General features: G+C 39.0%; 1 protein-coding gene and 2 non-coding genes across 3 annotated transcripts; 1 reads left to right on the top strand and 2 right to left on the bottom strand.

Annotated features, from left to right (window-relative positions):
- The first annotated feature begins 33,358 nt into the window (after positions 1-33,358).
- On the top strand, positions 33,359-97,212 carry Ccdc192 (coiled-coil domain containing 192). Its single transcript, XM_090339990.1, has 6 exons — positions 33,359-33,510; positions 46,154-46,211; positions 66,182-66,289; positions 83,455-83,586; positions 84,762-84,818; positions 97,123-97,212. The coding sequence occupies exons 1-6, from the start codon at positions 33,392-33,394 to the stop codon at positions 97,210-97,212; spliced, it is 564 nt and encodes a 187-aa protein (XP_090196116.1). The 5' UTR covers positions 33,359-33,391.
- A 13,075-nt stretch (positions 97,213-110,287) lies between these two features.
- On the bottom strand, positions 110,288-110,391 carry LOC150057357 (U6 spliceosomal RNA). The gene has a single exon (XR_016536939.1). It is a non-coding gene; the product is annotated as a U6 spliceosomal RNA (small nuclear RNA).
- Positions 110,392-127,728: 17,337 nt separating this feature from the next.
- LOC150057358 (U6 spliceosomal RNA) lies at positions 127,729-127,836 on the bottom strand. Its single transcript, XR_016536955.1, has one exon. It is a non-coding gene; the product is annotated as a U6 spliceosomal RNA (small nuclear RNA).
- Positions 127,837-144,179: the final 16,343 nt, after the last annotated feature.

Here is a 144,179-nt window from a genome sequence, read left to right on the forward strand (position 1 = left end):
TTCCCTGTAGGAAGTAGACAAGGGCACAAGAAAATGCTGATACTGTGACTCTGTGTGTGTGTGTGTGTGTGTGTGTGTGTGTGTGTGTGTGTGTGTGTATGTTTGCTACTGTGTCACTGTCCTGTGTCACTGACCCAAGAAACTGATGTCTCAGCTTAGCATCCGTGAATCTGGGGAAGACTGATTATTTACGTACAATTCTTGGAAGCTACTATATTCCCCCAAGACAAGAAACTCCAGTTTTTGTAACATGCCTACTATTGTCATGTTTTTATATTTCCCTCCCTTCTCAATAGACAAGTTTCCCTGTGTATGCAAGGCTGGAATGGGCTATGTGGCTCAAGATTCTACAATCTGAGGCTTCTGAATGCTCTGATCATAGGTATATATTACCCTGCTTGGCCTTTGAGCTGTCTCTTTTTTGTAAAATAAAACATACCAGTTTAACTATCATTTTGGTCGTAGAAAGGAAAGTACCCAATCCATAGATAGTCTGACTAAAATGAATAGAACCAAATTGTCCTTTCCAGTGGTAACAGTGCACAAGATGAAATTATCCTTTTGGCAATCACATTACCAAATGTGACTTAATTAAAAGTTCATCGTTAGTTGAAGCATTTTTACCTAAACTAAAACAGAAATTTATCCATGCCAGGGCTATGTCAAATATTCCAATCTTATTTCTTTACATTTTTTTCTTCTGCACCTGAGTTCAGGAATTATACATTTCCCTTTGAAACTGAATTTCCCATTGATTTCTTCCATTATTTTAGTATATTATGACCTGATTTCAGCACTTAATTAATTGTTCTTCCATCTTGGTGTCATTTGCAGGTTGGCCAGCAAGGCATTTATCTATGTGTTCACTTTAGCAATTAAAGTATCACAGTCACCCCATGCATTAAAGGAGCCAGGTGACAGCAGTAATCGTAAGTAACTGCTCTCTGGGGCAAGCTCCATGGAGATACAGCACAGAGACCAATGAAGTATGAAAACTCAATTATGTCATGAAGCAAAGGGTTGGAAGACAAAGAAACCACCATAAAGTTAAGCACATAGCATCTAGAGCTTTGCAGACATGCAGGGGTTCAACTGAAAGACAATACAGATGATAGCCAGGTACTCAGTTCACTTATGGAAATTCCCCTACTGCTATGGATACACAGAAAAAGCATCACACAAAGGCTATGCGAGGTCACCTCACAGTGACTGAAATTCTGCCTTCAGTTAATATCAGCTGAGGCAGCCTGGAGTTAGTGACTCCACTTTGGACTCTGGCATTTGGGTTCAATCTTGGTTTTGTATGGAGCAAGATGGGAAGCTTTAAAAAGCCAATGTAAAGGCTGGGTGTTGAGCTCCACAGCAGAAGACATGCTTCATATGCTTGAGTCCTGAGCTCAATGTACAGAAATTTAAAAAAATTAATTTCTTGGACCTTTATCTCTTGCAAATTATAAATCAACAAATTTGACCCAATCTTCTAAATTCTCATTTACTACCTAACAAAACATTTCCAGAAAAGACTTACTGAATACCAATGTGAAACTGGCTTTTAAGGCCTAGTCCATTCAGCCTATGTGTTGGAAAGTCGAAATCTGGATGCAGTTAGCAAATGTTTTCCTATCTAGACAGCTGTAGAAATCAAGACAGTAGAGAATTTTATAAAACAGGAGGAGTCTAGAAATGAAAGTAATGTTTTGTACAAATGCTGTATTGAATCAGAATTCTGCTGAAGGTGTTACTGTTGTTATAGTTGTTTTTATTACTTTTCTTTTGCCAGTCCTGGGGACTGAACTCAGGGCCTGAGCACTGTCCTTGGGCTTTCCTCAAGGTTAGTGCTCTACCACTTGAGCCACAGAACCAGTTCTGGCTTTTCTATATATGCAGTACCAAGGAATCGAACCCGGATCTTCGTGCATGCTAGGCAAGCACTCTACCACTAGGCCCTATAAATGTTTTTAATAAGATACCTGGGAAACAGATTTCATTGATTAGAAATCGGCCTTTCACACGGTTGTGAGGTTTATTTAATATACTATTTTGTTGTATGATTTTCCCTCTTATTATGGTGCTGGAATTTGAACCCTAGGATTTGTGATTGCTTAGGTAGGTGCTCTACCACTTGAGCCACTATAGACCTATGTTTTTGTCTGGGATAAATGCTCAGCTTGTCTGTATTTCTCTCCAACCTTCATTTCTGTGATTTAGGGAAAACTAGTCAACATTTTCAAATCCGATCTCCTCATACATATAAGGGACAAAACAAGAATACACATACACACAAAGACACAATAAGTACTAAATGAGAGTTGGAGGATTTAGGTCAGTGGAAGAACACTTACCTGGCAGGTACACAGGCCCTGAGTTTGGTCCACAACTCTGAGGGAAAGAAAGAGTGTATATGTAAGAACTAAACACAAAGTTATCACTAGTATTTAATATGTTTTCAGTAAATACTGGCTCAAGAAGCTATCTTTTACCCATATGACTTCCTGAAACACAAACTCATTTAAAATATATGCTCAAAGCATAAAACTCTACCAATAAAAATTGGACTCGGGCCGTGAGTTTGACCTAGTGTAGAGTGCTTGCCTAGCATGCACTAAGTCCTTGGCACCACATACATAGAAAAAAAAGTTGGAAGTGGTGCAGTGGCTCAAGGGTAGAGCTCTAGCCTTGAGAACAGTCCAAGGACAGCGCTCAGGCTGAGTTCAAGCCCCACAACTGGCAAAAAAAAAAAAAAATTGGACTCATGGGGCTAGGAGTGTAGCCTGGTGGTAGAGTACTCACCTAGCATACATGAAGTCCTGGGTTCAATTCCTTGGTACCACATACACAGAAAAAGCTGGAAATGATGCTGTGGCTCAAGTGGCAGTGCAATAGCCTTAAGCAAAGTGTATCCAAGGACAGTGTCCAGACCCTGAGTTCAAGCCCCAGGACTGGCATAGAAAAAAAATGGACTCACAAAAGCAAATGTTATGAAATTGTAGTGTTTTAACAACTATTCCTTTTTTTTTCCAGTTCAGAACAAACAGGGAAGATGTCTAGTTAAAGTAAAGATCACTTTGAGGTTGGCACCTAAAATGAAAAGCTTTATCTTGGAGCTAGCACAGATTTCTAGGCATTGAGACACAAGTTTCTCATTGTCATTCTTAGAAGTGCTCTTTTATCATCTTTTATTTTTTTCTTTTCCTGAACCAACTTCTAAACATTTGGAAGCAGAAAAATTTCACTCTCAGGTTTCCATCATTGTTTTGCTGATGACCTTGGTAAAGTCAAATTCCTTCATGTTCTTTCCCCAAATGGGAAAAACAAGTGAGCTTCTCAGCACATAAATCCATGACTTCTTTGAATACTTAAAGTCCTGCAAAAATATTAAATTGCAATATATGAAAAATAATCACTTGAAAATAATGAATTTCGCTTTACATTCTCCAGAACGGTTAAACTAACCACACATTGTATTAATAAAACCAGATACGTGGTACCTGTGAACTGGACCTTGACTCCCCAAGTACTGGATTCGATGCTGAATCCCCGCACAGAAGGCATGGTTGGCATGATCTAACTGCATAATCCCTCCCCCTCGCCAGCCTCTCTCCATCTAAGTAGAGGTGGGTGCAGCTATTTTTAGTTTTAAATCAGTTTTAAATAGGGAAAACATTAATCTTGTGATTACTCTCCTCAAAGAGCTACAAGCCCAAACTCTCCTGGAGGTCAGACTGTTCCCCAGAATGATCTGTAACTGAAGTTTCAAAGAATCCTCAGCTAGTGAAGAATGTAACTATGTGTTTATTTAAATCCTTCATTAATGAGGGCAAAGTATGAGAATGATATGTCCTCTAGCTTTTGCAAAGGAATTTTGGCAATAAACCCTGTTGACTCTTTGGAACTGGATAGCTCTGTATGCTCCAGGGTATCAGGTTATAGGCTGTAACTTTGAGTGGGAAGGTTTTCTAGGCAGGAAATACCTTTGGAGATGTGTCCACAATAGGTGCAGCCCTTAAGATCTCACTGGAAAGTTCAGTGGAGTGTCCTGTCAGTTAATTTCCCCCACTCCAGGTAGATAATCTCCTGTGTTAGTCGTTTGCCACTACTTTGATAACATACTTAGAATAAACTTATAAGGAAGAAAGATTCCTTTGGGCTCAGTAACTAACATTTTGATTTATTTTACCTGAGGTAGCTTTAAGTAAGACTTATGTTTCAACTTTCTAGAAACAAAATTGCTCATTATTAGTTTTTCAGGGAAGATAATTTCAGGCATTTCACATAATTCATCCAACTATACCACACAAATAAACAATACTGAAATGTAGAAATGTTTTGAGTGAGACCTTCAGATACACAACTGCACAAAGTTTCATTTCTGGAAATGGCTTTAAGTTGAATTTAAAGAAAATGCTTGCATTCTGGCCAAATTAAAAGCCATAATTTCTAGAGAAAAGAATGACCTAAAGAATAACCTAGTCATTTGAGAACCTTGCCCTTCTAAGGGCTGGTGCTCTGGTCTAAAGGCTGGGTGGGTAGCCAGATGCACTGATCTATGAATGGTAGCTACACTGCCTAAAACTTTTGGATAAATTGAGGATGGGAACTATTTGTAATCACCATTAATTACCTTCTATTTCTTACTCAGTGCACTGCCTTACATATGACAAATATGCAAGAATGACGTTACATAGCATTGAAGTGAAGCAAGTCCAGCTTCTAAATACCAATGTGCTTATTTCCACGGCTCTAAAGCACTGGCCATGCTTTGACTCTGAATGTCACAGGCAATCTCTTCCTACCTTCTCCTTCCTTCTTTTCCTCTCTGCCCATCCGTTCTCATTTTTTAAAAAGTGCCTGGTAGCTTTTGGTTATGGAATTGTGTGTGTGTGTGTGTGTGTGTGTGTGTGTGTGTGTGTGTGTGAACAAATTTTCATCTGGAGCTGCGTTTTGCTTTTTAACCTTCTTTTGAGCTTGATGTAAACAACATATTTAAAAATAGAGCTACATTGATGATGTTGTCCTTTTTAAGTTAAATCCATATATGAGACGCGTGAGAGTCCTGCAAGGTTACAAGGCTCTCCTCTCCTCTGCAGTCTGAAATGGAATTTAATATAATAAACATTTACTTAATAAACATACTGGAACAGAAGAATTAGGATGATGGATTGTTTTACATTTAAACATCCCCTAAGAAAAACAGACTTTTTTTTTTTTTCAGTTTAACTAGGCTGAATCTCTGGCTAGAAGCTTTTCTACACTTAAGTGAACTGGCACTCCTCCTTTATTAAAGAGACACATGGATTTCCAAACTTAATCTTTAAATCCCTAGTAGCTTGCACTCTGCTATATTTCACAAACTCCTTTCTTTTTGTTAAAGGAAAGACTTAACAAAGAGAGGTAAAATTATTGTTCAAAAGTCAATAATAAAGCAGGGCATGGTGGCTCACATCTGCAATCTTAGCTATTCAGGAGGTGCCCAGCCAGGACAAAAGTTCTGAAGACCCTCTTTTAGCTAACAGCTGGATGCCATGGTACACACTTGTCATTCGAGCTCTGTGGGAGACTGAGATCTGGAGGCTCAGGGTACCAGACTAGCTTAAGCAAAAAAAAGCCATGCTACTTCATTTCAATGAGAGGGGCTGGATGGAGTAGTACCCACCTATCTTCTCAGCCACTGTAGTAAGTATGCAAGGGAAGTTTGCATTCCAAATGCGGGTGTGGTCAGCAAAGACCTATCTCAAAATAATTAGTGCGATAAGAGGTGGAAGTGTGGCTTTGAGGTAGAACACCTTTCTGCTAATAACCAGTCCCTACATTTAAACTACCAAAAGGAAAACCATCAATCACAAACCTGGAAAAGATAGTGACAGATTTTGCTGTTTTTTTTTTGTGTTTTTTTGTTTTTTTTTCTTCTGGTGCTAGTCCTAGGGCTTCAACTCAGGGCCTAGGCACTGTCCTTGAACTCTTTTGCTCAAGACTAGATCTCTACCACTTAAGCCACAGCTCCACTTCCAGCTTTTTTTGCTAGTTAATTGGAAATTCCTGCTGGCATTGGCTTCAAACTGCAATCCTTAGGTGTCAGACTTCTGAGTCGCTAGGATTATAAGTATGAGCTACCAGTGCCCAGCTAGGAAGCTTTTGGTTGAAGCAAATTAGAGTACAATGCATCATGGTGGATGTTCTATACTGTGCAATGAAATGCAAAGCAATGAAGATATGGTATTTATAATTTCCTGTGGTACTATTAAAACAAAACAAATGGAAATAGGAAAAATAACTTTCATAACATATCTTAATATATCTGTTTTCCCCATGCAACCAGTGGGAGAAGGCATTAGTGGGATATTCTGTGTTTCTCCATGCCCATTCTCTAAAGTTTGGTGTGCACTTTGCACTTACAGGTCTCGAGGCCACCATAGCCCCATGTGGCTAGTAGCTGCCAAATTGTTCAGCACCTCTCTTGGATAAAGCATATCATATACACACCGCAGCCTGGAAGAATGGAGTAGGAGAAGGTGAGGCTTTGGCTTAAAGGAGAAGAGAGGCTTCTTTATGAAAGCTAGAAATGTCAGAAATGAATGCAAGTGGGCCAGGAGCATAGCCTAGTAGTACTCACCTAGTATTCATGAAACTCTGGGTTCCGTTCCTTAGTACCACATACTCAGAAAAAGCCGGAACTTGGGCTGTGGCTCAAGTAGCACAGTGCTTGCCTTGAGCAAAAGGTGTCCAAGGTCAGCGCTCAGGCCCTGAGATCAAGCCGCAGGATTTGGCGAAGAAGAAAGAAGTAGAATGAGAAGAATGAGGAGGAGGAGGAGGAGGAGGAGGAGGGGGAAGAGGAAATGAATGTAATTGGTAATGAATGTTAAGCCATCATGATGCCACCCTCCTAACTGAAAGGGGCCCCTGAAACACCTGTTGGAGAAAATGTAGAGGGTGATTACTGTAAAAAGGCACAGTTAGTGTTTAGCATGGAATGAATTCTAAGTGAAAACTCCATGATAGTATTCATTCTGGCTCAAGAGCAGGGACAGAACAAGCCTGTGTACTGTCACATAAGGGTATAATCAGAGCCCGGGTGTGGAACCACGTGTAGTTAAGCACAAAGAGCTGGAAGAAAACAGAAATGCAAAAGGAAAAATGATGTATAATAAATGGATGCTTCTTAATAGCCAAGCAATGGAATCAACTGAGTAGAAAACGAAAATGTAGTATATGAATACAGTGGAGAATTACTCAGCCAAGAGGAAGAATGAAATTATTTGCAGGAAAATAGAATTAGAGATTATCATATTAAGTAAAATAAGCCAAACTCAAAAAATAAATATTGAATGTTTTCTCTCATATGCAGAATCGATATTTATTTATTTATTTATTTATTTACTTTTTTGCCAGTCCTGGGCTTGAGCTCAGGGCCTGAGCACTGTCCTTGGACTTTCTCAAGGCTAGAGCTCTACCACTTGAGCCTCAGCACCACTTCCGCCTTTTTTCTATATGTGGTACCGAGGAATCGAACCCGGGTCTTCATGCATGCTAGGCAAGCACTTTAACCACTAGGCCAAACTCCCAGCCCGATATTTATTTTTTTAAGACATGAAAATAGAAGGAAAACGATGTGGAGGGATGGGGTACAGATGGGAATAGAGAGCAGCCCCAGGGAGGGTACTAGCATTAAAATAATCAAAGTATGTAGTATATATTGTATGAAAATGTCATCAGGAAACCTATTATTTTATTCACTTAATCAAAAGGAAGAAACGGGTGCTTCAAGTTTGAGTCTCATTGTATTATTAACTCTCTAACTAATTTTAGAGAAGTGATTCCACCATTTTTCTTCAGTCATGGGGCTTGAATTCTGAGCCTAGGTGCTGTCTCTCAGCTCATCAGCTCAAGGCTATCACTCTACCACTGAGCCACTGCACCACTTCCAATAATTCCATCTTGTAGAATATTCATTTTCTAGTTGAATTCGTAAGAGAAACTAACACATGTTACTCATATGTGCCAGACACTGTACTGAAGGACTTGCAAAACATTCTAGTTTATAAAATATATTTTAGAGGTTAAGCTGACATCGGCATTAATTAGACTTTATATGATTTGCATACCACATGGGATACAGACAGATAAGAAATATGGAAAATGGCATATGTAACATCTTATATAGTAAGTGAATTTCTTCCTTAAACCCCAATAGAGTGGTCTAATTAAAAGTTTGAAATTCATTAGTCCATTCTCTCTGGGAAGAAAGTCATGACTCAGTTTACCCACCCCCTGACTTTCAGTGGAGAAATGTCATAGGCAGATACACCAAGGTGCTCTTTTGGGTTTTTTTTCCTCTACTTCCCAGAAATCTATCAGGAGAAATGATGTCTTTAATCAGTTAGATGAGTTGGGAGAGAGCAAGTGTGATGGGCTGGGTGGAGATAATCAAATGTAAGCCTTTTCCTGAGGCCTCCTGAGGTATACTGTCCCAACTTTATAAACAAGGAAATCGAGACCCAAAAAGTATACATGACAGAGTGGCAGGACTCTGATTCACAGACAGGTCTACTGATTTCCAAGTCCTTAATAAATAAATTCATTGTTTGCAGCGAGTATTTTACACTTCTGCAAGTGCTTTGTTAGGAAGCAGGATTTCCACCAAGGCATCTGAAGTCAAACCACGTGCTACTTTGATACACTCCACTGTCTTTGCAAATTATTGCTCACTTCATTTCTACAATGCAATTTAATTTAGTTGTATGACACTGACGTATGGGAAGAGTCAACAGAAATAACATTCTAAGTTGCACACAGAAACTACAATGTAAAAATATACAGCCCATAGCAATAGCTAACACTATTAATTCTCTCTCTCTCTCTCTCTCTCTCTCTCTCTCTCTCTCTCTCTCTCTCTCTCTCTCTCTCTCTTTCTCTGTGTGTGTGTGTGTGTGTGTGTGTGTGTGTACATATATGTGTATGTATGTTCATTCATGCACCCATACTCTGGGCCTAGGCATTGTCTCTGAGCTTTTGGGGTTAAGGCTAGCACTCTACCACCTGAGCCATAGCTTCACTTTAGGCTTCTCACTAGTTAATTAGAGGTAAGAGTCACAAGCTTTACTATTTTAGTCTACTGTGGCTCATTTACTTAGTATCCGTGCACAGCACACTTCAAAGGAAGTTTGGCAACACACAACAAGCCTTCAGAGTTCTCAGCCCTGAGTCACTTAGTGGGTTTAACAAAGCTGATACCTGGGACCTTTACAGGCAGTAGAACTGTGCAGTTAAATGCTTAGTCATGAGGTAGATCAAGTTCTATACCAGAAGGACATGAAGAAGGAGAATGACAAAGGCCAGCACATTTACAAGGATTCAGAAACAACCGGAAAGCTAGGGGAAAATTGGAGGAGAGGAGAAAGAAGGGTAAACTCAGCAACATGAGCAAGAAGAAAAGTAGAATTTCATAGATTGAAATGAGAATGCTATGATTATTTCCCTTCTTCATTTCCTTTCATCATTCTCTCCCCTTTTTAAAGCAATTTATTTATTTATTTATTTATTGGCCAGTTCTGGGACTTGAACTCAGGGCCTGAGCACTGTCCATGGGACTTTCTCAAGGCTAGAGCTCTACCACTTGAGAGATATCTATTTATATCTATCTATCTATCTATCTATCTATCTATCTATCTATCTATATATATATATATATATATATATATAGAGAGAGAGAGAGAGAGAGAGAGAGAGAGAGAGAGAGAAGAGAGAGAGAGAGAGAGAGAGAGTTCTGAGACTTGAACTCTGGACCTAGCATTATCCTTGGGCTTTCTCAAAGCTATTGCTTTACCACTTAAGCCACAGCACCACTTCCAGCTTTTTCTGTATATATGGCACTGAGGAATAGAACCCAGGGCTTTGTGAATGCTTGGCAAGCACTCTACTACTAGGCCCCTCAAATACATATTTTTTAATTCCAAGAATTTGATTCTCTTATTTAATACAATTGAAGTTGCAGGGAACAGTGAGAATTTCACCTAAGAGTTTTATCCTGGTTGTAGTAGTTTAGCTTTCTTTTAGCAGTACCCATGATTCACAACTGTACCTCCAATCCATAAAACTGGAATTTTCATCTCAAACATATACCTCATTGCACTGAAGGAATGCTATATTTGTCTTGGATTTTATTGTCAAACTCAAAGGGATAATGTCATAGAGCAATTTCCTTTGTATTGCCCACAGCAATAATAAACCAAAAATGTGTATGCAAGAGTAAAGTATAGCAATCAAAAACATTTTTCCATATACAGTATGGGTTTTTTCTTCTTCTATTTTAAAAAAAAGTCTTTCTGGTATAATTTATGGCCTGTTCATGATTTCTGAACAATGATTTTAGTGGCTATAGTAAAACATCTAAAGGCCAGGCAATATCTCCCCTATCTCTCAGAGATTAGTAATGCAGACTTGAGAGTTGCCGGTTGTTGGCTCCCACCCTCCCATCTGTGGATCAGAAGCAGCTTTACATTGGTTTTTGCTACAAAACTGAAGGCTGAACCCAGCATCTGGTCATGTGAAGGAAATGCTCTCGAGCAGCATCTCCCACCATTTTGCTTTTGTGCTTTGTTTTTCAGATAGGGTCTGGATTGTCCAGGCTGGCCTCTGACTCATCTCTACCACCTGCTAGCTGGGATTACTGATGTGCTTCACACACTGGACTCCAAGATATCTTAATACTGGTGTGAGGCAAACACCATGTGGAAGAAGCTCTGTGCGTCCTTGTGTGCAGTCACACATGGAGTATGTGTAAATGAATGTGTATAGAAAGGAGAGAATGGGGGGCCAGGAGTTTGGATATGTAGATATCTCTATCTCTATCTATGTATATAGAGAGAATGTCACAGTAAATGGGATTGGTTTGTAATAGACTTTTTAGACTGCATAAAAGTAGTATTACCTTCACTTAATCCTTATTTAAATGAAACTAAAAGCAATTTTTCATATCAATTGAATATAATAATCTATCACTTATTTATTTAATTATTCTTCATAAGCAATTTGTGAATAAGTAGTGATATCTGAATTAACCAATTATAAACTAACCAATTATATTTGTACCCCACATCTAAGAGGTCCCTGATACAGTAGATGCAGATAGAAAATTTTATTTTACATCTTTTCCTTTACTATTTCATTACAAATGTAGATAATTAACGGGCAACACTAGTGGTATTAACAGGAGGCTTGAATTCATTTTTTCTGATTCTAATAAAACACTTGAGACTAGATTCTTAGAATACAATTTTATTTGGCTCCTAGTTCTGGAGGTTGAGAAAGCAGTGCCCCAGCATTAGCAATAGCAAGGCTATATGTGTGAGAGAGAGCACATTGTAAGATAGGAAGCCAGAGAGAGATTGGAGACCCATGAGAGCTGTGTAGCTGTGAATCCCCACCCCGTTTTATGTGTCTTTTTTTTAAATCGGGGTTACAGTTACATTCATCAGGAAGTGAGTGCATTACTTCTTGAACATTGTTACTCCTTCCCATGTTTTTTTTCCCACTTTCCCTCACCCCACCACCTCCCACTCATTTCCTTTACCTTCCCTTTTTCAAATAAACAAATAAACATATATAATATACCATGTACCACATTCAGATACAGGGGAAAAGAAGTGAAAAGAAATAACTTCACATAATACGTTAGGAACAACAATCCCAAAGATAAACCTCTTGTTTCCATATCCTGGAATACACACCCAATACCCTGATGACTTCCCATTACACTCTGCCTCTTATAGGTCCTGCCAACTCTTAACAGTTGCCATGTGAAGCCAATCTTTCAACACGTGAACCTTAGAGGGACATAGATAAAGCATATGGAAATCTCAGCAAGTGTGATATTGAGTCTCTGTGTCTGCTTGTGTAACCAAAACATCAGACTCTTGGAGCACTTATTTACACTCTGCTTTCTTGGAGCCACTTTTCTCTCCGTGTTTAAACCAAAAGTTCATTGACTCTTCTCACTTACACGGGTAGCCTGGTGTACTTGCCTGTGGCTCCACTGATACCTGTTGGATTTGATGGATGGGAAAGACATATAATGTTCTTCTGGATCCCTTCTGATTTCCAGCTTTTTCTCTGTTAAATTCTCAAGTTCTTCTGAGCTTTTCACTTCTAATCTGTCAGGCTGTTTTTCTGCACTATTTCATTTTGTTTTATCCTGCCTAGACAAACACAGTCAAGCTTCCTCAAGGATTTGAAAGCCTCAAACAAGATCATTTAAAAATGTACTATATTTGATATCATCTAATGCTCATTCTTAGACCGCTTACTGGTAACAGTCACTTGAAGGTTTCCATGCCTAATACTATTTATGTGGATTCTTCTAACTTTATTCAATTCTTTCCCTTTTCTCTATAGCTGTCCTTTTGAGTAAGAGACTATTACCAAGTATGGCCAAACTTATCCTTACTTCCAAGGCCTCTGTTATCTCTAATGACTAAAATACTTCTTGCTGTGATTTTTGTGGTGAAGTAATCACAATAAAAATGTTTCTATAAAGAATAAAACATACTGGGAATATTACAGAAGAAATGATATATCTTAAGTTTACTTCAAAATAATCTAGGGGAGAGGATTAGGTCAAAGCAGAGGTGTAAAAGTATAGGCTCTAATACTGACCATGAGCTGTGTACGAGTAACCCACAGGTACAATCCTAGATATTCAAGAAGCTGAGATTTGAAGACCAAGATTCAACTCCAATACAGGCATAAAAAAGTCCATGAGAGTGAGTGTGGCCTAGAGGTAGAGTGCTTGCCTAGCATGCATGAAGCCCTGAGTTCAGGTCCTCAGTACTACATACATAGAAAATGCCAGAAGTTGTGCTGTGGCTCAAGTGGTAGAGCTCTAGTCTTGAGATAGCTCAAGGACAGTGCCTCGGCCCTAAATGCAGGCCCCAGGATGGGAAACAAATGGGGGTAAAAGTCCATGAGACTCCATTTCTACAATAACTAGCAAAAAGTTGAGCTTCAGTAGTAAAAAGAAAAAGAAAGCAAGCTCATCTAAGTAAATGTGAAGCCCTAAGTTTAAACCTGCTACTGTAGATAGATAGATAGATAGATAGATAGATAGATAGATAGATAGAGAGAGAGATAGATAGATAGAAAGATAGATAGATAGAGAGATAGACAGATAGATAGAGAGATAGATAGATAGATAAGCCACAGACAGACAGATAGATACCATGAGTGTTGAAGTTGATAAAGAGTGTACATGGAGTCTAGAGCTGGGAGTTTGGCCTAGTGGTAGAGTGTTTACCTAACATGTATGAAGACCAGGATCAATTCCTCAGTACCACACACATAGAAAAATCCAGAAGTGGGGCTGTGTCTCAAGTGGTAGAGCTCTAACCTTGAGGAAAGTCCAAGTACAGTGTCCAGGCCCTGAGCTCAAGCCCAGGACTAGCAAAAAAGAAAAGAGTACACATGGAGTATATTATGTTTTTCACTCTTCTTTCATATATGCTTAAGTAAATTGATTTTTTCTCTTTGATGTATTGAATTTGCAATTCAATAGTGTAATATAATACATATTACAAATATAATAATTATACAATAATATAGCTATATTTACTACACATCGAAGAGATTAATAGACTAAAGCTTGATGGGTGAAAGCAAATATTGTATGAAAGGTAAACTTAAGGATACACTGGAGATTTTTTAAGTAAGACAGATGCAGTGAGCTTTTCTAGTGGAGAAGAAATTGTACCAAAACATAGTGAGTAAAAGCAACCAACATTTTTTATCCTAAAGTGATGTGTCAAAAATCTGGGCAAGATACTTTCTCAGGATCAAGATACTTTTTTTTAAAAGGTTGTAATGAAATTCTTGGCTGTTATTTGAATAATCTCAAGGCCCAATTAGGTGAATATATACTTCCAACCCAATTTATTTAGTCATTGACAAGTCTTAAGTACTTTTTGGTCAGGGACATCTGTTCTCTGCCCATGACTCTTTCCCTCTCTATCAGGCAACTCCAAGCTTGCAGAAGTTTCTCTTAGAGGAAGATTGAGAGAGCAGAATACAGATACAGCTATCTCTCTGAAATCTAGACAAGAAAAAATTTAAAATTCTTGGATTAGATCTGTAGGTCTAACATTACTTCTCCATAGTGTTTGGCTCTGCCCTTTGGCTTAGATTAACCAGATCAGGCTGTCATAACAATATGACACTAGTTGAATGTTCCTTTATCCATGTATAACTCTGGCACTTGTAGTTCAGAGAGAGTAATTCTGGGAAGTGTAGTTCAGCCTATTCAAGGTGATACATTAAAAATAGCATTGCTTCCTTGATAAAGGCAAAATGAAAGATTATCAAGGTTGGAGAAGGAAACAAAGGAATCCTTTTATTTTTAACTTGCAGAGTAAAAAGAAGTATAGGCTCTAGTTGAACCAGACAGAAAACTGGTGTTGGAACACTACTCAACTCTCTTCCTTTCAGAAGGGAATTTGGGTCTGGAATAGCTATGGGAAGGGTGAGTAAAAATTCTACCTTAGAGAACTACATACATCATGTCTCAAGGCCTTGCATTTGGTTGATTGGCACTCTACAATTTCATTAATATATTTTTTCAAATTGTTTCTTATTATCTTGACATAATTCAACATGAAACTTTATTACAAATAAATAGCATGACCACACTGTACAGGTAAGAAATCAGGACCAATCTAAGTAATTTTGGCAAAACTTATTGTTACTATTAAAGGGATTAAACTTTCAAAGAATTATTGTTCTTTTTCTTCTTATTATTATTATATGGGAGCCAACATTAGGGTTTGAACTCAAGGCCTTGCACTTGACTGACTGGCACTCTATAATTTGAGCCATATGCTTCTGGCTCAGGCAATGGAATCTAGCTGAATTTTCTGGCTGATCTCAGCCATGAACCTCCAGATCTCAGCTTCCTGAGTAGCTAGTGCTACAGGTGTGAATCAGTGACACCCCGCATAAAAACAGTGTTCATGACTAGATGCTGTGAGGCTTAAAGCAAAAACAAAACAAATCTTCTGTATAAACTTCATGCCAAAGTTAGTAGATTTGCTTTTCAAAAGTACGTTTATATACTTATTTGAAATGCATTTATATTTACATTATATGTAGGATATATAATATAATGCATTATAGATTATGTAATATATAGTATATGTTATATAACATATTGTATCATATATATATATACATATATATATCTGTATAGCAACCTAGGCAGGCAAGTCTATGTGATTCTTATCAAAGTCAGCAATGGAGTTGTTGCCCAAGTGGTAAAGCACCAACCTAAGGAAAAGCTCCCAAGCCCTGAATTCAAGCCCCAATACACACACGCATGTGTACACACGAGGAATTCTGAAAGTAGTTGAAGATAGTAAGTGAATATCTTTACAATAAACATGTAAACTTCACGTTGTTAAAAAATTAGCAAATATATTTAGAAGCATGTGAACCAGGCTCCTGACTGTCAGGGAAATGAATTATAACTGGAGAAAAGGGGAAAGGTGAATGAGCATTGAACATTGTAATATTCAGTAGTAATTTGGGTACAAATAGGTAAGTATATGTGAAAATGTGTTTGGACACATGTAAGGAAGCATAGAAATTGTTAAAGATGATTTTTTTTGCCAGTCCTGGGACTTGAACTCAGGGCCTGAGCACTCTCCTTGGATTTTCTCAAGGCTAATGCTCTACCACTTGAGACACAGCACTACTTCTGGCTTTTCTATGTATGTAGTACCCAGGAATCAAACTCTGGTCTTTGTGCATGCTAGGCAAGCACTCTACCACTAGGACAAACTCCTGGCCTATAGATGAAATTTGTATTCAGTTTTCATTTATTTTTTATTGTAATGTATAGAGGGGTTACAGTTACATTCACCAGATAAGGTGCATTATTTCTCATACATTGATACCCCTTCTCATGTTTTTGTCCCTCCCCTGCCCCCTCTCAATCATCTTGTTTTCCCCCCTTCCCTTTCCTATTTCAAATAATCAAACAAATGTATATATAATATAACAGGTAATAAAGTCAGACAGTAACAATATAGATGAAATTTTTTAAATGAATATTTAGTAAACCTTTCAATAATATTGACTCTGGTAAGAATTATCAGTGGATATTAAAATTAGTGGAGGGAATTAGGATGTGAGACAGGATATTTATTTATATAGTGTTAATGTTGCCCTGCAAGAAACTCACTAATTAGAAAGAGGAAAAGAGCAACTTGAATGGAGAAGATGTCAGCTGAGTCAGAGGATAAAAGGTGATATCATCAGAAACATGACATGTTGATGTCACACATCTCATGACATCATACCATCCTGCTATCATGCAATAGCAAGAACATACTATCATAAGTTTGATATTTTAGCTAAAAAATGCACAGGGAATTTAATCATGCGGAAACATCAGAAACATCTCAATTAAGAGACATTCTATAAAACAGTCGAAAGTCAACAGTCGAAAGACAAAGGAAATAGGAGGACCTGCCTTGGATTAGAGGAGACAAAGCAGTATGCCAGCTGATTTGGCTACAAAGGTTTCTCAGTGGTAGCAATGCTGATATTTGGGGGGTCAAGTCATTCTGAACCAGGATCCTCTGAGAGATGGATGGATGAGAAGAATCAAAGGAGAGGCTGAGATTACTGGGAAAATAAGAACCCAGAAGATGGCATGGATGATCCAAATGGAAGTTAAAAATGTAATATTACTTTCTGTCATTCAAATGTATTTTCTGATGTATAGCTTTCTTTCTGGGTACAAAAATCATCATATATTAGGAGAACTCATTTTAGAATATATTAACTCTTCTGCAATATTGGTTTGTCATCAAGTTATATACATCTTCCTTGAAGGATTTTCTCCCTCTCCTTCTCCCTGGTTTGATGGTGTTAGAGGAATGGGTTACATGAAAGAATAGATTACAAAAAAGGCCTTCAGTCTTGTTGGGAAGGAAGCCACGTAGCTCTCAGTTTTGAGGTCATTTGATCTGATATGGACATTCCTGGAGCTCTAGCTGATCTGGTTTGATTTTGCAGGTACATCTTATACATTTCCACCCGCCAAGATACACAGTGTCATGTAATTTGGAATTAGCCCCTGCCTCAAGCAAACGAACTTGGAAGCTTGTGGTACAGACAGAGCCCAAGGCTGCTGTTACTCTGTATCTCCCTTGGTCCAGTCTTCAGGCTTCTTTTAGCCATCCTTTCCCTGTCTCAAATGCTTCTTTCCTCTCCTCTTTGAAATTCAAGATTCAAGGATCTTCAGAGCCACTTCATTGTCAGCCTCCCATTTTGTGGGAGGTCATGTTTGCTCTTTTTTTTCTGGAAAGATACAAGCCAGCAGCTAATTCCTTGGGCCCAAACTGGACTAGAGAGTTCTTTGTCTACAGCACTCTGTTCTTTTTTCTCATGAAGGTGGCAGGAGCTTCTCTGATCAAGTTGTTCCCATATTGATCTCATCAAGGATGTCAAAAGTGTATCCCAAATATATGTACCAGAAAATAAGATTAAAAGGAGAATTCCTTCCTTGTTGTCTGTGTGTGGTGAATGTGAGTATCCAAAGACAGACAAAAGTCTGCATATGCTGACCTGAGTGCCTGGGCTTACACCTGTCATCCTAGCTGCTCAGGAGGCTAAGAGCTGAGGATCATGGTTCAAAGACAGCCTGGACACTAAACTCCATGAGACTCTTATCTCCAAATAGAAAAGCAGAAGTGAGGCTGTGACTCAAGGGGTAGGGTGGTAACATTGAGCCTGAAGAGCTCAGGAACAGCACCCAGGCCCAAAATCTCATGACCGACAAAAAAAGAAAGAAAGAAAGAAAGAAACTGTGGCGTAAGTGGTAGAGTGCCAGGCTTGAGCAGAAAAACTGAAGAATAGGACCCAGACTGTGTTCAAGCTCCAATACCCATATATCCAACAAAAACTATTTTTCTCACTTTGCTCACTTTTTGTTTTTACGCAGCAGATGTGTTTTCTAGGGTAGCTATTGAGGAAGACAATGGATGGTGAAGTATTACCATGTCTCTTCTCCTCTCAAATCACTGTTGTCAGATATTATAAATAAATGATTCAAGTCTTTTGACTTTCCATACCAAGAATTTGAAGTCTTTGCTCTGCAGTTGAACAGAGAACTGATCTCACAGCTGAATGATCTACGCACATTTGAAATGCACCACTGAATGGACATAGGAAGGGCAAAGAAACAACCTGATATCTCAAATTATTTCTCTGAAGGGCCAATAGTTTCAAAGTCTAATCCATCTTCTAATGGAGAGTTTTCCTCTCACGAAGGCTTATAGTAGTGATCGTTTGTGGTGTGCCCTAAAAATATTCTGGGGTCCCATGTTCTACTCTGATAAAGCACTTTCTAGTTCTCAGTGGATCCATTTTTTTTTCTGATGGAATTCGTGCTCTATGCATTCCCTATTCTACTTGTCTCCTATTTTATGGATCTTTTCCATAAGGCCAATCTCTTCATGGTCTGTTTCCCAAGCATCTTCCTTCTTCAGGTAGCTAGGACTTTGTTCTTTCTACCTCAAGTTGTACCATATTGTCTCATATTGTTAGTTTTATTTTTCCCTATAAGAAAAATGTTGCTAGGTCACACCTGTAATCCTAGCTACTCAGGAGGCTGATATCTGAGGATCGCCTTTCAAAGCCAGCCTGGGTACAAAAGTCTGTGAGATTCATATCTCTGATTAACCACCAGAACAGTGGAAATGGTGCTGTGGCTCAAAGTGGTAGAGCACCAGCCTTGAGCTGAGCAGCTCAGGAACAGTGCCCAAGCCAAGTTCAAGCCTCACAAATGACCGAAAAAAGAAAAATGTCATTAGACTGTAGTGAACCTCCTGATGTGTATTCCTTTTATATCATGTGCCTAGAATAGTTCTGATACATAATAAGTACTGAATACTGATTTGTTACTTAGTATTATACATCAGAAAAGAAACACAAAAATATAAGCATGGTTCTAAGTTATTTTCTAGTTATTAAACATATATTTCATTTCTTTATTCCAGAGATACAAACGGATCCTAAAGAATTGCCTGTTGTAAGGCTTGAGCTCAGGGCCTGAGCACTGTCCTTGGACTTTTCTCAAGGCTAGAGCTCGAGCACTTGAGCCACAGCACCACTTCCAGCTTTTTTCTATGTATGTGGTACCAAGGATTTGAACTTGGGTCTTCGTGCATGCAAGGCAAGCACTCTACCAGTAGGCCAAACTCCCTGCCCAGTTTCCTAAATTTTTACCATACCATTATCATTTGTAATAAAATGATGATCCAGTATCTAATATGCTATGAAAAGTACTAGATAAATAGTCACCTTTATTCCTATGTATTCACCATCATTCCTAATTCCCAACACACTGTGCTATTTCTAATCAGGATCCTCTCAAAATTCTTTTTTAATTTTTTTTGCCAGTCCCGGGGCTTAAACTCAGGGCCTGGGCACTGTCCTTGCACACGTTGTTTTTGCTCAAGATTAGCATTCTACCACTTGAGTCACAGCACCACTTCCAGCTTTTTCTGTGAATAGGATACTGAGGAATGGAACCTAGGGCTTTGTGCATGCTAGGCGAGCACTCTACCACTAGGCTATGCTCTGGCCCTCCTAATGCAGGATGCAGGTGGCTCACGTCTATAATCTTCATTACTCAGGAGGCTAAGATCTGAAGATTACAGTTCAAATCCAGACAAGCATGAAAGTCTGTGCAACTCATCCCAATTAACCACCAGAAAACCAGAAGTGGTGCTGTGTCTCAGGGATATTGCTGAAGAGCTCAGGACAGAGCTCAGAGCTCAGAGTTCAAGCCCCGTGACGAACAAAAAAAAATCTGCTAAACATTCCCCTAGATAAATCAAAACCATGTTTTCATCTATTAAAGAATAATACAATTTTATTATTATTATATTATCTTACCTAACCAACTGAACTTTGACTTTTGTCAATATTATATTCATCTATTCACTTATGTAACAATTACTAAGCACGTATTACTTACCAAGTATTAAGAGTACAATAACTTCTAACATTGAAGATCTTAGAAATTTTAATTTCTACTTCAATTGAATGATTTAATTTTCTATGTAAGAAAATGAAAAGCTGACAAATGCACTTTTTTCAGGCAATTTGTAGGCTTTCTAAATGGATCCACTTCTTGAAATGCTTGTAATAATTTTATGATGAGTATGTTTAAAAGTGACAAAAGGAATTAAACTTTTCTAAAAGTAAATATTTTAATGTGAATTCAAAGCTTTTATATTTCTGGCAGAGAAAATACTTTAAATTTGTATTGAAAGAAGTAGCTCAATAGTTTCTACTTTTGAAGGTAAGGACACATGCAAGAGTGAAAGAGAACAGTGCTCAGAAGTCCCCTACTGACTCACTGCTATGAGAATCTCGAGTTCCACTTTAATATTAGCACTTGGCACATAAACAGTAGCAGCCTTCAGCAGAGATCATCCTCACTGCAGATCATATGACTGCAAGTGAGAGGACAGAGACTCTCCTCAGCTGTCGACACACAGAGGAAAGTAAATATTTATGCCACAAATGTACACACTTGCATGCTGGCTCTTTTCTCCTCAGCTGTCCCAGTTGATAAACTGGTATTTTAGGCTCCCTCCACTAGCATGTCATTTGTGGGACATTCCTTGACTTTCAACAACATTCTGTAGGAGGGCAAGGAAGAGCTCTGTAGAGATAAATATATCAGATGTTAAGTTCGTCTTTGGATAACTAAACTGAGCCCCACCCAATGTTCTTGGTGGTCAGCCTGTCATTTGATGCACCTCTGTTCATGTCAGCATTCTTTGCTGCTGAACATACTGTCATTCTGTCGACCTTAGATCATATTACTCTGTAAGAGGAATGACCTGACATGCTATATTCATTCTTGTGGTCTTCCAAGAATGAATAGGTCTTTCACTTCTCCATCTTCCAGACTGTTCCTGAAGGCCTGCTGTACAGTAACTCAATGAACTTCCCATTCCCCATGGTTGAAATGGCACATAAATTGCCAATCTTATCTCCAGAATTTAAAAGTAATCAACAGAGTACATCCTTCATTAGAAAGTGGAAGAACCTTGTATCTTAGCACTTTTTTCACTTCAAAGCTGAACAACATGTTTTCATTAAGGGAGATATTTACAAGCTGGCTTTGATTCACTGCCTTTGATTCCTAGAATACTCATTTCCGTCTTAGGATAGTTTAGTTTAATTTTCTTGGTGTAGATAAAAAGCTCTAGTTAATTAACTTGCATCCAGGAATAGGAGCCATTTCAATTATTTTTTAGCTGTAATAAATTAATAAAACTTCTTTTTAAGCATCATATAAATGAGTCATAACTGAATGCTGAGGCACCTGAAATATAAATGAATGAGGAAAATAATACCAATGGAAGGAGACTGAAGAAAAAAGGAATTTTTCTTGAATTTGTTATTATTTCGTTAGGGTGTCTGGTGAAAGTATTGAAATAGAAAGATTAGGGAACTTCAAAACAACTAAGAATGCAGAAAATCTTTCTTTTATTGTAGGCTCTGAACATCAAAGGTGGGAATACCGATTCATACCTGATGTTTCTTTGTATTTCCCATCTTATTTATCTTATTGGAATGGAACCACTAGTACAGTTTGTTTCAAACAACCTTGACTTTTGATTAGTTATCTTAGAATGGAAATAAACTTCAGTGCAAATCAGAGAGAAAGAAAAAGCTTGAGTAATCACTTCCCACTGGAGAAGTTGCTATGAGATTTTCTGATATATAAATATATAGAGAGATACCTATATCTATCTGTATGTATGTATGTATGTATGTATGTATGTATGTATGTATGTATAGTAAACACTACATAGCATACAATGAGTGGGATAAGAATTACCAGGAATCTCAGAAATTCACCTCCAAAATTGTAAAATGAGAAAAAAAATGCCTTCCCAAAACTCCCACTATATCTCTTTAGATATAGAAATTTCAAATCTGCCTTTCTGAGCCTATTTTCCTTCTAGCAAGTGAATAAAATTTAATAATCACTTGCTTCAAATGATGCCAGAGGTGTGACATAGTGCATGCAAAGGGAAATAGTTCAGGTGGGTTTTTGTTGAATCTAGGTCTGACTAAGAACCAAGTGAAAATCGTAAAGGCATAAAGCTAAAAAGACAATTGTGTGTTTAGCCAGCCTGTGGAGACACTGGTAGGATTTCCATATTGTCTCTGAGAAGGCTTCTGGATTTTCCTGTGTTGGAAATTCTCCTCCTGAGACTGTCAAAGCAGCCAGCACTCAAGGACAAAGGCTCCACGTATGGGGAGATTTAATTAGGGACCTAGGAGGTGGTGAAGTCTTAGTAATCAAATTAAATATCATTCTGCAGCTTTTTGTTTTCTTAACAACTTACAAAGTTACTCAGAAATAAATCTAATGGAGAATAACCCCAAGTGATTAAAATCAATAGCAGCAAATTCTGTGACCTTTTCAGAGGGCATTTGGTTTTCCTTTTTTTTGTCTGAATTCATTTTAAAAATAACTAATTTCAAAAATAGTGTGGAAAACTGTTTGGTTTGGTGTGCAAAAGAAAAAGGAGGGGTTTGTCAGAAAGACTGAGATTGTGACAGGATGTCTGAGGGTTTATTGAAGACTAATTTGGTTGTGTTCATTCCTTTTGGTGGATGATAGACTGGTATTGGGATTCGAACTCAGGGCCTGGGGCACTATTCCTGCCTTGGTTCTTTTACTCAAGGCTGATGTTTTACCACTTGAGTAACATCTCCACTTCTACTTTTTTGCTAGTTTAGCTGGAGATAAGTCTTATGGACTTTCCTACTCTTTCTGGCTTTGAATCACAATCCACAGTTCTCTGAGGCCAAGATTATAGGCATGAGCTATCAGAACCTAGCACCATGAATTATCTTTAGAAATTCTAAATGTAAACACTAGAAGTGCTGGGGGAAAGTACTGGGTTCTAGATCTGGTTTGAACCATTCTCTTGTGCTTTGATTCATGTATGTACTCACTCTTTTTTTTCCCCCACAAATGTTGTTGGAGAGTACTATGTGGTGGGGCTCTATGGCAAACATTTCAGACACAATGTTAATCAAAAACAGACAGCCTTTTCCTCCCCAGCTTGCTACAGGGGGTGAGAAAACATTGACTTGCGAATGATGACAAGGATACAGCATAAGAGCTCTGAAGAGACACAATGCTGTCAGAGGAGACCTTAACCAGTGCAGACAGTGCAGATTGATAGATGCCTTGATAAAGCAGGTTTAATATGCAAGTTGAGGGCTGAGTAGGCAGAGTTCTTTGTGAGAAGAGGAATGCAACTCATACCTGATACACGAAACTGTATAAGCACAGAGAGATAAGGGAGATCTTTCACAAGGATCTGTGTGCAGGGGGATCAGGAGAGCAGAAGGCAAAGCTAGTGTCCAGACTTTGGTTCTTAAATATCACTTTTCACTAAAAGGAAACAGGAAACCCTGGAAGAAAGGTCAAATGAAGGAATGGAGGGATTTGGAAGTCCCAAAATATCAGTGACGCAGACCCAGTTTGCAGGGATTCATTCTTTTTGGCCACATTTCTCACGATCTGAGTATCAAAAGAAATAATAACATGATACGAAGTGTTTAATAAAATAGGAAACCATGAGTGTATAGTGACATAATTATTTGCACAGGAATCAAGTTCAAGTTTGGTGATGCATGATATATTCCTGTATCCTCAAATTATCTTCTTACAAAAGAGCTGTTAAGTAAAAAATGAAAAAAGAATACTTGACCTTGGGGGGAACTCTGGCTGACAACAACTTAGGTGATCATTGCTAAGGTCATTAGTATTAGAACAAATTAAAATTCTGTGCAGTTTTATAGCACATGAGAACATGCCATTTCTTTAATATTCCTACCAAAGTAACTATCATGGAATATCTAAATCAATCTAAATTAAATTATCCAGAATAATTAGTCTCTGACCTTCAAGTTACAAGGTCACAAAGTCATGAAAAGAATGAAAAATGGGGGGAGGAAAGTGGGTACCAAGACATGTGAAAGGGTATCAATGTATGTGAATTAATGCACCTTCTATCTGGCAAATATCATGTAACCCTTTTACTAATTACAATAAAAAAAACAAAAAAAAGAATGAAAAATGTCATAGAAGAAGAAGGCTAAATAGACATGCTTATTAAACATAGCATGTGACTCTAAACAAGATCTTTGAATGAGAAATAAATCCTTTGGATATTTTATAAAAAAATGAATGGGGTCTGAGAAATGAATCAGTAAGTTTGATGGCTAATATTGGAAATATTATACTTATGTAGTGAATAGTTGTTTTAAAGAAATGCATTGAGTAGTAGGGGTTAACTGTGCAGGTCAGGAATATAGACACTCAAAACATTCAAGAAAAATAATTGGGTTTGCGCTATACATCCAGATATTCTCGAAGTCTGAAACTTTTACAAAACAAAGATTAAATCAGTTAATTTAAGAGTGAGAATAACCAAGATAGTAACACCTTTGGATGTCAGGCTCACTATGTGGATAATAAGGAGGGTAGCTGAGGTCCATAAAAGTCAGGTCGAGTTGTATCAAGTCTGAAAACTAGCAATGAATGAGATATGTAAGTGAGAAAGAGCATTCACTGCTTTTCTATTGCTCTGAAACAAACTGACTACAATCCTGGTAGCTTAAAATCCCATATTGATCAGGCTGGAAGTATGACACAAGGTAGAAATTTGCATTACTTACTACATAGTTTCCTGGAGCTCAGGATGCATGCCTGTTAGTAGCATAATTTGGATTCTTGTGGTGTTAAGACTGAAAACCCTATTTTCTCCCTGGCTTGTGTCTGGAGAGAGTTCTTCATGCCTAAGAGAATGCCTTGAGGTCCTTGTCCCATGGTGTTTGTCACCTGCATTTCATCTACAGAGAATCTCTTTTACATCAAATTCTTCTCAGGTACTGAGCCTGTGTTTTCTATTCTGTAGAAATTCTGTACTTGAGGAAAGCTCATGTGATTAGCTTAGGCTATCTATAAAGTTTTCTCTATTTTCTCTTGACTAGTACTTTAACTGTGTCAATTGTCACCATCACCCCTTCTGTGCCATATATCCAAATCATAGAAAATACACAAGGGCACAAAAATAGTGAGGGCTATTTAGGAATCATGCCTACTTCAGGACAGACAAGAGGCATGACATGAGTCTACTATCAAACAATACATATTTACAAAAGAAAAAAAGGGGGAGAGCCTGCCACTCTGATCCATGAAATGAAGACTGGGAGATTCTGGGCTTTGATCTCTACCATCTTTAGCAATGACATTATCTGTTTTGTCTTTGTTGCTATAAGAGCAAGCTCAGAGTGTTCCTAATTTTCTGTTGTAACTCTAGCATGTAGCCCAGTGCCTGACATATTGTAGTGTTCAAAAATGAAGGCTTGAGGGATAAATAATTAGGGAATGATTACATATGATAGCCAAAGATTTATTTTCTTAAGAAAGCAAAATCTTCAATATTGCTCCCTCAGTGCACCATTCTTACAGAATAACCCATGCTAAGGTGAAACCCACAGCTAATTTCCAGTTCCCTTTTGATGGATGATATTTGGGTGTGAATAGAATCTTACAGGTTTTTGTTTATTAAGTATAATTTTGCCATGAGGCCTGGCAAACATACTCCTTTATAAATAGAACTTAATCATTTATTAAGCTCTTATAATGGTATGTTGTTCCACTTAACAGATTATTAGGATGAAAGCCCACAACATTCTCAAAGAAGAGTATAGGAGGAAGTTGTTTAGATGATGATTTTTGGAAATTGTTTTATTGATTTTTTAAAAAAACTTATTGTATTTTTTATTATGATAAAAATCAAGGTCAAATATTGAAAACCAAAGAAGATGCTGAAGGAGAAATAGGGATCATCAAGATGCTATGTGTCAAGAGGTGATCTCTGGGAATATTTAGAATGAATCTTTTCAGGTATTTCCCTCTGTAGCCTTGTCTAGCACCACACATATTAACAGATAGCACTACAAGTGGCTTAAAAAATAAGTCTGCCAATTATATTTGCAAAAATAGATCACATGCAAAATTTCAGGATAATAAACATAAATATGAATGCCATTTTAGGGAGCTACAGGACTGTGTGTGTGTGTGTGTGTGTGTGTGTGTGTGTGTGTTGGTTGGTTGTGAGACTTGAACTCCGTGCTTCAGTGTTGTCACTGTGCTCTTCAGCTCAAGGCTACCGCCCTAGACTTGGAGCCACAGCACCACCTCCGGTTTTTTAGTGGTGAATTGAAGATAAGAGTCTCACGGACTTTAGTTTCCAGGCTAGCTTTGAACTGAGATCCTCAGATCTCAGCCTTCTGAATAGTTTGGATTACAGGCATGAGCCATCATGCCCAGCTATGACTTTTTGTTTTGTAGTTTTCACAAGATATTTTCATTTACACAATTTATTCTGGTGAACTACTAAATAAGATGCAGTTTTTCCTGGAATGTGCATATCATGCCAGTGAGATCCTTAGCACATAGTCTTTGAATGTTGCCTTAAAAACTATGCTGTTTCTAGCAGTTTCGTAACCAGCAAATATAGTTCACTGTTTCACTCATACTAATGATTTATAGCCAAGTGTCAGGGGTACCACAAAAATCACACAATGAGATTAATTTTCTTTTATTCTTTTTCTGTACCCTAGAACATGAAAACATAGTAATCTTTCCTCTGGGAAAAAATCTCTTTACGCTCCTAAATTTTGAAATAGCATTTAGATGGAACATTTTAGAAAGTATTTGTCTTGCTAAAATATCAAGAAAGACCAAATGGCAGTCAGTGGGCATTTGAATCGGTAGGCTCTAGGTTTACCACTGAACACCTGACTTTATTCCTATCTATACTCAATGCTGTATTAAAGTTAATATAAGTCAAAATGTATGTTTTAAAATAACAAATGGTTAAAGCTGGTACTAGTGGCTCACACCCATAACCCTAGCTACTCAGGAGGTAGCTAGGGAACCATGGTTCAACGCAAGTCAGAACAGCAAAGTCCATGAGACTTCTTTCTCTAATTAACCTGCAAAAAGCCAGAAAGCAGGTGTGGCTCAGGTGGTAGAGCACTAGCCTTTATCAAAAATTCTAAAGAATAGTGCCTGTGCCCTGAGTTCAAGCCCAAGTACTAACACACACACACACACACACACACACACACATACACACACACACACACACCCCAAATGGTTAGTGGACTCTAAAGAATCAGTCTGCCAGCAGAATTTGGTAATTGTCCTAATAACAATATATCATGACATTAAATATATTCTTATGTATTTAATGAAAACTTAGGTATTTAATAAAGACTTGTACAAAAGTAGCTTAACTTTTGGACATTTCCCTAACCTATCTAGCATTACAAATCAACTAAGGAAAGCATTTTCTTCAAGGAGAAGATGTCAACCTGGGTTACTATTTTGTTTGTGATTTGGATCTGTATGTCTTCAAAATTTAGCTGATTGAGTCACTTGTTTCCTTCCTTCCTTCCTTCCTTCCTTCCTTCCTTCCTTCCTTCCTTCCTTCCTTCCTTCCTTCCTTGCTTTCTGCCTTCCTTCCTTCCTTCCTTCCTTCCTTCTTTCCTTCCATTTTATTAATCTATGGGATTTTTCGAAGATCCGTTATCTGTCATATCTCAGTGTGAGATTTATGCTTGTTGTTGATTTAAATCTTATCAAGAGACAAATGAAAGCCCTTACCATGGTGGCAGTAACTAAGAGGCTTGGTGGCTGACCTGATTCATTTACTATACATAGAATGCCAGCAGGATCTTTGAGGAAAGTCAATACACCCCCAGAGAGAAGCCAAATATGACAGCATATTTGGGAAATCATTCTGTCACGAGGATATATTTTGTTCTTAAAGTAGCCCTAGAAGTACCCCCTTTTTATTGAATTGTCTCTTTTTTTGAAGGAGACAGGTTGATGTCTGATACACAGAGAGTGGATTTCTCTTGACAAAATTGTCTTATTATTGTTTATATTTTTTCACAAGGAGGGAATTTTATTGTTCAATATTTGTTTCTTGTCTGTTTCTAGCAGCAGAGATTGAGTGTTCCTGAAAGGCTAGGCTCATTCATCTTAGAAATTACAAATAGTAAATCCGTATAATAGTGTTTCTGTCACGTTTATCATGTAACAACCAGTTTCTCAAGTAGACATGGCATTGGAACTGGTATTTCTTCACATTTTTAAATGTATAATCTTTATAATTATGGTATCATTGACCAAAAATATTTAGTAACTAAAATTTTAAAAATTCATTGTGAATATTATTGGAGGTTCATCTGCATGCATATATGAAAGAAACCAATACTGTATCGTGATGAAAAATTAAGAATAATGCTTGTTAGAATAAGTTAACATGCTTGGTCATTTTTCATTCTCTTGAGCAGTGTACTTTCCTTTGCCAATAATTTTCACTCAATACGAGGATTTACTGTTCAGGTACCTTACTTTACCAGTATGAATCACAACCATTCTCTATAAATGATAAGGAATGAGTGTGATATATTAAAAGTTAGGGCATTGGCCTATCTTCTCTCTTTCTAGAACTTCACACTGCCTGAGATGCTTTTAGATACAGAAAGCATCTCACAAACCTCAGAGAATACTAAGAGAGCAATAAACATGTTCTATGGATAGGCATTAGTTCCTTGGATAAGGTGTGTCATGTAGGCTGTGAGTTTCCCCCAAATGCTATCTAACGTAGATTGGATGGTCTTAATGTTGAAAACTCCATCCAAAGAGCATTATCAAGTTTATTCAGTTACGAAATACTTTTTGCTTCTTTCAGCACTGCCACACATTCACCTTCTCCAAGACTAAATTTTCTCTCTTTGACATAGATTCTACTTAAAAGGAATTACAAATTTGTTTCCTCAATACTTTTAAATTGTTTAAGATGACATTATTTTAAAAATAATTTCCAATTCTTGCTTCTGAGGCGAATAATGTGTTACTGAACAAGCTTCTAAAAGAAACATTTCTCCACACTGTGAGTCCCTGTTAGTTCACAATAACCATACCTCTGGCGTGGTGAGACAAGGCCTGAGAAAGTCCAGAAGAGGCGATTAACCTTGAAGAACCTTCCAGCTACTCCAGTCAGCAAATTACCTTTATGACTTCATGACCCTTAGTACATGTTTCTGTTACTTATAAATATCCTTCACAGTTCAAAGTCCATCGAAGTATCTTTGACCATTTAGCTGTGAGCTACAAGAAAATTGTAGCAAAGCATGTAACATTTCTGAGAAATAGCTTTTTTTATTCTTATTTGACACTACATTCTCTATTGAAAGAATGACAAAATTATTAAAGAAATAAAATCTAATATTTGGAAAAATTTAATTTTCTAGCTAATGAATCTAAGGAATTTATTAGGGATATAACTAGGTAATAATGGACATCTTTTCTACAGATCCTAGAAGAGCAGAGCATTAGAAAAAAGCATGAAGAATATTTTAAAATCATATCAGACATGATGTGAAGGGGAAATTTCTTAGTCAACTTAACAGTAGAATAAACACATCTTGGAACCATCAATGCTTTGATGCTCATGATCCCACCTTGCATTATGGTTGGCATATGGCAATAATGAATGAATGAATAATTCTCTCTGGGGAAAACTATAAAGGAAGAGTAAATCAGTTACAGAAAAACACAAATATGTTACCACTCGGGTTGTAACAACCTGTGAAAAATAATGAATGCAAGTGAAATAATTAGTGAGGTTCTGTAAGTCAAAGATAGTTTCCTGGGTAAAGATCAACAGCAGGTGGACATGGTAGTAAGTGTTTGTCATCCCGTTACTCAGAGACTGAGATTGGAGGATCATGAGTTCAAGGCCAGCCTGGGTTGGAAATACCATGAAAAATGTAAATGCAAAGAATTAGGCTTTTACCGATTAATCGTAGCAATCAAAACCAGATCTAGTTAAGAAAATAAAAAGAGTGGCTAAAATATAGGGGTTTGTGGAATCAACTGAAAGCTAATTAATTTTTGGATGGCGAAGAAACCAGGACCATTCAAGAGACCAAAATCCAAGATCCGCAATAGAAAATACTGGGTCTGAAAAGAGCTGTGTGGGGAAGTGGCAAAACAGAAGATGATGGTGATGACTTGGATGAAGGCCATTTTAGTGGACTGTATAAATACTTGATTGCAGAAGACTGAAGAAAGAATAACTTTTATTTTGTGGGTCATGGGACTTGAACTCTGGGCCTGGGCATTGTTCTTAAGCTTTTCAGTTCAAGGCTAGCACTCTACCAATTGAGCCACAGAACCACTTCTGGTTTTCTGGTGGTTAACTGGAGATGAGTCTCATGGACTTCAGTGCCCCAAGCTGGCTTTAAACTGAGATCCTCAGATCTTAGCCTCCTGAATGTCTAGGATTACAGGTGTGAGCCACCAGCACCTGGTTTAGAAAGCTAATCTTTAGAAAGAACTGTTTGTGAAATGGCATTACTAGAAGACATGAGGTCATTGAATGGCAATGGACCCAAACAGTCTGGAAAGCTCTTCCCATCCTCCATGTTTCAACTCCATGTCACTTCTGGTCACATTCTCTATTGTTCTATTTTCTTACAAACTTATCCCTGTCCCTAATGACCCACTGTATGTGTTTGAATGAAACTCCTGAAAGCAACCTCTCTTTACCTCATTTATTCTGCTGTAAGACCAGCATCCAGAAAAATGCCTCACACCTACTGTCTTGATAATGATAAAAGAAATTAACAGTTAACGGTCCTGTTCATGAATTAAAATCTTTGCATTTCATCTTTATGTTTCCCAAGGAAACACATTAGGATCAAGGAGATAGAAAAATTTCTCTAGATAAATATCCTTCACATAGATAAATATCCTTCTCTATGAAAGCAGGCTGGAAGCATGGCAATAATTAGATCCACTGTGTCAAGAAATCGAGAAGATGAGGACAAACATCAGTGTTAAGTGAACTAGCTAATTCTTAAGGAGAACAGAAGGAAAGTCTTTGTAATCTGTTACAAGATGTCAAGGCTCCTTCGCTCATGGACTGATCAGTGACTGGCTGTGGAATGTTACTTTGGTTTCTCCATCATCTACCCCCTCTCCTCTTATCCTTCACTCTATCTAACATCAGTACAGTCCACCCATTCATCAGCTCTAGGAAAGGTAGCCATTTTTTTCTCCACAAGATGGGACCTCTGTAAGAGGTACTCTGGTTGATGCTTCTGTTTGCTTTGCATTTCTTTTTCTCCTTGCTTAAGGTCTGAGAAATTAGAAGAGCTCTTGGAGATTCTTAGGCCTGCTTCATTATATTTTCCCCCCAATGGAGCAATTATGATGACTAGAATGATAACCTTGACCGAATAATCAGCTCCGTGAGGACTGATCACTCAATATTGATTTTGTTCCACACCCAGTGCACAGTGGTAAATATTTTAAAAATAAAAATACATAAAGCCAAAATGAATGGATAAGAAAAGCAAGCTGCAAAGACTTCCTGCAAAGAGGGCAGCTTTCTGCCTTCTCCTCAGTATCACCACTTCAATGTAAATCTATTTTCTGTTCTGTCTTGCATTTCCTCCTTGCTGTTTTATTTTTCTCCTACTTTCCTTTCTGGTCCTATTAATAGTCATCAGAATTTGATGAGCCATCCCACTAAGCATTAGAGTGGAGTGTATAAAATACATATCTTCAGTCTCTTCTTCCTTGCTCTATGCACATATGTGACTGCACATTCTAGGAGAATATAAATTTTTGACAGGCATTAGATAAGATATGGTAGTCTATAGGAGCCATAAGGCACTTATGAATTTTTTAGCTAAAAATGATGTTAATAGCAGCAGTGTCAATAATTTACATAAGTTTTTATTTTTAAATAGCATCTCTTTGGCTTTAGGGTTTTCTAAAAGTGTAATTCAGGGCTGGGAAGATGGCTTAGTGGTAGAGTACTTGCCTAGCATGCATGAAGCCCTAGGTTCGATTTCTCATTACCACATACACAGAAAAATCCAGAAGTAAAGCTGTGGCTCAGCTGATAGAGTAGCTAATCTTGGACAAAAGAAGCTCAGGGACAGTCCCCAGGCCATGAGTTCAAACCCCAGGACTGGCAAAAAATGACTTCAACTTTAAAAACTAAAATTATTTGTAGAATTTCTTTAATTGTAAAAGTTAATAAGCTTAGTCAGCCTGTTCAGTCTTGAATTCAGTAGATCACTTTGTCTTCAATAAGTCTGAAGATTTCTTAGCCATCTCTTGCTGGAATCCTTTCCACACAGCATTCCTTTGAGAAAGAGAGAATGGAAAAGTCCCTTTGTTTTTCAAGGACTTTTAAAGGTCTGTTTTTGTATCAGCTTCTCTTTTTGATCAGTGAGATATACAAGAAGATTAATAACCATTATAAATAATTAGTGCCTACAGTTCCTTTCAGCAGCTACCATTGACATGACCTTCCTTCCACAAAACATTATGAACCCTCGACTTTGAGGACATCTGCACATTCTCCTAAAATGCACTAAAGAACAATTCATTTCTGTGGGGTTTTAAAGAATAACATTGGCTAAGGAAAGAGATCACAATATTAGATCTGGAAGGATTCACAAACACAATCCAGTTCTTCTAAAACTAGGAAACCTATCAAGATGCCATGTACTCAGAAACTGATCTGTTGAATTGAAACTTCATTGTACTGTTTGGAGATAGGGAAAAAAAGAAATTGAATCATTATAGCAGGATGTGAAGTGGTTTTAGGCTCATTTCCATTCATAGATGCTGAGAGAATGTGGCTGGTGACTTTGGACAAATAACAGGGGAGACAAAGCAGTGGCTGGGGATGAATGATGACAGAAAGCCGGACAGCAGCTAGCCAGGGACAAGATAAGTTGCCTCTTCAATCCTATGTCAGGAAAGTAGTGGAATCAGAACATGGCTCAGTGGGGTCTTCTGTCTGGAGTGAGTAGGCCCACTGAAATCAACCATCAGAAGAGGCCTGCAGTGAGGTCACTGCTTATCTATAATCCAGTGAGTCTCTGTGCTTCCCACTCACAGCACGATGAGTGATCCTTAGTACTGGATCTAGCTGGGCATCCACATGCTTCGGTTTGAGCACAGCCTGTTGTTTCTCTTCTACTTTCAACAGGATTTCCAGAAATGATGACTATGTGATGATTCTTCATCTGTCTGGATCTGATTTTTGAGAGAAGTTTTGAGGGATTCTTGTGGCTTTCTAAACTGATGGTTTTGCTCTGGGAGGTTAACTGTTTTTCCCATGTCCGTTGTGGTTGCCTAGGAACAAGACGCAGCAGAGCAGGAGCAGTGATTCTAAAACTCTAGGGAATGGGCTTGCTTGGTGTGTATGCCATTGACAGGCGATCCCACCGGGCCTGGCCTGAGATGGGAACATGTTATAGCAAGAAATGTGTAACCCCAGACTCAGAAACACCAGAGAGAAGCAGGTAAGTCCCCAGCTCTTCCTGGCTCAAAATAATTCAAGGGAATGTCTACATGGAGTAGCCTTCATTCAATACTTCAAAGATAACCCTCCTTCAAAGCTGGGGGAGAAACATCAAACAGACCTTTTCCCTTTCCTGCACAGTGACCTTTTTCTTTGGACAAGGCTGTCTTTCCAGATCATAGAGCAAGGCCTGACACATCAGTAGTTTTCAATAAACAGTTTTGCTGAATAACAAAATTTCCATTGTGTGCATCACTCAACATTATACACACATACCTACCTCAGCCACTTCATTAGTATGACGACAGGAAGGTGGAGGGAACACTTTCTTTTTTTTCTCTTTCCTTTTTGCTAGTCCTGCGGCTTAAACTAAGGGCCTGAGCACTGTCCTTGTACCTTCTCAAGGCTAGCGCTCTACCACTTGAGCCACTACCAGCCTTTTCTGTGTTTGTGATACCAAGGAATCAAACCTGAATCTTCATGCATGCTAGGTAGGCTACCACCAGGCTACACTCCTGGCCCTGGAGCTCTTTTTCAAAGTCACTGGAATAAAATGTCACCCTTATCTCTCACTCACCAGGACATATGAGCACACAGACTCAGACACACACACACACACACACACACACACACACACACACAGAGGTGGGGGTAGGAAGGGAGAAGGAGAGAGAGAGAGCTAGGTCACTCATCCCTGAGCTCCCCACACACAAACTAAAACAAATACTACTATAAGTATGTAAGTATATAACTCACTTCAACAATCAATAATCAATCACTGGAAAATTTGTTTTGGGGCACAATTTGTTTCTCTTTCAATGTGGAAATATGTTCCATTTAGAGTCTTCTTGGAAAGCTTGAATGTGAGATTGCTGAGCCCCATTTGGGAAGATGCTGTCTCCTGGAGAGTGGCATCCTGGCTGAGGGTTCACTGCTAGTATTGTCCTACTTGCTCAACTTAGAAAAAAAAAAGTGTTTTCCTTGTGTGACTGCATGGTTTGTGAGTGATGTAAGAAATTCATGTATCTCATAAGATTTTTCTGTAAACAGTTGTTCCTGTGTGCAAAGGAATCCATGTCCCTAAAATAACAAACAAGTTTAGAAAGGTTCTGTTGTTGTAATTGTTGTCTATTGAAATAGATTTAGCATTCATTTTCTTTTAATTTCCCTTCAAAAAACACTTAGAGACAGGTCAAGATGTTCCAGCCAATTAGAGAGGTAAACATAATGTTTCCCAGTGAGGGGAAAATGCCCTTCAATGAACAACTTGAAACGAGTGATCTGGGGCACAACCCAATAAGGATGCCAGGGGAAACGCAGGAGGCCATTGCTCATTGCTGAATATTGCTCCTGTCTTGTGTCCTGAGAGATGGAGCCTCCTGTTCTGCCCAGGGAAAGAGCAGGGTGCCAGAGACAGGAGAAGACTCATTTTATCCCTGCTGATCCTCAGCTGGGCTCAGCTCAGCTTTGTCAGTGGACATGACCAGGAACTGCTTTAGTGTAACCTTTGGCCTGCCCTTCTCTTCACGGTTTCCTTTTCTTCTCATGCCCTCAACCCAGAGCTTCTCTTCAGATCACATCCTCAAAAGTAGCTAGCTGTTGTCTAAGAAGAAGGTTAAGCTACAGGTGCAATTAAACAGGAGGAGGGGGAATTCCCAGGAAACCCTCTGTTGTACCACAAGAATTGGGTGCTGAATAGCTTTCTTTCCTAACTTATTTTATTTTTAAACTAGTTTAAATTAGAATATATTAGTTATATGAGGGGAGTTTATTGAGATGTTTATTATATGCAGTTTCTCCTGTTACTTTTCTATTTTTCATATATTTTTATTGTAATTAATAGAAGGGTTACATGATATTCGCCAGATAGATGGTGCATTATTTCCCATACATTGATACCCTTTCACATGTCTTGGTCCCCATTTCCCTCCCCCCCACCCCCACCCCGCATCTTGTTTTCCCCTCTTCCCTATCCAATTTCAAATAGCCAAATACAAATATATCTGATATATCAGGTAACAAAGTGAGACACTGTAACAATATGAGATAACCAAGGGACAGCAAAAGAGATGAGAGATAACATAGTACCTTAAGAACAACAATCATTCATTATATGGCTTATGTTTCTATATCCTAGAGATCCTTTCATTTATCGTCCTACTATAGGGTCTTTTGTATCAAGGTTTTCCTCTATTGCAAATCTCTGCTAGGAGAGCCCAAGGTTTCTGCTGATTATGACAAATGAGGGGAAAAAATTGAGCCTAAGTTCCTTTGAGTCTGGCTTACTTCACTTAATATGATCTTTTCTAAGTCTTTCCATTTCTAAAAAATGGAGCAACGACATTCTTTCTGACAGCAGCATAGAATTCCATTGTGTACAAATACCACATCTTGTTGATCCACTCATCAACTGAGGGACATCTAGGTTGGTTCCATATCTTTGCTATGGTAAATAGTGCTGCAATGAACATTGTTGTGCTGGTGGATTTAGTATGTCCTTGTTTTTGGATGATTGGGTAAATGCCAAGTAGTGGAATTGCTGGGTCATGGGGGAGCTCTATGTTTAGTCTTTTGAGGAACTGCCATACTGCTTTCCATAGTGGTTGAACGAGTTTGTACTCCCACCAACAGTGTAGTAGTGATTCCTCCTGGTCACATCCCCTCCAGCATCTGTTGTTATTAGTTTTCTTGATCCTGGCCATTCTAACTGGAGTGAGGTGGAATCTTAGCGTTGTTTTGATTTGCATTTCTTTTATGACCAGAGATGTGGAGCATTTCTTCATGTGTCTATAGGCCATTTTTGTTTCTTCTTCAGAGAAGACTCTCTTTAAGTCTTTGGTCCATCTTTTAATGGGATGGTTGTTACTTTGGAGATTAGTTTTGGAGAGATTCAATTTTTTGAGCTGTTGATATATTTTAGATATGAGGCCTTTGTCTGTTGTATGGTTGGTGAAGATCTTCTCCCACTCTGTAGGCTTCCTAATTAATTCGCTAGCTATGTCCTTTGCCATACAAAAGCTCTGCAGTTTAATGCAGTCCCACTTATCCAGCCTTTCTCTGATTTGTTGTGATTCTTGGTCCTTATTAAGAAAGTTTCGACCTGTGCCAAGGAGGCCTAGTGTATCTCCTATTCCTTCTTGTAAAGTTTTCAGAGTGTCGGCTTTTAACTCCAGGTCTTAGATCCATTTGGAGTTAATACTACTGTAGGGTGACAAAGAAGGATCCAACTTTAGTTTTCTGCAGGTGCTTAACCAGTTCTGCCAGCACCACTTGTGGAAGAGGCTATCTTTCTTCCATTCTATTTTTTTGCCTCCCTTGTCAAAGATTAGGTGGCCATAGGTCTGTGGTTTAATATCTGGGTCTTCAGTTCTATTTCATTGGTCGTCAGGCCTGTTCTTGTGCCAGTATCAAGCTCTTTTGATAATTATAGCTCCGGAATAGAGTCTACAGTTTGGTATTGAAATTCCTCCTGTGCTGTTCTTTCTGCTAAGAAGTGTTTTTGCTATACTGGGTCTTTTATTATTCCATATGAAATTTTGGATTGCCTCTTCTATTTCTTTAAAGAATGACATTGGGATATTGATGGGTATTGCGTTGAATTTGTAGATAGCCCTTGGCAAGATTGTCATTTTCACGATGTTGATTCTTCCAATCCAGGAGCATGGGAGGTTTTTCCATTTCCATAGGTCTGCTTTAATTTCCTTTTTCAGGGTTTTAAAGTTTACATCAAAAAGGTCCTTTACATTCTTAGTTAAGGTAATTCCTAGGTACTTTATTTTCTTTGAGGCTATTGCAAAAGGATTTGCTTTCCTGATTGTTGCCTCATTCCTCTCACTGTTGGCGTAGAGGAAGGCAGTTGATTTTTGAGGGTTAATTTTTTTTTTATTGTGTCATTTGCAGGGAAATGGACGAACCTAGACCAAATCAGGTGAAGTGAGGTAAGCCAAGCTTAGACAGACAGAACAGCGCATGTGTCCTTGCAAAAGCAGGAGCGAAAACAAAACCACCTGGGGGCAGGATACATTCTACAGGCCTCCAGGCATGCACACATGGTGGAGGCTCTCAGGGGAGGAAGCCAGAGGCACGGGGTCTACACGCCTCTTTGAGGGTTAATTTTATACCCTGCTACACTTCCAAAGTTTTGAATCAGCTCAAGAAACTTGGGAGTACAGTCTATAGGATTCTTTAAATACAGGATCATGTCATCTGCAAAGAGGGAAAGTTTTACTTCCTCTTTCCCTATTTGGATCCCCTTTATGCTTGCTTCTTGCCTTTATTGCACTGGCTAGGAATTCTAATACTGTGTTAAAGAGTAGTGGAGAGAGTGGGCATCCTTGTCTCATTCCTGATTTTAGAGGAAATGGCTTTAGCTGTTCGCTGTTAAGTATAATACTAGCAGTGGGTTTGTCATACACAGCCTTTATTATATTGAGGAATGTTCCATGGATTCCTAGTTTCTCCAGTGCTTTTAACATAAAGGGGTGTTGGATCTTGTCAAATGCCTTTTCTGCATCTATTGAGACAATCATGTGATTTTTGTCCCTGCTCCTGTTGATGTGTTGAAGTATATTAATTGATTTGCGTATGTTGAACCAGCTTTGCCTCCCTGTGATGAAACCTGTTTGATCATAGTGTATAATTTTTTTGATAAGTTGTTGTAGACGGTTGGCCAGTATTTTGTTGAGAAGATTTGCATCAATGTTCATCAAAGAAATAGGTCTATAGTTCTCTTTCTTTGATGAATCTCTGTCTGGTTTGGGGATGATGATTATACAGGCTTCATAGAATGAGTTTGGTAAAGAACCTTCATTTTCAATTTTGTTGAAGAGCTTGAGGAGTAATGGTGTGAGCTCTGCTTTGAAGACCTTATAGAATTCAGCTGTGAATCCATCTGGCCCTGGGCTTTTCTTAGGTGGGAGGTCTCTTATTGCCATTTCTATTTCAGTGCTTGAAATAGGCCTGTTTAGTTGGGTTAGTTCTTCTTGGTTCAGTGTGGGTATGTTAATATTGGCTAGGAATTCGTCCATTTCTTCTAGATTCTCAAATTTGTTGACGTAAAGGTTTGAGAAGTATTCCCCCATGATACTCTGTATCTTGGTAATTTCTGTCGTGATATTACCATTTTTGTCTGTGATTTTGTTTATTTCGGTATGCTCTCTTCTTTTTTTGGTTAGATTTGCTAAGGGTTTGTCAATTTTGTTAATTCTTTCAAAGAACCAAATCCTTGTTTTGTTGATTCTTTCTATAGTTTTTTTGGATTCCAGTTCATTCAATTCTGTTTTGATTTTAATAATTTGCTTTCTTCTAGTGGATTAGAGTTGGTTTGTTGCTCTTTTTCCAGGAGCTTAAGGTGACACATTAAATTGTTGGTTTGCAATTTTTCCAATTTGTTATTATAGGCACTCAGAGCTATAAATTTTCCTCTGAGTACTGCCTTTGCCATGTCCCAAAGGAGCTGGTATTTTGTGTGCTCCTTTTTGTTAAATTTCATAAACTGTTGGATTTCTGTTCTGATCTCTTGGAGGACCTATTGGTGATTCAACAATCTCTATGAGTTACAGGGTTTTCGTTGGTGGAGTTGTGTGTTCAGTTCCAATTTGATGCCCTTATGGTCTGAGAGAGTGCAGGGAATAATTTCAGTGTTTCTGAATCTGTCCAGGTTTGTTTTATGCCCTAAAATGTGGTCTATTTTGGAAAATGTTCCATGTGCTGCTGAGAAAAATGTATATTGTGTTGTTGCTGGGTGGAATAATCTGCAGATATCTGTTAGATCTAGTTGGTCTATATAGTTGTTCAATTCTAAGCTTTCTCTGTTGAGTTTTTGCCTTGTTGATCTGTCCAAAGGTGAGAGTGGTGTGTTAAAGTCACCAACAATCACTGTGTTTCGATCTATGTATGGTTTCAGTGAAAGTAAAGTTTGCTTGATGAAGTTCGGAGCTCCGGGATTCAGTGTGTAGATATTTAGGATGGTTATGTCCTCCTGGAGGAAAGATCCCTTTAGTAGTATGTAGTAACTTTCTTTGTCTTTTCTCACTAATTTTAGTTTGAAATCTATTTTATCTGATATGAGGATGGCAACTCCAGCCTGTTTATGGGGGCCATTAGCTTGATAGAGTTTATTCCAACCTCTCATTTTCAAAAGGTGTTTGTTTTTTTGGGTAAGATGTGTCTCTTGAAGACAGCAGAACGATGGATCCTGTTTTTTGATCCAACTAGATAATCAATGCCATTTAATTGGAGAGTTAAGTCCATTGATATTGAGAGTCAGGATTGAGAAATGTTTATTAGTTCCTGACATTTTTACAAGCTTTCATTAGGGCCTGTGTCTTGATAGTTTTTGTGGTACTTAGATGTTATGAGTTTTAGGTGCCATGTCTTTCTCTGTATTACATTTGTGTTGGTTTTCCATGTGCAGAACATCTTTGAGAATTTTCTGTAGTGTTGGTTTTGTTGCTACATAATGTTGAAGCTTTTCCTTGGAATAGAATGTTCTTATTTTTCCCTCAGTTATGAATGAGAGCTTAGCTGGGTACAGTATTCTTGGCTGGTAGTTATTTGACTTAAGGGCATGGTATATATCGTTCCAATCTCTGCTGAGAAATCTGGGGTTATTCTGATTGGTTTGCCTTTATAGATGATTGTTCTCTTCTCCCCGACTGCTTTTAGGATCCTTTCTTTGGTCTCTATTGATCCAGTTCGGATTATAATGTGGTGGTGGGATGTCCTTTTCTGGTCAGGTCTGTTTGGGGTTCTAAAAGCTTCTTGTATCTGGATGGGCCTGCCCTTCTGGATATTTGGGAAGTTCTCTGAGATGATTCCCTGAAGTATATTTCCAATACCCTTGACCTCTTTCTCTAGACCCTCCTCAATACCAATTAACCTTAAATTAGGCTTCCTAATTGTATCTTGGACCTCCTGTAGTGCTTTCTCATATTTCCTAGATTTGAATTGACTCATTTTCTGTTCTTTTTCTATAACAACTAAATTATCTTCAACCCCGGAAATTCTCTCTTCTGCACTGTCTAACCTGCTATCAAAGCTATCTACTTTATTCTTCCCTTGCTTCTCATTGCTCATATTTGATGCCTTGCATCTCTTGTTTTATGTTATGTATGGATTTCTTTAGCTCCTTGATTTCCATTTGAGTGGTTAGCTCAGCAGCTTTATTCTCTTTGGACATTTGTTGGAATTCAGTCACCTTTTTGTTTGTGGAATCTATGAATTCATCCATTTTTCTTTGAAAAACCTTTGTTATGGCCTCCTTTATGGCTTCCCCTTTTTCACATATCACCTTTTTTATGGTTTCCTCTTGTTTACCTGTGGCTTCCTCCCTTATCTCTTTCTTTATGTTTTTCACATTTTTCATTAATGATGTTTATCAATTGCATTTGTATAGCACTTGGAAGGCTCTCCTCTAGATTTGCCACTGACTGCTCCATTGCCTGTTTATGTTGGGTGGGAGATGCTAGTCCTTGATTTGACATTTTTCTTGAGTTTCTTGTTCTGCCCATTTGAGGATGGGAGCAAAATTAATACTAAACAAGATTATAATTTTTCAGATATAACCAACCTAGACCTTTTTAGTTGACTGACAATAGGTATTAGCTCTTTTAGATTGGTAATAACACTCTCTCTTTCTTTTTGTACACTTACATACAAATCTAATACAATCACAAATGACCAATTTTTGACCAAAATAATAAGCCCCTCAATCCAATCTCTATTGTATTTAAGTCCCTCTGGACCTAGAGTATCATTGAACACCTAAATACAAAGCATTGCTCAAGAACCATCAAATGTATATCCATGCATTATAAGAGTTGAAGGATGAACAGAGGACCAGAGATAGAAAAATAATATGAAAGAGGACAAGGGAGGTAGGAAAAGAATAATACAGGAGTGTAAGAATGTTATAGTAAAGAAGAAAGTGTATCATGTAAGGATAACTGACCTAAGGTGATAGACAGGTAGAGTATTTGTGTAGAAAGTTTAGATGAACATAGATAAAACTTATCAAATAAGAAGAGTAAAAAGAAGACTATATAGAGAAAAGAGAGAGGTTGATATAGGAGATTTCAATGATACCAATTTAAGAAAGAAAAGAAAAAAAAGAATAAAAGAAACACAACATCAACAAAATAAAACAGAACACACACACACACACACACACACACACACACACACACACACACACACACACACACCACACACAAAACGAAAACAAAACCAAAACCAAAACCAAAACCAAAAAAAAAGAAAAAAGATGGGGGGAGATTCCTCACTGTTTGAGTTCTTACCCAAGAGATACTAGGGTTGAGAACCCGGAGTTTAAAAAGCAGGTGACTGTATCAATATGGATATCGTTTTTGTTCAAACTATACCCAGAGCTGTCACTGTGTTTCTAGGAATGACCACAATGACAGCAGGATTGCGGGAAAAGAGAGGAGAAAAAAAGAAAAAAAAAAGGAATGAATCATAACATTAGAAAAAAGGTATAGGTTAAATGTCAAAGAGAAAAATAAGAACATTTAAAAAATACAAATGAAATGGGGTAAAAAAAAGATAAAAAAGGAATATTCAGGTTTGTTTTTTTTGGGGGGGGAGAGGTTAGGAAACTTGTGTCTCCAGTAAATTTGGGATCTAAACACTTCACAAAGTCTTTCTCTCTTGTGATTTGGCTTTGTGGTTTTTCGGATGAGATTGCTTGTTTGGGAAAACAAAGCTGAAAGATCCTCGGGAGGCTTTGTTTACCAGGTCTGCAGGCGGCGCAGGGGGATGGACTTCAGCAGCACTGGGGCCAGATTTCTGGCCAAGGGATCTCTGGGAAATCCTTTGCCAGTTAGGCGGCGCTGTCACCAACACCTCTCAGGCTCCAATTGATTTGGCCTGGGTCATTGCCAGCAGTCAAGATGGCGCTGCTCTCAGCTGATGGGGGAGGAGCCCCCTCACAATGCTGTTCCCAGAGCAGAAGTGGAAACTTCTCGGATGTACTCACAAAATGCTGGATTCTCCGGTTCCATGAAGCTGGCAGGTCTGTGTCGGCTCTGGGCTCGCGCAGGCTCTATGTGGCTCTGTCTGCAGCCGGCGGGTCTGCGCTGCTGTAGAGACAGCGCTGCCTCTGCTCTGATTCAGAAGAGCCTTTGTCTCCCGGCCGCTCCTCGGTGGAGCTGCACGCTCTCTTTTTTTCCTTTTTTTCCTCTCTGCCTGAGTTCTCTGTGGTCCTAAAGCCTACTTAGGATCAATTTCTGATAGAGAACTGTCTCCTGCACTGCCAGTACATGAATCTTGGCAGGAGCTCAGTATGTCTCACCCTGAACCTCCGCCATCTTCCTCAGAACCTGTTACTTTTCTTATAAGTACCGCACGCTAACCGATTGAGCCACTGGAGCTCCATCCTGTTACTCTTCTTTAAGTCCCTCCTCTCTTTCTTTTTCCCTTTCTTTCTTTCTTTCTTTCTTTCCTTTTTTCTTTCTTCCTTCCTTTCTTTCTCTTTCTTTTTGTCTTTCTTTCCGTCTTTCTCTCCCTCCCTCCCTCTGTCCCTTTTTCCTTCCTTCCTTCCTTCCTTATTTCCTTCCCTCCTTTCTTTCTTACTTTCTTTTCTTTTGTTTGCCAGTCCTGGGGCTTGAACTCCTGGGCACTGTCCCTGAGAAACTTTTGCTCGAGGCTAGCACTCTACCCCTTGAACTACAGCACCATTTCTGGCCTTTTCTGTGAATGTTGTATTGAAGAATCAAACCCAGGGCTTCATGCATGCTAGGCAAGCACTCTATCTCTAAGCAACACTCCCAAATCAGGCCCCTCCTCTTTCTTAAAATGATTTGAACAGGCTTTATTTTTTATTTTTATATATGAAATACTTCAACCATATTTGCTGGTATTTGCTTCCTCTCCCACTGATATCTGCCTATTCAAGCAAATTCAAATAATTCATTTGTAATAACTCATTGATTACTATTCTATAATAAGCATAGAGGAAAAAGCAAAGTTATAATTTTAAAAAGTTATCATTCAAAAGGCAAGGCTTTTCATTGTTATTCTTGTAAAACACCAAGAAAACAAAGCCATTATAAAGCTTCTATGTCTTATTATTTCAACTCTCCAGTAGAAATTTAAAGCTTTCCTGTCTTCAGGAAACCTGCAGTAAAAAAACACTGAAATGAAAACAGATTTCTTAAATGCATTTGTTAATTCTCATTTGTGTGATCTCAAGGCTTGTAGGGTTTATAAAGCTTTTCTTAATTATTGTACAACATGCCTTTGGTGTGTATGATGAGTTTCCATGGTAACTCTGAGGCCTTGACTCATGACCTTTAAATATTATTGTCAGACAGCCAAAACTCCTTCATTTTTAAAGTTTTGTCTGGGGCTTTATTCAAGAGGCTGGCTTCAAAGAATACTTTCTGTGGTGTATTTGCGGCAATCTGAATATGCATTTGAGAATGTTACAATTATAACTAGCTGCATGTTTCTTTCTGGCTTCATACATTATTTGGTCAGCAAAAGATAAAGTATCCTGGTTGCCCATGGCTCATTCCTGAAATCTTAGCTAATCAAGATGTCGAGATCTGAGGACCCTAAGGATGAAGATGTGAAGCCATGCAGAGCAGAAGTTTATGAAACTCTTATCTCCCACTAACCAGCCAGATGCCTGGAAGTGAAGCTATAGCTCAAGTGGTAGAATTCCAATTTTTTGTCAAAATTCTCAAGGACATTGCCCAGGCCCTGAATTTTAGCCCCAGTACTGCCACCAAAAATACTATGGTCTTTATTTTCCATAAAGGTTCCAGTGACAAGTGCAAAGACACAGGTAAACAATTATAAATATTATCAACTATCTACAAGAGATAAATCATTCAAAATCTGCTTACAGAGGCAAATAAGAATTTTGACTGGAAGGGTCAAGGAGGCTGCAGAAAGAAGTCAAATTATGTGAGTGAAGAAAAGACAAGACCGAGAAACACAGGGAGCATGGGTGCTCTAGGCAGAGAAATGATACACTCTGGAATTATTAGATAATAGGATTATGAAGACCTATCACTTTTGTGAGGTACACTGATGACTAAAGACAAAATGAGAGGAAATGTGGGAGGAAGCAGTTTATTAAGGTCCTTCAAGCCAATTTGTTGGCTTATTCAACAATTACAATTACCAAAAGTTTATTTCTCAGTTCATGGTACAGAGCTGTTGCCCAATAGTAAGTAGCAAAGTGCTGGATTTTCCTTATTTACCTATGAGGCAAGAAAAGCAATTGTATTCTGTAGAACCCCTTTTTCCTTCCTCCAAGTTAAAATTTAATAACGACGGTTCAGTAGTCACTGATAACTGTGTAAACATTTTAAGTGATATCAACCTTTTTGGAAATAATTTAAAGTGACATGCATGCACAGCAATATGAGAATAAAACTGTGATTCTTACTTAGGCAGGGGACAGAAAATCAAAGTGGGTTGAAAAGTTCAAGTCAGGAATCCTGGAATTTGCTAAGGCTATGAAGGTTATTAAGTCCCTCATCCAGGCATTGATTCATTGAGCAAGAATTGACCATCCAGCCTGTCTTTCAGATGCTGAGATTTGGGGTTAGGAGTGTAGTTCACTGGTAAGAGACTTTGCTTAACATGAAGAAGGCCCTAGGTATGATCACTAATCGAGAAAAGTAAAAGAAGATGCCAAGAGTAGAATAACAGAGGGACAACACCCCACACATGCGAGGAGTTTACCTTGGAAGAGAAAATAATGTAAGGTGATGAGGTGAGGGGTTCAATTTTAAATGAGATGCATGGGGTGGTGTGGGGGTGAGGTGGGAGTTGTCCAACCAAGAAAGTAACATTTCTGAAAGACAGGAGGAATAAGCCAAACAGCAAGATATGGAGAAGGTTCCTACAGCCTTGGCCTGCTCTGGCAGTCCAGGGAAGAAAGTATTTGGAAGAGGCAATGATATGCAAAGGCTGCTAAGTAGGATGACTTGTGACAAGTGACCATGGAGCTAACAGCATGGAGCTCTGTGTATCTGCCAAACGTTTCTGGGGAATGACACTAGTGAGGATCCAGTGGAACTGATGATTCATGTGCAAGGATGATGAGAAAATAGTTTTGCCACCAAGAGGGTTAGAGTGACTAAATTAAAACTAAAAGGGGGAGCAAGAGAGCTCAAGCGGCAATAAAAAGCATGTTTCTAAATCATTGACTTGAGGAAAGAGAAAAGGGGGAGGGGAGAGAGAGAAGAAGAAGGAAAAGGAAGTGAGGAAGGGAGAGGGGGAGAAGGGAAAGAGAGGGAGGACAGACAAAGGGGAGAATCAGGAAGGAGGGAGAAGGTGAGTCAAGGGTGACTATATTTTCTTTTCTTTTTGTTATAAGTTGAAATAAGATTTTGCAGGATTTTTTTTAAGGACAGATTGTACTGTTCAGACTGCTTATTCTCAGGAGAGCTTTTAAAGTCTTTTTTATCTTCTACAAGTAAAGTTTACATTCCATTACTTTTATTTCCTTTTGATATGTCCAGAAACTGACAGTTGGAGGAAATACTTCAGATTTTATCTTCCATGTTAGTGTGTAAGGTTTTGTTCTATATGAAGTATATGTGTGTTTATGTGCCTGTTGGAAATTTTTTTTAAAAAACTTGGAATTCTAAATCTTTGCTTTATTTCAGCCTTGTGTCGGTGTCTGCAAGCACACATTCAGATACACAAGCAAACGCCAAAATATCGGTAAGAAAGACACTTTGTATGGCTTCTTTCTTTTTTTTGTCAGTCCTAGGGTTTGAACTCAGGGCCTGAGCACTGTCCATGGGCTTTCTCAAGGCTAGAGCTCTATCACTTAAGCCACAGAACCACTTCCAGCTTTTTCTTTATAGGTGGTACTAAGGAATAGAATCTGGGTTTTCATTCATCCTAGGCAAGCACTCTTCCACTAGGCCAAACTCCCAGCCCATGGCTTTTATCTATAGTAAAAAAAAAAAGAGTAGCCCTGTCCTTTCATTGAATTAGAAATATCCTTTGTATGATTTATTTCTATAATAAAAGAAGAAGTAAAATGAACCTGTTCTTCAATTGAATTAGTATGGCAGATTTTCTTGATAGAGGGTAGTTTTCACAACTTGTAAACATTTAAAGACAAAACGTGAGGGTGGGGAGAGGGAAAGTGGGAGAAAAACATAGGAAAGGGTAACAACGTTTAATAAGTAATGTACTTACTATATTACAAATATAACTGTAACCCCTCTAAACATCACCCTGACAATAAAATAAAATAAAGGCAAATCTTGAAAAATGGATTTACGAGAGGAGAGTGAGATAAAGAGGAATGGAGGTCAGATATACCAGCGGGCACAGGTGCACTGAGGCATGGGCTCCCATTTTAAATGCTGTTCTCTGTGTTCAACAAAGTTGCAGATAACCTGGACTGCTCTTAAGTATTTGTTTGTGGAGGGGAAGTCTGGAATCCTGGCATGCAGATGTGCTTTAAACCCAGGACAGTACTTTATTTAGTTGCATTTATTTAGACTTGCATTTAATACATGGTCTAGTCCAGCAATACGTGGCTTCATTTTTCAATTCAACTACTGACACACCTAGCTCTGATGGTCAAGGTCACATCTTTGATGTCCCCAAGTAGCCCATTGGGTTTCTCCTCAGGTCTTCCATTTAACCTAGGGGCATATCAGGAGGCATTGAAACTGGGATACAGACACATGGGGGGTTGAGATAGTTGTTCTCTGCTTTACATAATTTTGAGAACTTCCGTTTTCATTTTCATTTTTCAATTTTCTAAAAGAAGTATCTTTAAAGCATTTCAACAAAGGGCTTCAATTAGGTATGTCAGTTTATGAGTAAAAAGTATCTTCATCAATGTCACTGGGCCATCATTCTCCCTCCCCTCTCAGCCCCAGCACCTCTCCACTCAACGTGGTTCCATGTTCACACACGTACATTAAATATGAGGACTGTATTCTCCATCCTTTCTCTCTCAATTTGTCCTTCTCCTCGTGACACCCATTCCAAGAATTCTTCTAAAGCACAACTTACCTGCATTTCCCTCAAACAGACTGAGCATTCTTCCTTGTACTTTCAGTTAAGTTCTAGGACCCTCTATGACTCCATCCAGAAACATTTCTGAAGCAGAATATTTCAGCTGTAAAGGATGGGTGGTATAATATTTTTGTAAAAAGATCACTGGTCTGGGATTTAAAAGACTCCAAGCTGTGTGACAATAGATAAGTTCGTTAAACACTGAATTTTTTTCTATAGACTAAGAATAATAATTTAGCTCAAGTAAGATGTTTAGGCTAGGTGCTGGCTTCAAAGCCAGCTAGGCAAGCACTCTACCACTAGGCCAAACTCCCGGTCCATGGCTTATTTCTATAATAAAGAATGAACTTGACCTGTAATTGAATTAGATATATACTTTGTATGATTTAGTTCTATAACAAAAAAGCAAGAAAATGGACCTGTCCTTCAATTGGATTAATATGGCAGATTTTCTTGAAAATCCACGAGGGTAGAAAGGTCTGAGACTCATCTCTAACCAACAAAAAACACCAAGTAAAGGTGTAGCTCAGGAGAGTCCTTGAACTCAAGGCCCAGTACTAGTTCAGGGGAAAAAATGTTTAAGATGTTAAACGATTGGTCAAATATGTATATATGTATACATGTATATATATATGTATGTGTATGTATGTGTCTGTATATATGCACATGTGAACATACTCACATGCATGCATGCATGCATGCATGCATGCATACATACATACATACATACATACATACATACATACATAGGCACACATGGTGTAAGGAACAGATGCACTCCTGTAAGGAGTATAGGCCCAAGGACATGGACAGCATTCAAATGGTTTCCTAGTGTGCCAGAGGACTTTGCTCTTTGACCTGTTTCTTACGGAATTGGTAGCACTGGTCTACCACTCCTATACCACCCTAGTGCCCTGGATCATGGGGCCAGAAAGAAATGATTTCCTGGTGATATGCATGCATGGGAGAACCTCATATTAGCACAATTCATGTCTTCATACTACTCGTAAGTCTATATTTACATGACAACATGTAACAACACACCAGTCTCATGCACTCCATATAGTAAACCCTAGCTCTTGTATTTTAGTTCATACATTTTTTATGCTTACTGTTCTCTTTTCCATATATTTTTATTGTAATTAGTAGAAGGGTTACATTATATTCACCAGATAGATGGTGCATTACTTCACAAACATTGATACCCTTTCTCATGTCTTGGTCCCCATTTCCCTCCTCCCACCCCCATCCCTCATCTTGTTTTCCCCCCTTCCCTATCTGATTTCAAATAACCAAATGTGCATATATACAATATATCAGATAATAAGGTGAAATACTGTAGCAATATGAGATAACCAAGGGACAGCAAAAGAGATGAGAGATAACATAGTACATTAAAGACAATAATCACTCGTTATATGGCTTTTGTTTCTATATCCCGGAGGTCCTTTCATTTAGTGTCTTTCTATATGGCCTTATGTATCTAGGTTTTGTTCTATTGTAAATCTCTGCTAGGAGAGCCCAAGGTTTCTACTGATTATGACAAATGCGGGAAACCATTGAGCCTATGTTCCTTTGAGTCTGGCTTACTTCACTTAATATGATTTTTTTCTAATCTCTGTTCTTTGAAATGGTTCATTTAACCAGGACCTAGATAAATTGGACATGGCTCCTAAATCCATAATACTTTTCAGAGTTTTGTAAATCAACAAAAAGCCAAATTAGGTTCATAGAATGATTTTAATTAAACTTTGTTTTCTAACTGTAGTGATAACTCAAATACACTGCTTTTTTTAGGTTGGAAACGAAAACCTAATAATGAATTTAAAGCTTATTTAAGGCAATGAGTTTTATTGAATTTTGATTTTAAAATTAATTGTCCCAAGTAAGAGTAGCTCTTCCCTATATCTTGTAAAAATGGCTTTTCTGTTTGACAGGAATCTTGGAGTCTGAAAAATGGGATACTTAAGAGCATCAGATTGTTTGCTGTCCTTTCCTCTAAAGATCCTTATCCACTTGTATCCTAGAGGTATCTAACCTGAAAAAGACAAAGTACCAATTACCTCACTTCAGACTTTTGCCTGTGGCTCCCAATTAGCTTCCTAGAGCTCACAATCTTTTCTTTCTAATTTACAACTGGCAGGGCTAGAACCCTGGTGCCTGAAGCAATTCTGCTTTTTTTTTCCCTTGTAGTCTCTCTACATTCCAAAAGAACCATATTTTTTAGGAGAAAGTTAGGATTAGAGACCTTCAAATCCTAGCAAATCCATGCTAGGACTATCTCTGGCTCTCAACCACACTGGTCCCTTTAAGATATGAATTCCAGACTTACAGTGCAGCAGAGCCAATTCTTCTGGATACTAGTGAAACAGTCTTCAGTTGCCTCTTTAAATCATGACAATGAATTTTGGTAGAGATGATTGAAAGGAAGGAAGAAAGTCAGTCTTGACCATCCAAGCAGATTTAAACACACCCTAACTTTGTCAGACTGTACTGGAAACCTCATTCTTTATTGTTCTTCAAGTACTGTTCTCAGAATATTGCAGTAACTTTTGGACTGCCCTGAATAATAATGCCTTTTTAACATCCTTGTGACAAAATTTCAGCTATCCAAATGGCTCTCCTTCAGTATAATTTGAAATAAAAAAGGCAGAGAGCTAGGTGTGTCCCACCTAAACCTTATTGTTGGACACTGCCTCCAGAATTAAATGATTACACTGATACTTATTATTATTACGATGACCACTTTAGTGGTAGAGAAATAAGAGACTTGGAGTGGCTCAACAAGCTTCTAGATGTGAGTGTCCAGAGGATGTATTCACTAGATAATAAAACATTATCAGGTAATCTGATGAGAATTAGATGCACTTCTCAGATTCAAGATTTATCTTACCCTTACTTTCTTGGGCCTGTTGGAGAATTAGAATGTTACTTAAATTGTTAACTTTGCTCCATTTAAAAATCTCCTGGCAGCAAACAGCTAGTGCACATAAGGGTCTCATTTTAAATTGCTTAGGAAATCAAATTTCCATTGCATAGGGGCTTGGCCTGAACAAGAACAAAATGATCTTCTTGAATTCTCCTTGAGAACCTAGGAAATGGAAATGAGCACTGTAAACTCAAATTCCATTGGTTATGAGGAGTGACACACCCCAAAGTAAGAATTTATATGAACTTGTTTGTGCTAGAATGTATATTATGCAAAGTGAATTGTTATGAAACTCATAACCTACTGTTGGTTTCAAATTGTTATGTAGTGATAATTTTACAAGTGAATCATTATTTAAGTGCCTAGGTATGAAATAACTTACTATGGGTTTTTCCCCCTCCCCTTGACTTGTAAGGTCAGATTCTTAACATGCTATAAAGAAAGTCAACTCTACAAAATGACCTTCAAGATTCTAAAAGAATTTGCATTTTATAAGTTGGGCAAAGTAAGCCATGACTTACATTGTATCAAATCCTTTTAAATTCTGCTCTTCCTTTATTACTTGATATAATGTGCCATTATGTTTTCAGGAAACATATATCTGCCTTTTACAATTTAAAGCCTTTCTGATATTTACAGTTGTAGATCCCTTCATTTTAATTTGCATTTCCTTCAAGTAACAAAAATAATGTGCAAGAGTTTTTTTGTGCTTGCTTTCTTTATTTTTGTCATCTTTCTATTATTTGGAACTCATATATTTTATATGCATTTACCTTGTGTTGTTATTATTTGGTATTGAGACTTCTTTCAAAAAAAAAACATATTTTGAGGCAGATGCCAGTGGCTCGTGTCTGTAATCCTAGCTACCCAGGAGGTTGAGATCTGAGGATCGTGGTTCAGAGCTTGCCTGGGAAAACAAATCCAAGAGATTCTTAACCCCAGTTAAACACAGAAAAAGCCAGAAATGAAGCTAGGGCTCAAAAGTTAGTGTATCGGTCTTCAGTGAAAAAGCTAAAGGACAGTGCACAGGCCCTGAATTTAAGCCCCAGTACTCACACACACACTGGAAAAAAATGTGTGTGTGTGTGTGCGTGCGCGCACGTGTGTGTGTGTGTGTATTATGTAACTTTTTGATTCATGTTACAGGTATTTTCTTCAGTCTATACTTGCTTTATTCTTGTAGAAATATTTTTAGAATAGTAGAAGTTTTAATTTTGATAAAATCTCACTATCCATTTATTACTTTCATGGCTCCCATTTCTGGCATCTCATCTAAGAAATCTTTGCACCAGGTCACAGGTATTTTCTCCCAAGTTTCCATGTAGAACTATCAGAATTGTTGATTTTTCTGCTTGGATTTATGATCCAGTTTGAGCTAATCTGAATCAGGACAGAGTCTGTCTTCAGGAATTCGCTCTTCTTCTTCACTACATCATCATGCTTGGCTGATGGGTGGCTACGGGATATGAGACCTGGTCTCCTGCCTCTGAGTGGGTACCATTTTGAAGCACAGCTCCTGGTAATCCTCAGAAAGGGCTGAAGCCTCTGCCTTCCTGCCTTCTTCCTTTTATAGGTCCTGTCTCCAATAAGACTGTGCAGCCAAATCTCTCTTTCCAAGTCTGTTTCCTGAAACCCTAGCAATATAAACATGAAATCAAAATAGATCATAACTGAAGGAAGAAAGTTTTGTGAATGGAAATTCAGCCATGTGGCTAGCACAGGGGGACAAAAAAAATGAGAATATAAATAGAAACGCTCACTGTAACTCGCCACAACCCTTTGGAGAAATAGTTGGGGTTTTTTTTCCTTCCCTTCTCCCCGCTGCCCCCATTCTTTAATTTTTGGTGCTGGTCTAGGGCTTCAACTCAGTGACTGTGTCCTGTGTCTGAGTTGGTTTTTTTGTTTTATTTGTTTTTTTTTTGTTTTTTGTGTTTTTTTGCTCAAATTTAACACTCTGCCACTTGAGCCACAGCTCCACTTCTGTTTTTGTTTTTTTGTTTTGTTTTGTTTTTTGTCATTGTTTTTGGTGGAGATAAGAGTCTCACACTTTCCTAATATGGCTTTGAACCATGGTACTCAGATTTCAATCTCCTGAGTAGCTAGGATTACAGATATAGAGTATTTCTTAATATAAAGATTCTAATGAGGACTTACTAGCAATTTTTTTCCTACCTCAGTTCTGGAGTTTGAACTTTGGCCCTGGAAACTGTCCCTGAGCTCCTTCTGCTCAAGGCTACCATTCTACCACTTGAGCTACAGCTCTACTTCTGGCTTTTTCTGTGATTAATTTGATGCAAGAGTCTTCATTGCATCAGGAGTCTTCACTTACTGCCTGGCTGGCTTCAAACCACAAACCACAATTCTTAAATCTCAGCCTCCCGAGTAGCTAAGATTACAGGCATAAGCCACTTACCAAGCCATGGTCATGTGTAATCTCATTTATAAACAAAAAAAAGCTCCCCCTACAAAGAAACAATATCTACAATTATATATATATATATTTATAATTATCTAGAAATTCCTACAAGAGGAAGAAGGGAGTGATTGTTTTCTCTCCAGATCTTGGAAAGAGAAGTACTACTTGGAGTTTGTAGCTATTCATCAGCAGCTATTTTCCTGCTGTGATCTTCCATGGAAGGGGTTGGTCCATTCATAATCTGTCCTCTTCCACTTCTGCCCCTAAACAAATATCGCAAACCTTATCTGTCTTCATTCGTGCTGCCTAAATTCTTTATGATTCCAACTTTTACAGAGATTTTAGGGGAAGCAGTACAGAGGGAGGTAACAGGTATAATACCTTTGTAATTGGTAAGAAATGTCCCTCCCTTAGTTTACTACAATAAAGAGTTCAATTGATTTCAGTTTTCTTTGGTTATTGTGAAGATGTTAAAACTGATCAGTTACAAATGACTAATGGTTCAATATTTTATCTGAGTGATTTATTTCTCATCCACAGAATTCACCCCAGGCATTAACTAGCAAAGGGAATGGGAGGAGAGCACAAAGGACCTCAGATAGATGCTTAGATGTTTCTCTTCTAGGTGTGCAGCTTTGCCCCTGACCAGCCAGGCCATAGAACTTAAGGGCCAGGTGTGCAGATACCACACTCCCCCACCCCCAGGTACCATGGCCTCTCTCCTTCCGCTTTACTGGTTCAAGAAATCACTATGCCCAAATCAACTTCAAGGGAAGTAAGGTCCTGTCATGTGTATAGGAGACGTTTCAGAAATGTTTTGATGGATAGAATGGTACAACAGTACAAAACCAGATTAAAAATAAGGTGTTTGTTTAGCCAGGCACGTGCCTCACGCCTGGAATCCTCGCTATTCAGGAGGCTGAGATCTGAGGATCACAGTTTGAAGCCAGACCTCACAGGAAAGTGTGAGACTTCTCTGGAATAAACTACTCAGAAAACGCCAGAAATGGCTCTGTGGCTCAGTGGGTAGAGTGCTAACCTTGTAAGAGATTGAGAGACATTGCCTAGTCCCTGAATCCAATCCTCACTACCAGCACAAATGAAATGATATAAAATAATACATTGAACTTAACAAAAGAAATCGTGTAAGGATCTTTTTAATACAGAAATGCATCAGCTTCAAAAGTTCTTGTTTTCCTAATAAGTTCTAGTTAACTTGAAATCAGAAGCCATGAAAAATGCAGACCATTTAAATGAGGTTGGCAAAAGAACTGGGAAACAATCAAGCAATCAAGCATGACGACCTACGCTAATTTTAAATTCTGTGATAGAGTAAGCATATAAGAGACAAAGGGCCTCTCTTCACACAAATGTGTTCTTTGATTATAAATGTCAACAAGCAAAGATATTTAGAAAACATGTGTCTCTGGAACAGATTGTTTACAGGTGGAATGTTTTTCAAAATTCCTTTGAAAAGCATCAGGGTACAAAGGAACTGAAGAATTTGAGTGCTTGTGAAATTGTTTCATCAGATTCCCATGATGTTTTACTCTACTTAGTTCCTTCAGGTGCCAAAAAGGGTCCAAGTAATTGGCAGTATTTGGGGAAAGCATACTAATTGGTGCAGCAGAGACTGATACATTTATTTTCCGGGAGAGTGGACAGGCTGAGAAGGCTGTGAGTATAAGAGGAGGAAACTAAAATGTGTCACGAGGAAAGAAGTCAAGCATGTACCTTTTAGAGATAGCAAGTTACTCTTTGTGGATAGTTTTGGTAAAACACACACACACACACACACACACACACACACACACAAAACACAAAACAAAACAAAACAACTTATGTCACATGTGTAACTTGTTCACTTTTCGAAACCTGAAGATTCAGAGCCTACCAAGACAGCTGGGCACAGTGGTTCACACAGTGGCTACTCAAGAAGCTGAGATCTGAGGATCACAGTTAAAGCCAGCCTGGGCACTAAAGAATGAGAGATTCTTGTCTCCAATTAATCACTAAAAAACCAAAAGTGGCACTGTGGCTCAAGGAGTAAGACGGTAACTTTGAGCGGAAGAACCCAAGGACAGTGCCAGGCCCAGAGTTCAAGCCCCACACCCAGAAAAAAATTTTTTAAAAAATATTTACAAAGATTTATAAGTTTACTTTTTCTTTAGTAGTACTGGGGATTAAAATCAGGGCCTCTTTCTTGGTAGGCAATATTGTGCCATGTGATTCAAGGTCTCCTTTTAAAATAGGATTTCACACTAACTTTAGCCAGCTAGCTTTGGACCAAAATCCTGCTACCTTCACTTTTTAAATAGGTGGAATTAGAGATATATGGAATTAATGGATTTATTTTTGGCTTCTGGACTGTAGCTCTAGTTTTTACATATAAAATGTTCTTGATAAATATTTGATCAATTCTCATATGTGTGTTATTGAATAGCAGAGCACTTTGTGTTTTAAGCTATGAGATACTTTTATACTAAACATGATTTGAAAAAGTGGAAAGGATTGTCCTATTTTGCTTGCCTCACATGACTCAGAGTGCTATAAATTTTAGAATTCCTGCTTTCCCTAGGGACTGTTATTGTTGAAATCTTCCTACAGATAGAAATATTTATGTCTCAGAAGACAATGTTTTGAATCCTGGTCTCTGTTTCTGTTTCTGTCTTTGTCTCTGTCTCTGTCTCTGTCTCTGTCTGTCTCTCTCTCTGTCTGTCTCTCTCTGTCTCTGTCTCTCTGTCTGTTTCTCTGTCTCTCTCTGTCTCTCCCTCCCTCCCTCCCTCTCTCTCTGTCTCTCTCTCTGTCTCTCCCTCCCTCCCTCCCTCTCTCTCTTTCTCTCTCTCTCTGTCTCTCTCTGTCTCTCTCTCTCTCTCTCTCTGTGTCTCTCTCTGTCTCTGTCTCTCTGTGTCTCTGTCTCTGTCTCTGTCTCTCTCTCTCTCTCTCTGTCTCACTCAGATAGGAGTGGATGGGAGAGGGATTGGGCTTGCTTTGTGTGATTATTCAGCTGCTGATCCACTACCTAAGCCATTCGTTTAGCCTGGGATTTTGCTGGTTATTTTGGAGTTGAGATCTGAAGATTTTTCTGCCCTAGCTGCCTTCAAATCTAGATCTTCCAGATTTTATCCTCCTGAGTAGCTGAGATTACAAACATGAGGCACAGTCTTTTATTTTTTTTGGATCCAACAACCTTGTTTTCTTTTTCTTTTCTTTGTTCATATACTTTTCATTGTAATTAATAGAAGGGTTACATTATATTCACCAGATAGAAGGTGAGGCACAGTCTTTTGATTTACTTCTCTGTGGTATATAGCAACAGTTGGCCTCCAAATGTTTTCCATATTCTTTTCTTCCAAAAAGTCACCCATAATAAAGTTTTACATGACCGATAATCATGCAATTCTGTCACTCAAGATGTTTAAATGAGCATGGCTGGTTTCTCGTTTAAAACAAGCAACCAAACAAAAAAAGTCACCTGTCCAGTACCTACAAAGTAACTTTCAAATGATTCTTAGACCTAGTGGACTAGGACAATAGTCATCACTTATCACTTGAATCAAGTAAATTCTTCTCATTTTTTCAAGTCATTTTCTAAATAATTTACAAAAGAATAGAGTCAGAGCAAAATAACCCTCATTGGTTACGAATCTTCATTGGAATAAAATTTGAACATAGCAAATCTGTTTTGTTGGTGATGGCAGGTATTAGTTTTGAACTTGGGGCCCTGGTGCTGTCCCTGAGCTCTTAATGTAACTGTAATCCCTCTGTAAATCACCTTTACAATAAAAATTAGATTTAAAAAAATGCTGTCTTCTATTTTACATTGTCCTTTTATTTTTATTTTTTGCTGTTCCTGGGGCTTAAACTCAGAGCTTGGGCACTGTCCTTGAGCTTTCTCAAGGCTAGAGCTCTACCACTTGAGCCACAGCACCATTTCTGGCTTTTTCTATGTATGTGGTACCAAGGAATCAAACCTGGGTCTTCCTGCATGCTAGGCAAGCATTCTACCACTAGGTCAAACTGCCAGCCTGTTTTGTTTTTAATTAGTGCACACTTGTGACATGAGGAAGTTTTATTGTGATATTTTCATACATGCACACATTATGATTTGCATCTTCTTAAAAAATGCTTAGATACCTTTGGGTACAGTAAGAAACTGAAGGATGGTTATTTTTTCATTGTTTTTCCTTTCAGGCTTTTCTACTTTTGGGGGAAGGGTAGTGCTGGTACTGGGTCTTGAATTTAGGTCCTGGGCACTGTCCTTTAGCTTTTAAGCTGAAGGCTGACACTTTACCACAACCTCCTTTTTTTCTTGCTTCCTCTTTCTCATACCCTACATTCAATCTATAAATGATTTCTCTTAGCTATTTCTTTTTTTCTTTTGTTTTCCATATATTTTTATTGTAATTAGTAGAAGGGTTACGTTATATTCACCAGATAGAAGGTGCATTACTTTCTCCTGGCTATTTCTTTAAAAGTTACCCAGAATCCAATTACTTCTTTCTTTTAAGGTATTTTATTTTGACTTTCTGGTAGTTAAATGGAGATTAAAGTTTCATAGATTTTCCTACAAGGACTGGCTTCAAACCAAAATCCATAATAAATAGGATTACAGGTATGAGCCACTTGTACCTAGACATCATTTTCTTCTTTTATTTGTTTTAGTCTTTAATTTTCAAGTGACGGTGGATTAATATCAATTCAAAATAATTCCTAGAATAACTAAATATCAAAACAAACATCCATTTTCGGAATTGTACAGCATACTTTAGATTTATAAAAAGATGCCAGTGAACAGACAGATAATGGAAAGATAGAGTACATTCTATTCTGTCTTTACAAGTACATAGATGTAACCTGTGTTTTCTCTATGACTCCTAAGGAAGGATAAGAATAATGAAGTACCAACTTTTATGCTATATAATTGCTCAATAAAGAAGCAACTTTATAGTTGGTTTAATGAATTCGCATGCCATAAACTTGTATTACTTAAAAGGTACCTGGCTGATTATGAAGACTAAAAAAGCACATTGGTATCAGGAGTGGTATTAGTCCACAGGATATCTTTAAGCCTTTGCCAGAAGGCAGCAGCTACTTTCAGGGTAAATATTGGATTCTTCACATGTAAGAGGAACTCCAAGTGTGAAGCCGGATGAACTAGGGAAAATGAGGAATAGTCATCTTACAGCAAATATTCCTTCATATACTTCCTTAGGATTTTCTTTTCTTTCTTTCTTTTTTCTTTTTCTTTTTTTTTTGCTAGTCCTGGGCTTGAGCTTAGGGCCTGAGCACTGAGCACTTTCTCATGGCTAGAACCTTACCACACGAGCCACAGCACCATCTCTGGCTTTTTCTATGTATGTGGTACTGAGGAATCAAACCGGAGTCTTTGTGCATGCTAGGCAAACACTCTACCACTAGGCCAAACTCCCGGCCCCTACTTCCCTTAAGATTAAGGGAGTAAAGTCATTTTAGGGGAAATGAAACAGGATGACTTAAGGAGACTGAGGCCTGGTGAAGGCAACTCAGAAACATAGTGTTTAGAAACACAGAAGTGTCATTTTTTTCTTCAAAGAAAGACAAGAGGATCTATTCCTTTCTGAGGGATGCATTTCTCATTTTTTTCTGCAAAAAAAAATCTCATGAGAATCTTTTCCTATGACCCTAGTCCCTCCATCTCCTTGCCTTTATTCAGTCTCCTCTATAGAGAGTTTGTTTAGCAAAATTCTCTGCAATCTTTGTTACAGGTTGTATTCTTAAATTCTACAATAAGGAATAACCAGGAAAGGTACAGTTGCAGTCATGAGGCTTGAACTCAGGAGCTGAGCACTGTCCTTGATCTTTCTCAAGGTTAGAGCTCTACCACTTGAGCCACAACACCACTTCCAGCTTTTTTCTGTGTATGTGGTACCGAAGAATCAAACTCTGGCCTTGGTGCATGCTAGGCAAGCACTCTACCACTAGGCCAAACTCCCGGCCCATGATGCCTAATTTTTAAGAGTTTCTGGTCCTTGTAATCAACTCCCAGGGTCTCTGAGGTGGTGAGCTCTCCAAAGCTACACCACAGAAGCATACAGACTACAGATTCAAAAGATGATTATTATGATTACTAAGTGTAATGTTTCTGTTGATCCTGTACTATCTGTCCTAAGCAAGAATTTTCCTGCATTATTGCACTGCATCATCAAAGCAGTCCTGGAAGTTATTTTCTTCCTTCTTATAAATGGGAAAATGGAGGCACCAATAATTAAATTACTTATTCAAAGTCACACAAGCAACAAGTGATAATCACTCCAATGATTTCACATCAGCCAGATTCACATGTGAAATCAACAGAAGTAGTTCTTTCTAGTATGAAGGACCAAGTGGATAGTTAAAAAATAGAAGGTATTTCAGAGCTTCTTGAGGGAAGTTGCAGTGTCTGGTTTTCAGGAGTCTGGAGATGCACTGAGCAGAAACCCTACAACACTGTTCAGTTCTTTGAGTCTGAGTTCTGCCTCCACCTCTATGTTCAGCCTCTAAAACCAGGATGGTCCTGTACCAGATTCCATCCTACCCGCTACTATGTTTTCCTTGTCCTTCTCATCCATATTGGAGTTCCTTCGGTTGCTGTCTGATTGGCAGAGCCTAATTCACTCACCCTCTTCTTGGCTAGGAAAGATGCTTGAGCGGCTCTGGTAACTCCCACTTGTAATCCTAGCTAATAAGGGAGGCTACCATCTGAGGATCATCATTGAAAGCCAGTCCCTGCAGAAAAGTCCACGGGACTCTTAGCTCTAACCAGTAGAATGCTGGAAGTAGATCTGTGGCTAACGTGGCAGATGCCAGCCTTGAGTAATAAAATAAAAGGACAGGTGCTGAGTTCAAGCTGCACCTGGGGGGGAAAGGGGTTCCTGGTTTCTCCCTTGAGCCCTAGCATTAATAAGATGGGGAACTCCCCAAAGAAGGAGAAACATAGGGCAGCCAAAGAAGCATGGCCAATGGGCCCTGGCACAGGTCAGATGAATTAGATGAGATGGTATAATTTCACAGAAGCTTCCGTTGGCCGTGCTGTGCCATCCTCTCTGGTGTCCTGGCCATGCCAAACTGCCAGACCTAAGAAGTGAAAATTTACAGCAAGGTGTGCTCTCCTCACATCCTCTGCGTTTGCTTATCATATTGGAATGTGCTGTGGAAATTGCTGCTGAGCTTTATCTGATACCAAAGGATGCATAACACAATTCTCCTTCAGATACTGGTAAAAAAAGGTCAGTCTGTATAAATGCCAAGATGGGAGGGGGAAAGAAAGAGTAGGGTTTCTTAAACACATCAAGTTCAACTAAGGATTCCTTTGATAGATACTGATGAGCACATGGTCACTGGAGTGTGAAAGTGCTCATCATTGCATTCAAACTGTGGGGCTTTTAGAATTTTTTACTTAGGTTTTAAAGGCCAATAGTTTAAATAAATGACCTTTCTTTCTGAACACCATCAACAATAAGACATTTGCTGCTGATTATTTACAGTTTAACAATGATTTATTTAACAAAGTTCATTTTGAAACCCCATAATACAATTCTATCAGCTCATTTAGGAGCCAACCCCAAATCTATCCCTCCTACAGCCATTTGTATTTCCTAAAACACTGGATAGGGGAATGGATTGTTAGTCAATATATCCAAGTATTCAAGTAATCTAAACCCATGAATGGTGTAAAAATAATAATCCTGCCCCCAAATATCTTAACTAAGAAAATGGGAAAAGTACTTAAAATATCTATGTTCCACTTACTTGAATTGTTTTAAGAAATGATATTTTGATAAGTTTTAAAAAACAAATATTTTTAGCCAAATTACCTCTTTTCTTTTTTCGTTTGTTGTTTTCAATCCTCTTTCTATTTTTACCAACCAACTAATGGTTTGGTTGGCTTTAAAATAGATTATTCTTTTCTTCATTTCAAGATGCATATTTATTTCATCTATATGTGTGTTACAGTAAGGTTTTAGTTTGGGTTTTGTTTTGTTTGCCATTACTAAGCCTTGAACTCAAGGCCTTGCACTTTCCCTTGCTTTTATCTGCTTAAGGCTGGCACTCTACCACTTGAGCCACAGCTCTACTTCCAGGATTTTCCTGATTAGCTGGAGATAAGAGTTCCACAGACCTTTCTGTCCCTGCTGACCTCAAACCATGATCTTCATTCAGATCTTATCCTACTGAGTAGCTAGAATTATAGGTTTGAGACACCAGCATCCAACTACAGTATGTTTTTTGAAAATGTTTTAGCTTGAGTTGTGATAAAATACATATTATACCTACCACTTGGGCTTTTCAGTTATACAGTTCAGCAGGGTTAAATATGGTTACATTGTTAGGCTTTCCTGAACATTTTTATCCTTCAAAACTGAAACCTTATATCCATCTAACAACTCTCTGTTGTGCCCTCTCCTTTATTACTATGATTTTTAAAAGAAACACAAATATCTTCTGCTAGCAAGATTACCTTACTTTGTCTTCTTCCCCCTTTTTAAAAAAATATGAAGAAAGATATTTTCAGGGAAAATGATTACTTTATGGGGAAAAGGTGGGTTAACACTAATTTCTGTGGAGTTTCACTTTCTCAAACTAGGCTTCCTTGAAACGATATGTCATACTCTCCAGAGAAAGGAAAGAATTTCTTTGACTTTGGAAATTTTCCTACATAAACTTACAATGGAGACATGAATTAGAGATTCATGAGATGTTACATTCTACTTCAGAATAAATAAAGGTAGCTTGGATATAAGGTTTCAGAAATTCATAATTTGGGATCAACATACATGCAAAAGTGTGCATGTGGGTACCATCTGTGAACTTCATGTGTGCTTGTCATCAAGTCTTCTACTGATTTGGGATGCTCATAAATCCAAATGGAAGAAGGCTCTCTGAGGTTCCAGAAAAAAATCCTGTAAGAGATAGAACACAGTAAGAACTCAAATTCAGGTCCCTTTGCATGGAGACCTCCTTAATTGTAATGTAATATGAGAAAGATGCGTATTGTATATAATATGAATTATTTGCAATGTATGTTTACAATATTGTAGACAATGTATCTTCTTTCTCAGGGCACTTTCTGAGAACCTTTAAAGCAACATGGGTCAGGGCACAGTTGAAGAATTTGGAAATAGATTAGGTCTCCCTCATACTTCTCAACACATCACAACCAGAATCCAAGAGCACAAAGCAATATGAGTACACATGAAAATGTTTTAACCTGTGTGTGTGTGTGTGTGTGTGTGTGTGTGTGTGTGTGTGTGTGTGTGTGTGTGAATGCTGGGGTTTCAACTCAAAGCCTAGTTATTGTCCCTTAGCTTTTTTCACTCAAAGCTGGTACTCTACTACTTGAGCTATAGCTCTGTTTCCAGTCAGTATTTTGGTGATTAAATGTAACAAAGAGTCTCACCCAGTTTCCTGCCTGGGTGGAGCCCTCAACTCTCAACCTCCTGAGTAGTTAGAACTACAGGCATCTTTCTCAGTCAACGTTTAATATTATTTAAAATTTTTAAATGTTCAAAATTAAACACGTCCACTTCTGGAGTGCTCACACCCGTGGCTGGATTCTTCACCGCAGCCCTTTGTAGATTCTCCAGTGAGACTACACTGGCCTCTCGGCACCCATCTTTTCAGAGATGCATCCACACTTGTAGGTGTTGCCTGCAATCCTCTGTTCGTGCTACACCACCCCCATCTGTGTACAGAGTCCCTCCGTTCAGCTCTCCCAGGCTCTCCTTTGAACAGCCATCTGTTTCCTTTGGAAAACAAGTTCCTTCTACAGACACTGAACCACTGAGGCCTGGGCGAGGGAGGCGGGGCTCTGACATCACACAGCTGCTAGGAATCCAGACAGTACTCTGAATGTGGCTCTCCAGGTGACAAACCAACCCAGTGCTCTCTGTGCACCTGCCCCTCTCACAGCCGTCATGCGGATAGGCCTTTCTAACCACAACCTCTCAATGTGGCTTGTTCACATTTCTAACTCAAACCTCTTCTTGGATGGCTATGAAAGAAACCTCCCCCACCCCCAAGAACGGTTTCCACTTTTGTCCGTAAAGACTAAATACTAAAAAGCACAAGGGTGCTGAAATTCCCATGATGCCTTGGATTCTGATCACTAAAGCTCATGGAGAGACATGACATAAGGTGCCTGCCATCACGGGGCTTGAGGAGTCAAGTCTTGTGTCTGAATGGAAGCATAATCAGGCTGCAGGAGGGTAACAAGTATAGATCCACGGGCGCCTGGCAAGCAGGGGCAAATAGGAACGCACAGTCTTTGTGAACAGAGGGCAAATGGTAAGTTCAGCCATTGCAAACAGTGTTGCATGCTTTATTTGTAGGAACTTCACACGCCTCTGAGGGAAGGCTGCAGAAAGTACACAAGCATGATAGCAAATGGAGATCTTTCTGAGACTTTTAGTTCTTCAAAAGTGACCTGTGGGACTGGACGCCTGACTCGGCTGGTAGAGTGCCAGCCAATGAGCAAAAGTGTCAGCTACCAAGTTAGGGTACTGGTCTCTGACACATGCAAAAAAAAAAAAGAGTAATTTGTCACATGCTCTTCTACAAAGGTGGAATTTGTTGTGTCCACATGTTTGCTTAGCAATCTGGCTTCTAAATAAATACCACGTATACATATAGATACATATAGGTTGATACGTGAGTTGAGATGATGTAGTTATTAACATATCAATATGTAATAGAACACTTCAGCTGTTGAAGCAGTTACCTGTATTACTTGACTGATGATTATTTAGTTTTTACAAGGACCCTTCCATCAGCTGACCTCCTGGCCTTGATCTTGCATTCTGCAGGCCCCTGGCAGGCAGAACTTTGCCAAGGCTGTAATCCCTGCCATTGTCCCAGGCCCCACACACAGAAAGTATGGTTCAATGAAGCCACTGTTCTAGACTTTCAGCATGGAGGACTTGCCTTTCTGGTGCAATCACCTGTCTTGGCTGCTGAGCCTCTGATCAATCAACAGTTACATTTTGGACTCCTGTAAAATGCTCCTAGAAGTCCTGCCTGGCCATTCTAGATGTGGTTCATCAAATTGGACCTTGTACCAGTTCCCAAGGACAGGGGAAGTTTGGGTGGCTGAGCTAGAAGAGCAAGATCATCTTAGGAAAGCAAAATAAAGATGCAAGAATGAGGAACGCAGTATGAAGACGACACTGCAATAGCTTAGAGAAATCAAGAAAAACAAGCATGGAAAAAAGTATATTTTCCTCTGATTTTCTAAGTGAGAAATGTCTATAACTACAAGGAAATCTATTCTTAACAATATAAGTTTGTTTCATTCAGAACTCCATAATAGACAAAAAATTGGATATGTAGAAATCCATGTGCATGTTGAGTCTTCAGGCAATATATTTATATATATATTATTTATTTATAATCAATAGATGGATAGATTCAGACCTATCGATATAGCTATAGATATTTCTATTTCTGGTATAATGTGCTTTTATCATGTTCATTCCCCCTCTCTAGCCTTGTTTTTTTTTTTGCCAGTCCTGGGCTTGAGCTCAGGGCCTGAGCACTGTCCTTGAACTTTCTCAAGGCTAGAGCTCTACCACTTGAGCCTCAGCACCACTTCCGGCTTTTTTCTATATGTGGTACTGAGGAATCGAACCCGGGTCTTCATGCATGCTAGGCAAGCACTTTAACCACTAGGCCAAACTCCCAGCCCACTTTCATGCACTTTTATCTCTCAAGATTCCACATATAAATGAGAATATTCCATACTTGTCAACGTGACTGGCTTTTTAATCAATGAGTTAAAATTTCACTCTTAGAGCAGATCAGGCTGGAAAATTCAGAGTCAGGGTTGACTCTGAACTTAAAACACTTTTAGCTCAACCTCCTGAGTGCTAGGATTACAGACATGTGGCGTGGCACCACACAGTATCTACTCTTGTAACTACTAAAATCATTCTAGGAAGGAGAGAGCCATTGGTTCATGCTGCCCCTAGTATCATCATTTCAGACACAGGATCTTAACCCTGATGGAAAAGTTTTGTGAGGTTTTCTATCAAACCAGAAAAATCAGCATTTTCTAAGACCATATCAAATAAATGTAAGACGTTATGAGCTGGGAACGTCACTACAAAACAAAGTAAGCTATAGGATAGGGAAGCCCATTCATTAGCCTCCAGACAGCCACAGTTTCCATCCTTCTAGCAATCAAGTCCATTAGAAGACCACAGAGGAACGATCTAGGATGTTTAGTAGTGGATGCTGACCTGGATGCTCAAGACTGGCCAGACAGAATGGGGATGAAGAACATGATGCTGACGATGGATGCTTTCCTCAGCACTGCCTAATAGTAAACTTTTGAGGGTGTCTCAGCAGCTGGATGTCACAGGACTTGGCTTAGAGACAGGTTGGTTAGGAGTCTTAGCAGCATAAATTGGCTTCATCCAGTGGAAGCTCACTTTCTTTAGAGGCCAGCAGCAAGGACCCAAGGCTCAGCCTATACCATAATTAAAAGAATTGAGTGAAGGTTTTATTTCTATGGCTGGCTCCACTTACCAGCAGATGGCTCCATTGTATCACCAGGAAATACGCACATGTGTGAAGTTAATGGTGGTGTAACTAAAAGGAAACATGGAACAGCCTTTAGACCTTTAAAATATGTCCAAAGAGAGTTCCTTCTGGATGGGGTTAATCACAAACAGCTGGGACAGATGGCAATTTCACAAGCAAAAAGACAGATCCAGGGAGCCTTTGAGGTTGGAATATTAATACATAGGAGCTTTTCCTTTTATGTTTCATATTACTCTGCAGTTGTTGTCACATGAGCCACAAAATAGTTAGGGAGTCCTTACGTCTTCACTACGCTGGCTAAGTTCTGGGGAAGAACGAACTGGTTCTAACCCCGAAATGTGTTTAGGGAAAATGAGAGGAAACCAGGTCTGTCTTTCTCAAAAGACAGTCTTTCCTGGTAGGTGGATGTTCGCTAGGGAGTGATTTAGGTGACACTTCCACTAGAGAGGAACTTGGTGAAGTAGAAGAAGAGTTGTGGTGGAATCAGATTCAACAGTGACTCAGAGCAGCTTTCCAAAAGCTATGTATTCCTTTCCATCCTGCAGTTTTCACTTTCAAGTCCAACACTAAATTGTCAACTAAAATTGATGCTTGGTTTTAATTTTCCGCTAAAGCTGTTTAGAAAAAGAAGGATTAATGTGACCCTGTGAATTAAGCTGACCCACAGTTCATAAAAATTGTTCAAAACGTGCTTAGGAAACAGTCCAATTGCAAGTAATACTTTAATACTTGATTATTGTTTTAAAGAAAGACTCGATGGACACAGGACTGACAACACTAACTTCGGCCCAACTCAAGTACTTGGAGATTTGCCTGAAGGAAGCAGAAGAAAAGGCTAGAGCTTTAACAGAACAGGTAATATGGCAGCTGGAGATAGGTTCCTTCGTGCATAGGATGGAAAGTAAATGTCGAATTTTTTTTTCAGAGGTGGGGGAGGCTGGTCATGGGGCTTGAACTCTGAACTCTTTCAGCTCCAGGATAGTGCTCTACCACTTGAGCCACAGAGCCACTTTTGGCTTTCTTGTGGTTAATTAGGGATAAGAGTCTCACAGACTTTCATGCCTGGGCTGGTTTTGAACCTTGATCCTCAGCTCTTAGTCTTCTTAATAACTGGGATTACAGGCGTGAGCCACCAGCTCCCGGCTATCTTTAATGTATTTTAATCTGTTATGTGGGCTCCCACAAGTACTTGGACACACACACACACACACACACACACATATACATATTATACTCATGTGCATATGCATCCACGATACAGGAAGATGCATGCATATGTGCACACATACACACATGTACACATGCACACACACACAAGCACACATATAACATTCCTTGTAAACCTAACAGTACTTCCTTTAGTCTGGATGGAATTTTTCAGCCTTGAGCTTTTTTCCACATTTACATTTTCTTTGAAATTGTTTTTCACTTACCACAAGCCATGAGTTAGGCAACTCTGCCTAAAGCACTTAGTTTTCCTGACTAAGAAAGGCCTGTCTGCATTTAAAAAGAAAGAAACTAAAGATCAAAATAAAACATATAGGGATTACACAGAATAATTTTCCTAAACTATTTGAAGGCAGCTTACTTGGAAGAGTGATTCTCAAATATTGACTTCCTTCTTGGGTTTTGAAGACTCTTGGAAGCCAGACAGGTCACAAAGCGGAGCTTGGCCCAGATCATAGCAGTAAATGTGGTGGGGCCCTTCATATGGGCTACAGCTCCCTGACCTCAGAAGTAACAGCTGCAGCTATCAGTAAAGCTCAGAGGTGAGGGCCAAGCCATTTCCCAATGACATTAGTATCATGAAATATATCCCCACTCCACTCCTGCCAGACAGCAAACCTTTCCAGAGCTGAATTCCAGCCCAGGACCCCAGGCCCTGGTGCTCACTCTTGGTGAAAGTCAGTGGAGAGAAGAGGAAAAAGAAGTCTCTGGTATATTAGCATGCTTTATTCATTTCCCATGGATTGGTACATTTGGATGGGAATATTTGTTAGAAAATCATTTCTGCAAGTTTTTAGAGTAAGTTTTTATGAGTTTTAAATAGCAGTAAAAAGGAGTCTCCAATTAGCATGTCAGTTTGTGGATCAGTGCACCCCTTTCTTCATTCTCCCCCATCTCTCCCAGCCCCTCACCCTTTAGTCTTCCCGGTTCCATTGAATACTATCACGACATTTGCTTGCCCTCTCCATTGGCAAACTAACCTCCCTTGCCCTCACCCCCACCCCCAAGTAATGCTGCAGTCCAGCTTCTTGGTTTCTTGTGAAACTGTTCAAAGGAGGTACCCCATTGGACTCCTCCCCTGCATAGACCACTTTACATTAGCATTTGACAAGACTTTTCTGCAGGAACTAGGGGAAAGAGGCACTTGTGTTGTGAGAAAAGAGCTCCAATTTGCATGTGATGGAGTGTATGTCCCTTGTTCTTTGTGCTTGATAACAAAGAAGTGGATTTCTTCTCGTTTCAGCTTACCAAAAAAAAAAAAAAACAACAACTGTGTCATTTACTTTAGGGTGTGTTTATTGTTTGTCACCAAATGTGACTGCTGCTAGGCTTCATCAGGGGATGCGTGGCTATTAATAAAAGTGTGTAGCTTTGTAAAGAAAGTTTCCATCTCAGATCCACGTCATAGCTCAGGACTGCCAACTGATATGATGTTTCTTTTCTCTGACACAGATGAAAGCAAACCTGAATCTGTGGCGGGATTATGAATTACACAAAACGTAGTGATGATGAACCTTAGCCACTAATGTAGACACGCACACGCACACGCACGCGTGCACACACACACACCCACACTTCTAAGAATTTCAAGACCTTCCAATCTGGGAAAGATTTTGAATGACTGCCTAAAATGGGCATTCCCTATGCTGAAACCTAGGCTTATTTTTTTACACTTGAATGATTTCTATGATTTCTTATTCAAAGAAGTCAAATTCCTCTAAAAAATAAAATAATTGTGGTCAATATACATAGCCCCTAATACTTAGGACTCTTAAATGAATGGCCCTTTTCCATAATACCAATTAGCGGTACTTTCTCAACCTTTAGCAGATCAAGTATATGAAATAAATATTGAGTTTCTCTCCACTTCTTTGTCCCTTTGGGATAGGAAGGTGGACAAACCAGTGCTTCTCTTACGAAATAGCTCAAGGACAACAGAATCGCTAAAAGTGATAGAGAGCAAAAGTGGACATTTTCTTAAATTCATGAATTTCACAATAACATTGTGTTTAAGGGCTTTGGGTGTTAAAAAATGCAGTTCTGGAAGGTTAGATTTGCATAACCAAGTGAATTTAATTAGAAGTTGGCAATGATTTGAGTAAAAGGAAACTATGATGTTGAAAAGCACATTGCAGGCATTTTCAATATTACATTTTTAATTAAGTTTCACATTTTATTAGACTTGGCTGCCTCCTTCACTACTGTTGAAACAGATCTACCAGTTTTCAAAGGATTTAATCCTGGGAGTTTTTTTTTCCTTTCTCAAAGTTTTAGTATAGCCTTATCCTTGAAAAGACAAAAATTGTAATAAGCAGCATCATGTGGCTCATTTTCAAATTTAAGTTGACGTTTGAAACTTAGGGACAGGCATGAATGTGAACTTTCCTAAGAATGTTAGAACAATTCAGAATGAGATAGAATAGACACCTGTCTCCAACAATCAAACATTGTCCACTGGGTGCCACTGTCTTCCTTACCAGGCTTTGCTACTAAGCAACAGCAGAGAAAGTTTTTTTTAATCATTAATGAAGATAACTCTGTGTGTGTGTGCACGCACCTGTGCATGCACCAGTGTGTCTATGTCTGTGTGTACCTGTGTGAGTGAGTGAGTGAATGCTTTTTACCTATTTGTATGTGTTAAGACTCTTTCACATGTCATTAACTTAGGATTTAATACAAACATGCTAGAATTGCTAGCTGGCTTTCACAACAACTCATGTAATGAGTGCTGTTCTGTGGCTTAACACTGGCCTACGTGGATAGACTGAGCTGGAGGAGCTGAAGAAAAGACAAATTAAAGGTCTGTGTTGGAGTGAAGGAGAGGAAGCTCACAATATTTCCAACTCACAGACCTTGCCTTTGAGACAGGGGAAATGTTTATTGTTATCCCAAACCTTACCTCTGGGCTTTGCTTTTTAGAGAACATAGGATTAACTCAGAGTGGGAAGTAGAGATCTGCCTGTTGTCATCTACACTAAGCATCTGTTGGTTCCATACCTCAGTTTACTGAAACTGCTTTTCCTCATGAACAAGAGGTAAAAGAAGAAACAATAAAGAAATAGAATATTGAGGTCACTTTCCACTGGTGAGGTCAGCAGTCAACTCTAGTTATCAATTATTCTCCATTTCTCTGTAGTTATGTCACTATCATGGTTACAAAAGAAACATTATATCTGGATGCTTTACTCAAGGCATATAATCTAAGCTTGTCAAGGCCATGAAAATATTACTAGTACACTTCAGTTGGCTGGCGCAAGGAAGAGTCATTAGATCCTAGTTCATGTCCTGGGTTATCATAACCCCAAATGTGTCCATCTTTGATGGAAAAGAATACTTTATTTTGAAAAAGAATACTTTATTATATTACCTATAGGTCAAACTCAGTGAGAAGAAAACCACATTCCTGGGAAATTCTTTCTCTTGCTAAAATATTAGTTCATTTTAATCTTGTTTTCCATTAAACATCCATTGAGGCTTCTGTCTATCTGTCCTTGCTGATTCTCTGATTTTTCCCAGACTAGTTGCTGCAGTAGTTCTGGTATCTGGTTATCTCAGGGTTTTCTTTGGCAAGCTACAGAGAGATGGTTTATATTCATTCATCCACCGAGAAGAGGAATTCATTAATAATGATGTAAAAAGAATTTCTTTGGGACAACTTCTGGGTGCCACAACTAGGAAAGTATTCATGCATATGAAGTGTGCTGTAAGCATTGGCGGGGACAAGATTTCACAAGGTAGGATGCCAGGTGGGAAACTGACTTTTTTCTTACCATCTTTCCTGCCAGATAGAAATAAGATATAGACAAGACACAGTAAGGAGCCTCTTTATGACCTTTTAGAGGCATAACCATACTTTTAGCCATATGGCTTCCATTGAAATGATAATGGGTTGGTGAAACTCAGATATTGATGATACCAACAATAGAAAGAAACTTCAACGGGAAACAATATAATAGCTTTGGTTTTTAAGTTTTAAATTAAGATTTGATGTCTAACTTTAGGCAAAGCATATATAAGCATTCTCCTCAATTCTCACTATTGGCCCATGTTTATATAATTTTAACCGGTGAGATAGACATTTTCTAAGGCCCCAAACAAAACCAGCAATGGGGCATTCCTATATCTTTACTGTACTGCTTGCTTGACCAGTTATCACATATGGAAATAAAATCCCCTTCCCTCTTTTTCTTTCCTAGAATCTCCTGCCTACCTCTTCCTTAGCTTAAAAATAATTGAAGCAGAAGAGGGTAGGGTGGGGTAGGGTAGGGTGGTGGTGGCTGCACTCACATTCTACAAGGATGTCCATGCCTAGAAGCAGAGCTCAGCCATGCAATATAACCACCTCCAGTGTCTGGATACTGGGCTTCCGTTTATATACATTCCATTTCATCCCCACCACTACCTTGTGAGGACCAATTATTACCATCTCCATGTATTAATCAAGAAAAGGAGACTCAACATCGACATTTGCCCAAGTCATGTGGTCAGTAAATAGTGAATTAAGTAGAGCTCCAACTTTGGGAGGAAGGCTTCTAAAGATGCTATATCAATGTCATCCCTGGTCAGGACAAGTAAATCATCTTGGGTAGTTTGTCTTGAAGAAGCTCTATTGATCCTTAAGGAGTAATTTCAGTGCCTATCAAGATGTTATTGATCAGTGGTAAGTCATGCCCTTCCCAGATTTGAAGGTGATTGCAAAGTGACTGCAGAGGGAACGGCTGGAGCAGAGGCACACACAAAATGTCGGCAGGTTTTGTCAAGCTCTTCTGCTGTTGACTTTTTAATATATTTTTATTGTGATTAATAGAGGAGTTTCAGTTATGTTCACCAAATAGAAGGTGCATTACTTCACAACATTGATACCCCTTCTTATGTTTCTTCTGATGTTTTGAGTCAACTGGTGGGCCCAACAAAAGCAGTTGTTAAGTACCTCTTCCAGATGTGGAGTATGGTTTAAAATTTGCATTTCTAACAAGATCCTAAGTAGTTTAAGCATCACATGCTAACCCAGACCTTTAGGCAGAAGTTCCTGTTCTCTGTATTCCCAGGTATTAAGATAATCAAATCACTTTGGTTTCAGTTTAGGTGAATAGAACGGACAACACACACAAGGATTGGCCCAAACAAGAAAGGCAAGTCTACATATGGCAGCCTTCCCCTTTCCCCATCCCATGTCAGGAAGCTGCACAGCCCTGGGAAACTTGAACTTGATCTCTTTGACTTTGCCTGAGTGGCTTCAATCATCAACAGTGCAACAGACCCCAGCAGCTCTACTAGTCTAATTCATGTTTCAGGCAACAGGGGAAGGAAGTGGCTGGTGCAGCAGAAAGCAGAATAGCTCCTAGTAGAGGGATTTTTTTTTTTAAGAAATCTCAACCTTAATGATAAATTTGACCGCTTCTATCACACAAGAACTGAGAAATACAGTTATTTACCTGAGCACAAGTGGCACAAGTATATTTCTTTTAACTAGTGAGATGGGACACTTGTTGGACAAATAGAAATCTCTGCCTCTCTCATCCAAGCCCCTGGCCATGCTTCTTTGCATAGTAACTTTATCCTGGTAAAGTTCATGCTCTTTTGGATAGAGAGATTGTCCTTCCCAGCATTAGTTGTTGATGAGAGAACTCATTCACCATGAAATCATCTTGATAACATGTATAATGGCTTAATTCTTAATTCTAAATATTTGTATTCTATGGTCCATAACAGTGTGACATTCGGCAGGTATTGGTGTCTGGAAAATTTGTGTTGTTGTGTGTATTTCATATAAAAAGAGACATGTTATTTGTTTCAGCATCTCAGACTGAGCCATAATAAATGGTGTTTTCTTCCTTTGATTTCTCATTGCTCTATCACTTGAGCCATACTTCCATCCAGCTATTTGGCTGGTTAATTGGAATTGGAGTCTTTTGGATTTTTCAAGCCAGGTCTGGCTTCAAAGTGTGATCCTCAGATCTCAGCCTCCTGAGTAGCTAGATTGCATGAATCATTGGTGCTCAGTGAGATATTCTTTTAACATAAGAAAGACATAGGAAGGACGATCAAAAACTGTGGTTCTGAGAACCACGTGGTCCAGTTTGTAGTCTGAGTCTTAGTCAGGACAGAAAGCCAAGTCTCAAGGCAGAAGACAGGGACAAAGGAGGATATTCCTCCCTATTAGAATCCTATGAATGGGAACAAATAATTTGTGATCTTTAATGAAACAAAAATATACATATGTGCTTGCTGTGAGAATGAATGAGAACTTTAAAACAAATCTGAGAAGTGACCAAGATATAAAGACCAGCTCAATGTCTGCTCTAACTCCTCGTCTCTAATACACCTGCGGATTCTTTTTGCAAGAACCTAGGTTGAGGCACTAATGGCTTTGTAGGCTATCCAATGTCAAGACCAAGATCAAGCTATATATTACATAGCTTGTTGTCTTTTGTGTATTTGCTTGCATCTCCTCCCATCCTGGGTGTACTCCTTCAGGTCACTAGCATTTATTGAGGACCCACTATATGTCAGGCCCTTGATCCTGACTTGTCCAGCAGTAGGGAAAATTCGGGCAGTTTACTCTCTTGTGGGAGTTGTAATGACTTGACTAATATTTGCCCTCAGTTCTCCAGGCATATTTGTGTGTGTGATTATAATGCTTGGATAAAAAACAAAGAAAACTCAAGGAACTGGTGGGTCATGTTTGACTTTTATAAGCAAGAAATTATTAATTATAGCTGGGGTATAGCTCAGTGGTCAAGCACTTGCCTAGCAAGTGCAATGTTCTGAATTGGATCTCCAATACCAAGCCAAAAAAAGATTTTAAAAAGCCTCCCAAATTAGTTATTACACGTCTTTGTCCCAAAAAGAAATTGCCACTATTTTTTTTGCTACATCCTGTTGTTTGCTTTGTGTTTTCTTTAGAAGGAAAATTGACCTTTCGTACATTTTTAGATACTGAAATTGTGTACTGAGTGGTGAAAAATGATATGATGAATACTGAGATGGTCCCCAAAATGTTTTGGATCTTCTTTATTGTTCACATGCAACAGTGGATCCCTTGATGTCAAATTTGCTTGAAGGAAGGAGGGGGCTCTTGGTAGGAGTATTCATTTCTGCAAACTCTCAGAAATGATGCTTGATATGCCAGACTGTGGTCATGAGATTTTGTGAATGAGTTTTTGTTTTCTGGTCTGTTTTGAAGTTGACTTTCATGCCATAAAAATCACAAGCAGTCTGTTTAGCCTGGAATGGGTTTCTTTGTCACCATAAACCTTACTTACCAGTAACTTCATTAAGCAGTTTGGCTCCTCAGAGTTCTGATTGATTTTTATAGCCAAAGTTCTCTCTTTAAGCCATCCTGCCCCCTTAAAAAAACCTTCCTATTAAAGCAGATGTCTATCTTCATTCATGCTATGGGGTTATTGAGCATAATTTGGAAAAGAAAAGGGAATATTTTCAAGCCAGTGAAGAGAAGTGTTTTGAATTGAGTCAGGTCTATGACAAGCCAGCTTCTGTTGCAGGCTGGGTGTATAGACTGCTTTCTTGGTTATATAACCAGAGGCTTCCTTTTGCTTATAAATGTCAAGATCAAACAGAGGTCAGTTTTAAATAGCTGACTGGTGCTAATTAATGTAATATTTATATATATATATGTATAACAAATTGTCTTTCTGGATGGGTTTTTATCTTTTTTATTTTTTTGTATGACATTACATGTATTTTCTTCATAAGGTTCTCTCTGAGAAACTAAACTTACTTTCATTTTTTCTTAATGTTTCTATGTAAAATAGGAAATGAATGTTTGTCTTGATAGATTTTGTTTTCCTATAACCAAAGACCTGAGAGTTGAGACTTCATAAAGAAGTGAGGATTATTTAGCTCAAAGCTGTAGAGATTCATAAGGGAAGTAGCAGCATTTGTTTGCCCTGGAATGTGGGGGGTCTTACAGATTGTATCATAGTGCCAAGAATCCATATATCTCATTCTAGGGTGAATTCTCCACTCTTAAAAGACCCAACTCCTGTGATGCAGCTCTAACCCACTCATAACCTTTCCATTTAAATGCCACCCCCCCCCTTTAAAAGTTGTATCACTTCAAACTCCCTTTTGGGGACTCTGAGCACATGAACCCATGAGAGACAAGCCAAATTCACACTTTAGCAATGACATGCTTTTGTTCCGTTATTTATTCATCCATTTATTCATCCAGGATATATTGCATCACCTGTAAAAATGAATTAGACATTCTGCTAGGTACACTGCATGCATGTACACTAAGGGCATTTTCCAAACAGCCCAGGAAGTTTGCATATGCTACTTTACAAATGAGCAACCTTCTGTGCTTTCCCTTGGTGACCGGACTTTAACACACACAACTCCTGAGAAGCAGCCTGTCTTCCTCATTCTTCTCCCTACCGCACCCCTGCCCTCCACAACCTGGTTCTGTAAAGTGAATACTGAGCTATTCCACTGAGCACCAGTCAACTGGTGCTGGCCCTCTCTGAAAGACAAACCATCTGCTTTTGTTTCCAACTCTGTTCTCCTTCATCCCCTAGGCCAGGGAGAGGCAATTCTATGCACCCTGAGGCTAAAATCAGAACTGTGCTGTTCTGAGTATTCCTTTCTCTATATCCAAACAGGTGCTGAGTACTCTCTTGAACCATACCAGTTTAGCCCTCTTGAGCCCATCTTGTTTCTCTGTATCCTTATTTTTCCAGACCCACCATTTGCAGCAGCTTTTCCTGTCTTCATCTCCATTATGGCCCTTCTTTATTGATTTGTTAATATGATAGATGGAATAAAGGCTCCATGATACAACCCCATATTTCTCCTCAGCTTTGCCTTTCAAGTTAGGCTCCTTTCATCGTTAAGAACACGTCTGTGATCCTAACAGATCTGACAGCACCATTTGTGTGTGTGTGTGTGTGTGTGTGTGTGTGTGTGTGTGTGTGTGTGTGTGCTATTACTGAGATTTGAATTCATAGCCTGGGTGCTGTCTTTGAGCTGCTTTGCTTAAGGTCGGTGTCCTACCACTTGAGCCCCAGCTCCACTTAGAGCTTTTTGGTAGTTTATTGGAGATTAGAGTCTCATGAACCTTCTTACCCATTCTGGTGGCCAGCTCAATACTATTTTTAAATTGTTTTATTTTCAGAATAATGTATAGAGGGGTTATAGTTATATTTGTCAGGTAATGGGTATATTACTTCTTGAAACTTGATGCCCCTTCTCATGTTTTTGTCCCCCTTTTCCTCCCCTAACCCTTTCCCAATCATCTTGTTTCTCCCCTTTATTTCAAATAAACAAATAAGAGTATATACAGTATACCGGGTAACAAAGTCAGATACAGTAACCACATGAGATTAACCATAAGTGGAAAAAAGAGAAAAGAATAACTTCACATAGTACATTAATAACAATCATAAAGATAAACCTCTTGTTTCATTAACCTAGAGTTCATTTTGTTTAATCTCATCCTGTACGACCTTATGTACAAAGGTTTTGAGGTATTGTGATCCTCTGCTAGAAGAATCCTAGATGTGTACTAATTATTAAAAATGAGGGATGCCATTGAGCCTATTTTCTTTTGGGTCTGGCTTACTTCACTTAATATGATTTTTTTCAGGTCTTTCCATTTCCTTATGAATGGTGGGATGTCATTCTTTCTGATGGCAGCATAGAATTCACTTGTGTATAAATACCGCATCTTGTTGATCCATTCATCTACTGAGGGGCATCTGGGTTGGTTCCATATCTTAAATGTGGTAAATAATGCAATGAACATCCTTGTGCCAATGGCTTTAGTATGCCCTGACCACATACCTTTTCTCCACTATTTCATCATTTTCTTTTTTTCTCCTGTCTTTAAGAGGCAGGAATGGCTTGATCCTTAAGGACAAAATCTAATATATTCTTTTCTCTTTGTTTCTGCCGCAAATTTCTCTGCACCTTTTCCTTTCTTTTGTGCTAATCATTCTTTTCTGCAAAGGCAAGAGTATTCCATATTACAGGGCTCTGAATTCAAAGCAGCTATAAATACCCTGCTGTCCTTTAAAAGAAAGTAAGACTTGAAAACCACAATATAATACTACTCTCTCTATTAAGTTTTCTTCTGTGTTTTGTTTCATATTTTAATTAAAATATGCTTTATGTTACTACATATATGGAACATATTTCTAGCTTTAAATGGATTCATAGAAGTACCTTATTTTTTCAATTTTATTTTCTAATTTGGAGAACATTACATGGACAAAGCCTACATAAACACACATTGTTAAGGCTTTCAATAATTAATCAAGAGTACAAAGAGGGCCTCAAAAGGAAAAAGTTAAAAGCCACAGGTTTAGTAACCCTGCAGCTTGTTATTTCAGAGTCAAATCTTGTCTATAAATATTAACCATGATGGAAATCATAATATATTTATATGTGTGTATGTATATGCATATACATATAGATATTCATTTAAAATAGCTTTTCTTGATAAACCAAATAATAAACAGAAAACAGGGCTCTTAAAGTGGGCAGTAGGTTCAAGTGCTGGTTAGCCTGGACAGTTGATTGTTGAACTCAGTGATCTGTTCCTTGATGAGTAGAAGAAAATCAACGAAATGAAAGTATTCCCCAGTCACACATCTACTGCACTGTGAGTGCTGAACGAATTGTCCATATTGTCAGATCCTTTGTTGTCTATAAAGATCTCCTGCCTGCTGGTGTTGGGACATCTCACTCCTCCATGGCAGCTTTGACTTCTCCCCACCCTGGCTTCAGTGCCTTATGCCTACGTTCACAACCGGGGTCCGCGCACAAATCCCCCGTGTTGACATACTCCTGTTTCTGATCAAATTATTTTAAGTTTGTCTCTAGAGTCACATAAGGGAAAAGAAGGCAACTTTGCTGAAGAAGCTGCCAGCATCTTGGTTTCAGCGATCGCTCTCCATCCACTCAGTCAAGGAAAAATACCTTCAGGGAGTGTTCTTTCAACCCCAGGGAGGCATGGGTTACACGGTGCAATACGTGTATGCAAGTACTAAACATTCTAGAGGGAATCTGAGATGAACTTTGAAACTGATTTCCATTCCTTCCTGTCTATGGAATTGGCTAACACAAACACACCAGAGTAACAACGGCAGAAACAAAACTCCTCTCGGGGCTGACTCAGGGAGAAGCAATGCTCAAGTCTGGATCCAGTTCACGTCCTGGGCCTTCTCTGCGTCTCTCCAAGCCCTTTCCCTGCCCCCTCCAAATTGGGTGTCTACTTCTTCCAGAATTTTTACTGTCCTATTATTATTATTAATTATTATTATCAGTATGCCCTATATTCAAAAAACAAAAACTCTGCAGATTGTAACCCTACAGATTTCTACCTTCTACTGCAATGGCTATGTGTGTGTGGTACGGTGCTAGTTTGTATGTGGTACAGTGCTAGTCTTTTATTTTATTGTCAGGATAATGTCTGGAGGGGTTACAGTTACATTCATCAGGTAGTAGGTGCATTACTTTGGGCAAAGAAAGCTCGGGTATAGTGCCCAAGCCCTAAGTTCAAGCCCTAGGACTGATACACACACACACACACACACACACACACACACACACACACACACACACACACACACACACGTGCGCTTGCCTTATTTTGTAACCTATGAAAACTTCTCCTAAAGTTGTCTAATTTTTGTTTCTAAAAACATAAACTCTTCAAATGGACTAGTGAGATTTAGAGAGAGAAAAAAAGGTGTGAGAAAGACTGGAAGACAGCAGGATGTACTTCTCCAAGCCCTTGTGGAGGCAGCTCTAAGACTCTGGAAGACCCACCAGTAGATGTGGAATGTGTCCCATGCAATGGTGCCCCATGAAACTGCTCTGAGGATGTGCCAAGCCTAGAGAGCAGCTGCTACTTAGAAATGAATCCCCAGTCTCTGCTGCAGAGCCTGCATGGGAAAAGGGGTTGCTGGGTATGGTCAAAATAAACCAGAGAAGTTTTGCCAGTGTTGTGAGGATCTCAAAAGTCTCCCAGATGGGTGAAAAACTCTGTACGTGGCTGGGTGCCAGTGGCTCACACTTGTAAACACTAATCCTAGCTACTCAGGAGGCTGAGATCCGAGGATCATGATTCAAAGCCAGCCTAGGCATGAAAGTCCCTGAGACTCTTATCTCCAATTAACCATTAGAAAACTGAAAGTGGCATCGTGGCTCAAAGTGGTAGAGTACTAGCCTTGAGCTGAAGAGCTCAGAGACAATATCCAGGCCCAGAGTTCAAATCCCATGACCGACCAAAGAACTTTGTGTATGAGGGGGGCTCTTCAAGGGGAGGGACTGTTAAGAATGAGCATTTTCCTAGGGTTGGGAGCTTTAAGTTGAGATAAAATTGATACTTCCAACAAACTTGTTTGTGTGTTATGAGCTATTTCCCTTGTACCTGAGAATCATAGCTTTGTTTCTTTAGGCTTATTTTATGTCCATCATTACTTTATGCTGACTTTAGTTTCTCAGAAACTAAACCTGGTCTTATTTTTAACTTTTACAGACAACCATTGACCTTTAGATCTAAGTCAAAGATTAATTGCCTGAATTTTTTGATGTCTTTTCACTTCTCTCTAGTATTCTTATCTAGTCATAACTTCTTTTAGAAATCATAGGAAATTTAAGAATATATGACTAGATGTATATTTATAGTTCAATGATTTATTAGCCTGAGGTTAAGTATTTCTGATTCCATTCAGGATTAAATATTCCTTCATTATTCAGGGCTTTTTTTATTTCAAAAGAATTTAAGGGTGTTATGGATTGAACTGCAGCACCTTAACATTCATTTGCTGTTTTTCTATCCCAGGGCAGAGAACATGACTTTAAATAAGGGCATTCCAGATATAATTAATTGGTATGGGGCCATAAAGAAGTAAGTGGTCTCCTAACTAAAGGATTTGGTGTCCTTAACAAAAGGTAGGGGTTTGACTCGGCACTAGTGGTTCACACCTGTAATCTTAGCTTCTTAGGAGATGAGATCTGGAGAACCATTGTTCAAAGCCAGCTTAAACAGAAAAGATTGATTTCATCTCTATAACTAGGGAAAAGCAGAGCCAGAGGCATGATCCAATTGGTAAAATGCCAGGCAAATAAGTATAAGACCCTGAGTTCAGACACCAGTCACACACACAACAAAAGTTAAAGATTTGGTGATACTCAGTCAAATTTCCCCCAAGTTAGGAAGAAAGTCATACAAAGCTGAAGACAGAATCCAGGAATATCCGGGAGTGCCAGAGATTGCCAGCAAACCACTAGATATTAGAATAGACGTGGCATTTATTCTTCTCACAATCTCAGGAAAAACCAAGCCCATTGAAAGCTCGATCTGCTGCAGCTCCCAGAACTGCAAGCCAATAAACCTGTTTGTTGGGGCTGGGAGTGTGGTCTTGTGATAGAGTACTTGCCTAGCATGCATGAAGCTCTGAATTGGATTCCCCAATAACACATACATAGAAAAGCCAGAAGTAGTGCTGTGGCTCAAGTGGTAGAGAGCTAGCCTTGAGGAAAGTCCAAGACAGTGCTCAGACCCTGAAGTCAAGCCCCAGGAATGGACAAAATAAAACAACAACTTTGTTATGTCTTTCAGTTTGTACATATCTCCAGAAGCTTAGTTCCCTATACAAGGAGTAGCTCTGTTCTCAATTATAAGCCTTTGGAGGTGGCTGAAAATAATCTGTTAAAGGGGGAAAAATAATAAATGTAAAATCTATCTTGCCTAGGATAGAAGTAGAGCGAGGCATTTGTATTTAAAACTGAAATGTGACCCAACAAGTTCGGTGAACTAAAAAAGAACTCTTGCCCATTCCACAGGTAGGTTAGGTAAATGTTTAAAGTCTTTGCCTCTGTTTATATAATACTTGTCCAAATCACCTTGCAAAGTCTCTCGCACAAGTGAACCTTTTGTTTTCCATGAAGTCCCTCCTTCCTCTGTGACATGACCTTACAAGCCTTGGCAAGTCTTAGTTTATTTTTGAGTAGCTTTTGAGCAACACTGGAAAATCTCTCTTGCATTATTGCTTGCTTGTGTATGTGTGTGGAGGTAAGCAAACACAGGAGCACAGATGATGTGAGCAGATAAACGAATCTGAATATGAAAATCTACATTACAGGCTGGGCATCATGGTTCACTACTATACTCCCAGTTTGGGGGAAGGGGAGAAAGAGAGAGAGAGAGAGAGAGAGAGAGAGAGAGAGAGAGAGAGAGAGAGAGAGAGAGAGAGAGAGAGAGAGAGAGAGAGAGAGAGAGAGAGAGAGGTGGGGGGATCATGAATCTGAGATCAGGCTGGGTAAAAGTTGGCAAGTCTTTTCTCAGAAGTAGAATCTAATCATGAATGAAACAATTTTTACTTTTGACTCCTCAGTTATGTAAGTTAATATTTTTGTGTCTTTTTGAACAAGGCAGTAAGATTGTAAGAGTGACCACAGTATGAGTAGGAGATAATTTTAAGAAGTTTGAGACAAGAAGCAAAGAAACACAATGATGATTGAAGGGGAATGTAAGGCAGAGTTCAATGGGAATTACACTGACACATTTATCTGTTAAAAGGAATCTTCCAGAAAGGGTAACAGAAAATACAGAAGCACTTTTGGTGGTGGGATACAGATGTTATGGAAGGAAAGGCTTCATGATAGGTGGATGAGTTCACAGCAAAGTACCATGACTTTGAGAAGACTAGCTTTTCTCTTCAGTTAGGTTTCTTTCCTGCTCCAAGCAAAAGAAATCCAATTAAAATGAGGTAACAAGACTGGCTACCATCACACATAAACATTATTCCAGCTGGGTGCCATTGACTAGAAATCTGTAATCCTAGCTACTGTGGAGGCTAAGAGCTGAGGATCATTGTTCAAAGCCAGCTCAAGCAGAAAAGGCTATGAGATTCTGATCTCCAATTAACTACCAAAAAGCTACAAATGGAACTGTGGCTCAAGTGGTAGAGTGCTAACCCTGAGCAAAAAAAAGCTCATGGACAGCACTCAGGCCCTGAGTTCAAGCCCCAGGACTGGCATTAAAATAAGAACAATTATTATTAACAATAATTAATATGGTATTAATAGTAACAATTATAATTACTTATTACAATTATTATTCCAGAGGATTAGATGTTCTTAAGTTGCTTAATTAATTGATTCCAGAATGTTCATCAAGTATACTAGTGCTGTCTATTCTCTGCTCTTCAACCCCTCAGTGAATCAGCTGGAGAGGAATTGACCTCTAAATGAACTGTAGCTTTAGTCTTTTCCATTTAGGACCATATTTAGATAAGGGTTTGATGTTAAACTTTACATTTCAAGTAGGAACAAGTAAAGACTTTAGGAGCTGTTATGATCACATGAGTTTTAACATAAGAAGGACATGAATCTGGGGAGGGCTAGATATAGATTACATGGACTGTTACAGATTATATGTTGCTACCCAAATGCTCAATGTGATGATATTTGGAGAAGGAGCCTTAGGGAAAAGTTTAGGTATAGGGGTGATTATGAAGGTGAACCACCCATGTTGTGATTTATATTCATAAGAAATAGAAACAAGCCAGTGCTCACAGCTATAATCCCAGCTACTCAGTAGCATGAGATCTGAGGGTCATGATTCCAATTCAGTGTGGATAGAAAGTTCTTAAAAAAATTATTGTCAGGATGATGTATGGAGGGGTTAGAGTTACATTTGTAAAGTAGTAAGTACATTACTTCTCAAACATTGTTACCCTTTCCTGTGTTTCTCTCCCACTTTCCCTCCCTGGACAGGAAGTTCTCTTTTCTTCAATTAACCAATTTCTGTCTGTCTGTCTGTCAGTCCTGGGGTTTGAATTTGGGTCCTGGGCACTGCTCCTGCACATTTTTTTTACCCCAAGAGTTTCATGGGCTTTCCTTCTTGGGCTAGCTGTGAATCTCAATCCTAAAATCTTAGCCTCTGGAGTAGCTATGATTATGAGTATGGGGCATTTGCACCTGGAAAAACCAATCTCTTACTTCCAATTAAGCTGGAAGTGGAGCTATGGTTCAAATGGTAGAACTGTAGCCTTGAGTGGCAAAAGCTACAGGGCACTGAGTTCAAGCCTCAGCTCAAACTCAGAGAGCTTGATTAAAATACTCTCTCTCTCTCTCTCTCTCTCTCTCTCTCTCTCTCTCTCTCTCTCTCTCTCTCTCTCTCTCTCTCTCTCCCTCCCTCCCTCCCTCCCTCCCTCCCTCCCTCCCTCTCTTCTCTCTTCTTTTCATTTCCTCCTCCCATTTCTCTCCCTTCTCTCCAATCTTTTTATTCCTTGCTCTCTCTCTCTCTCTTCTTTCCCCCTTTCTCAAGACAAACACAAATCAAAATCTAGGTTCCGGATTCAGCAGTACAAATACAGCATGACCTAGAAACACAATGATATTGAGATCTTGTATTTTTTCTGAACATGAAAAGATTGCATAAGTGGGTTACCATTTAGTGGGTCCATCAGCATGTACAGTGCTTCCTGTTGAATCACACATTCCACCATGCTCCCCTATCCCATGTGTCCTCCCTCCCCAAATTCATTTCACATTTGCATTGAAATCTTGATTTTGCTGTCCAACTTGCTGCTTTTCCAAATGATATGTTTTGCAAAGTGTAGAGGTGTGATATCAGTTCTCTCACAGAAAGACCTTACTTGTCAGAAATAAACGAAATCAGCATTATTTCCTTCTTTCTTGTCATGAGGAAAGCTATTTTCATATTTCGTAGGTATCAATAGGAGATTGCTATACATCTATAAGTTGATTAAAAAGAACCTTTAAGACATCACACCCTTAGAAGAACATATCTTTAGCTTGCAGTCTCTGAAGAAACTAAATCAAAACTGCTTGATCAAGTCTCCTGGCTAGAGAAACAACTAGAAGTTATAAACCGGAAGGAAGCCCAAGGAGAACCATATGAAGAGATGATACTTGTGAAGGACCAGGTATGTTTTGGAAACAAAAAAGCAGCATCTTTGCCACTTTAGAAGTTACCTAACTGTACGTGAACTGACAATTCTGTAAGGCAATTTCTGGCTGGGCTGAAAATTAATATTTAATGAATGGTAGGGTGAAGTTCAATGGTAGAGCCATGTACAAGGTCATGGGTTCAATCCCAGCACTGCAGAGAGAGTGGAGGGAGGAGGGAAAGTGAGAGGGAAGGTGAAAGAGAGGAAGGGAAAGAAGGGATTAGGGAAGGGAGAGAGGAGTTCATGTTTATGTAAACAAAGATTAAATCAATGTTTGTTATTTGCTAAAAGCGATTTTATTTCCTGGTGAATATTGACAGCAAATATTTAAAGTCTGTAGTTCTAGTTTTGAAGTGTTTGAATAATGCTCCCTGTTGAATAAACTTGGTTATATATTCTATCTATTTTGCAAACGGTATTGACTATACATGTATTTTTAATTTTCAAGGTTGCACTTAATTAAGAAACAACTTCTATATAGTAAGACAAATAGATTATAAAATTTGCCTTATAAATTTTTTGCCAGTCCTGGGGTTTGAACACAGGGCCTGGTCACTGTGTCCTTGAGCTTTCTCAAGGTTAACACTCTTATCACTTTAGCCGCCACACCACTTCCAGCTCTTTCTGTGTATGTGACACTGAGGAATCGAACCCAGGGCTTTGTGCATGCTAGGCAAGCACTCTACCGTGAGGCTATAGTCTTGGCCCAAAATTTGGCTTATAATTTTATGAATTACTTTATACAAATTTTGAACATGTATCTATATAATGACATAGGTTCTCTTCTTGTCTAAACCAAAGGGATTGTATCTGCTCTGGGGGCACAAGACTATGTTTCCATGTGAAGGTATATACTTGCATGTGTATGACAAGATAGACAGATGTTAGCATCAATGTCAGCACATCAAGCTAACCTTGTTTTCCCCATTGTTTTCTAGTTCTTGACACACTTGTGTATTTCATTGCCCTTGCGCTCCTCTGAAGAATGGAAGGGGTTAGGAATGGGAGAGATGATCTCCTAATCACGATTCCCAACTCATCTAGCTAAAAGTCACAAGATTTGAGAACTGGCACATATTTATATCTGGAAGACTTAGAATATGTAAAAGGAAAATCTCTGCACTTGGTACCAAAATGTTTCTTTCTTTTAGTGCATTGAAAAGCTGCAAGCTGAAGTAAAAGCTTCCCAGGAGCAACTTCGAGCCCATGTAAGTATCTTTCTCCTTTCTTTCATCCCATTATTTATATATTTTCCAGCAAGACTTGCTAGATGTTATTGGTGAGGCTTGTTTGCTACATACAAGTCTAAAAATCAGTATTTTTACTGCCTCTCTGTAAATAAAGGTCAGATTTTTGCTGATCTACCCTGATGGCCAATAGAAAAAGATGGTTGGCTGACTTAGTGAGTACATGTGGGCAGAGAGAAGAGACAGTCATGGACAGGTAGAAAGCAGGTCCAGAGCAGAGCTTCTGAGCATCTGATATTAGAAAACTCAACTCAGGGGTTGTCTCCTAAAACAAATCTTGCATTTTCTGTAGAAAACACAAGGGTAAAGCCTGAAAAGTTTCACATCTAAGTGACAATGGCAGCATGGAATGCTAATGCTTGTGGTCTTTGGGCATACTTTGAGCAGTGTATTTTATATATAATCATTTTGTTCCAGTCTTGTGTCTTTAGAGCAAGTGACTATCTAAAGCAGTTTTCTTAATTATCCATTCTTCTGCAAATACTTTTCCCAATAAGAACTTTGAAAAACTCACACTGTAGCCTGTTTGCACAGAAAACAACTAATGAGTATCTTACACTATGTACTCCATTCATTCATTCATTCTATCTCCCCCCTCCTCCCCCCCTTCTCTCGTGCTGACACAGGGGTTTGAACTCAGAATCTCTCATTCTTGCTTCACTTTTTCGATCTACCATTTGAGCCACAGCTCCATCTCTCTGTGTTTGTTTTTTTTTCTGATTGACTGGAGAAAAAGAGTCCCCTGGAGGGTTTTTGTTTTGTTCTGTTTTGTTTTGTTTTGTCCAGGCTAGCTTCAATCTATCCTTGGATCCTAAGTATCTGGGATTACAGGTGTGAGCCACCATGGCTGGCTCTTCACTCCTTTTAATTCAATCATCATAGCCACAACCTAATGATTTAAGAGTTGAGTTTTCAGAGACTTGTTTGCCATCCTCGTAGTTGTCTTCTCTATCTCTACCTTGGCTAATATGGGGTGACTTTGATTAAAGACCAACTTTTGATTAAAGGATCAATCATAATAGCATCAAGTTCCTCAGACATATCTCAGACCTAAGAGGCTATAGTCCAGAGAACATACAAATAGACTACAATATATTTATTTATCTATTTTTTTGGCCAGTCCTGGGCTTGAGCTCAGGGCCTGAGCATTGTCCTTGGACTTTCTCAAGGGCTAGAGCTCTACCACTTGAGCCTCAACACCACTTGAGCCTCAACACCACTTCTGGCTTTTTTCTATGTATGTGGTACCGAGGAATTGAACCTAGGCCTTTGTGTATGCTAGGCAAGCACTCTACCACTAGGCCAAACTCTCAGCCCTAGACTACAATATAATGAATCCTGGAAATGGGCTGACCTGGGTAAAATTTGGGAAAGGCCTCATTTTCACTTAGAGAAAAACTAACCTGGCATACCATTAACAGAGTTTTTAACTCTTTTAATAAATTCAAACTCTTTTGAGCGCTTGCATATTCATTTAACTGATATTGAAAATGCCTTGTACCTGAATTAGTGCCATTTGACATAGTCTAGCAGAAGTATTCCTCACTAGCCCAGAGTTCTGTTGCATGTGACTGTTCTTGGCCTGGTGTTCAGGTAACAGATAATGTCTACAGTCAGAGAAGTCCTGTAGTGGCAGATGGCCTGGAGGAAGGTGTTAACTCAGAATATTTGAAGGAAAGCAGATGTTATCTCCTAGCACCTTTTCAGGATAAACAGATGAAAAACAGAATATCTCTGGTGTTTGAGGGAAATTTCTGCAAGGTTTCCTTCCTCCTTGCCTAGTTTTTCTCGTCTTTTCCTGTCATGGTTACAGACTTATCTGGTCTGGGATTGTCTGACTTCTTTGTGTAAGGGTTTTGAGTTTTTTTATGCGATTTTCTCATATCTCAGTGTTAGTATCTAAGTGCTTTCATCAAGGTTTTGCTCTCATTCATGAATGCAAATAAAAATAGTATTTCCCATAATAGGTATTGAGGGGGAACTGGATTTCTTCTTATATTATGGAAGATACTTTTTATAGGAATACTAAATCAAAATAAAATGAAACAGGATGAACATTATTTATCAAACTGGGGAACAAAACAACAACCCTTTATCTTCACTACATTAGATCATTGGTCATACGCTAAAACTCATGATTTTGCTATTGTAATTTGTTGTCTCTCCTGATTATAGCCTCCGTGTGCATCTGAGATGTCAAATAGTTTCAAAAGTTTCTACTTACAATTTCCTTTTCTCCTAAAAATAGAAGTGGTAAAAGAAAAGAGAACATGTATAATGATTTGAATTGAGGAACTAAAATGTGTCTCAGTGGTAGAGTACTTACCTGATTTGCATGAGATAGCAACTTTTGATTCCTAAAACAAACAAACAAAAAAAGTAGAAAAGATTTGAAGTGCACACAGAAAAACAAACAGAACCAAAAGATGACCCTCACAAGGAGAGTGTGACCTACTTGAGTGTCAGAGAGAAGGGGATTAAGGTATCAAGGTCATGCTAACAATAATGTACATGAGGTTTTCTGAGATAAGGGATTTAATGTTCTTGGGAGATCTTAGAACACTAAAAACTAAGAAAGAAATGGCAGGCCACCCACCCATGGCTCACTTCTGATGTCCTTGCTACTCAGAAAGTAGAGATGAGGAAAATTGCAGTTCAAAGCCAGCCCATGCAAACAGTTCATGAGACTAGAAAAGCTGGACGTGGTAGTATGTAATTGCCATCCCTGTTACAGTAAGAGGCTGAACCAGGAGGATCATGATCCAGACCAGCCCAGATGCAAGAAAAACCCTGTCTCAAATGTTACCAGACCAAGAAGGGGTGGAGGTGTGGCTCAAGTAGTACAGCCCCCCCCCCCCCACCTAGCAATGTGAAGACCTAAGTTCAAGCCTTATTCTATTGAACGAAGCTCAGTGTGCCTGACATACTATATTTTTGACATCAAGGCCCAGGTCATTCAGGGCAGTGCCACTAGTGTGCACGCACTGTGTCAGGTACAGGGCTGGGTGCATGGCAGCTACCCACGTTCTCCCACGACTCCTCCATTCATTCAACAAAGCTTTGTGTCAAGCAGTACATATGACCAAAGCCAAGTCTTAGAAGTTAGAGATCTCAGCTAATATCATTGAATGAAGGCTACAAGAGAGATGGATTAGTAGCATCTGCACTCCAGTGAAGGAATGGCACATGCCTGAGGAGGTAGCTCATCTCCTCAGCTGTGGATGGCATAAACCCACTCTGAACCTTAGTTCAGAGGCTGTCCTTAGTGACTCCCAACACCCCCAATCAGAACCGTCATTGGGGGAGAGCAAAAGCTGACTGATGCTATGGCCAGTGACTAGTTGGACATTGGGAATTTGACCACTTGTCCTACATCATCTCATTTACATATCTGTGACCACCCATCCTCACCTCCAGCCCTTGTAGCGTCCTTCTTCAGGGCTTTGCTTATTGCTCATTGAAAACTCCCTGTCATCCCTGCCAGACATTTCTGGTTCTTAATCCAGAATGGCAAGTTGCCCCTTCCCATCAGCCCAGAAGTCATCTCTCCTTGCCTTGGTGTTTACTCAGAACTTCTCTGTATTCCCCACTGTGGCCCATGCCAAAACAATAGGATGTGGCTGTCTCTTCTGCCAAACCTGAATTCCATGAGAGCTGACATCAAGTCTATGTTTAATGTCTTCCTCCGAATCTATCCTGTCCCTAGTCCAGCTTTCATTGGAATGAATTGTTCAAATACCCAAATAGATGCAAATTTTGTATCCCTGGGAAAATTACTTCAGGGAAGAATTGTGCTTCTTCAACATGCCAGCTCTTTCATCTGAGGCTAGGACTGCCAGATGTAACTCCCAAGGGATGGAAGAGGTTGCCTTCCTGGACTGGAAATGAAAGGAAGAGAAAGAAAATCCAGCTGCGGAAAACCCCTGTGTAGGTGAAGTTAGAAAAATGTGGAAAAGAATCATTGTCTTAACATGACAATTAATAGCCTGGTGTCTGGGCTTGCTCCTATTCATTCATCTGCAGCTCAATAGTTGAATCATTTTATTGCATAATTACGTTGATACCCATGAAATGAAAAAGAGGCACAAGTCTTAACACTTCAGAGTTATCATTTGCCAGTACGTTGAAGATTAAAATCTCAACCTGTTGTCTACTGTGCCTTGTCACAGCTTATGCTGAAAAGAAAAGAGCAACACGAAGTTTAAGGCAGTATCCTCCCCAGGCACTCATGGGAGGCTGGGCTGAGCTACCTGCAGAGTGAAGTTCCCCCCGGCATGGTCATTTCTCCTATTTGGTTACTTTCTGCTGAGAAGCTACACAGAATGACACAAATATTTGTAATGATTTGAAAATAATTGTTCATATTAGACAAACAGAAGACTAAGTATCTTATTATTTTTTTTTTTGCCAGTGCTGGTGCTTGACACTTTTTGCTCAAGGCTAGAGCTCTGCCACTTGAACCACAGTGTCACTTCCAGCTTTTTCTGTATATACGGTACCAAGGAATCAAACCCAGGGCTTTTTGCATGCTAGGCAAGCACTCTAACACTAGACTATGCTCCTGGTCCAAGACTAAGTATTACAAGGAAAATTCCTTTGAGAATTGATGCCTTTAAGTTAGTGCCAGTAGCTCTTGCCTGTAATCCTAGCTAGTCAGGAGGCTGAGATCTGAGGATGGCAGTTCAAAGCTAGCTTAGGCAGGAAAAATGTATGAAGGGAGGGTGGGAGAAAGAAAATGAGGGAAAGTTAATCAATTCTAGATGATTGAATCAATTCCTTGCCTGTTTTTAGCAGGTGGGACACTATTTGAGAGATGTCATAAGATAAAAAGTTAAGAAAATTAAAGTGAAGGAATCTCATCAATGAAATGCATAGCCCGCTTCAGTCCCCCAGGTGACGGCTGTATCTCTGAAGCTAGAAGCTTCTGAGCCTTGGTCCACAGGGATTTTCACAGGCTCAAAAGTAGAGGAACACTGGCCATGAAATTGATTGCTTTTAGTACCCATGGATCTTCCCAAAGAATTAACTTCTTCCTTTCTTTCTCTAAAGAAGCAGTAAACTGCCATTTTACTTTTTAAATCAAGATTCTGTAAGAGCCTCAGCTTAGACCATGTGCAGAGTCTTCCTGCCCCAATTTGGTTTTCCTACATGGGCTGTTTGTTTGGGTTTTCTTTTCTTTTATAAATGACTATAAACAAATTTTTCGGTTATAATATCCAGATTTCCTTTCAATTATTTTTAAGTTCTTCACAATATTGAGGACTTAAAATTCTACTTCTGTTTTTTTGAGTGGTTAATTGGAGATAAGAGTCTCACAGGGACTTATCTGCCTGAGCTGGCTTTGAACCAGGATCCTCAGATATCAGCCTCATATATGCTAGAATTATAGGCGTGACCCACCAGCACTGGCATGCATGGAATTATTCTTGCAGGAAATCTGTACATTTGTCAGGTAAAGCAAAAGGGAATTATAATTGGAAATGATTCCCAGGCATCATGACAAATGAATTTATGCCACCTGGACCTGAGTTCTTCTAGATCTTTCTCTGAATCAGGTTCCTATTGCTTTGAACCACTTAGGAGCTATTCAGAAATGGTCCTTTTCTTTAAGCTGGTTAGAATCAGTTCCAATTGTTTATAACTGAGAATCAGTTCTTTTCAAAAACATTATCATGATTTTCTAAGTGTGTTCTTTGGGTCAGTGGCTTTAGCATCTCCTGGGGCTTGCTTGAAATGCAGGTTTTCAGGCTTCTACATTTGTTTTTTTGCCAGTTGTGGGGCTTGCATTCAGGGCCTGAGCACTGTCCTTTTCTCAAGGCTAGAGCCACAGCCACTTCCAGCATTTTTCTATGTATGTGGTTCAAAGGAATTGAACCCTGGTCTTCATGCATGCTAGGAAAACACTCCACCACTAGGCCAAACTCCCAGCCCCAGGCTTCTATATGTTTGATTCAGAAACTCTGGGGATTATAATCCAACAAAGTGTGGTTTTCAAAGTCCTTTGAGTGATGCTGCTGATGTTGATGCAAGAAGTATCTGGGAATCATGTGCAGTTACTCAGGAACCACTGCCTTTGGCCTGGACCTTCCTCCACACCAGAGCCCTGGCCTGGGCGAGCATCCTGCTGAAATGGCCAGCCTTGCATGCTCCTGCCCCTGGGAACATCTGTAGACCCAATATTTTCTTTAAGTTAACATATATTTGTACTATTGGGAGGGATTATGTCTGAGTAATATTCTGTGATGTGGAATGCCAATACATGTAATCCCCAGCAAAAGAAGCCAAAGGCATAAACTGTAAATAATTAAGGAACTCTCTGCATAATAATTGTAGTATAGCTGATAGTGCATATTTTCAATCCCCAGCAATTTATGATAATGCAGCAGGAAAGCTTATCTAAAGTCCAAAGCCAAGTAAATAACACAGAGGGAAAAGTAAGCTGGAATAGTCATTGTAGTCTGGAAGTTGCTGACTTACATAAAAAGGAAAATAAAGTTCAAGTTATCCAGATCATCCATTTTTTTCCCAGAAGATGAAAATCCAGGTCTTTGTGTAAAGTCTCCTTATTTATAAATGTTGGCAACTCAAAAATGAATGCTTTGTTTAAACTGTAGCAGTCTAAATAGAAATCTTATCATGGATTTTAAATCCAGATTGCCCCATCCACCCATTCTAGAGTTTGGAAAATGTTCTTCACAGAGACCGAGTCTATATGGTGATTGTACATCAAGTAAAGTCAGTTTGGTGTTTTGCTCCTACTTCTGGCACTTCGGTTTATTAGGTGTGGTAATGCTGTTTTAGCCAATCCAGAATTTCAGTGGTTGAACACAGCAGATTATTTTCTTATTTATTCAAATACCAATTGATTATGGGTGCTCTTGTCCAGAGAAACACTGGTACTAGCCATCATTCTGGGACACTGAATATGTAGGATTTAAAGTCACTTTGGAGGTCCCAGCAGGCCATAGAGGAAGAGAGATGATCCTCATAAGTGTCTAGAAGTTTCCAGGGGACCATACCCAAAGGTGGAGTGCTTCTGCTCAAATTTCTAAAACTTGGGTATGAGGACATAGTTATATGCAAGGAATTCTGCTTTATAGTTTATTGTCTATGCATTTTTGAGTTTGAAAAATGGTTATTCTTATTTTTGCTTGGAAGCTTCATTTTCACCACTGCTAAGGAAGGGTATAAATGTGTCTAGTTTATATATTTATTATGATGATTAAAAGTTCATATTTCTCAAAAAATTTAGAGGAATACTTATAATACAGGTATATATATTATATAAATGTGTGCCTAAAACCCAACCAAACAAAACAACAATAAACTAGTGAGCATACTTACTGGTTGTTCAGTGTAAAATTGAACAGCATTCTCTGTGAAAGTGTCTCTGTGAGATATTGTGAAGGTTTGTGTAACATAATCCTCATAGGACTCACTGCTGAAGCACTGAGGGTTAAATGAGATGATACAGACACAGTAGTGTCTTCCAGTAGCTATGCTAACACTTACTAATGGTGACAGTTCTGTCTGGCCACTGCTACCCATTCCTACTCAAACAGTCAGCACTGTTTAGACATCCATCTAAACAGTTGACAAGCATGTATTTTCCAGTACCAGATTCTATGGTAGGAGTGTAAGTCTTAATGATTTCAGTGTTTTCAAAGTAAATTCATGTCCCTGTTGAGCCAAAGCATTTCTTCATGGTTTCTGGGCATGATCAGCTCTGTGTCAGCCAGGGTAGCCATGGAGGAATTAGCTTGGGTGTTTCTGTTCACCTTCACTTAAGCAAGAATTCGCTGATTGCAGTTGGCAGACGCCAATGCCATGGGGAATGGAAAACTACTGCCCAAGAGTTGTGGGAAGGGGAAAGATTGTTTCTGATGCTTCAAGATAATTTTGATCAGATGTCTGCTCTTTCAGCTTTCCCTCTTCACCTTTCCCTTCTCAGGCCCCTGGAGAACATCATTGTACCTGTTAATCTCCAATTCTTACATGACCTCATAAACAAATGTCCCAAGTGGAAATTATGATGACACTTATTCGCAGTGCTCAGTGCTGCAGGGTTATAGCTGACTTTGTTCAAGTTTCTTTGCTATCCCTATTTAGATAGCTGCATCTAGCAACACTCTCACCTCCTTTAGTCAAGAAGCCAGTGCAGAATCAAGGCAGGCAGAGTATACTTCATATTTCCATGAGACTATTTAACCTTCCAAATTTCAGTTCTCAAGACAGGCAGGGCTAATATGGTCCCTACTTCCCTACATTATTCTGTCATGTGTCGGTTTTAGCCTTCCCATATTCTAATTTTCAGTCACGAATTCTAGAATGGATAAACCCACAATCAAAGCTCAGGGAAACCTTGTTGAAGACTTATTTTTTCCATCCCTGGGGATTGAACTCGGGGCCTGGATCTGTCCCTGAGCTGTGCTGTGCTCAAAGCTAGCTCTCTACCATTTGAGCCATAGCACTACTTCCAGATTTTTCTGTTTACGTTATACTGAGGAATTGAACCTAAGGCTTCATGCATGCTAGGCAAGCACTCTACCACTAAGCCACATTCCCAGCATCAAGACTTACTTTTTAACCAATACATTGTGTTAATTTCTCAGAACTCATCCACTAGGTGACTCTCTCCCTGCCAAATAGAGAATGGCTCTAAATCTTAAATGCTCATTTAAGTAACTGTATAACTATATAGATGTTTATCAGTTGAGGTATTTGAAATACAAATCTTTCTATGATTTGTCCAGTCTCAACTTTTTTAAATGCCATGTCTGGAGAGCTGACATCAACCTTATCAGGAGACTTCAGGGAGGAAGCAGGGGTCTGGAACCTTTATAAATGAAGAAATTACCAGAATGCTGGAATCGGTAATAAAAATCAGTGACCATATAAAGTTGAGACAGACGTTTAAATGAGTATGGTTTTTCAAAAGAGGGTAACCATGCAAGAGAGCCAACTCGCTCATATTGTTTAGACATGAGTCAGCGTCTTAACACTAAAGTAATCATTTCACACTTTCTAAACTAAAGAGGATCTGAACTTCTCACAGAAAAGTCACAGTAAGTCTCCAAAATCCCAGGAAGAGACATAGGAATGCAAAACCAAAAGATGGAGATATTCACTGTTCATTCTCCAACGATTTTGGCTGATCCTAACAGGCTGGTTTCATCCTTCAGGGCTTAGTGGGTTGGGCAGCTTTGGGGCCATTAATTGTTATTGTCTGTCCTCATGGAAGAGCTGATTAAGAAGAAGGATTAAGAGAAGAAGCAGGAGGAGGCTCATCTGATCAAAAGAGATTGTGCAGGCCAGGCGTAGGGAAGAATTCGGAGCACATGAAAGATCGTGGGTGCAAGAACAATGTGACCAGTCAGCCTAGAAGTTCAGCAGAGGGGCCAGGCAGAAAGAGAATAGGAGGCCTTTTTCTGGTTGTGGGACTGCTAATGAGAACAGCAGTGAGGTGTTTACCTTAAACATTAAAAATAAGTTATGTCCAGTGGGAGCCCATGGGAATGTCTCTTCCCTCCCTCCAATACTCTTCCCATCCCCAGAGACGGGGCTCAGTGGGTAGCCAAACTGATTAAAGAGCTTCATTACACTTCACCCTTGAAAAGCTGCCATGTTCCTTTAAGACCATTGTCGTGGATATGTGTGTCACAGGATGGAAATCCAGGATCGAAATGGATTTCAGACTGAATAACTGGCATGTTAAATATTTGTTAATATGCAATCTTCAGTGCATTGAGATAACACAAAGCATGGTGGGAAAGAGACTCAGTAACAATGTGGAGGACAATTTTATGACTTTTCCAAAACTAGGTGACCTGAAAAGCCTACTTGGTCTTTCAGCTGAGAGATTTCAGGATATGTATTTAGACTTCAAGTTCACACACAGTAGATTATGCCTGTGATTTCAGCAACTCAGGAGGTGGAAGTCAGGAGGCTGAAGACCAAAGGCCAGCCCAGGCAAAAAGTTCATGAGATCTCATCTCAGTCAACAAAATCTGGTCATGGCGCCAGGTGTCTTATCTTCCTAGCTACACAGGTAATGAAGGAAAGTTTTGAGCCAGGCTGGGGGAGGCATTAATAACCAAAGCAAAAGGAGGTGCAGTTCAAGTTCCTTTCTAGCAGCCCAAGACCCAGAGTTCAAACCCTAGTACTACCAGACTCCACTTGACTCCTGCCCAAAGCCACCTTTTGCTGGTTAGCTTCACGCTAGGCACTTTGAGAACTGACTCAAACAGAACTGTGATGCTACTGGATTTTTCACTGCCCTCTTCTATTCATGACTTAAACTCCTGTCTCCAATGATATTGAAGATAAATAACTGGTGTCAGAATATCTTTAAGTATTGCATTTTTTCTTAAGGAGCTTGAATTTTCATTAGTTTTTAATGGATGGCAACCTATATGTTCTGGGTAATACACAATTCTCTTTACTACTCATGAATAAATATTGTGAAAACAGGAGAGCTTTGTTCTAGCAAAGACTATGTGCAGCCTTAGAAATGAAGAATAGTGGCTGAGATCCTGTGACTTGCACCTATAAACCTAGCTACTCAACAAGCTGAGATCTGGAGAATTGGAGTTTGAAGGCAGCAAAAAGCCAGGATGGATGCATGGCTCAAGTTGTAGAACACCAGGAGGGAGCACAAGTGCCAGGCAACAGCACAGTTACAGGGTTCTGAATTCAAAGGAGAAAGGAAGAAAGGAAAAAGAAAGGAAGGGAAGGGAAGGGAAGGGAAGGGAAGTGGAGGGGAGGGGAGCGGTGGGGAGGGGAGGGAAGAAGGAAGGAAGAGAAAGAAAGGGAGGGGAAGGGAGGAAGGGGAGGGGAGGAAGGGGAGGGGAGGGAAGGGAAGGTAAAGGAAAGGAAAGGAAAGGGAGGGGGAGAATGTGGTCAGATTTCAATCTGCATGCATCACTGCAGATCCATAAATATGTTTTCAGGTCTGTGTGGCAGGTATGCACACTGCGCCTTGTGTAAATCAGCTTTAACATCATTTTATGATTTATTACATATGCACATATTGTAATTTTAGGCAGTTTAACTTCTTCCATTGCTTTTTTCCCCATTCCTTCTACATTTATTGTTCAACAGCTTTTAGTGGAATTCCTTGTGCCATTTACATGCATTAAGACAATATATTCCAGTATTATCACATTCCATCACTCTTTCCCTTTCCCACTCCCTCTCAGCCTCCCACAGTTACAATCCAGCTTTAACATACTTTAGAAAGGATTCATTGACCTGCTTATCATTTTCTGTGTGTCAGCATAAATGGGAACATGATGAAGATGAAGTACCACACCATCAAGTGAAATCATGCTCTCTCTCCTCCCGGATTTCATTCCTGTGTGTGGCTCAAGGACACTCAAGGCCTGTGGCTTGAGGCTAGGTTTAAGCAGTATTCTGTCTGGTACTGGGGTGGCACAGAGGAACCTAATGAGTTTTTCCAGAATATCTATACATTCACAGGATCTTCAATATTACAGAAACAGCCTCCTCTTAAGAGTACCCACATCAGCCAGTTACAAGGCCAGGCGGCAGTAGCTCACACCTGTAATCCTAGCCACTCAAGAAGCTGAGACCTGGGGATGACAGGAAAGTTCATGAGACTCATCTCCAATTAACCACCCAAAATTCAGAAGGAGAACTGTGGCTCCAGTTATAGAGCACCAGTCTATAGCTCAGGGATAGCTTCTTTAGCTAAAGCCCCCATACTGGCATAAAAACCAAATAAAACAACCTCAACAACAACAAAAATAAAAACAGATTGTCCACTAGACTGTAAGGAGCCTTTCAAAAATAAGGCATAAAACAGATTTTTTTCTAAATCATATGTACCTGATCTGGTACTATTAAATATTTAATAGTAAATATATACCATATATAAAGTACAATTCACAGAAGCATCTTTTGCCTCAAGAACTTCCATCCATGACTGATGCTTAGATAATGCTACTAGATAATGTATTTTAAAACTGCTGTTATGTATCTATATATGTTTGAGAAAAGCAAGGGAGTAAGAAGGTTGTTAAGAAATAGAAGCAAACCATGGAAACTAAGAACCTGGTGGAGTTGGCAGAGGAACTGTGATTCAGAGTTAGTGTTCTGGAAAGAGCACCTTAGAAATCCATGCACCAGTGTGTGGATAAATATCACAAAAGGTTCAGGTTGCATTCATGAAACTTCTTAAACTTAAAAGTATTTTTAAAAGTATAAAAAGTATTTGACAAATTATCCTTTTTTTTTTTCTGTGAAGGAGGGTGACGACCATTTTCCAAAGCCCTCAACCCAATCTGCAAATTTGAGACATGTGTATGTACTAAACTCAGAATCAGTGGGCCTCTAAGGCAGAATTCTGTGGTCTTTGTCTTGTTCTCATTTGGCAGAAGCAGAATGGGGTTAATTCAAGGCCGCAGTTAACACCTGGGCTCTGTGGGAAAACGGAAGGCCAGACCTGGGGATGGAAACTGGGCACAAGGGTGGAACCACAGCATGGTTTCCGAGCAGAGCCTCCTGCTGCTCTCTGATGCCAACTGGTAGTTGCAATCCAAAACATGGATACTTCCACTGCCTCAGACCCTCTGCTTCCAAATCGGTCATTTCTCCTGTGAGTGGCATGGGCACAGCAATTCTGCATTCAGACCTGGATGCCTCTGACTGCTCGGAAGGCTTAGTGTGGCACCATAAGCTTGCACTGGCCATGCAGGAGCCAGCAAGTGAATTAGGATCTACTTGGAGAAGAGGAAGTCCCAAAGGTGAGGAAACTCCTAAGCTTAGGGAAAGTGTCCAAAAATGATTAACTGGCCAAAAGAATGGAGAGTTTCCATTGCATATGTCCAGTCCAAATTCAAGCTCCTGAGAATGGCTAATCTAATAAAATCCTAGTGCTCCGAAAACAGAAAATCGAGGCAAGCTCAAATGTAGACTAAGTGTCAGAGCTCGTAATGATCCACCTAGTTTTCCTTAAAAACAAAACTTTTTTTCTCTATCTGCATTTAAATCAGTCAAAATAGCAATAATATGATATTGCTAGTTATTTATCCTGTTACCTTGGTATTTATGAAGCCATGTCATGATGGAATGACATGCCAGGTTTTCTTTTGCACCTATTACTCATACACAACTGGTGGAAGTAGCTGGAGTCACAGTACAGAGCCTTGGAGGCTTTCAACTTCAGTGAGTCTCAGAAATGTCTGAGAAGACTGTTTACAGCAAAGGTAGAAGAGTTTTGCTATGACCTATCAGAGCAATTCAGAGAATCAAACATATCTTGTACAAACACTTGCGCAAAAAATCTTCATAGTGACATTATTTGAAATTTGTGTATTTGTATAGTTCCACCTCCTCCATATGTTGAGGCAGGAAAGTCATTTGAGCTTAGAAGTTGGGATAGCCTGGACAACAATATTGAAGCATGAGGGATGAAGAGAGGGAGGGAGGGAGGGAGGGAGGGAGGGAAGGAAGGAAGATAGGAAGGAAGGAAGGAAGGAAGGAAGGAAGGAAGGAAGGAAGGAAGGAAGGAAGGAAGCAAGCTTGGCTGACTACTGTGACTCTTGCCAGTAATCCCGGATATCTGAGAATTCAGGAGGCAGAGAATAGGAGGATCACAACTCACAACCAGCACAGAGATCCCACTTCAATAAGCAAGCCAAGATAAGATACAGGTTATTGTTTTGTTTCGGTTTGGTTTGGTTTGGTTTGGTGGTCGTGGGGCTTGAACTCTGGGCCTGGACGCTATCCCTGAGCTCTTCAGCTCAAGGCTACTACCCTACTCCTTGAGCCACAGCCCCACTTCCCATTTTCTAGTGGTTAATTGGAGATAAGAGTCTCATGTTTTTTAGTGTCCCGGCTGGCTTTGAACCGTGATCCTCAGATCTCAGCCTCCTGATTAGCTGGGATTACAGGTATGAGCCACTGTGCCCAGCTAGGTACAGGTAATTCTAATGACTGAAAAATAGCAAAAGCAAAAAGGGTTAGGACATGGCTAAAATGGTAAGGCCTGAACTCAAACCCCACTACTGGCAGAAAACAATAAAATTCTAGTTTATGCTACAACACTGATGAAAATTTAAGTCCATCAATTAAGTAGATCATTTATTCATGCTCTCCTGTAGTTCAGGGTAGGTGAGATCTCACTGCTAACTGGTAGGCATTTCTTTATTTTAATGGTGATTACAAGATGGAAATTACACAAGTGTTCTGGAATGATATAATAGTGACAGGTGGAAAACCTTGTAAGTATAATAAAAAAATCATCACATTGCTCATTTAATTTAAAAGTGCATAATATATCTCAGTATAGTAAAAAGAAAAGAAAAACTCCAATAAATTCCTGAATTTTTCCACTGCTATTCTAAATTGCATTAATTCTTTCATTGAGCAGCATCTCAGCAACAGCTAGGCTTTTGCATTGAGTCAATATACTAAAGACCCTTCTAAAAGTTTATCATTTAGTACAATCCTTGCCCTCAGTTGCATTGGCATCCAGTAAGAATCTTTAAAAATAATGAGTCCTGGGCTCTAGCTGAACTTCTAAATCATGATTTCAATGATAAGATTTAAATTGTTTTCCTCTAATCATTTTAATATTTAAGTGACATTTCGAGCTATAGCTAGAGGGAAGAGATGAGCCAAATGTGAGTGATGTACCATACATTATGCTCAGTGGTATGATGGCAGTCGTCAAAAGTTACCATGGGAACTCAGAGGAACCATTCCTAACCCAAGTCAGAGGATGAGGCTGTTCAGGGAAGCCTCCAGCCATATGGAGCTCAAGGTTTATCAATGGAGAGGGATTGTCCAGGGGAAGACAGAGGTAAGAGTGAAATGGACGAAGGACAGGTGAAAGAAAGAACCTGAATGTTAGCCAGAGCAAAGAACTGTGAAGTAGAATTCCAAAAGACATATCATCCATTCCCTAGCTGGGCACAGTCAATGAAGTTTCCCTGGAAACCAGCTTGAGCTCACTGGATAGCGGCTCAGGGTGTTTCCTTGCTCTTTCCTTTCCTTTGAAGACAGGTAACAATAAAGTGCCCTGTAATATGCAATCACCATAAAAGAAAATTTAGCAGTGCTGGCTTTCCTGGTGAGGGTGTTAGCTGCTATGATGAATCCTAGAGTTCATTATTTGTTTCGCAGTTTCAGATGTATCCTTTTCATACCAATCTTATCCACCCCAGAAGTGCCTGAGCTCAAGGTCTCAGGTAAACATACGCTATTTTTCCTAAACTAAGTAACTACTGGAGGCTGGAAGGACACCACATAAGCAAAGACTGGGAAGTTATCCAACAATAAATATCATTATAGAGCTATAGAGGCCTGTTTCTTTCTTATCCCTGAAAGAACTTTAGAAGTTGGCTAGTTACCACCTCATTATTTTAATTGACTGCTTTGTGTTCCTCTTCCTGTACTCTTACTATCTTTATTATCTTTACAATCAATTGACCGGAGACACAAACAGGTGGTTTCCAGGTAGAGTCAACAGTCTGTATTATTTCTGCAAGAATATTTGAGTTTTAGGGAGATTGTCTTTACCCAATGTGGTGAAGCCACTGAGTGATATGATAATATACACTCACTTTTATTGGATCTGTGGTTGCTTCAACCATAAAAATTTAAAAATGTGAACTGGAAGAATCTTACATGCTGGCAAACATAGAAAACCTCAGTGAAAGTCAACATAGGAGTCAGAGCATCCGAGGGCGTCTTTTAAGAGGTCTCTTCTGTTAAATGTATGTGTTGGCTTAGCTCTTATTTGCAGTTTCACATTCCAAGTTATCCATGGCCTGAAAATATTAAATTGAAGATATCAGAAGTAAGCAATTCCTATGTTTAAATTGCACACTGTTCTGAGTGTTATGGTGAACTCTTACCCACTGCCTCACTCCATCCTGCCTGGAATGCAAATCAGTCCTATGTCTAGCATCTTCATGCTGTCATCTGCCTACTAGTCACATAGCCATCCTCTCAGGTAATGGATGATTGCCACTGTGTGGTAGTGCTAACCCCTCTCTAGTAACCTAATGCTATGTCTCATTCCTTATGTCACTCATGTTGCCATGTGGGCCAAGTATAACCTCATGGCATGCAAGGAGGGTAGAGCAGTACAATACAGAACAATGCCATTCACCCAACTTGTAATGTAAGAGGTGTCATAGTTGTTCTATTTTATTGTAAGTTATTTTTGCTTATCTCTTACAGTACCTAATTTACCTATTAAACTTTATCAGAAGTTTCAATCATGCCTAAATGGGAAAAAACATTATATAAGCAGTATATTTATAAATATAAAGCATATTATTTATGTTCAATCTATGTAACTTATATATTATATAGAATTTATATATAAAACATATTTGGGGCCAGGAGTGTAGCCTAGTGGTAGAGTGCTTGCCTAGCATGCACAAAACCCTGGGTTCAATTTTTCTGTACCATATACTCAGAAAAATCTGAAAGTGGTGCTGTGGCTCAAGTGACAGAGCACTAGCCTTGAACAAATGTGTCCAAGGACAGTGCCCAGGCCCTGAGTTCAAGCCCCAGTACTGGCAAATATATATCTCTCTATATAATATGTAATTTATATTTATGTATAAATTATACAAATGCATATACATGGGAGACTTGGGACAAGACTCTGTGGACAAGTGCTGGTTATTGCATATTATATGTGTATAAATATATATATATATATGCAATACATATGTGTATCTATATTCACATGGATGTTTATTCTTGCCTTGTTTTTTTGTGGTGATATTTTTATGTATTATCAGTGGTGAATTTTATGTATTATCAGTGCTGATTATCTCAGGTTAGTGAAAGTTGCTAGTGATCCATGCAGTCTTCAAGAATTCACTTTGGCTTTCACTCTTTTACTATGTGGACTCAAGCCTGGTAATGCCAGTGTTTGCTAGCCTGGGTCAAATAAGCAGATTCCAGTATCACCAACAGGTATTAATCACACAACAAAATGATGCATTTCCTTGAGGTACTGCAAGTGCCTTTTTCATCTGCAGCCTATCAAGGTAATTCATTTTAGATTCTTCACTATTTTTCAAAATTTATTTTCTTTTTTCTAAATTTTTATTGTCGGGGTAATTGTATAGGGGGTTATAGTTACATTTGCCAGGTAGTAGGTGCATTACTTCTCACACATTGATACCCCTCCTCAGGTTTTTGTCCCCATTTCCCTTCCTCTACCCCCTCCCAATCATCTTGTTTTCCCCCCTTCCCTTTCCTATTTCAAATAGACAAACATATATACAATATGCCAGGTAACAAAGTCAGCTACAGTAACAATATGACATTAACTGTAAGTCTTGCCTTGTTTTGCTTCCATAATCGCCTTAAAATAATTTACAGGAAGATTCAACAGCCATTTCAATGCTAGAGGACTGTTGGACTTAGAATAGGCAGCATACTAAAGCTCCTGTGCCCAGCACAGATGAATAGTCCATTGTCCATTCAGTACTTGGGCTTAGACAGCCATTTCCATTCTCTCAACCATCTTCATCCATATTTGCTTGTTCAGAGTTCAGTGTTTCCAAGCAGATACACACACAAACACATTCATGTAATATTTTACTTTACATCTATATAATCTTTAACTTGTGTTATTTTCATATATTTCCATTGTGAGCAGATAATGCTGACTTTTGTAAGAAGAGATGAATGAAGCTAATTTTTCATATACACCTACAATATTTTATTCACATGACATTTCTAAATACTTTATCTTCAAAACCATTTTGCTCAGAGTTGGCTCTGCAATTCCAAAAATATAACAAAGCAGGATTAGTCTTAAAAGTTAATAACATACAAGCATATGAATTTAAAAATATTTTCCCTTGTTCTGTCAGTCCTTATGTTAGTAATCTGCAATTTTTATAGTTTTTAACAGAAAAAAACTACCTAAGTACATGTGTTTCTTTTTGGTTGCTTTTACTAAAAACTATGATTTTTCTACTTGTATCACTTTCCAAAAATATATTACCACATTTTCCTCTTTCAATTACTCAGAAACATATTTATAACTTTATTTACAAATCATAAACAAGTGGTTTATATAAAGGATAAACCATAAATATTAAACAAATATACTTTAAAACTGAAAAAGGTCTCAAGTTTTAGGCATGGTTTCTCATCTTCCCACATCCTCTGGTCCCCATCTGATTATTTCATATTTAATTATCCTTTTGTATCTTTCTATCTCCACAACATATATGCGGTATACATGTACACACACATAATGTCAGGAAATCAAATAGCTCAGAGTAATGTTGAGTGATTAAGTGACTAAGGGCTAGTGATGACTTCATAAATGTTTAGAATTCAGCTTATGATGGGAGAGAGAAGTCCGAATGTTCAAATAGTTTCTTCCATCCTGGATCACTTAACCTTACCAGTGTTAGATGAAATGGATCCCAACAAGTAGTTTTGCTAATCAGCCTGTGTTAGTTCCAAGCTGCCAAGGAGAGAGGCTATGTTGCCAACAGTGACAAATGTGGAGACTCCATGGAGTGAACAGGGTTGGGGGGAAATTCAGCAGGAGGCCAGCTTCCAGTTCAGGAAATCAAGAAAGTCTTCCCAGCCCGCTGCCTTGATCCAACTTTGGTAGAAACTTGGAGAACCCATGTTTCTAAGATTCTCTAAGTTCTGGGGGAATAATGCCTGCCTGAAGCCCTGAAGATGAAGAGCTACTGACTGTGACTAAAATAAACCCCAGTCAGGTGTGAAGTTCTCATTTAACTTAACTGTGAAGATAACAGAACATCTCATAGTTCTAGGGGCGACCTTGATTTGGAAAAGGTAAAACAAGGGACAGTAAAGGAAAAATCTATTAAAAGTTAGAATTTGGAGATGAGTCAACATCTTTTAAACTGATATTTTCTTAGGCCACAGAACTTTTTAAAATCAAATTTCCTGATTCTTTTCCTCCCTAAGCAATAGGAACGTCCTGTGGAGACTCCAGAGACAGCACACAAGGATTATAAGGATTCTGCTTAAGAAAACCCTGAAAATGGCATCCTCTTGGGTTTGCCTGTCTATCCCCTTAAACTCTAAGATGGCTGTGGGTCCAAAGAGATTGAGCACATTTGAAAAGGGCTGAAGAATTTCCTTAGGGCTGGAATTGTACCCTAGTGGTAAAGTGCTTGTCTAGCATGCATGAAGCTGTGGGTTCAATGTCTCCTCAGTATCATATACACAGAAAAAGCTGGAAGTGTTGCTGTGGCTAAAGCAGTAGAGCACTATCCTTGAAAAAAAAAAACTCACAGAGACTGCTCAGGCCCTGAGTTTAAGACCCAGGACTGGCAAATAATTCTTAAAGCTGTATGCATTAATTTGTCAATACTTTGCTTAACTTCTCTGATAGCTATGGGATGTCTATGGTGGGCTACAGGAGCAAGAACATACACAGAACTTCTGCCCTTGTGCAACTTACACTTTGGTGGGGTAAAAAAAGACAATAAGCAAATAAACTTGCATATATATACACACATATACATATATACACAGAGATAGACAGACAGACAGACAGATAGATAACATCACATAGTGAACGGGGCTACAAAGTAAAAAAGAGTAGGAAATAGGCTGGAGGTTTTAGACAAAGGCAAAATGCTTATTACTATTATTATTAGGTCTATTGTTGGGCTTGAACTCACAGCCTGGACACTGAGCTTTTTGCTCAAGGCTAGCAGTCTACCACTTGAACTACAGCTCCTCTTGTAGTTTTTTTCTGGTTAATTGGAGATGAGTCTCCAGGACCTTCCTGCCTGGGCTTGAACTGTGATTCTCAGATCTCAGCCTCCTGAGTCGCTAGGTTTACCAGCCTGAGCCACCAGAGCCCAGTCAGAGGCTTTTTTGTAAGAGTAATTAGGAAAACCCCACTGGGAAGCTCATTTCTTGGTATGCAGAGAGCTCTGGACACATCCTCTAGCAGCTCCAGGAAGGACGGAGGCCAGAAGCTTGCAGTCAAAGTGCAGTTCTCTACAGGTGAAGACTTCCGAAGCACAGCAGATAAAATGACCCTTCAGCAGGAGATACTACATCCAAGCTGTACCAAAACTCATATGGCCCCTGGGGCAAGGGAATAAAGCTGCCTTTAGGGTTAGACTATGCCTGTGTAAGAGTAGATAGTCCTTTTGATGCCAGGAATTGAACCATTGTCTTCTCAAGGCTCCTCAAACAGTGACCTATATCCAACAGCGTTCCAGACCATGATCCAAGGACAATAACTGTACCTATCAGCTCCCATTTGTTGAGAGTGGTCAGACAAACCTGGCCCTTCGCTGAGGTGTCTTTCGGGGTGCTTTGTTGACTTGTCCAAATGCTTACTAACAACAGTCTGGTGACAGTAATCTCCTTGTACAGGTGTCTCTCCCACACTCGGTGTGGGTAAAGTCCATCATTTCAAGTCTGTGGGCACAGCTGATGTTGACAGAGCCTGAGGCTGTTGATACTCATGTCTCTCTCCTCTGCCATCTGCTTTGTCTATGATCTGAAAGAACACTTCTGCTTTTGATTACTGAATGCCAGGTTAATCCGTTTGCCCTTGGGATGATATTGAAGTCTCTTACGCCGCATTATTGATCATCACATTTTAATAAGTCCTTGCCGATTCTTCTCTTTACTCCACTGATTTTTTTTTTTGGCTGAAGGTTATTTTTACTAGTGAGCTGCCTTTTCTTCTCCATATAGGCAAAACACTGGTAAGCTGGAGGGTAATTTTCTCCTATGCAAGCAAATGCGTTGGTATTTTCAAGTGTTGGAGTCACTACCTTACTTCTAAAAAGTCATTGAAAACTTACCTGATTGTCATCCTTATAAAAAGAGTTCTCCCTCCCCCAATACCACCATCAGACACTGGTGGCTCACACCCATCAACTGAGCTTCCCGGGAAACTGCGATCTGAGATCACCACTCAAATCCCAGCCAGGGCAGGAAAATTCATGAGAGTCTTAGATCCAATTAACCACCATAAAGCTGGAAGTGGAACTGAGGCTTAAAGTGATAAAGTGCTTGCCTTGAGCAAAAAGAGGTCAGGGACACAGCCCAGGCCCTGAGTTCAAGCCTCATGATGAATTAAAAAAAAAAAAAAAGATGTATTCCCATTGTGACCTTATAAATCCTTTTATGTTCCAACAAAGTCATAAGATACTCCCTGTTACCTCTCTAGGACCATGATTCCTAATTTTATTAAAATGGATGAAAGGCTTTTTGTTCCAACTGTGCTCAGATACAAAAGAGTCATTATTGATTTGACCTTAAGTTACCACCTGACCAATGTCCCCCCTGTAATAGAAATCATGCCACCCAGTCCTTGGGTTGTCACCCAGTACTTCAGGCCAGCCAGGATGCCAATAGCTATGTGTAGACCTCAGTCGTACAGCTGCTCTGGAAAGAAACATGAGCAAACTGAAGGAAGGACTAAACGCCTTCATTCTTGCCCCTCACCCTTCAGGAAATGATAGTTAAATGCCTAAAAGAACCCGTCTTCAAGGACATAACCAAGGTTAAAAGACTTGCTTTTACCTAAGACAAAAAAAAAAGAAAAGAAAGAAATTGCAGCTGTGCTTTTCCTTGAAACATTAGCAATCATATCAACTTCTTTCCCAGCCAACAGAAAGGAAAGAGAAATGATAGAGGGAATAATATAACCTTTAGTTGTGATTGAGAAAGGTACCGGAATTACTCAATGTCCCATGAAATTCATTTGAATGGTTCCTGCTGAAATGTGCCAGCTGGAGGAAATATTATTTATAAAAGCAACAAGCAATGTTCAGCAAGGAAACAGGATGGTTGAAATAATGTGGAAAAAAAATTATTTAAAACTCCCATCCTTAAATCTCTCCTCCTGAAGGGCTCATATAATTCAACAGGTTTTGTTTGAATGTTTTCAAAACACTGCAAATCTTTTACTTAATGGAGCTTTTCCTTTTCATGTGGAATTTCACAGAACGAAGAACAAAAATGCAGCTGTGCGGATGTGGGAGATTATTCAGTGCAGACCTTGCCTTGCTAATTAAGATGAAGAGAGAGTCTAGTGAAAAACTCATTGCAGCCTGGCATGGGTAGCTCACACCTGTAATTCTAACTACCCAAGAGACAGAGACCTGATGAGCAGGAAGCCACAGGGCTGCTATTTTCACTACCTGCTTGGATTAATGTGGTGATATGGCTGCCTAAATCTTTTCCAGTCCCCCCACAAAATCTTGTTTCAAAAGAATCAAAACTTTTCATGAGCAACTTTTTCATATGGGAGTGGAAAAATTTGATTCTTGTTCAAATCCATGACAATCTAGACACCCAGATGGGCAAACCATAGCAGGACTGTCAGGCTCTGGGAATAGCTTCCTATGTCCTCAGAAAAGGAAAATGAGATATTTTCTGCAAGCGTTTTCATGGAGAGTCTTGTGGAAGATTGACTAGGAATAGATGACTTGGAAAGTCATTGAAAACATTCACCAATATCTTTACCTATTAAAACCCACCCCCAAGTTGTAGTTAATATGCACCAAGGCACCCACAAACAACATCAGAGAAACAACTCAAAGACATGGGTCAGAAAAGAAGTCATATTGGTTGGAAGTCACATTCATGGCACCAGTGGCTCATGCCTTTAATCCTACCTACTCTGGAGGCTGAAATCTGATGATCATCGTTCAAAGCCAGCCTGGGCATGAAAGTCTGTGAGACGTTTAGCTTCAATTAACCACCAGAAAACCTGGAAGTGGCGCTGTGGTTCAAGTGGTAGAGCTCTCACCTTGAGACACCCAAGATCAGTGCTCAAGTCCTGAATTCAAGCTCCAGGACTGGCAAAATTAAAAGTCTCTTTTACTGAAGAACAGAATAAAGAACATACTTCATATTTCTTTAACTTTAATTTTCTGATGTCTTTGTGACAACTTTAGAAGAGAAATTTAAAAAACTGAAGCATACCTGTAATCCCAGAACTTGAGAAGCTGAAATAGATTGTGAGTTCCAGGCCAGCGTGGAGTACATAAACCAGACTATATCTCAAAAAAAAAAAAAGGAAGTAGCTAACCAAACCAAAAGCATATTTTATTTCTATGCTTTTTTATTTCAATTTTTTATTAAATAATTTATTAACGTTGATTTTTACATCATATTTTAAATGACAAGTTTAACAAACAAGTGTTCAAGGAGGGAATCTCTATTTACAATCACTGGGACTTAGTATTTAGAACTTAATCAAAATTACGCTAAGGGTTTGTATGTCACAGAAACATATTAATTTATGAAATAAAACATTATGTCTATAGAGTCATAGGTTTTTATGTCTACATAGGTATGTTTATATTTCCATTACCATGTCCATAGCTTTGGGTATGCAGTTATTGAGTCCTTGCTCTTGTAGTCTTTGGATTTAATAGCCACATATTAAGGATACCATGTGCCTTTTGTTCCTTAGGTCTTGACTTGTCTCACTCAACATGATTTGCTCTAGATTCTTCCACTTCCCTGCGAATGCCATTATTTTATCTTGTCTGTTGGCTATGTAGAATTCCATTGTGTATATATACCATGTTTTCTGTATCCATTCATCTGCAGTAGGGCATCTGGATTGTTTCCATTGCCTGGCTATTGTGAATAGTGCAGAGATGAACATAGCTGAGCAGGTGTCCTTATAATATCCTGGGTAATGATGTTCAGGGTAGATGCCCAGAAGAGGTATGGCGGGATAGTAGGGAAGGTCTATTTTCAGTTCTTTAAGAAACCTCCACACTGCTTTCCAGAGTGGCTGAACTAGCTTACAATCCCACCAGCAGTGTAGTAGGGTTCCTTTTTCTCCACAACCCCACCAGCAACTGTCATTGTCTGATTTCAAAATCTTGGCCATTCTTGTTGGGGTAAGGTGGTATCTTAGGGTTGTTTTTATTTGCATTTCCTTTATGACCATAGATGATGAACATTTTCTCATATGCTTTTCTGCCATTTTAGTCTCTTCTTCTGATAAGTCTCTCTTTCATTCCCTTGCCCATTTAGTGAATGGTTTATTGGGTTTTCGGGGGATTCGTTTCTTGAGTTCCCTGTAGATACTGGCTATTAAGCATTTGTCAGATGTATTGTTGGTGAATATCTTTTCCCAGTTGGTTGGCTGTCTCTCTACTTTTGCAACTATGTTTTTATCTGTACAGAAACTTTTTATTTTTAGATAGTCCCATTTATCGAGTCTCTCTCCAATCTGTTGTGACCCTGGGATTCTGTTCAGGAATCTTTTGCCTGTGCCTACGAGCTCCAGTGTCTCTCCTACTTTATCATGTAGCAGCTTCACGGTTTCCGATCTGACGTTGAGGTCTTTGATCCACTTTGAGTTAATGCTTGTGCATGGCGAAAGGCTAGGGTCAATTTTTAGTTTTCTGCATGTGGCTGCCCAGTTTTGCCAGCACCAATAATTGAATAGACTGTGTTTGTTCCATTGTATATCTTTGGCTTCTTTGTCAAATACAAGTTGCGTATAGGTATGTGGTTCTATTTCTGGGTCTTCTATTCCACTGATCTTCTGGTCTGTTTTTGTGCCAATACAAAGCAGTTTTTGTTATTATGGCTCTATAGTAGAGTTTGAAGTCTGGTATTGTAATACCACCAGCATTGCTCTTTTTGCCTAGAATTGTTTTGGCTACTCTAGGTCTTTTCTTGTTCGATATGAATCTTTGGATTATATCTTCTATTTCTGTAAAGAATGTCTTTGGGATTTTGATGGGGATTGCATTGAATTTGTATATCAATTTTGGCAGTATAGCCATTTTCATTATGTTGGTTCTCTCTAGCCATGAGCATGGGATGTCTTTCCATTTCCTAGTGTCCTCTTTAATTTCTTTCATTAGGCTTTTATAGTTTTCATTGAATAATTCCTTTACGTCTTTGGTTAAGTATATTCCTAAGTATTTTATTCTTTTGGAGGCTATTGCGAATGGGATCATTCTTGATTTGGCCTTCTGTTTGTGTATTGTTAGTGTACAAGAAGGCTACTGACTTCTGAAGGTTGATTTTGTATCCTGCCACTTTGCTAAAGTGGTTTATTAATTCTAGAAGTTTGGGAGTGGAGTTTGTTGGGTCAGTCAAGTAGAGAATTATGTCATCTGTGAATAGGGATAGTTTAATTTCTTCTTTCCCTATGTGGATCCCTTTGATGTCCTTTTCTTGCCTTATTGCTCTGGCTAAGGGTTCCAGCACTATATTGAAGAGAAGTGGAGAGAGTGGGCATCCCTGTCTAGTTCCTGATTTTAAGGTGTATGGTTCCAGTCTTTCACCATTTAGTATAATACTGGCTGTAGGTTTTTCATATATGGCTTTCACTATTTTGAGGAATGTACCTCTTATTCCTATTTTTTCCTAGTGCTTTCAACATGAATGGATGTTGTATTTTGTCAAATGCCTTCTCCACGTCCAGAGAAAAAAATATGGAACGCTTCATGAATTTGCGTGCCATCCTTGCGCAGGGGCCATGCTAATCTGTGTATCGTTCCAATTTTAGTATATGTGCTGCTGAAGCGAGCACTTTATTTAGATTTTTTATTGTAATTAATAGAAAGGTTACATTATATTCACCAGATACTTCACAAACATTGATACCCTTTCTCATGACATGGTCCCCATTTCCCTTCCCCCCCCCCGCTCATCTTGATTTCCTCCCTTCCTTATTAAAATATATACATAATATTAAGACCCTTATACTGATTTTCAAATATGAAAAAAATCAATGTGGTATCAGTTAATACATTTGTGACTAGTTGCCTACCACTCACGCTTATTGGATAATTCTGGCTTCTACTTACAAGGAAAAACATGGCTTACTTCCCTTAATAATTTGTTACCAGTCTATGCTGCTGTCAGAAAGAACAACATCACCCCATTTATAAGGAAATGGAAAGACTTAGAAAAAAATCATATTAAGTGCAGTAAGCCAGACTCAAAGGAACATATGCTCAATGGTTTCCCTCATTTGTCATAATCAGTAGAAACCTTGGGCTCTCCTAGCAGAGTTTTACAATAGAACAAAACCTAGAGACATAAGGCCATATAGAAAGATGCTAAATGAAAGGACCTCCAGGATATAGACACAAAGGCCATATAACAAGTGATTGGTGTCCTTAATGTTCTATGTTATCTTTCATCTCTTTTGCTGTCCCTTCGTTATCTCATATTGTTACAGTATTTCACCTATTTATCTGATATATTGTGTATATGCGTATTTGGTTATTTGAAGTTGATTAGGGAAGGGAGGAAAATAAGATGAGGGGTGGGGGTACGGGGAGGGAAATGGGGACCAAGACATGAGAAAGGGTATCAATGTATGTGAAGTAATGCACCTTCTATCTGGTGAATATAATGTAACCCTTCTATTAATTACAATAAAAATATATGAAAAAAAAGAAAACAGCGTCCGGTTTCTGGCCAAGACAGAATGGGAGACATAGATAGGGAAAGGGGAAGAGGGGAAGGCTAGGGGCTTAAGATGATGACTTTTTTTTTCTTTTGCTGTTGTTGTTGTAGTCCTGGGGCTATTCAGGGTGAGCATGCTGAATCTGAAAATCCTAATCTTAAATTTTTGTTTCTTATAGTCCTGGGGCTTAAACTCAGGGCCTGAGCACTGTCCTTGAACTGCTTCTGCTCAAGGCTAGCACTCTACCACTTGAGCCATAGCACCACTTCTAGCTTTTTCTGTTTATGTAGTATCTGAAGAATCGAGCCCATGGCTTCATGCATGCTAGCCAAGCACTCTACCTTTATTCCCAGCCCTGAAACTTTTAAAAGAATAAAAGGAACATGGGAATTTCCACACCAATGAAAAATAATAATAATTTGTTACTAAGCATTTCCATTTCCTCACAAATGGTACAATAGCATTCTGTATAATAGATAAATAAAATTTATTGTGTGTGTATATATATAAATCAATGTGGAAATATTAAGTAAACTATTATTACTGTTGTGGATTAATTTTTATCATGGCTGATAGGTTTTTCTTGGGCCAGGGGTGATAGAGACAAATAGGGCTGGGCAGGCTCTCTAATGTAAGAAATTCCTCAAAGCCAGAACAATTCCCAAATAACCCCTTTCAGAATTCCAACTTGTGCTTCATTTCTTCTAGAAGGAAGATAAAAGCAAAAATGAGTACAAGATTCTGTGCAGGCACCACACACTCACTTGGTCTGTCAAGGTGTTTGATGTGAAAGCCACCTCAGAGTGCAGATATCATGCATTCTCATTGGAGCTCTTCTTCATGGGTTCACATATTAGATCCATGCAGTCCTTTGGAAATGAACCTTTGAAAGCAAAAAGTGCTAACAAGTTTAGAAAACCAGTTTATTTTTTCTTAACACTCCTATGGTAAATGATTAGCCAAAAGTCTTAGAGTAGTCTGACATTTTAAAGATCTTTTGATTTAGATTGGCATGTTTTACACTGTACAGTGTTTTTCAATTCAGAACCTCCATGTTCTTAAATATTTAATCAGTATAAAAAGAATAAGGTGTGGTCTGTAGAAGAACTCCTTGTGCTGCTGATAATCAGTAATGGTCTTCTGTGCTCGACACAGCTGTGCACCAGGTAGGAGCTGTCCTGAAACACAGACCCAACAGATAAATGGCAAAGCAAGAAAGGAAGTCTTGCCTCCACTGTCATCTTTTTGTCTAATGGTAATTCCCTACTCCTCTGGAGCACTCTCAAATGTTTCTGGACAGAAAATCACGAGGTGTACCTATGTCTAGATTTTCTCTGGGTAAAATCTTTGACCAAGGCTGGCCACTTCCCATCCATTATTTTGATAAGAATTTATGGGTTTCAATGGAAATAGAACTCTAAATATGTAAATGAAAAATAAAAAACATGCTACACAAAATCTATATTCCCACATTATGAATGTAAAAAGAGGAAAATAGACAATTGTGCTGTGCTTGCCTCTACCACAAAAATGAGCTCTGAGAAAGCACATTGATTATCTTGAATAGTCATACCTCTCATCCTTGGGAGATAAAAGAACTAAACCATGATCATAGGAGTAGCAGGAAAAACATGTTTCACTCCAACTTTGCTTTATTTAATTTTTTGAATCATGTGAATATAGTACATGTATTTTTAAGTTAAAGAAACTGATCTTATTTTAAAATAAAAAATATTTTGGTCATAACAAACAAAAAAAGTATTTGTGGGTTTGATCCCTTGATTCATTTTTTCAACATCCACCACATGTCTTTCAAGAAATTCAATGCACCCTTCGCTCACCATACTTTAAAGGGCTAGAATTCTTGAGTAATTAGAAACTACTTGGAAAGTGAGATTGCATTTGAGAAGCATAGTGAGTCATATTATTTCCTCGATTATAAAGTAATAGGAATGGCTTCATGAGCCAACATTATGATCCACCTGGAGTCAGGACCACTTTTCCTTTCTGCCAGAGACCTGCCCTTGAGAGTTCTATAAAGAATGAAATGAAAGGTTCATCTAATGGAACCTCTCAATTTTTCAAGCACATTTGAGATTCCTGTTATATGAATGTAACATTGAAACTAAAAGACAATAGTAGATACCCATCAGGAATAGGATGAGTTTGTTTTCTAATTGCTGCTCTGTTTACTTAACAAACACCTGAGAATCATCTGCTTGATATCAGGCTCTGTACACTTCCAATGATGAGTATTTTAAAGATAGCCTCTGCCTTATGAAACTTCCAGACTGGTGGACAACTCAGTCATGTTATCATTCATTTCCAGTACCATTCATTTCTAAGTACTAAGTCCCAGCAAATACACCTCTTCGTAACCATTCCTGGTGCCGAATTGATGGGGAAGCTTCACAATAGCACAGGTACCTTAAGGCATGGAGTATGCCTGGTAGTGAAGGTGAGATAGAATAACATACCAAAGGAAATCACATGCAGTTCATCAAGAAAGAACATAAAACAGGTTTCCAGAAATTCAACTGAAGAGGTAGCCTCTTGACTGTTTAAGAGAAGCTGGTAGCAACAGAATGGTGACATGTAAAATCAGATTTATGTTTTAGAAATCTCAATCATGCCAGGAGTCAGTGGCATGTAATTTAGTTGTCAGTAGTTTAATTGTAGCTACTCAAATGAATAAGACCTGAAGATCACAGTTTAGAACGAGCCTGGGCAGAAAAGTTCATGAGACTTTTATCTCCAAAAGCCAGAAGTGGTAGTGTGTTGACACCCGAGACCCTGAGTTTAAGCCCTAGTACAAAAAAAAAATAGAAAACAAAAAACAATGGGAAAAGAAATAGCAGAAGGGCATCATGGAGAGGTAGACCTATTTCTAAGAATACCTTTTGCAGAAACCTGAGTGGGAGCTGATTGTGGCTTCCCTTGGGCAAAGGATATGCGTATGGAGAAAGGAGGAGACACGCTTGGGATGGTGGAAGGAGGAGCGATCCAGAGAGAGGACTGAAAAATCCAGGGTGCTGTGAGAGCTTGGGTAGGGAGGGGACAGTGGTTCTATTTATGATGGGGAGGAAGCTGCTGAGTAGCAGGTTGGAAGCAACATTAGTCTGATTTTTGAAGACATTGACTACGATTTGCTTATTGGGTATTGACAGTGACCTTGATCCAAAGTTAAGTTGAAAAATATAAATCTAAAGTTGGATGCTGGTGACTGATGCCTATATTCTTAGCTACTCAAAGAGCTGAGATCCGAGAATGGAGATTCGAAGCCAGCCTGTGCAGAAAAGTCTATGAGACTCATATCTCCCATAAATTACTCAGAAAAAGCTGGAAATGATTCTGTGGCTCAAGTGGTAGAGCACTAGTCTTGAGCACAGGGAGGCTCAAAGACAGTGCCCAGGCCCTGAGCTCAAGCCCCAGGACCAGCAAACAAATATGTATAGAGATAGATAGATAGATAGATAGATAGATAGATAGATAGATAGATAGATAGATAGATAGATAGATATGTATATACAGATCTAAAGCTGAAATATGAGTAAAAGATTAAGAGTTTTAATTCAAACCAACAAAAGGGAAATTTTCACCAGAATTGTTTTATGGTAGTTAACTTTATAAATATCCTCCACAATATAACAAAAGAGAGAACCATCTCCTACCTTTGTCTTTCAAACTTCTTCTGAGATAGCGCTATAATTTCTAATGAGTTTATTTTTTAACATCAAAGAGAAGGGAGAAGGGGACAAACAAAAGAAGTTGCTGGGTGCAAACCAATCACAGGAATGTATTTGTATGAAATGTCAAGTATTTTCAATATCTTCAAGTGTTTGCTCTTACAATTAGATGCTTGGAGAGAAGTACAGTACTATACTGTTTTTCTTTTCCAGTGTCATGAAAGTTACTTTACTTACCATCTTACCAATTTCCAATCAATGCTTTTGTCTTTTGGGTTATTTGAGGGAGAACAGGTAACACCAACAGCAAGAACAATCCTTTTCCCAGCTTTGGTGCCTAGCTGGTTACCAGAGACCACACAGACATAAGACAGAGTTCTTTCACAAGTATGTTTAGCAGGCTGGTGGCTTGACGAGATTCATGAAAAAGAAAAATTCTTTTTATTGTGAATTGGAATGAAAAATAAAAAAGGGAATTCATATTTCTTACCTTCCCTTTGTTCTTCCCAAATTTGTTCCTCAGACTGAAAACTGTTCCTTCAAGCAGGCTGTAATGTGAGATCCTAATCCATCCTAAAAAGCCAAAGGAGTAGGACACCCTTATCTTAGGTGTTTGCCTGCCAGAACAATAGTAACAAAATGCTACAGATACTGAATGAGGTTAAACAATTTAAATGTACTTGTTTCCTCACATTACTAGAGGCTTGCCATTCAAGGTCAATCATAGGTTTGGATTCTCCTGAGCCACTCTCTTGACTGAAGACTTCTTGCTGTGTGCTGTTTATAGGCCACCAGTCAGATCATTCAGATCCCACTCTAAAGTTCTCATCTAAAGAACCTCTCTAAAGATTTTAAGTCCCAGTGTGGTGACATTCCAATTTACTGAGGGTTAAGACATCAGTATCTACGCTTAATAGGGACTTTGTTTCACCAAGGTTTTAGAGGAAGGAGATTTAGAAAACTGTTTTACCTTAAAATCCACAGATAAAACTAGCCTAGATAAAACAAGCTATGCCTCTTGATAGAAAAGTAAAAATTTTAGTTTACTTGAATACAGAAGGTCCGAAAGAGCTTAAAGTCCTGTTTGGGCAACCCATGGAAATGACAATTGAGTATCTGTTAATGTGAGTTTTGTGGAAACTCACCTAGCCAGCTTGGCAAAGAGTTCAAGCCTCCGGGGCTGTTTACAGTTTATTCTGAGTGATATTATTGTTAAATTTGTACAAGCTATAGCTCATGTTTTTCTGCAAATAAGCCTTGGGGACTTTCTAAAATCCCACTGACAGTTTGTTGGATAAGCTCAAATAAAACAATGTCTTACCCAGCACCAGTGGCTCATGCCTATAATCCTAGAAATTAAGGAGGATACGATCAGAAGACAAAGGTTCAAAGCCAGCCCAGGCAAGAAAGTCTGTGAGACTCTTATCTCTGTTTTTAACCACTAGAAAATTAGAAGTGGCACTGAAGCTGAGATGTGAGGATACGGTCCAAAAGTAGCCTAAGCAAGAAAGTTCATGAGATCCTCATGTCCAATTAACCACCAGAAAACCAGAAATGGCTCTGTGGTTCAAAGTGGTAGAGAGTTGGCCTTGAGCTGAAGAACTCAGGGACAATACCCAGGCCCTGGGTTCAAGCTCCACAACCAACAACAGCAATAACAAAATCTTGGAAATGAAAAAAGTAAAATTCTTAATAGTAAAATAATTCCATTGATTACAGACTACTATCATATCTATGACTTTCTTCCTAAATCAGTGGCACTTGCATTTTTCTGAAGATTTATCTTTGTTAAATATCCCAATTAAGTAGGATATTAAATAATTAGTCGAAATACTCATTATGTAAGATTTGGCATAGCCATCTTGTTTGTTTGTTTGTTTGTTTGTTTTTGCCAGTTTTGGGGCCTGAACTCAGGGCCTGGGCACTATCCTTGAGCTTTCTCAAGGCTATCGCTCTCTACCACTTGAGCCACAGCACCACTTTCAGCTTTTTCTGAGTATGTAGTACCAATGAATCAAATCCAGGGCTTTGTGCATGCTAGGTATGCACTCTAGTTCTAGGCCACATTCCTGGCCCTTGTCATATACATTTTAAAAGTCATTTCTTTAGCCTACTCCAAGGAAAGGTATAATACATCAACAACAGTGCACCATGGCTTCTAAAATTCTTAGAAGCAATATTCCACTCAAGAGATACTGCAAACTGCTGTGTACATACTAGACTAATAAGTTAATGCATCAATTACCCCCGGCCCTGTAAAAAGCCCAGCTTGAAGCCAATAAAGGAAATTCTCTAACACACACAGTGTCTCAAAAGGAGAACGCTAAGTTGGAGTTGATGCCAAAAGGCCCAAAGGAAGCCTGGACCATGGTGAAGGAAAATAGACTTCAGGACCCTAGGGGCAAAGAAGTGGAATTGAGCTTAAGCCTAAGGCTGGGAACTCAGAGAAGATGTTCCATAATAAAATGAAAACTAGAAACACTTGGGTTAGCTAGAAAGAAATATTCATCTACCAGAGCTCTGTGTTGTAATCAAACCTAGCCCTGCAATGTAAATTCATATAATATACAATATATTACAACTTGAAGTTGAGAAATTAACATAAATTGTTTTCAAAGATTAGTCATAGTCAAATAAAACACATGGAAGAGGCATTTTTACTGTTCTGCAGGGGAACTATCTTGAACTTCTCAAAAGTGTCAAGGCTATAAAAAGAAAACAAAAGGAGTTGGGCCCTGGTAGTTCACCCTTGTAATTCTACCCACTCTGGAGGCTGACATCTGGAGGACTGAGGTCTGTGTCCAGATCAAGGAAAAAAGTCCACAAGACTTCATCTCCAATTGACCAGCAAAAAGGCAGGCTGGTGACCCTGGCTTAACTGGTAGAATACAAGCCATAAAGGAGTGTAGGCTCAATGGTTTCCCTCATTTATAATAATTAGTACACATCAAGGACTCTCCTAGCAGAGGATCACAATAACTCAAAACCTAGATACATAAGGTCATATAGGATAAGATTAAACAAAATGAACTCTAGGATGTGGAAATAAGACATTTATCTTTGTGATTGTAGTTCTTAAAGTACTATGTTATTTCTTTTCTTTCCCTTTATGGTTAATCTTATGTGATTACTTTGTTACCTGGCATATTATATATGCATTAATTTATTTATTTGAAAGAGGGACGGGAAGGGGGAAAACAAGATGATTGGGAAGGGATCGGGGGAGGGAAAAAGGGACAAAAAACATGAGAAGGGGCATCAAGGTTCAAAAAGAAATGCACCCACTACCTGACAAATGTAACTGTAACCCCTCTATACATTATCCCAACACTAAAATAAAAATAAATTTTAAAAGTGGAAGAATTATTTTAAAAAAAAGAAGAGAGAAAAGGCTGAGTGCTCCAGTTGAAACAAAACTAAATATATACAAATAAGACAACAAAGTGTCATGCATAAAACTGTACATAAGACAAGAAAGAGCCCTAAGAGCTATTTCTGAAGCCAATGAGGACTTTGAAGTGTGGACAACATTCTGGATAATCTTCTTGTATCAATCTGAATCACTTGAATGAGATGACTGTGTGATGTGTATATAGAAGAAGGTTATTATCCTTAGTAATGCTTGTTGAAGTTGCTCATCCAAACAGGCCAAATGGTCTGGCACATAAATGAGAAAGAGCAAGCAAATGGGGCAAAAGGTGGACAATGGCTTAATGGAATACCTGTGTTCATGGTACTATTTTTCCAATTATTCTGTTGGTTTAAATTTTATGGAAATAAAAAGTGTGGAGTCAGATGAAATGAAAATGGAATTATCATTGCAGACAATCTGAACATAAAAGGCTGTATATTGAGGTAGATTTGAGTTTTTAAAAAATTGAGTGCCAAATGGCTTAAGCCTGCACTTCCAGCTACTCAGGATGCTGAGATCCAGGGGATTACAGATCAAGGCCAGCCTGGGCAAAAGTATATGAGACTTCATATCATAAATAACCAAAAAGCAGGGTTGGAGGCACATTTCAAGTGGTAGTGTACCAGCTGAGCAAACTCAAGGACCTAAGTTCAAATCTCCCAAAGAAAGCCAGGAATCAAACCTGGGTCTTTAGGCCAGGAGTTTGGCCTAATAGTAGAGTGCTTATCTAGCCTGCACAAAGACCCAGGTTTGATTCCTCAGAACCACATCCGTAGAACTAGCTGGAAGTGGTGCTGTGTCTCAAGTGGTAGAGCTCTAGCCTTGTGAATGCCCAAGGACAGTGCTCAGGCCCTGAGTTCAAGCCTCGGGACTGGCAAAAAAGGAAACATGAAATATTTGGTTTAAGTTGTACGAAGACACTGGTTAATCTTTTTTTTTTTTTTTTTTTGCCAGTCCTGGGCTTGAGCTCAGGGCCTGAGCACTGTCCTTGGGCTTCCTCAAGGCTAGAGCTCTACCACTTGAGCCTCAGCACCACTTCTGCTTTTTTCTATGTATGTGGTACTGAGGAATCAAACGTGGGTCTTTGTGCATGCTAGGCAAGCACACTACCACTAGACCAAACTCCCAGCCCAACACTGGTTAATCTTAGACTTTGTTCAATCACACATATTAAAAATATGTAGGCTAATATTAAAAAATATAAAAGCCAAAATTGATCACTTCCAAAATAGTAATGAATGGGGAAAGAAAACAAAGAGAATTCTGAAAGAAAAAAATATGAGAGAAAAAGAAATAAATATGATCAACTGTTTAGCACAAAAGGAAAACCAGAAAAAAACAGAAATAATAGAAAATATGAAACATACTGATGTAAGTATCAATAAAAATCACAATAATAAATTTAAATAGTTAACTTCACTATTAAAAGACAGAGACAGGTAACTTGAGGGCGTGGGTTGCTGAGACAGATAGAAGAACCATAATAGAAGGAGTGACATCAAGAGGCCTTGTACATAGTGAATCGAAACCCCTCTGTACTATTTAAAAATAGCAATAAACTAAATAAATGAAATGATAAAATAGAGTATGTTGAAAATTTAAATCTCAGTTCTACACTGGGTATATAGTATAAGATGAGTCAAAATTAAGTGAAGTGTAGTTTGCTAATATGCCAAGCTAAGACCAAAATTAGCATAATATCAGGGAGGAAATAAAATTGCCGGCAAAATGGTTAAAATATTCATACAAAGAAACACTGCATAATGAGTTACAATCTATTAGATTATCTAATTCATGAACATTGTTTCACTATGACTTCAAAATGTGTAACTGGGGGCTAGGAATGTAGCTTATTGGTAGAGTGCTTGCCTAGAATGTATGAAGCTCTGGGTTCGCTTCCTCAGTACCACATAAACAGAAAACGCCAAAAATGGTGCTGTGACTCAAATGGTAGAGTGCTAGCCTTGAGCAAAAGCAGTGGTTCAGTGCCCAGGCCCTGAATTTAAACCTAGGACTGTAAAAATATGTTAAGTGTACTGGCAGAATTACAAGAAAGGTACCATTAGAGCTAGGTATTTCAGCTTATTTCCTGAATAATCAAGGGTAAACCAGGAAGAACATGCAAAAAATAGTGGACAATCCCCTTGGTTATCTCATATTGTTATAGTATCTCATTTTGTTATCTGATATATTGAATTTATTTGTATTTGGATATTTGAAATTTGATAGGGAAGGGGGGAAAACCAAGACGGGTGGGGGGTGTGGGGGGGGGAGGGAAATGGGTACCAAGACATGTGAAAGGGTATCAATGTATGTGAATTAATGCACCTTCTATCTGGCAAATATCATTTAACCCTTTTACTAATTACAATAAAGAAAATGAACTCCAAAAAAAAAAGAATGGAGATAAGAATCTTTAAAAAAAAATAGTGGACAATTAAAAGTTTATCTTGTCATCCACAAATTGCAAAATTTATTCTTCTCAAGCATACAATGAAATATTCTCAGAAATGGCATCCATGTAAGTTTGCACATTTCAAAGATTTAGCATTATACAGATCATAATGTCTCAGTAAAAAGGAATTATGCTCAACTTCACAAATAAAAGGAGTTAAATACATTTGCAACCCTAACATACATTCACCACTGATTGATATGAGTTAAAATATAATTTTCTTTATGGAATAATTGTAAGAAATATATAAAATATTATATTTAAAAGTCTGGAAGCAAAATGTGATGATAGTGCCTGGAATTTTAACCCTCAGGAGGGTGAGGTAGTAGGATTTCAAATTTGAGGCTGGTCTGGAATATGTAACAGATTGATATTTTGAAGAAAAATCACAACTGTAACTATATTTTTTAAACTGGAAATTTCTAAATTAAAAATGTTGCATAAGAAATCTATTAAATTTAGTGTGGTGCTGGTGGTTCATATCTTTGATCCTAGTTACATAAGAGGGTCAGAAGAGTTTGGCTCCAGGTTGGCCAGGGCAAAAAACTTCACAAAAGCCTTCTGAACCCTAAGCTATGTGCACTTGAGTATATCTGGTCTTCCCAAACTACATGGAAATATGAGTTTGGAAGGCTTGTGATATCTGGATGGCCCAGGTAGAAAAGCCCAAGAGATGCCTTCTCCACAGAGAAAAACTTGACCTGGAGGCACAGGCTTGTGTGCAACCAGAGATGGGAAACCCTGCAGTAGTCAGGTGCTTGCCAGAGTGGGAAGCAAGACTTAAGTCTAAAAATGGCATATATGCATGTATACACATATGTATATACCATTTGCATATATGCATATACATATGTATATACAATTTGCATATGTGCATATGTGTATACACACATGCATGTGCAAATTTGCATTATGCATATGTATACACACAGGTATGCAGACATATATGATGATTTACATCCTGGGATGAAAAGTGGAAGATCTCAGAATGGTGTTCAATTTAAAACTCATGAATACATTATTTCTGCTGTCTTTAATAGTTTGGGGCAGCAATTGATCATTGGCAACTGAGTGTAACTGAAAAAATAGAAAAGGAAACACAGATAAGAATAATGGCTGGAAGAATTTCCACTCCAGAATTCCGCTCAATGCTATCTACACAAAACCTTAATGGCAACTTTCAAAGCAGTATGAGAAGCAATGAAGACCAAAGAAAGGCATGTCTCAAATTCACACAAAATAAGCAATGGAACAATACAGGATGCCAATGGTTTTTGAAAATTTTTCAACAAGTTATAAAAGAACTCAATGCGATGGTTGTCATGGAAGGGGATAAAGTGACAATACAACAGGTGGGTAAACATTACCAAAGTACATTATGTACAAGCATGAAAACGGGCTCCAGCATTTGTCAGCACCAAAATCCACGCATAATTGTGGGCCCTCTATAAAATATTCTAACATTTGCATGTAACCTGTGCACATCGGTATATACTTCAAATTATTATTGCCTCTACTTCTAAGGCCTAGCATGAAGGCAAATGTGATATAAATCGTCATTGTACTACTTTTTATTGCTATTTTTTGACAGTAATGGTAAAGAAATAAAAAATCTGTAATATGATACCAGTGGCACCAATTTTATTTCAAGTATTTTTGATCCCAGATGGTTAAATCCACTACCATATAACACACAGATTGAGAGACATGACTGTATTTATCTTCCCACAGCAATCTGTCCTCCCTAGAATCTCAAGTATCTTGCCTTTGTCTTGCTACCTCTCTAGAAAAGCTACTGTTTTCTTATTCAGGATCCAAGTTACAGTGAAGTACTGCTGGCTCCCTCCTTAAATCACAGCTACTCAGGAGGCTGAGATCTGCAAATTGTGGCTCAAAGTCAGCCTGGGCAGAAAAATACAAGATTTTCTTATCTCCAAGTAACCAGGAAAAAACTGGAAGCAAGGCTCAAATATCAGAGAGCCAGTTATGAAGGAAAAAAAGCTGAAGGAGAGCCAATGCTCAGTTTAAGTCCTTCCCTTCCTCTCCCTTTTCCCCTCTCCCACCTGACCTGGACCACAAGAATCATCTTAGTTCAAATTCTAACCATTCTTTAGAAGTCTTGATCATTTTAGTTCTCCTACATGCATGTAGAGGGTTCATGCTAATCAACTTGTTTTTCTCTTATTAGTTTTTATATTGTCAGTTTAACTGACGCTGCCCCAGTCAATAAGCAAACTAAAACTAGAGGACAGTTACGAATTTTTTCTCCCCTATATTAAGAAAGAAAATCTTGGTATCAATTATGATAGTGTTTCAACAAACTTTATAAAATATGTAAATTTATTTCATATTATATTAAATCATAGTATCTTGATAAGGAAGTCAACTCAAATTAAAGAAAAAACCAACATAATATCCTCACTAAGAGAATCTTCTTCAGGGAACAAGTACAGTACAAATAAGTAATCTCCTGGGGAGAGTCAACAGAATTGTCGCTGAAGGTCAGCAGCTAATTGCTGAGCTTTCCATGAAGGGTAAACACCTGTTGGGGGAGAGGGGCAAATGATCTAATGCATGAAAATGCGATGGCACAAAAATAAGAAGGGGTAAATACATTAAGTACCGCAGCTGTGTAAGGTCAGTCGATATGTTCATTAAAAATAAACAATTAAACAAAACAGAGGAAAGCAGAAATAAATTATTGCAAAGCCTTGATATAAAAATTTGAAACTGCCTAATTCCATTTTCCTTTTCTTTCTCTTCAGCTACAATCTACCAGATGTCACAGAAAGCATTTTTAACTTGAGAGTATAACTAAAACTCATAATGTCCTAAAATTCTATTTAAACCAAAACAGACATGGTAGAAAATGGGTTTTATTCTTTCTATTTGATTTTACAATAAGTTAGAGGTATACATTTTAGCAAACAGTATTCCACAAGAAACGCAGGCCAGTTTTTCTGTAGATGGCATTTTGATTGAAATGGAAATAAATGTTCAGAAGAAAATGAGTCTGCCTTTCACTTAGGAGATATTCCAGATGGTTTAATACTCAGCTCGGAATCTTCAAAGCTTCCCAGGTTTGCTCTGACATTTCCTCTTTGGGAGTCTTCTCCCAGCATGCTCCTTTTGCCCAATTTCTAAGGCCGCATTCCTAATCAACACTCACAGACAAATGTCCCTTGAAAATGAGAATGTTTGTTTTTCTTTTGCCCTCTTCAAAGTGAAACAATAGTAGTGGACCCGAGCCCCAATTCCAGGAGTTCTAGGTAGGGTAGTAGTCAAGTCTGGCCACTCATCTTCTATTCACCAAATTAAGGGGCAAGCTAAAGGTCAGAGAAAGAGAGGCATGGGCTAGGTTTGGATGGAAAGACAAAATCTGCCCATTTTCACCCCTCATTGCAGAACAGATATGAGCATTAGGTTAAATAGAAAGAATTAGGGGGATTGGGGAGACAGGGATGGTCAGAGGGACATTAGAGATGAGACTGATCCCTTGGGACCTTGTTACATTGAGACTCCGAAAGGTGGTGCAGTCTCCTGTTTGCTCTTTCCTGGCTTCCAAGATGGCTATGAAGTTTGTGCATGCGAGACAGGCTCAGGACAAAGCACATACTGAATGGAAACATTTGGGATGCTTAGGTTTGATCTGGATCCTAATTAATTGGTGAGCCTACAAGAGCAGTTTCTAAGCACTTTTATACATGGGATGCTTTGAATTATGGGAATTGTGGAGAAATCTCTTGTCTCATTAGAATAAAAATGCTTTTGGCACAGCTATATAGGATTTGACAATGCACAAAGAACCACTCCAGACAATGTCATTTATGAGTCACTAAAGAAATATTCCTTGCTTCATGCTGAATAATTAAGAATTAAGTGAGATTCCATACCAGAGTTTCTGAAATGTGGATTCAGTGCTTGTTCCTGTATAGGTAAACAGCTTTGTTTCTCATTCTGTTTCATCTCCTTGACCTTTACTGTACCCTTTTTCTACCTCAGTGTGTAACCCTGGGAAAGCAGAGGCCTGGCCTCTCTTTCAGTTGCTTGCCCCTCTATTTCCTAGCATGTGGACACCCGTAGAGTGGCATGTAGCAAGTACTAACAAGGACAGAACAATTATAGGACATAGATTGCTGGTGTTTCACTTAGAGGAAATTAAGTTTATGGCTCCCTAGAAAATTCTGGCTTTTTGTTTGTTTGTTTAGTTAGTTGGTTGGGTTTTTTTTTTTCAGTTGAAAACTGAGAGACTGATGACTGTGAATTGGAGATACTGAAAAATACCTTTTCATCTCAAGACATTAATTTTCAAGACATCTTTAATCCCAATGGTAAACATGAGTTTATCCAGTAAATACAAGTCACAATTGACCATAGGTGTTTTCAGAAGATAAAATATGTACAAAACGTCTTTCTGGGGATTAATGGATGAACTGTCAAGAATGTGGACTGTTGTCTTCCCATGGGTTTTGTCCAACTTCCTTTCATTCAGTTCACTGTGACCTTGTTTTGTGACTGAGTTCCCCTATGATAGTTGTTGATTTCCCATCCCTGATGTAAACACTGAAAAGAAGCAAAGAGAATATAAGATTAAGATGCTCAAAAGTCTTAAAACTATATGCCTTAACTGTCCTGGGTTTTCCTTTTTTTTTTTGCCAGTTCTAAGCTTGAGCTCAGGGCCTGAGCACTGTCCTTGGACTTTCTCAAGGCCAGAGCTCTAGTATTTGAGCGTCAGCACCACTTCCAGCTATTTTCTGTGTATGTGGTACCCAGGAACTGAACCTGGGTCTTCGTGCATGCAAGGCAAACACTACTACTAGGCCAAACTCCCGGCCCTACGTTTTCCATTTTTATACCTATGTCTTCTAAGGATTCCATAATTCCATAGCCCATTCCCCAAAGCAGTGCCTCTGTGGTGGCCTATACCTTAAGGATGTGACCAGACCTTGTGTGCTGTGAAGCAAAGATGCTGGGCTTTTGCTGATGAAGACCTGATCTCCCAAAGAAGCTGAGCAATGCCATGGCAAAAGCCATAGGAGATCCAGTTGTCTTCAAGAAGATGTTTTTTATTCCAACATTGGATGTTGTAAGTATTTCAGCCTGCCATTTCCTCTTTACAACAGGCACTTTCATTCTACTGCTGAATGAGTCTGAAGGCTTAAAAAGAAGAGTCAACTGTTCATGGAAGAATATTTGGCAGTGAAAGCTTAAGAAATTACTGCAGGAAGTGGCACTGTGGCTCAAGTGGTAGAGTGCTAGCCTTGAGCTGAGGAGCTCAAGGTCAACACCAAGGCCCAGTGTCCCCACGACCAATCAAAAAAAAGTTATATATTGCAGACAAAAAAAAATGTCAAACAGAACCCTGAGAGTGAAGGTGGGGACTGGATTTGCGAGGTATGCAGAGGGCATGAGGAGATCGCTCCTGATAGTGGCTGAACACTGGGAATGTGGCTCGTGACAAGAAGATTGCAGCTAATGGGCCCACACTCGCAACCCACAGAAAATACAGCAAAGCTTTCCAAAGGAGTGTTACACAATGTTCCTATACTTTAGAGTTTCAAATATTTGAGTAAAAAAAACTCATATGTGCAAAGTTTAGATTAAAAAACAGATAGAGGTAGAAAGTTGGAGGAGTGGCTCCAGTACTAGACAGTACTTGTGCTAACGTCAACTGAGTTGGCTCTGCCATCAAGGATGAAATGAGGATGAGCTGAACAACACAAGAGCACCTGCATTCTCTTTCCTTTGCCTAGCATCCTGAAGGAAGAAACAAGTAAAAATGGACTTGTAGGAATTAGTGCGATGTTATGCTTGTATATAAATGTATGCTTATATGCATACATTTCAATAGAACAGAATAAAATAAATGAAAAAATAGACATATGCTGCGAATTACTTCTGTTAGATTACATTTCCCGAGTTACAATGAAAAAGTAATAGCTTTTCTCTGAGCACTATTTTTTTAAGAAGATAGTTTGTGACTGAATATATGTACAAAGTTCCTGGCACAGCAGTAGGGAAAGACTAAAGACAGAAAAGTTAAAAGCATAGAAAAGTAATACATTCATCACTTCAATCATGTATAGGATGAATATATTATGTTTTTTGTTTACTGAGGCATGAAGTACCCACCAAATATTTACTGTGTCCATTCTTAGGTAAAACGAATGCAAAGGCCACAGCTAGGAAATGAGGTAATGAATGTTGACTAAGTGGGAGAAATTTGGCAGAATGAGTCAACCAGAACACTGACTATTGAACCTTCTCAGGTTTTGTATAGAAACGAGATCTGGTGTGGAAAGGATCCAGGAAAATAAAAGACTCTTTGCTGCCAGAAACCACATCAGGTCAAACAAAGGGGAAAAGGAACTGTTCACAGACAGATAGCTTTTCCGTTTTGAGAGTGTACAGCCACATTCCCAATGGGGTCAGAATTCAGTGTCAAGCTGTTGGGAAATTGGGAGGCTTAGGAAAACCCAGGATACCATTTTGAAGTACAGTACGTTCAGAAAGCACTGGGACCTTTGGATTTATCCTCCCAATTGCCACAGAAGAGCCTGAGTTCTTTTTCTCAGGAGAGAGCTTTGTCAGAGCACATGAGATAGGGCCAAAGGGAATGACTGACATATGATACTGATATATGATATATGATATGATATAGAGTTAATTTGCAAAGGGTGTGTGTGTGTGTGTGTGTGTGTGTGTGTGTGTGTGTGTAGTGTGTATGTATGGGTGTGATTTTTTTTTTTACCAGTCCTGGGCTTGGGCTCAGGGCCTGAGCACTTTCTCAAGGCTAGAGCTTGAGCCACAGCACTACTCCTGTTTTTTTTTTTTTTTCTCAATGTATGTGGTACCGAGGAATCAAACCTGGGTCTTCATGCATGCTAAGCAAGCACTTTACCACTAAGCCAAACTCCCGGCCCCGTGTGTGTAATTCTTGTACAAAGACCATGTTAATATTCTCTGTATTATTCTAGTTTTAGTATATGTGCTGCCAAAGTGAGCACAGGAGTGAGATTCTTTTAAAAGTTCACTCCTTCATGCTTGCCAAGTTTTTCATTATTGGAAGGGTGGGGAGCTTCAGTGGTCACATTCGATACACAGATGTAAGAATAGAACTGAGAAAATACAGGAGATGGGTAGGGTTGGGAAAGCTGGAGAATTATGAAAGGGGTGGCACTGATCAAGATGAATTATACTCATAAACTGACATGATGCATTCCTCTGTATAGCCACTGAAAGACAATAAAAAAATAAATACAAATGTGGCATTATTTGTGTTTGCCAACGGTTTTGGGTGTTGGATTATTTTCAGAATAGAGTCTTTTAGTTTTCATAAAACAATAGGCTCTTCTGAATCCTAGAATCAAAGATCTAGTCATCTTCTAGTCTTACTTGTGGCATCTTCCTTGTAATACCTGGCATGGCTGTGATGTGGACAAGAAAGGCTTTTGTGGATCACGAAAGATACTTCTTTTGGTATGCCCACCTTTGACAGCACTGGCATAGAACAGAAAAGAATTGTACAACCTGAGTTTAAGATGTCTCTTTTTCATTACCAGGCAAGTCTGGGAGCCTGGCCAGGCCCTAAGCACTGACCAATATGTTAACCTTTGCGTTAAAGGCACATCTCCCAGGCTGGGAGTTTGGCCTTATGGTAGAGTGCTTGCCTAGCAGGCATGAAGACCCAGAACCACATACATAGGAAAAGCTGGAAGTGGTGCTGAGGCTCAAGTGGTAGAGCTCTAGCCTTGAGAAAGCCCAAGGACAGTGCTTAGGCCCTGAGTTCATGCCCCAGGACCGGCAAAAAAAAAAAAAAAAGACACAGCTCCTATTTCTATATAGGCCAAACAGGTTGTATAAAGTAACTTAGTGTATATGGGATGGAAAAAGAAAATCCATTCTCCCTCTTTTCCAACCAATCTCTTCTACTTTCTATGTTCTATTTTCACACATGTACACTGTACACAGATAATTACTACTGAATTTATTACTACTCACCACTCTTCATTAATCCATTCCATCCACACACCTCAAATTCAGACATATTGCAGCTTCCTAATGTTCTTTTTGTTACATTGCCTGTTAATTGGTACCTCACACCTGAAAATACTATAGCTTAAGAAAAGCTCCACATTTTTAGTTGTCTGTGGAGATTATTTTATTGGAAAATATTCGAATTTTTATAAATTGACCATTAAAAATGTTAAACAGAGTGAATAAATATAGCTGCAAGCTAATGGATCAAGGTAAACAGATTTCAACCCAACAGATTGTCTCTGTGATTATTCTAGCATCTTTGAAATTGAAACTGTGGGCTGGGAGCTTGGCTTAGTGGTAGAGTGCTTGCCTAGCATGCACGAAGACCTGGATTCGATTCCTCAGTACTACATACATAGAAAAAAGCCGGAAGTGGTGCTGAGGCTCAAGTGGTAGAGTTCTAGCCTTAAGAAAGTCCAAGCACAGTGCTCAGACCCTGAGCTCAAGCCCAGGACTGGCAAAAAAAAAAAAGAAATTGAAACTATGCCTTAGGTGTAACTTAGTTATTTCCCCTACTCTCCAGATGAGAGGATAATAAAAAGAAATGAGGATAAAGTAGAGGTTATTGCCATTTCTAATTCTCCATATATAGGTAGGAGGCCTGTTAGGAAAACCTTTGCTGTCCATAGTGATAAATATGAAGAATCTGATTTTCATACATTGAATATATTGATTACATTTAATTTGTTCTAGGGCCATCTATTTCCTTGCAAATGACATAGTGTTTTTTCTGATGGATGAGTAACATTCCATTGTAAATATGGACCGCATTTTCTGGCCTGTTTCCATAACTTAGCTACTGTGAATAGTGCAGCAATGAACATGAATGTGCTAGTGTCTTTACCATATCCCGGCTTGTGATGCTCTGGGTAGACGCCAAGGAGTGGTATGGCTGGGGCATAGAGAAGTTCTGTGTTGAGTTTTTTGAGCAATTTCCAAACTGCCTTCCTGAGCTGTTGTACTAGTTTCCATTCCCACAAACAGAATACATTTCTAGTAGTGAAATTTGACACTTGAGGCCACCAGCTTAATGATTTCAACCTTGTAGCTTGAACATTTTAAATTGAATAAACTGAAGTGGATTAAACTTTTGAATGGGTCAGTATGATTCTGAAATGGTTTACTTGAAAAGTATTATCATGGGATGACAGGTGTTCTTAGGAAAGGATTTGACAGAGACAGTAAAAATACATGTTAAAAACAAATAATGAGAATAGATTAGATCCTCATCACAGTCAGGATAAGGATTTCATTTCATTGGAAGCCAGACAGTTTTTGGATGCTTATCCCCGCCTGGTAAGAGTGCTTGTACCTACCCAGGGCTCTCTGTGCAAACCATCCAATCGTGCTCAACGCTACACTGCATTTCTCTCTCACAGAGGCAAAGGCTGTGGAGGAAGGGCTGGGTAGAAGATGAGCGCGATGTTCTGGGGACACAGCAGGATGTAGATGGCGTGGTTGTTCTTTATGCATTCACGGTGGCAGTCTGCCGGGTGGCTTGGCCAACAGTGCCCTGTATTTGCTCTTTTGTTGTCTCGTACCATGTGGTGCCAGCAGTATTCTGGCAGCTGTCACCGTCAGCAGGTGCTCCTAAAATACCAAGCAACCCTAGTAAAACAGGAGGAGGAAACCATGTCGTGGTCACCGTTGGCCTGGTGCCACCTCTTCACAAGACATTGGCTTTTGTTATTTGTTTATTTTTTTTTAACCAAAGGGTGCCACCCTTCTCTTTGTGGCCCTTTGAAGACAGCAAGATTCCACTGCTTTTCTCTCTTCTGAAGCAGGATCATGTGTGAAAGAATAAACATGCCTGAGAGATTGAGAAGGAACTGGACTGACTTAAAAAGCCACGTTGGAATGAGTATCTCAGTACCATTGTCTAAGCAAAGCAAGAAAGGTGAAGTTCTCATGTTGAGAAATGGCTTCTATCCCTTGATAAAACTATGTGAAAGGTATAGGAAATCTTGCAACACCCAGTGTGTCCTTCCTCAGAGATGTGTGAAGTTCACATGCAGGCTGGAAGAAAGATGTGTTTGGAGCCAGCCACAGTAAGCAGACCTGAATCACTGTTTATCTGACCACCCAGGTCTTCCCACTTAACCCAGAAAAATGAGAGTCTCTGACATTATAACCGGAGACCACCCATGCTTCTACTGGGCAGGTAAGCTCATTAGGTTCAAAGCAATCAGGTTCACCTCCATCTCCATATTGACTTCAAAATATTGGGTGTTTGGAAATGAGTCATTTCTGGTCAAAACTCGGTTTTGTATTTTGCTCAATAAAGAATTAGCTTGAGATCAAAAGGGCTTAACAATTACACACAATCCCCAAGAAATTTTGTTGTCCTTACGTGTACTATATAGGATATTGGGTTAATGTAGAGCCCTAGAATTTCTTGAGAATCCAAACGACACCTGGGATATTACATTTTACTCTATCAACAAGTCAAAGATCTTCTGATTTATTCACCACCTTGGGATTCACATGGGACTGGGGCTGTTCTGGGCTGGGCTGAGCAGTGTATCAGGCAGCAAAGGGACAGAGATTGTCACAACTCAAGGTGTTTGGCCAGGAAGAAAATTAGAGGCTGATAGATGGAAAGAGATGTGGAATAAGGATGACTTATTTGTTTTTAAGGAGAAGCTATCATGAGCACACTTAATGTTGAATAAACCTGGAGAGGAAGAATCTGAAGACATGGCAGAAGGGATGGGGAGAAAGGAAAAGCTCCAGTAAAGGTGGGACCAGAAGCCCGGCAGAGGGGCATCCCTCCACAGGCAGACAGAGTGGCCCTTCCTTTGGAATAGCATGAAAGACTGAAAAGAAGAAAAACCAAAGCTGGCAAGTCTTTGGATTCTGGGTTGTCTGAGTTGTTTACCTGAATGTGTTTTTTCCACATAGGAAGAGGTGTGGTTGTATGTGGAGAGGAAAGGGGAATTCATGAGTTTAGGAGATTGTGAGTAGCGCTGAGGGCTACTCACTGTGGGAGATGGGATCCAGCTTCAAGAGAGGATCCGGGGATTGCTTGGCCATTTGAGGGCACAATTGAGATAACAGACCAATGGTCATTAAAATGCAAGAGTGTAGGATTTTTGATGCCCAACAGAACTGATATTGACCCTGGGATGCTAAAGAGCCAAGGGAACTGGGTCAATAGAGAGATGTTGGAGGGAATTAGTGGATGCTGAATGACAGGACAAGGAAAACCACACTGAACTGAGTGTGCTCATAGGGTGGCATTCGAGGCCAGTTGTACAATCTCTTGACTTAACGACTATAAACATCTCCACAGCTGAGAAAGACCTCGCATCATACACAGACATAAGAAAGGAACATGACACATTTGATTTTAAGAAAAAAAGTTGTGCTGAGTCAAGAAGCACATACATCCATTCTAAATACAAAAGTTTTCCAGAGTACTGAGGAAATAACTGTCACACTGCAATTTGTGCTGCGACTCTTATTTCGCTACTTTAAGTAGAATGTAATCTCTGTAGACTCTGTGTTTATCTTTCCTATGACAGTCTTCCTAGAACCTAGAACAGCATCTGGACATGTAGATATTCCATAACAGAATATGTTTATGGAATGATTGAAAACAAAAATATAAAACACTGTTGACTTTCTTCTGATCTCTTATGAGCACTTAAAAGTTGAACCTAGACTTATTTTACACCCCTACACACACACACACACACACACACACACACACACACACACACAACTAAAACTATTCTTTCTTTGCACCTACCTCAGTTACAGTAGCTTCAGTGAACAGAGTAAATAAACAGAATGTTCACCATTCCTTATTTATCTCTGTCTAGAACTATTGGTGACCACTTCTGTCAATTCTGTATTGAAAATCATCACCCTGTGTATAAATATTATGAGATGACATTGATCAAGATGCATTGCATTCATACACTGATTTGCTAAATGGCAACTTTTTTGTACAACTATTTAAAGATAATTTAAACCACTGAGGTGAAGTTTTAAAATAAATTATTTTAATATAATAGTAAAAAAAAACCAAAAATATAATTTCTCTGTCAGAACTATCACTCTATGCTGGTCTTTATCAGGACTCAACTACAAAGAGGAAAAAAATAAAACAAAAATAGAAAAGTTAAAAAATGAAGAAAAGGAAAGGAAAAAAGAAGTGGAGTGGAGAAGCAGAAAATGGGTGAGGTTGTGAAGGAAAGAGTGAAAAGGAGCCAAGAGGAAAGGAGGAATGAGGAGAAGGGAGGGCAGGGGGGAGGGCGGAAGAGAAGGGGGGAAGAAGGAATGAGGAGAAGCGAGGGCAGGGGGGAGGGGAGAAGCACCAATCTGTGGTTACAGAATCACTGCGTTTGAGAGTCTCTTTCTTTTTAATGCCTCAGCTGCCCATTATTCATCTCTCATTAGAAACTGGGATCCAGACAGTGGCCAGGACTTAGTCCAGGAGGAGACATGCTTAAAGCCTATCCATTGGGGGTCTGGGCCATGAATTCGTTTACTTCTGGAGAATATGCTTTGTGTTCCTAAACAAAATAAAAAAGGCCCATTAAGGGTGGAAGTGAGCAATTTATGTACAACCAGAGAATTTAGATGGGTGAAAAGGCCACTCAAGAAAAGCAGCCAGGGTGTGTCTTCAGGCAACGTGCTTAGTGCCATCCTTGAGGAGATGCGGAGGGAGTGCTTGGGAACTAAAGAAGCTCCCTTTGAATTTTATTATCTCTTTATAAATATTGTTTATCAACTCCTTGTCAGTTGTGTAATACCCCCTAAATTCCTCCTATTCATGAGAATTTATCTGTATCTTTGAATTTTTTTTTCCCTGTGCAGAACCCTGTAAGTTCAATGGAATCCCATTTGATTGTCAGTTTTGGTTTTATAAATGTCATTGTGTAGAGCCTCCCATCTCTGGTTGAATTCATTCATTGGTTTATATTTTTGTAATTATTGTAAGTAAAATTACACTTATTTTTTGATTTCTGTTTCCATGAATTTACAATTGTCACAGAGTGACTTTGCTGATTTTTGTATGTTGTATTTGTGTCCTAAATGTTTCTAAATTCATTTATTAGTTCTAATAGGTGTTTTGGTGTTTTTAGGTGTTTAATATGTATATAAAATCATGTTTTCTGCAAATGAAAAAAAAAAAGAAGCTCCCTTTGCAGTATACAAATCAGTGGTAGCACCAGGGTAGCTTGCTGAGTAAAATTCCCTCATCCAGCAAACCACCTCCAATCAAAACATGACCTAACAATTCAAACAGTGCACTTCCTATGCAAACATATCCCTGGATCCCAGCCCTGTGCACGCTTCCATCTGGATCATTTGTGCTCCAAAAGCCTCTAGTCTAAAAATTCGGAAGCCATTACTAGGCTCATTCAGATCTAAGTTTGATATATCTTTACAGCATCCATCCAAAGAGCAAATCAGAGGCAATCAAAGAAGATACTAGAGGAGGTCAGACCTAACTAGGCTTTTTTTAAAAAAAAATTAAATTAATTAGTTAATCAGTCAAGTGCCAATCCTGGGGCTTGAACTCAGGGCCTGGGCCTGAGAACTGTCCTAGCATTTTTATGCTCGAAGCTAGTACTCTACCACTTGAACCACAGCGCCACTTCCACCTCTGTGTGTGTGTGTGTGTGTGTGTGTGTGTGTGTGTGTGTGTGTGTGTGTGATTAATTGGAGATAAGAGCCTCACAGACTCCTGTCTGGATTGGCTTCAAGGCATGATCATCAGATCTCAGCTTCCTGAGTAACTAGACTACAGGTGTGAGCCACAGGTGTCCAGTAGCAGTTTTTCTTTTCTTCTCTTTAACTCCCAACTTCTCCTGGGAGGAACATGTATTTTTCTAAAGTTGGTTTGCCTTCAATTATTCCACTATCACAGGACAAATTTCACTTACTCATTTCCAGATTAAGCCTATTTTCTTTTTCTCTGTGTCAGCTACATTTTTCTTTTTTTTTTCCACTCCTCAGCATGAACCTGGTTCTAGGAAGTGTTCTATATCCTCTTGCAGTTGGTTCTGTAGAAAACTACAGCTCTAAATAACAGTTCCTATTTACATATTCCACAGGAAACCCTTCATATCCTCCATTATTCTAAGGGGTCATCAAACAACCTCACAAGACATGAGATGTAGAGAATTACAGCTATTATTCAGCTTGAGAATAAACGCTCAGCTTCCTACTTCTCTGGGTTGTTTCTATTTTGATAATTTCCATGGCTTGATCTCCATTTATACCCTCTACCCTTTGACTGTATAATGTCTGACCTCATTTCTTTAAACTTTTCTTCTTTCTTCCTTGAAAGGCCAAGCTACATTTTTCTTGGCACCAATCTGGTATCTCATTTAAGAGCTCAGACCAGAGCCAGGTTTCTCATGTTCAAATTCTGTGACTGCTTCTTTCTGCATGACCTCTTACCTAAACTCTACTATCCTGTGGTCAACACTCTATGCTCTAATTACTCTAACTATAAAATAAAGATGGGAGTGTCTGCCATATAGAATCCTTAGGCTATTGTTGTGAGTTCATGCACAGGGCTGAGACAGTATTGGACATATATTTAATGAGCACTGAGTGAATGTTAGGTAGCCTTACTGTTTCAGAGTTCATCCTGGAAAGTATCAGAGTAAATTCTAGTTATGGCCAGAGGCTCATCTCTGTAATCCTACCTAGTCAAGAGGCTGAGATGGAAGAATCTACATTCAAAACCAGCCTGGGCAGAAAAATCTATAAGACTCTTATCTCCAATTAATCACCAAAAAAAGCCAGAAGTGGAGATCAAATAGTAGAACACCAGCCCTGAGTGAAAAAACTAAGGAAGAGTACCCTGGCCTTGAGTTCATGCCCTAGTACTGGCCCAGGAATATAAATGGTTATATAAATTTTTATTTAGATGATAGGACATATTAAGAGAAATAGTTCATGTACTGTAAGATAAAGTTTTCTATGTAAATGTTAGAAATGGTTACATACATCATAAGTTTAGTTGAAGTTACTAAAAGCATATTGCCTCATTCTTCCAAGATCAATCGTCATAGTTCCTATAGTTTCATATTTGTAGTACACTTTGTCTAGCCTCACCAAAACTCTCAAGGACTGGATGCTGACTGTACGTGACCACTCTGATTCAAGTGGCCTCAAGAAATCTGACCAGCATAGCTCACCTCTGTTCATGGGAATTTCTGGAAGAAATTCAGACGATCCAGAATGATGAACCATTGGCTTTAAATGATACATATGTTGTAACCCACATATACCTAAATACAAGACTAGATCCATTCTGCTGGTTTTAAACTCCTATAGCTTGAAATCAAAACATTGTCAACTGAGGAATTTATATGACAAGTGCAAAGGAAACCAGTTTTCAATTTCTCAGTAATACTTTTTTTCTTAGAGCCAGTCTCACTTCCTAGACTAACTCAAGATTGATAGTTTAGGATTTTTCTAGGCTAAGAAAAGTCTTCTTGAAGAAGAATTCTCAAAATAGGACTCAGAAAACTGAATAAGGTCTCTTAAGGGATTAATTGCCTTTTCTGATAAAATTTACCAAGTGAGTATAAAGTAATAGCTCATGGCTTGAAGTTGGTTTGTAAAATAAATGTCATTTGCATAGTTTAAGATCAGTGCTTTCTCCTAAAGGTTTGTCATCTCTTTTCAAGTGATTCCACAATCACATTTGACCTCTTTATTTCTAGCAGGTGGAGAGCCACTAGGTACATCCAATAATAGTTGGAAAGAGGCACACAGGTGGCGGCCAAGTGGAGACAAAATTATAGCTGTGCTTCACTTGTCTGAGTGCCTTGACTTTGGAGAGACTTCCCTCTAAAGAAAAGGATACTTTAAACAAAAGAATTTCCCCTAGAATGTATCCTTTCCTAAACCCCTGGGATGCCACAGCAATCTTGGTGGACATTTTATCTGTCAGGAATTCTGAAGCATTGAACCTTATGATAAGAAATTTGTCTATGATATGTCTATCTTCGGTGAAAATACAGAACACCATAGCTAGGTAAATTTCCAGCTTCTCTTGCATTCATTAATGAAGAGAATACAGCCAGTTAAATGCACATTCCACAAACTTCTGAATTAGACACCCAAGGTGCATGAAAAAGAATAGGTAGTGGGTTGGTCACAACTAGTTCTGGTAACTGTCCTGCCTTCTGTGAATGCTTTGTCTGGGGAGTCTGTGTTGTAATCTCTTAAGTCTATCAGCAACAAAGTGTTTTCTTTAAATTGGCCTCTGTGTTTTAATAACTAAGAACATGAGTAGGGATTGGGAAAGTTTCCTAGAAATGTTATCAGACATGAGTATTCCTCCTCCTATCACCATGAAACTTTGTATCTGCTTCTTTTGGTATCATATTCACCCAGCCTTGGATCCAATCTTCTATCATTTTGGAAATCTCTCTTCTAGAATTATCCACCCCCCCCATACCTTTTTCCAAGTAGATCCTTTCTGTCAATATTTGAGCATGATTGCATAAGTCAAATAAAAGAAATTGCTTTGTGTCTGTGGGTCTATGTAACTATTGCTCTAATGCAGGATTTACCAACTGGTGTGTCCGTGTACTACGTGTTCCAAGAATGGGTTCGAGATGTCCTTTGATATTTTAAGGATTGTAAATATTTATGGCTATAAAAAAAACTTAAACCACTTTTACAATCATTCAAAACTTAACAGTTGAAATTACACTTGAACACTAGTTTTATGGTTCCCTCTATAAATCCTGAAGTTAGTAATCATTATTTTGTGCTCAGAATGTTTTTCATGTTACCCAACCCCAGAATAAAACACTAGTGCCTCCTTGACTTTCCCTCTATTTCTGTCAATCTGATGGAGTCCCTTTGCCTTTTCATTCTTTCACAGATGAATGGTTTTTATTTGAATTAACTCACTTTTCCTTCAACACAGAGAATATGTTTATTGTTACCTTGTACCTATCATGGTAGGTAGAAGAGGAGTGGAATTGGCTCAAGTGGGGAGCAGGACCTGCTCAGCCTTGTAAAACAGAGTATTTGCTGCAGTATTTGCTCACAGCTGAGGTTCCAGCTTTAATAGGCAGATCAAGGTAGTCTCCAAAGTCTCACATTTCTGTGGCATGTATTTAGAAGTCTCCAAACCATGTTTTAGAGTCCCAAGTATCTCAGCTACAGCCCCAACCTATCTCAGCTGAGCCCACAGTCCTCTTTGAAGGTCAGCAACCTTAACTACAGATTCTGATTTTTCTTCTCTTTGGGGGACAGAAAGGGAGACAGCTGGCTGTGTACAGCTGCCAGCACTCACATTTAACTCTTTAACAGTTTTGTTTTTTAAACATCCTTCATTTCCAATTGCTTTTCTGGATGCTTAATCACAGCCAGCCAACTTCAGTGTGTTTGTAGGTGTTATTGTTCTCATTCTCTTTTAAAATTCTAAAGCTGGGTATTTATCTGCCACTGGGATACTCTTCCAATTTATCACAAGAGGAAGTTTCAGGAATAGACTACCACCTATTCCATAGGCTACTTCAGTTCATATAAGAATCCTACTGTCCCCTAAACATAATTGCTACCTGCTTCTTGGGAGACTGAAAATAGGAGGGTCACAGATCCAAGCCAGCCAGGGCAGAAACAACTATAACTACATCTCAACAGAGGGAAATGGGAAACGGTGGCATGCAATCCTGTGACTGCAATACCAGTCACCACTAAAGGAGGTGAACACAGAAGTGAAGCCTTACCACAAAAAAAACCAGCAAAACACAGAGCTAAAGGTGTGGCTCAGGTTGTATAGTGCCGGCCTGGTACATAAAAGACCCTGAGCTTAAATCTCAGTACTGGGATTTGATCATCTACTTTCCCATATACACACTGCTCACTCACATTTGTAGCTGCTTATGAAGCTGGGACCAGAGGATTATAGTTCCTAGCCAGTTTGGGCAGAAAAGTCCATGAGGTCTTATCTCCAGCAAAAATCCAGAAGTAAGGTATGGCTCAAGTGATAGAGCACCAGTCTTAAGCAAAAAAGTCAAGTGAAATCCTGAGACCCTGAATTTAGGCTCCAGTAGTGGCATTAAAAGAAGGAGGAGGAGGAGGAGGAGGAGGAGGAGGAGGAGGAGGAGGAGGAGGAGGAGGAGGAGGAGGAGAAGAAGAAGGAGGAAAAGGAGGAGGAGGAGGAGGAGGAGGAGAAGGAGGAGAAGGAGGAGGAGGAGGAGGAGGAGGAGGAGGAGGAGGAGAGGAGGAGGAGGAGGAGGAGGAGGAAGAGGAGGAGGAGGAGAAGGAGGAGGAGGAGGAGGAAAGAAAATACCCAAAAATGATGCCTAGTATTATCTAATACGTCATATACATTGAATGAGTATGAGCTGTTACATTGACTAATAATATGGTCATATCAACCACTTGTATAGCTTATTTTGATAATCTCCTCTCTCACACTCTGTCTTCAGTCCTGGGGCTTGAACTCTGGGTCTGGGTGCTGTCCCTGAGCTCTTCAGCTCAAGACTACCACCCTACCCTTGGGCCTGGGGGTTGTCCCTGAGCTCTTCGGCTCAAGGCTACCACTCTATACCTTGAGCCACAATACCACTTCTGGTTTTCTAGTGATTAACTGGAGATAAGAGTCTCATGGTCTTTGGTGCCTGGGTGGCATTGAACTGTGATCTTCAGATCTCAGACTCCTGAGTAGCTAGGATTACAGATGTGAGCCACTGTGGCAAGCTAAGAATCTCTTATTTTTATCATCATCCACAGGGCTCCTGTCTGTTTTTACAGGCTCTCATTCTCTTTACTGGAGGGCCACTGGGTTTCTTCCTGATCCTTGATATAATCATTTTCCTGCTCATTGCAAGCCTTTGCATACACTGTTCCCTTCACCTTAATGTTACCTGCTCCTTGTTTTTTGACCTAATCAACGTCTTTTATCCTTTAGGTGTCCATCACTAGAGAGCCTTTTCTCATATACTAAAGAAGATCACGTCTCTGATAATAAGCTTTCAGAATTCTATGGCTCATTTCTCCATATGACTTGTCATAGTCAGCACCTGTGTGTGTGCGTGTGTGTGTGTGTGTAGTAGTAGTAGTAGTAGTAGTAGTAGTAGTAGTAGTAGTAGCTTTAAGTCTATGTCTACTTTCATAACAAAAGTGTCATGAAGGAACTAGAATCATCTCCCGCATTTGGTCCCCCCGGATTGACCAGTATTTCAATTTATTTGTGACATACAAACAAATGTCTCAGATAACTCTGCAAGAAGCATCTGTCTCCTGTGGTGCCAACCTAGAGAGGAAACTGAGAACAAGAGAGGCCTAGTTACCCTGGATTCACAGTGGCCTCTCCACAGATAGAAAGACAGAAGAGAACTGGGAGTTTGGCCTAGTGGTAGCATACACAAAAACCTGGGTTGTATTTCTGGGTACCACATACATAGAAAAAGCCAAAAATGGTTCTGTGGCTCAAGTGGTAGAGCTCTAGCCTTGAGAAAGCTCAAGGACCGGTGCTCAGGCCCTGAGTTCAAGCTCTAGGATGGGCAAAAAAAGAAAAGAAAAGAAAAGAAAGAAAGAAAGAAAGAAAGAAAGAAAGAAAGAAAGAAAGAAAGACAATGCTCAGTCTGTGATTGATAACTGTATTCAGAATCCCCTTCCCTTATTCCATTTCTCCTGAGTGTTCTTCCATGTTTTCCATCTCTTTGTTTCCATGGCTTAATTTCCTCTATCACTAATAGCTTGTAGGTATGAATGCTGTGTAATTGCAAATTCAGGTCCTTTCTAGGATGCATTGTTGTCCACAGAAACTCTCAGTACTCAGTTCCAACATCACATGTCCTTCCACCCTTCCTGTTTAATTGCTGTTTTATCTTTTCCTTATTTAATTGGCTAATGATGCATAGTTCATACCCAGTAAATATTGGTTGAACTGAAGTATACTATTATGAGTCTCATAACAGACAACCCTTTCTAATGAGCTGTGTTATCTTTCAAATTTTTATCAGCTTGATAAAATGTAACTGACTTAGGTTACCCCTTTTCTAGCAGGTTTTCAGTTGAAAAATTAAGATACCTTCTTTTGACATGTTATAATAGCAGAATAGTTTAAAGTCTCATAAGATTTTCTACCCATGAGAGATAACTTAGCGCACTTAAGATAGTTGACATATCTTATGCCACAAAATATGTATATATGCTTATTAATGTATAAAGTTATTAATAAGATACATTGTATTCATAAACTGTTTTGTTAAATGGCAACTCCTTTGTACAACTTTTTAAAAATAATTTTTGAAAAGATACAAAGCATTTAAGAAGCATTGATGAATTTTTAAAATCTTGAGTTGCTTTTAAGTAGTAGAAAAGTAAACTATAGCTTTAATTCTTAAAGGGGAGGGCTTTCTTGAAGTATTCTTCTTATCTTCTGTTATCCATGTCACTTTAAACATTTGAAGCTCAAGGTATTTAATAGCATAAGTTTATTTATCACACATGAATCTGAAGATGGTTTTAAAGATTCCATTTGATCCCATTGCTAGTGGTTGATGCCTGCAATCCTGGCTACTTAAGAGATTGAAATTTAATAATCATGAAGACATTTGGTCTATTACTCAGAAGAGATCAGTGAAATTTATCGAAAGCCATTCTTTTGTCCTTTTATTGTCATTGTTTTGAGTATTAGCATTTGTTAAGAAAGTATGGACAAGATGCTTACTTTACCTTAAAGAGAGACTTGCAAATAAATAAAGCAGATCTAAAGAGAAAAAAATAAAATCAGTTAGATGCCATTTCAGGTATAAAAGCCTCCAAAACTCCATCTCCAATCAGCCAGCATAGAGCTATGTTGGGCTGATGCTATTAACTTGATACAGTACCAGCCACAAGCAATCAAGCAGAGCTAGAGCAAAGGCCTCGATTTTAAATCCTTAAACCAGAAAAAAACATAATTGCATTTGGCATCAAGAAGTAAAAACCAAGGCATTTGCCTCAGATCACTCTGTTATGGAAGAAGATAGACAAAGGTCTTAGAATTACACTGCTAGATCTCTTTGAAGCTTAAGGAAGTTACTGAAATAGCTTTGAACAATGCAATGAGTGTGAAACAGGTATAGGAATTTTCCTATTATTTTGATCTGCAAGCAGTTTCATGCAAGCTATGGGTTGGACATTAGGATCAGAAAAAGAGGTGTTTTTCTCCAAGTCAGAGAGGAAAAGGAACAGTGGAGCTCTGAGAATTGGTATAATTCATCATTTTGATTACTCTCTTCGTCTTGAAGCTAAGAAAAGAAGCTGATATAGTCCACATACTCCTCTGCACCATCATATTTATGGCTTCCCAAACTTGATATTTCTTTGCTTTAATGAATCTCTATGTCTCTAAGGGTAAAACTGACCAGCTACAGAAAATTAGCAGACACATCACCTCAATCAAGACCTCACAGAAACCTCTCCATCAACAACCTGATAAAGTTGTCCCTACACATTTACAATGACCCAAGTGTCATCATATGTACAGGCACAATCTTGCTCAGAAGGAAAGAACACAGACTTTGTGACTGTCACATGGATCTTGTTTGGACTTCTCCTTCAGCTGGCCTCACAAACCAGCCCCAAGGATTCAAACACATTAATGTTCTAGACCCAACCAGAGGTTAAGACTGGAGAGAAACTTGGGCATGCATATTTTTTGAAAGCTCCTCATGAATAAGTCTTCCATGTAGATGACTATTGAATAAAAGGGGGGGGCTTAGCACTTCTCTTTAGGAATGATAGATAAAGAAAGGTTCATCCGATGAGCTTATCTGATAGTAATCTCCTATGGATTTAACTTCTGGCAACCACTGGCTACCCATAAAACATTAAGGCCAGGAGCAGGCCCAATGGTAGAGTGTTTGCCTAGCACAGGCAAAGCCTCAGGTTCAATTCCTCAGTACCACATACACAGAAAAAAGCAGGAAATGATGCTGTGGCTCAAGTGGTAGAGTGCTAGCTAGCCTTAAGAAAAACCCAGAGAATGCCCAGACCCTGAGAACAAGCTCCCAGGATTGGCAAAAAAAAAAGAAAAAGAAAAATTAAAAAAGAAAAAGAAAACATTACCTATTTCTTAAGTGATGAGATCTGCTTGATGAACCCAAGCAGACATTGTTCAGATTTTTGCCTTTCCATATGAAAGCTCATAGTGATAATAGAGTGAAAACTAGTCTGTAAATCTGTGATTAAAAAATTACCTCTGTACTATGAAATTACTAGAAGAAAAAGGAAACATGCTTCAAGACATTTATAGAAATGATTTAAAAAATATTTCACAGAAGCAAGACTAGACAAATGGGATCTGCTAGTGTGTGGGGGGGGTGGGGTTCCTATAGCATTCACATATTGGAGACATGGCCCTCAATGTACTGATATTGGTAGCTGATGTCTTTAGATGCATTAATGCACTTTGATAAAAGGTAGGGGCCATGAGGCTTAATGAGAGGCCACTAAATCCATGAGAATACATCCTGTGAAAACATAAAGATCCCGTGGGTCTCCAATCACGTTTTGCCAGGGTTGCCATATGAGAATCGAGGCCACACTCCCGAGCCACAGTGGCTTCCTGTCTGGCGATGTGATATCTCCATCTTGTACTCCTTTGACTGGTACACTGCTACTCAGACTACTTCTTCAGCCCCCCACAGGGCACTGTTAAGACACTATGGTTACAAATGGAAATGAGTACATACCAGCAATGTCTGTATAGTTATGATAATGAAAGGATATAGCTCATCTAAAAAAGGCACATATTGTAATAAGTGTACAATGACCACTATTTTAAGAAATTCCTTCCAAAAAAAGAAAAAGAAATGTATTCACATTATATGAGTCCGAACCAACTCATTAATAAATAATAATTAATTACTTAATAATTGGACCACTAAAATGGGATCTAAATGTGGAATACTCTTGAACTTTACAAAGGAAGCAATTTCTGATTTTCCTACATTTTTATTAATATCAGTTGTCCAAGTTATTTTCATCTTGACATATCCATATATGCATACAATACACATTGATCATATTTACCCCATTTCCAAAACTTTCTCCCATCCCTCCACCTCCTTTCCTAAACCAATCTCAACATGCTTTGGCTGTTCCATTTTTCACATGTGTACATGAAGTCTTTGCACTATGGTCACCTCCTCCCCTCTCTTCTTCCCCTTTCCTCTTCTCTCTAGTATCCCCACCCACACTAGATTGGCTTTCTTGAAAAAGAGGATATTCTAACACTTGCTACTATATCAATAAACCTTGAGGACATTATGCTAAGTAACATAAGTAGATTGCAAAAGAGACAAATACTGTTTGACTCCAC

The sequence above is a fragment of the Megascapheus bottae genome, chromosome 10, assembly GCF_031878675.1.
Source record: "Megascapheus bottae isolate mThoBot1 chromosome 10, mThoBot2.hap1, whole genome shotgun sequence".
Taxonomy (NCBI): domain Eukaryota; kingdom Metazoa; phylum Chordata; class Mammalia; order Rodentia; family Geomyidae; genus Megascapheus; species Megascapheus bottae.

Excerpts from the sequence above, each read along its gene's own strand:
- Ccdc192 (XM_090339990.1), top strand. The coding sequence starts at position 33,392 with ATGGGCTTGCTTGGTGTGTATGCCATTGACAGGCGATCCCACCGGGCC. Across the intron at positions 46,212-66,181 it reads AAGCAAACGCCAAAATATCG|AAAGACTCGATGGACACAGG; the intron begins GTAAGAAAGACA and ends ATTGTTTTAAAG. Across the intron at positions 84,819-97,122 it reads AGGAGCAACTTCGAGCCCAT|GAGGGTGACGACCATTTTCC; the intron begins GTAAGTATCTTT and ends TTTTCTGTGAAG.